General features: G+C 34.0%; 1 protein-coding gene and 4 pseudogenes across 1 annotated transcript; 4 read left to right on the forward strand and 1 right to left on the reverse strand.

Moving 5' to 3' along the window:
• The first annotated feature begins 4700 nt into the window (after nucleotides 1-4700).
• On the forward strand, nucleotides 4701-113300 carry DMXL2 (Dmx like 2). The gene is made up of 44 exons (XM_039888530.1): nucleotides 4701-4880; nucleotides 24622-24747; nucleotides 26755-26826; nucleotides 29332-29410; nucleotides 30292-30427; nucleotides 31080-31146; nucleotides 48621-48799; nucleotides 50415-50621; nucleotides 54056-54069; nucleotides 54261-54500; nucleotides 54965-55236; nucleotides 55857-56553; nucleotides 56893-57014; nucleotides 62837-62926; nucleotides 64895-65012; nucleotides 69465-69584; nucleotides 72342-72569; nucleotides 73078-74754; nucleotides 77653-77763; nucleotides 80723-80892; nucleotides 83590-83687; nucleotides 84134-84299; nucleotides 85585-85849; nucleotides 87926-89007; nucleotides 89410-89601; nucleotides 91178-91254; nucleotides 92808-92938; nucleotides 94674-94922; nucleotides 96838-97016; nucleotides 97953-98083; nucleotides 98462-98547; nucleotides 98962-99163; nucleotides 100048-100165; nucleotides 103583-103645; nucleotides 104411-104497; nucleotides 104579-104700; nucleotides 105819-105957; nucleotides 106611-106671; nucleotides 106803-106930; nucleotides 107454-107531; nucleotides 109395-109486; nucleotides 110251-110303; nucleotides 111360-111577; nucleotides 111902-113300. Exons 1-44 carry the CDS (start codon nucleotides 4794-4796, stop codon nucleotides 112109-112111), a joined length of 9039 nt encoding a protein of 3012 aa, XP_039744464.1. The 5' UTR covers nucleotides 4701-4793; the 3' UTR covers nucleotides 112112-113300.
• LOC120581119 (uncharacterized) lies at nucleotides 29449-29567 on the forward strand (annotated as a pseudogene).
• Nucleotides 38713-38831, reverse strand: LOC120581135 (uncharacterized; annotated as a pseudogene).
• LOC120580984 (uncharacterized) lies at nucleotides 68668-68786 on the forward strand (annotated as a pseudogene).
• On the forward strand, nucleotides 102100-102218 carry LOC120581113 (uncharacterized; annotated as a pseudogene).
• Nucleotides 113301-120688: the final 7388 nt, after the last annotated feature.

Here is a 120688-nt window from a genome sequence, read left to right on the forward strand (position 1 = left end):
CTTAATCATGGCTGGCCCATGTATTCAATAACATATGATGGAAGTAATGATATGTGACTTCTGAGGCTAGGTTATAAAAGACATCGCAGTTCCTACCTTGGTCTCTCTTTTGAATCACTCACTCTTAGGGGAGACACCTGTTATGTTTTGAGGATACTCACGCTGCACTATAGAGAGGACCACATAGTGAGAAACTGAGGCCTCCATCCAACCATCAGTATAAACTTGTCGGCCATGAGAGCGTGCCATCTTGGAAGCAGATCTTTTTTTTTAGATAGCTTCATTGAGGTTATAGTTTATTCACTATGAAATTCACTAAGTACAATTCATTGATTTCTAGTAAATTTACAGATTTGGGCAGCCATGACCACAATCTAATTTTAGAATATTTCCACTGTGCCCAAAGAAACCTCATGCCCATTAGCAGTTGCTTCCCATTTTACCACCAGCCCCAGACAACCACTCACCTATTTTCTGTGTCTATAGATTTGCCTATTCATGAAAATTAATCTAAACGGAATCACACAATATGTGACCTTCTGTTTCTTTTATTTAGTATCTAGTTGACATTTTGACTGCAATCTTAAGAGAGACACTGAACTAAAGCTTCCTAGCTAAGTTACTACTAAATTCTTGATGCACAAAAACTGTGAGATAGTAAATGTTTACTGTTGATTTTAGCCACTAAGTTTTGGGGTAATTTGTTACACAATAACAGATAACTATTACACATGGGTATGTGATTACTACTGGGAAACTAAGTTCCTCTGACATGCAATGTTCCATTAAACCCAACCCCAAAGGTACAACATGTATTACTACTAAACCCTTGTAGACATGAGAAATTATACCTCATAGTTGTATTGACATGTTTTGTTAATGACACAAGAACTGATACTTTTTCTAATAAAAACAAGCCATTTCCAGATCAGAAGAAAGAATCCTCACTTTATTTTTAGGTCCATCCAAAAGGTTGGATGAACAAGGAAGAAATGAAATTGTGGACCAGTTAAAACGTGGTTCAGCTGTTCTACTTGGGTGGGCTTCTAAGAAAATTTGCCATATTAGTCTGGAATCAGTTTTGATTGATCAGATCAGAAAACAAAAGTCTTGCCTATAATTCCAGGAGACTGACTAATCAGTTGCAACCTTGAGATGCCACTATCAAGAAGTCATTTAAAGGATTCATGAGGGACAAGAGGAACAGGTGAATGCAGGCTTCTGATTTTTTGAGTTAATACCAAAAGAAGGAGAAGGCTTACAATTTCATAACTGTGTGAATGGGTCAAAACTTCATGGAATGCTGTAAAATGAGAGCCAGTTGTAAAATGGTTTAAATAATGTGGAATTAATGCTCTTGACAATCTAGTTTTTAATGCAGTGAAGGTTGAAGATTAAGAGATTAATCTAGAATCCAATAGTAGCGAAAGTTTTCAAGCTTTGAAAATATTTAAGTTTTGAGGGTAAAGAGTAAAATCTTTATGACAAATAGAAATAGTATTCAGTTCTTGTTATGTAGCTACCATTCATGAAAACACTAGTTTTAATAACACATATTCATTTTTTATTATTCAATGTGTATTAATATTTAGTAAAATATTTAAGTATGAGCATGATATTAAAATTTCTTCAAATTTACTATTCTGCTGTATGTTTTGTTCCAGTTTTCATTGAAATGTTTGTGTATACATATTATAACTTCTTGTAAAAGAATTCATTTAAGTTTATTGTATTTAATTGCTTGCTTTATACTATTTTTTACTGATATATGCTGTATACAGAGGAATACTCTCAAATTTATTTGATACTGTGGCTTGCTTTTAAGCTGCTAGTACCAAGATACTAGTACCTATATTTGCCTTCATGGCACTTAATGCATAGCATGGGGCTTCATTTACCCATCATTTGTGTGTGTGTCTGTGTGTATATTTTGTTGTCTGCTATATTTTCACTATATATTTCTTTTAGCTATGTGGCTAAGATACCTTTATTCATGGTTAGTAGTATATAATTAAATACACAGAACCTGTGATTTCCTAGAACCCAATATATTGTACATAGTTACCATATTAACTTGAGCATGTGATACTTCCCTCCACAAAACCACTTAAAATCATTTAAATACTGTCATAAACACAAATACAAGTCTAATGAAATGCACTTTTACCTCATAATTTTTTCTTGCAAAATTGGGTGCTCTTATTCACATTCAAATCTTGTATGACAGCAAAGTGCTATGATTCAGGCACTGTGGAAACAGGAAAATAAGATACTGAACTCAACTTGAAATATCTAAAACCCTAGTAGAAGAAACAGACATAAACCAATACTTAGATTGCTATGTGATATGTGCGTTTCAAGAGGAGGAAGCCTCAGATATTTGAGAGTAGACAAGGAAACACTTACTGAATAGGTGACTTCTAAACTAAATTGTGGTTTGTCAGGTCAAGAAGGGGATGAAGGGCATTTCAGACAGAGCAGAGAGCATAAACCAAGACAAGGAAGCATAAAAGAACACAGCATGCTCTAGAAACAGCAAATAGCTCAGTGGGGCTGGAGCAGAGTGGCTGTGAGTGAATAGCCTGAGATGACAAGATTAGGTGGAAACCAGAATGAACAGGTTTGTCAGCCCAGCTAAGGAGTTTAGACTTTAACCTGTAGGGTGTGGGGATTTCAAGCAGAGGAATTTTTCTTCTACAATGTTTCTTTGGCTGCACTGTAGTGGATGAATTGGAGAGTAAGAGATGGAAGGCAGTCAGACTAGTTAGGAGGCTATTATGATAATTAAATGAGAAATGGAAACTTACTGGATTTCATTAACCAATGTCATCATAAAAAATTAAATTAATAATAAAAAATAAAAATAAATAAATGAGAAATTATGAGGTCAGAAATAAAGGTAAATGGCAGTGGGGATGATGAGGGGCATGAATTAAGGATTTCAAAAAGGGATCCTTAGATGTAGACACAAAAGAGAGAAAAGAGCCAACAGTAGCTCTGTGAATTTTAGCCTGGATGACAGGGGAGGGATGGGGGGACAGTTAGGTCACTGAGTGAGAAGGACAATGCCCTAGGTCATTGGGATTATTTTTGACTCCTCCTTCTCCTTTCCACTGAACACATTACCAACTTCTGCCAGGCCTTTGCCTCCAATCTACACTACTCTCCTAAACTATCCTTCACAGTACTACACAAAGTCATCTTCCTAAAGCAGTTTTAATTGTATAAACATTTGATGGACCTCCTCCCTCCCCCAACCCCTCCCACAATACACATACATTGCATGCTGAATGAAATCTAAGTATCTTAGTGGAGCATTCAAGACTCTCCACCTTCAGGAAGGCCACAAATTACCTCTTGGATACCTTTATCTCCTTAACTACCATTTCCTTTCTCTACTCTATATGTCTACCTCAAACCTCAATCTAATCTTTGTTCCTCTTACACATCCTGTCATTTTGTATCTTTAATCCTTAGCTCAAGTTGTTTTCTCCATTCGAATGCAGCATTTCTTGTCCATCTCAGCCTGCCAAAATTCTACCCAGCGTCTCCATAACATTACCTTCCCCTTAAGTCAAAAGTATTTTTCCTTTTTTCGCAGTGCATAGACTTTTGTGTCTCAATTATAACACTTGGCTTTCTGAGTGGTTTTGTAAATAGTTGTGCCTTGATATCCCTTCTACTTCCTTGTCCCATTGATTTATATGCAGTATAGGCTCAAAAATTTGTGATCAATTGACCTGGAGCAGAGATCTAATCTCTGTATCAATCAAAGTTTAGCAGTCTGGAAAAATCAAGCAAGTCTATGAATCCATGACATCACGCATGAAAAAGTCGAGATGAGTCACCCGTCGTCCCTAGGGGGCCCTTTCACTGTCTAGAACAACTGTGACAAAAAGTGGGAGAAAAATAATTTACTGTCAGGAGAGTATGGCTTCTTCAGTTTCAAGATGCCTTTATTGTTTACGTGAAATAAAATATGTACTGTACTTTAAAAAAGCCCTAAGGAATCTTAAGATTTCCCGAGTTGGTGTCGGGTGTCCTACTGAGGTGAACTGCACTCTCACACCGTGTACATGGTAGTGTATTAAACACTCAGCAAAACAGACCCGTGGCGTTTCCCTGGAGGTGGACAGCTGCGTGGCTGGGAGCGGCCCTCGCCCCGCCTTTGTCCCACCCTCGCCCCGCTCCGCCCCGCCCCTAGCGGCCGCAGTCCCGAGGCTCCGAGGGAACTCCCGCACGACTGCGCGCGCAATCCAGGGCCAAGGGTCCCCGCACGACGCGCGCAATTGCCCTGGAAACCACTGCGCGCGCACGCGCAAATGGGGGGCGGGGGGAGAAAGACTGAGCTAAGAGCTTAGCGGCGGGAGGAGGGGTTTACCCTCCCACTCGGCCGTCGCACCCCGCCGGGTGGGCGCGCGCACCGCCCATCTCCCTCGGGCGGAGCGTCCCTTCCTGCACGCGCCCGGCTCGCGCGTCCGCCCGGGCGCTCCCCCGCCTAGCACGCACCCTTGCCCTCCTCCCGCATTTGTGCGCGGGTGCTGCCGGCAGTGGGAGCATCCGGGCATTTCCGCAGCTGAGCGGCGATCCGGGCGGCGGCGGCGGTTGAAGAGCTCGCATGGCAGGGACGAGGAGGGGGGAAGGAAAAAGAGCGACGAAGCGATAAGCCGGAGCCACCGCGCGGTGGGTCCCGAGATAGTCGGAGGGGGAAGCGCTTTCGCGGCCGGAGGAGGGCCGGGCGCGAGGCTCATCGAGCCTCTCGTGCATTCTCCTGGCCAGCCCGGGCCCCGGACATGCATCTGCATCAGGTCCTCACTGGTGCGGTCAATCCTGGAGACAACTGCTACTCTGTGGGCAGCGTCGGAGATGTCCCTTTTACGGTGAGCTGCGTCCGGGAGCCCAAGGGGGAGAGACCGGGGTCCGGAGGTGGGGCCCGAGATCCCTTGTCCCGGGCCCACGCCTCCCTCGGGGACTGCGAGGTGTTGTTGGGCCCTACCCGCTCTCCCTCTGCAGCCCAGTTAAGGGGGGTGGTGCTGGTGGTGGTGGCGGCGTGGGAATGTGAGTCTTGCGGTGTAGGAAATAACCCGTTAGGGGAAAGGTTTAGGAATCCACCTCACTGTCCACCCTCAGCAAACGGGCCCTGGGAGTGACTAGACTAGAAGGTTCCTCTCCTAGGGCGGCCCCGGGTCTGCGGTGAAGGAAGATGGTTGCAAACCGCTGAAACCCCAGAGCGTCGGTTTCGCACCTGCTCCTGGCGTGGAGAAGAAGTGACTTGGTCTTGTCTCGGAGCGTGGAGGCGATTCTGCTGCGCTTGGCTCCCTCTGCCTGCAGTGTTAGGGCAGCGAGGAGACTGGAGCCTGCTGCGGCTTTAAAGCCGACCCAACCCTCTTTATCTACAAAAATGCAGAATCTTAATTCCAACAAGAAAACAGAAAAATTCATTTTCTGCCCCTGAACAATTTAGAATGGAAGGGTTCACGTGACAGTGTCTGGGAGGGCTCTTATTTATCACGAGGTCACAGTTTGGTAGCCTTCCTAGGTTATATTTTAATCCGTTTGCAAGGTAGGCTGGTTTGTTTTTAAGCTAAAGCAATGTGAAAATTTTATGATCATGGTGTTTGTGCGAGTAAAGTGTAAACGATAACGTGTTAGAACTTCTTTAAAATCTAGGTGAAATAGACATGCTTCTCAATGAGCGTGGATGGATCAGTCCTTTTTGAGAATGGGATGTTGTTAGTATAGCTAATTCAAACCCTAGAGTTTTTACCGGTAGATAGACTCGTGTGGATTAACATGAGTTCCTTTTTTCGCGTGTGAAATTTAAACATGGACCTCCTTAGAAGGAACTGTAGGCAATGAGACCTCGATTAAAAACACGTTGTATTAATAATCATTCTGCTTGATAAAATTGGAAATAGCATAATGGTATGCTTTTTTAGACATGGGAATCACTTTGATCTGATGTCTGCTATCCAACAACATGTTTTTAAAGCTGCAGAAATAAGAAAAGCTCCAGCAAAACTGCAGAATCATGTAGTAGTGCATTCTGGAACAGAATTTGTCTGTCAGTGTGATACATTAAAAATAACTTATAAGATTGCTTTTTGGTCATTTTAATTTTTAAATGTAATTAACTTGGCTTTGTTCCAATTTAGAATGAACCCTTTAAAAATATAATTGGCTTGACATGTGTTGTTACACTTTATCAATGGTATCATCTGTGTTTTGTGTACATATGACCTAAAAGATCTGTATAGTATTGAGCTATAACTTCAAATGTGTAGAGAATATTTGAGGTATAGAGAGAAAATTTTCCCTTTCCCCCAGTTGTGTAGTTGGGGAAAAAGTTCCTCAGAGTTAGAATAGCAGGCTTCCTCCATGAAGAAACAAATCTGGAACCTTGGGTTATGGGGTATTTCCACACTAGCGTGGTGGTGGATTTCTGTTCACATCTAAAGTGGAACGGTGTTTCACTTTGGAGCTGGTGTAGCGCTAAACAGATGCAGTCTGGAAAAGTCAATGCGTGAACTATGATTGCTTCCTAGGTGTGGTTATGCTGTAGGTCATCTGTGACCAGGTTCTTGGAATCATTTTCATATCTTTTTCCACCTGCCTAATCCAACCTGTCATCATCAGAGTCTAGCTGACTCTCTGTGTCGTCTATCAGATTTACCCCTTTTCTTGTCCTTAGTTACCACCTTATAGCAACATTTGTATTGTTTAACATGATGGCTTCCAAGCTGGTTTTCCTGACATTCATCTGATCTCTTCAGTTCATCCTTCGCAGAGCTGCTGGGATCATTTTCTTCCAATACTATTTCACTGTTTCATCTGGATCAAAGAATATGTAGTTGTTCCTGGTGGCTTTGTTATGAAATTTAAACTTGTCAGATGTTCTTCCGTCATCTTTGACTTTATATTTGATTATATATAGTTCTCATTTTGGCTTTTCTGGTATAGACATACTAATCTTCTTACTCTAGCCTACATTTTTATATCGCAACAAAGAAAATCTTTACTATTTAATTTCCCAAAATGACTCAGTTTACCTGATATGGGATGCCTGCCTGTGACACTGATTATTTGGCCCTTCGGCATTATAAACCCACACTGTACACTATCTCATTTTAATATCTTAGTTTCGTATGCACTGATCCAGTTATAATTTTGCCTTGAACTAGAAATGACCTTTTGGATTCTATGAAGAACAGATTTGGTTTAAAAGCATTGAGAATAAGCTGTTTTCAAGTACTCCAGAATTAACTAACAATTATTTGAATGTCTATATTAGTATAGTAAAAATAATTTTTTTTAGAAAAATAAAGCTCCTTTCTTTACATAGAACATGGCATTTAATTTGTTTAGCAATTAGATGGAAAAACTTCAGTTCTGGTTCAGATGATTAAAAATGGGGACCAGTCAGGACTGAAAGTAGGTCTTGTGACTTCTCATCTGGTGGGCATTTTTCTGTAGTATGTTTCTTTTTTATTTTAAATTTTTTCCAAATTTTCTTTTCTTCTCTTTCTTCCCCCTCCTCCATCTCTTCCTCCTCCTTATATTTCCTTACTATCAGAGCTCTTCTGCAGCTGAGCAAGGTGTGTATATGAATGGGAGGCTTAGACATGGCCAGTGTAGAAGGAAAGACTGTCTTGCAGCTAGCCGGTAGTTCAAAGCCAGTGCTAACCTGAGGAAAACAGGACTTCTTTATTAAATAGCAAACACTCTTAGAATGTTGAAAAATATAATTTGCAAACATTACCCATAGCTTTTAGGAAAATATATCTGTATTCTGACATTTCTTGACTTTTGTAGTTGGTTTTGTTTTTTTTCTTAAAGTCACCAGGCTAGTAATACATGAAAAAAAAATTAATTTAAAAGTTAGAAGATAATGCTATATGAACTTCTTCTGGCATTTAGATCTATTTTAATTCTACCGTAGTATAATAACATTACAGTCCTAGAATTATGGCAACACCAAACTTTGAAAATGATCAGCCTGTTTATGCATTTAGCAGGTGTTTGTCGAATACATAGGTATGCCAGGCTCTGGAGGTTTAAAAAAAAGGAACAAAAAAACATGGTCCTGATTTCAGGGAATTTATTAAATGAGTGTAGGAAACTAGTAATCTTATAGGAGAGTTAAGGCGTTTCCTTAACCTTAGCAGGCCAGCTGTGTGATATTGTGAGGCATTGAAATTCCGGTGGGAATTCAGGAGGAATAATAGATCACTTTTGGCCAGAGGAATTGGAGAGTTCATAGAAAAATGCTTCTTTACAGGCTGGTTATCAATAGTGTAATAACCCATTACTTATTGACAGCCTGTGCTGAGAATAAAGGGGAAGGCAGAAGTCAAAGATTTAGGATGGACTTATTTTCTAAAAGAAATTGTTCTTTGGAGAATAGCTTGTTTTTTTAAAATTGATATCTTTCAGAGTTTGTTGGTTTGTGTTTAGTGTCAACCTGTAGGTGTATATGAGGTTATAGAAGTTCTTTCTTATGTTCTTGTGTAGATTGTTAATTCATATTCCTAGTTATAGTGAGAAGATTCCTAGTAGCAAGGTACCCAGAGACTCTGGTATAGTCCCGAATAATGCCACCCCAGGAAAGGGAGGTCAGAGACCAACAACTTATATGACCTTGGCTAAATCACTTAAACTCTTTTAGGTTTTTCATCTGTAAATTGAGATTCTTAAGTTAGGTTCTCTTTAAGTATTCAGACCTTACATGAGCATTGTATTGGCTTCTTTAGATTTCCAAGAAACAAAAGAGAAAATAGACTAGTAACAAAGTACTTGTAATGAAGTTATAGGTCTGGATTATTATTTCCCTTCCACTTGTTGGTCATACTTTACAGTCAGGGAGGCTCACTTTCTGGCTTAGGAAATAAGCCATACAGGGCATTTATGAAATAGTGGATCTTTGAGCTCACAGTCCAAAAGGAGGCTCTTGTTTATGATTGTATCCTCTGCATCTGGTTGCTGGTAGTTTGCTTGGGACTGTCACATGCAGAATGGAATGGGAGAGGGGACTAGTGTAATGGTGTTCAGGTTCTCTACTCCCTAAATATATTTACTCCTTTACTTTCTGATCTTAGGATTTAGGGTATTTGAAAGATGACTTTAGAAATTATAATTAGTGTCTTAATGGATCTTGGGAAATTTTTAAAACAAATCGGAGTCTCAGTATTTAATAATCGAAAAGAGCACAGGATGTTAGGTTATAACCACAGTGGCACAGTGGAAAAACAAGTCATTCCTGATCAATTTAGTTTTCGTCTATAATAGAAAGCAAAGCAGTATTTAAAAGAGATAATAATAAAGAGTATCTGTAATTCAGATTTAGTATGGCTTTTCTAGCTTGTAAGTTATATTTAAAAATAAGTTTGGAAGCCAAATATTTTAATAGAAGCTTTTGAGTTTTCAATCTTTTTGAGTTTGTAGAATCCTTTTGCACTATATTTTTGCTCTGGAACCCTAATTCATGCTGTAACAGGATAGGACCTATTATTGAGGAAGCAGGTGCAACTTACACAGGTGGTAAGACTGTATTTTCTTTCTCTTAGAGATAGCTCATGTAACCCTGGGACTTGATGTGTATCTGTGAAATCAATTGCCTACCTTTTTATTCTTAAACTTTCTCGTTTTATGATTTCTAAGGGCCCCTTTAACCCTCTCCCCTACCCCCATCGTAAATACCTAAAGAATATGATGGTTATCTTGTTATCCCTCTGATAGAGAAGTTAGTAGGTATGAAGGGGCCAGTAAATAGATCAAGATTCCTTTAAACACTGTACTATATGATAATTGGTGGGATGATTTGAAAGCCGTAAATAATATCTTTTTATATTGTTACTGGAGAAACGTTCCTTTCAGGCAGGCCACTTCCTCTAAAAATTGAGCCCTCTCAGGAATAATAATATTCAATTTAATTCGTACTAAGTCATGATATTTTCATGCTGTGATTTTAGGAGAAACCCTGGAAACCTGAGATCACATGGGCATTATGCAAAGAGGCATAGATGAATGGGAAAAAAGACATGAAAGTTTTGGCTTGGACTCAGTTCAAAGATACTGTTAGCTTATATGGCAAAATGCCAGCATTTTCTTAGGAGTAATGACTTTGTTTTTGTGATATGCTAGCAGATTCCTTACATGTCGTCTGGTCTTGACTGTGTCTGTACTTAGGAGGACATAATTATAAGGTATTCAAGTTATTATGTACTCTACCCATAGCATCTTCCATCATTCTTTTTATGTGAATGAATCGTGTTCCCAGCAAGGGCAGTTTTTCCATTTATACCAGTGGTTTTAAACCACTAGGGGACATTTGGCAATGTCTGGAGACATTTTTTGTTGCGATTGGGTTAGCAGGGAGGACTGGCATCTAGTGGGGAGAGGCCAGAGATCCAGGTAAATGTCCTACAGTGCACAGGACAGACCGCCACAGTGAGGTTATTCGATCCCAAGCGTAAATACTGTTGAAGGTGTGAGAAACCCTGATTAATACCCTAGTTCCCATCCCCTCTTATCTACTCAAGGGCATTGCTGTATCGATTTCTCCTTTTCTCTCGTGTAAAATTGCTTTTCCTTCTTTATTGAAATATTTTTTTCATGTAGCTCCTAATTTTCCTCTACTTCCCTTAACTGCTCCTTCTCAGCCTGATTCCAGATTTCTGTATCCAGCTGTTTGTTTGACATCTCCGTCTTGAGTATCTAATATCTAGCTGCCTCAGAGTCCTATCCTCATAACATTTTCCTCCTCCAGCCTTTCCTAAATCAGTAAATGGCTACTTCATTTTTTTTTTCAGTTTCCTTGGAACCTTTCACTTTTATTTATACCCCATATCTAGTATTGGCAGATTCTTTTGGCCATATCTTCAAAATGCATCGAGAACCTGGCCAGTTCTCATCATCTGTACTGCTACCACCTTAGTCCAAAACACCATCATCTCGTTTCAGGATTATGGCAGTAGGCTCTTTACAGGTCTCCTTGCCTTGTCTGCCTTTCGTTTTATCCTCCTTCAGTTTATTCTCAACATAGTAGCCAGAACGATTCTGTTAAAATATAGTCATGTGCTGTTAATGACAAGGACACATTCTGAGAAAAGTGTCATTTGTAATTTTTGTCATTGTGTGAGCATAGAGCGCACTTACACAAACCTATGTGGTATAGCCTACTACACACCTAGGCTACATGGCATAGCCTATTGCTCCTACAAATCTCTACAGTACATTACTGTATAAAATAACAGGAGAATAAATCAAGCACAAGAGAAAATGATGCAGTCAAGAAGTGGGGTGAACAATATATATGAGACTGCTGTCAGCATACTGGCATACTGTTTTACACCAAAAAAAAATTTTTTATAAGTAGAAAGTATAGTCTAATGATATATATTATAGTAAATACATAAACTAGTAACAGTATATACTGTACATAATTGTATGTACTGTACTTTTATAGGACTGGCAGCGGAGTAGGTTTATTTATACCAGCATCACCACAAACATGTGCGTAATGCGTTGAGCTATTACTTTAAGACTACAGCTACAATGTCAGTAGGCAATAGGAAGTTTTCAGTTCCATTATGACCTTATAGGACCACTGTCATAGATTCGGTCTGTTGTTGACTGAAATGTTATATGATTCATGACTGTATAAATCAGATCTTGTTAGTCCCTTGCTGAAAACTTTCAAGTAACTTCTTTTTTCTCACTCAGGAAAAAGACTCACATGCCTTCAGGGGCCTTTACTGCTGTTTCTTTAGCATCTATAACAAAAATTTCTTGGGTACAAAAAGATACCCAATGAATTAATAAATGTAAAGGGTACTTAATGTAATATGCAGCATTCTTATGGTAAACATAGTGACCACTTTTATAAGGCTGTTTTTTATAATACCTCTTGATATAGGTCAGTGGCATTAGTCCATATTTAGATAAATGAATTTCATGGCATGGGGGCAGAGAGCTGGTTAATACAATCCAGATATAAAGTTGTCTTGGTCTGGTTATATCCAAGGATGTAGTATATTTATGTACTGAGAGGAATTGACACAGTCTCTGCCTGTCGAGCAGTTCTCAAATTTTCCTTAATTATTGGTTTGAAAGACTTTAATACATAAAAAATTGGAGATTAACCTAATACCTGGAGGGTAGTGATTCTGCATTTTAAGAGTTACATGTTTTAACAGCTGAGTTGGGCCTGGAATTGAAAATTGAGGAGCCTGACATAGATGTGATGAGGAGGCTGCCCTACTTGTTGGTAAACTGAACTCACCCAAAGGGTTATTCTTGGATAGAAGCAAGATTCTTTTGAGAAAGTAATTTTAAGAATGTGCCAATACATAGACATATGGAGCATTCAAACATGGCTATCATAATTTTATGCTGGAAAAATTTTATATAGATATAATCAAAAGCTCAATTTGGCCATTAAAACAAAAAGAAAACAAAAACCCTAAAGAACTCATTTTTTGTTTTAAAGATTGTTAATGTAATATCCGCATTCTAAAAAAATTCATAATTCGAACAGTGTTGAAGTGCAGAAAGTAAAAAGGAAAGTGAAAGGGAAAGTTTCCATTTCCCAGTAGAATTTCCCAGTAGCATCACTTCTTGGTTATCCTTTATTCAAAAAATATAAGTGCCTAAGCATTGTGTATACCCTTAAGATAAACCAGCTATTAAATGTGCACTGTTGTACAAGGGAACATGGTGTTTGTTGTTATACGCTGTAAGATAAATTAGGGGTCATCTACCAAAGTAGATAATTTGTTTTTTTGAAGTGATAGGATTAATATCTATCTTTGTGTTAAATGGATGCATGAAATGGAATGTTATACAATTTGGATCTAGTAAAAATTTTATATCTAGGAATTAAAGGATTTAATCAAAGTCACACAGCTAGACCTGTGGCAGAATTAAGACTAGAACTTAAGGCTCCCATTCCTTTTTTTCTCCCTTAAAGTTTAAAAGTAGCATACGCTCTTGTAGATAATTTGAAAAATGGAGAGGAAAGATAAAATCCTCTGTTTATGGTACAATCCAGAGATTACCCCTCTTAACATTTTGGTAAATTGGACTGAGGCCTCATGGGACAGGCTTAAATTATTGATTTGAGAATCTCAGGGAAGAGAGATTTGTTTATTTGTACTTTTTCCTTTAATGACTTTTGGTTGTTATTTTTCTAAGGATTTATTCTTTTGTGTAGATTTTTGAATTTATTAGTCTAAAATTGTTCACAGCAACCTCTTATTATCTTTGTAAGGTCTGCAGCATTTGTTGTGTTGCTTGTCTCATTACTACCATTTGTTATTTGTGCCTTATTTTCTTCAGTGGTGTTTTATTAACTTTATTAATGTTTTAAAATAACCTACTTCTAACTTTACTAGTTCTCTATCTTATATATTTATTTCCTATTTCATTAACTCTTATTCTTAATTTATTTTTTCCTTTCTATATTATTTGGATCAATTTTGCGCTTACCCCAGCTTGTTGAGTTAAATGCTTAGCTCATTCTAGTCTTTCTTTCTGTAAATGCTTTATGAATGTAAGTTTTATATTCTTAGGACCTACTACTATATCTGCATACCACAAAGCTATTTTTTAAATCAGTAACTCACAATTTAGAAGTATGTTTCTAAATTTCCAAATATATGTGAAATTTCTATTTAAAATCTGCTTATGAAATTTTAGCAAAGCTGTATTGTATCCAAACAACATACAACATATACTTTCAGTCCTTTTAAGGTTGTTGAAATTTTAGTTGATCAATTTTTATAAATGATTCATGTGTGCTTAAAGAAATGTGTGCTCTGCGGTTGTTCCATACAATATTCTACATATATCATTTAGGTCATTTGTTAATCATGTTTAAACCTTCTAAAACTTTACTGCTTTTCTGTCTATTTATTCTCTTACGGAGAGATGTGTTAACATATTGAGTGTAAGCTTTGCGCAGTGGCCAATGATGTTTATCCGAGGTATGATTATTGCTAATTAAATTACTGAGTATGAATTTACACCTGTCTTATAGATTTGTTAATTTTTGCTTAATTATTTGTGCTTACAAATTTAAAATGATTGGATCTTCCTGGTGATTTGACCTGTTTATCATTGTGAAGTAATTCTTTTTTTTTTTTTAATGCTTTCTGTAGTCTGCCTTACCTGATATTATTAATATAGCTGTCAGCTTTTTTTTGATAAGCATTTTTGAAGTTTATCTTTTTCCACCCTTTTTCTGTCAACTTCTCTCTATAATAATTATGTTTCAGATGTTTGTCTCTTAAATATCCCATAGTCCAGTTTTTAAATCTAACCTGACAATTTTTGTGTTAACTAGAACTTTTAAGTCACTGACATTTAATGTAATTATCATCTTGTTTGTATTTAAATCCACTGTCTTCCTATTTGTCCCCTTTGTTCTTTGCTCCCTTTTTTCTCCTTTGCATCTTTTGATGTAAGTATTCTTTTTCATTTCAGTTTTTTCCTTCTAGTAGTCCTAAAGCTCTGTTTCTACCCTAGAATTTATAGCGTGCATTCTTAAGTTACCATGTGACTTAACCAAAGTCTGATGAGGATTTATGTTCTTTCTAGACAATACAAGAACCCTTTGCATCGGTTTTTACCCTGTTCCTGCTTATAATCTATCCTTCCATGATGTCTGTTTATATTTATTTATAAGCCCTGTAAGACATTATTATTATTTTACAAAGTCAATGCTTACTTAGATTTACCTACATATTCACTTTGCTCTTCATTTACTCCTATATCTCTCACATTCCATTTGGGGTCTTTTTCTTTCTTCCTGGAGAACTTTTAGAATTTTCTTTGGTGTGGTTTTGTTGGTGTTGTGATGTCATCTTTTATTTGTCTGAAAATATCTTTATTTTTTTTTATTCTTAAAAGAGATTTTCACTAGGTCAAGAATGGTAGTATTTTCTTTTCAGCACCTTGTTTTCTGGCCTCCATTGATTCTGTTGAGCAGTCAGCTCCCAGCCTATTGCTTCTTTAAAGTTGTATTTTTTCTCTAACTGCTTTTAAGACTTTTTTCTTTGCTTTTTGGAGGTTTACTATGTTGTGTCTAGGTATGCATATTCTATTTTCAGTCTTATTTTAGACTTTTGAGATCTTTTAATCTGAATTAATGTATTCAAACCGGAAAGTTTCAGCTAATATCGCTTTAAATATTGCCTCTGTCGCATTGACCTCATGAGACTAATACATTTATGCACTGCATAATGACATTTTGGTCATCAATGGACTGCATCTATACAGGTGGCCTCATAGATTATAATGGAGCTGAAAAATTCCTGTTGTCTAGTGGTGTCGTAGCCATCCTAACTTTATAGTGTAACGTGTTTGTGCTGATGCTGGTGTAAACAAACCTGTGCTGCCAGTTGTATAAAAGTATAGCACATACAATTATGTACAGTACATAATACTTGATAATGATAATAACTATGTTACTAGTTTGGGTATTTATTATGTATTGTTACTTTAAAATGTACTCTTTCTACTTATAAAAAAAAGTGTTTGCTGTAAACAGTATGTCTTACTCTAGCAGCAACCTCATCTTGTGTTTACGATGTCTCTTGATTGCATCAGTTTCTCTTGTGCTTGAATTCATCTAGAGTTTTATGCAGGATGTGTACAGGCTTTTAGCGTAGGAGCAATAGGCTATATCATATAGCTTAGGTGTGTATGTAGTAGGCTATACCATCTAGATTTGTGTGAGTGCAGTCTATGTTTGCATAATGATGAAACCATCTAACGATGCATTTCTCAGAACGTATCCCTGTCCTTAAGCGGTGCATGACTGTATATTAAACACATATTAGACCATCTCACTTTATTTCTATGTCTGATACCTTCTGTATTTCATTTTTATCTTTTTCTGCAGCATTCTAAATGTTTTTTCCTAATCTATTACCAGTCAGTTGTCTGTAGTGGATGTTGGTCATATGGTCTGGCAAGGCCGCTCTTTTAGAAAGACTGTAGGTTGGGCAGTTTTTCCCAGAAAGGTCTTTGAGTAAGGTGGACAATTCATTTGACATGATAAAGCATAATTTTCCTAGGATGGGATGTTTAGGTGGTTCTCTTCTTTATTACTTTAAATAATGCTGCAATAAACATTTTAGTACTAGTCGTAATGTTTGTTTGAATGTATGAATGTTTTCTTAGGATAGAGTCCTAGAAATAGACTTAATGAATCAATAGACTTAAACCTCTTTATAGTCTCTTAATTCATACCACCAAATTGTTTTACAGAAAAGCCATGTGGTTTTATACTCAGTAGTGTATGAGTGACAGGCACACCATATTCTTGCTCTTTGCTTTTTATTATTTTTTATTTAAGGCTGAAAAAGTATATTTGGCTATCCAGTGCTCCAGACGTACTCTCTCAAGGTAGGTATTCTGGGTCCCAGGGATCACAGATGACTGCTTTAGTAACTATCTCTTTTATACATCCTCTTTTGCTCACTTTCTATCCTAGCATCCCTACTTTAATATCATGGCCAATTCTGAATTTTTCTCTGAAGCCCTGCTGTGAATATCTCCCTTCTTTCTATCAGCTTTGATTTGAGTCAGGGCAAGGAACAGATTAACTGAAATTAAAAACATCATGTATTTCAGGATACATGATGAACCATCAAGGAAGGGCAGTTGGACTTCAGAGTGATTGGAACTAAAAAGCTGGTAGAGGTTAGTACTTGGATGGGAGACCACCTAGGAATACCAGGTGCTGTAGGCGTTTAAAGAAAAAAAAAAGCCGGTAGAATCAAGATGGCATTTTCTTAGGGATTTTATATACTTGTTTCTCCTGGGTTCTTCTTGTTTTTGGATACCTGACTATTTACTTCTCAAACTGATGTTTTCAGTTTCATATTTTCTATGGTTCTCAATGGCAGCCGTATCCCTGAATATGTATGACTTTTCAGCTCTTTCTGCTAACTCTGATTCTTTTGGTTTAAATTCCCCAGAGTGGACTTTGATTGGCATAGCACATCTTTTTCAGCTATTTGCCACTGGTCATTACTCTGGACCATCCTCACCTCCTGTCAGCTGTAAGGGCTAAAGAGTCACAAGATAAAAAACGCTTAGCTGGGCTCTTTGTAAAACATTAGATTATTTAATCTTTTTATCAAAACCTTTTGAAACAAATTTGTGTATACTTAACAGAATTACAGCTTAAAAGTTGAAAGAGATCTCAGAAGTGATCTAGTCACAACCTTTTATTGGATTGATGAAGGAAACATCTGTAGAGAGAGTATGTTTTGCCTATAGTTACAGTCAGTGTTAGCACCTCTACATTCTCAGGAATGTACTCTTTTCATCATCGAAGGTATTGGAAGTTTAATTATAATTGAATAGTTTATATTATTCGGGAAATATATTTTTGAACACTATCAGGACCATTTCCCTCAAAATATCAACATTTAAGTTAGCAATTTTCTGGAAATGTCCAGTAGTTAAGAAATAATTGGAAATTTTCATAAACATTACATATTAATATTGCTACATATTACATAATATGCTATTAACTTTAAAATTCTTTCAAATGTAATATATATTAAAAGTGAGCTAAGAAACGAAATATTGGGTCACTTATTCTGTTTCTAATAATTTAATGTTCAAAAAATGTTATTCAGTTTCTTTAAAGTAGCCATTTTAAAAAGTAACATTTTAACTTCATTATTCTGTATGAGGCAAATTGTTATATACTCTAAGCTTTATAGAACAAATTAGAAGCTAAAAGGCGACTCTAGGTTTTTATACATACTAGCCAGTCCATGGGGCTTATTTTTACCAGTATTACTATGATTTCCATTGGAAAGTTTTGATAATACTTTGAACGGTTTATTCCTAGTATGACATAAAATAGTTATTTATTTATAAGAGTTGATTTTTAGTTTCTACTTTGAGACCTACCTTTTAATGAGAATGCAGGCCAGCTGGAGATAGAACTGGTTTTGTAATGGTTAATTAGAGCAAATTAATTAATGCATAGTTCTCTTTTCAAGGTCTCATTTTCTTTTCAGATGTTACTAGCATCCGTAAATTTAAAAAACCATGTTTTGTTCAGGGGTATAGTAATAGGCTTAGTTTGGACTGTAGGTGTCTGTGTTTCTTTTTATCTTAGTATTTAGAAGTTTGTTAAAGCTCCATCTTGTTAGTGTATTGTTAAAATTATTAGTCTTTGACTAATGCTAAAAATAGCTCTTTTTTTACATTCAAAGTTTTAATTTTAAAGAAAGTTCTACGTTTTTTTCAGATCAGTTGCTCCTTTGGAGTTGTTAGGAAGAAATTAAAAATCATTTTGTCTGTTACTACTTAATCATGAACACTTGTAATATTTCTTAAATTTTCTTCTGTTGTCTCTGGCCGTAGATTTTTTTTTTTACGTATCAGTAAATTTTGTCTTAATGTTTCACTTAGCATACCACTCGCAGCTTTGCTTTTTTTCTAGTGCTACTCATAAGGAGTCTGTTACCTTTTCATTTTCTGATGTGAGTTGTTTGTAAAAGGACTAGTACCCTTGGTTACCACATAAGTAGTCCTTATTAGATTATTTCCAACATTGCTCCACCTGTTGACTTAGGTTTTTTTCTTTGCTCTAAGCTTCTTTCATACTATTTAGTTTCTCATATATTTACTTTGCTCATTCAGCATTCTCTTTTTTTTTTTTATCCTTGCACAGAGCCATCTTCTCTGTATCGTTTAAGCATATATGCTGCCAAAGCGAGCACTCATTCAGCATTCTTGAATGGACTTTAGGCCATTAAAATGATTGAATCATATCAGTAAAGTATGTTCTTAGTCATGTGGAAAGCAGAGCTTCTTATTCAAATACTACCCACTCCCTTTTCTAACTGTAGTGCAGACTTATATGTGAATGATAGGAAGCTTATTTATTTTCGGAGGTGGTGGTGGTGGGCAGTAGTTGATAATGGTAAGGTTTTGACTTTTGGTGTAGAAACTTACAGAAAGCTTGTTAGCTATTCATGACAAAGGGTGAGTTCTATAAAGAGTTTTTATAAGACTAACGACCCAGTTAAAAAATAGACTAATAACTTGGATAGTCAGCCGGCAGAGAAATAAATATAAATGACTGATAAATATATGAAAAGGTGCTGAACATTCCTCCTAATAAACATACAAATTAACTACTAATTTAACCCTTTACTACTTCTTTAACTACTTCTTTAACCCTTTACCCCTTGAAACTAATAATAAAATGAAATTTTAAAATGAGAAAAAAATACAAATTAAAACACTGGGGAACTGCCAGATTTTATTAGATTGAAAACATTAGAACATTTGATAATGACACGGGTTAGTGAGGAAGTAGAGAAACAGGTACTTTTATACACTTGGGGGATATGATCTTTTTGGAGGCCAGTTTGCAATTGTTACTCAATTTTAGTCATTGACCCAACAAATTATGTCTTAAAATTTATCCTTTGGGTATACTCGGCACATGTATGCATAATAATATTTTATCCATAGGTGTTTAGTGAAGCATTTTTTGCAGTAGTGAAAGACTGGAAACAACCTAAATTAATTATGGCAAAGCCAGAAAATGGAATATTCTGCAACAATTAAGAAGAATGAGGTAATTCCTTCTTTGATATGGAATGTTTTTAAGATATGTTTTTAATTAAATGGAAAAAATTTGCAAAATTGTGTATAGCATAATCCCTTTATTTAAAAATATATGTAGTTATACTTCTGTATACATTAAACATTTCAGGAAGGGTTCAAAAGAAGCTATTACATGACTGCTCTTTGAGAATGAGGACAGGTGGTCAAGGCTAAGAAGGTGACTTAATTGTCCTATTTTTTAAAATTTAGTATATGTGTTATTTTCTCTATAAAAAAGAAAATCTTGTTACTAAAAACATTAAAATTAAACATTTGAAATGATTTATGTATCTCGTAGATGGCCTTAATGGATAAGTGATATATGAAAATTCTAGCTTCATAAGGGACCTATTCCATAGGGAAACTATTTGTCCATTTTAGAAGTTAATTTTTAATTCTGAGAGCATGATAAGTGGTTAGAATTTTAATCAGGTGACTAAAATGAAGAGACGGAAAGGATGTTTTGGAAAATTTTTGTTAATCTGTGCTTTGTTTTCTTGGTTATAAGGTTTTTCATAGGCCACAATTGGCCTCGTAAGAGTGTTTTCTGAAGATAACTTGGTACAACCAAGTAACCATCAACCAGTTAACCCTGTCTTCTCAGCTTTTTGTTTGTTTATAGAGCAAAGATCACAGCAGAAATGAAGAATTTAAAGAATTTATGTAATTAACCAATAAGAACAAAAATTTGAGCAATAGAAAACAAAACAATAGAAGTTGGTCATTGTTTAAGAGGCTAAAACAGTGTAAGGAGACCTTAATTTGCATCCCAGCATATATTTACCTTATGACTTTGATTAAATCATACAAACTGCTATTTCCTTATAGTGGGATTAATAACTGCTAAGATTATTGCAGTCTTGAAGGAAAGACTAGGAATTTAGAGTGCATGGTACAATACCTGTTACCCAGTAGGCTTTTAGTAAATACCTGTTTCTAGTAAGAATCTGGTTAAGGAATTCCACTTGCTCCAGAAAAGGCTTGGTACTCTTTTTTTTCTGCTTCCCTATTATGATCCTGTCTCCCACATATGGAGTAGTTAGTTTATATTCAGCTAAGTCAGAGATATTTACCTAATACAAAGGAGTCCACATCCCATACTCTCTGGAGCCATTTTAGTATTTGCTTGTAGTCTCAGTGAATACCCTTTTACTCCTGCCCTATAAATTCTTCCTCTGTTAAAACTGTCTTCTGAAAAAGAAGGATGGAGCAAAATTGCTTTTGATTTAAAATTGAGACAGTGGTAATCTCTTGAGTAATTACAGATTTTGTACAAACCTTTTTAACTTTCGATCTTTACTGGGTGCTTACTCTGGTCTAGGTGCTGTGGTAAATTACTTGGGATTACAAAGATGAACATGGACTTTCTAGGACTAATAAGATATCTTATTGTAAGGAGTAGAAGTGGGGCGATGCAATGGAAAGCTCGGGGGCTTTATTATGAAACAAGTGAATCCGCACTCTCATGAACTTACGCAAATTACTTATCCTTTCCTTGCCACAGTTTCTCCATCTTTAAAAGGGGACCTGTGATCACACAGTGTGCATAAAGACTGTAGCAGACTGCCTGAACATAATAAGTATTCAGTAAATGGTAAATTATTAAGGAAGATTTGGTAGATTCCTTTCCGGTAGGTATTCTAAATCCATGATATTGTTAGACTGGAAAATCAGCCCAAATCTCTCTCTTTGTATAGCTATTGTCATAGACTTGGCCAAATTATTAGGTTATGTCAGCTATCCAAACTCTTTGTTCTTTGACCAAGTTTCCAGGTCCTTAGGCTTCTGGAGCCAGACATTAGGAAGATTTAGAATCAGTTATTTGTAATACGAAGATTTGGAATCAGTTATTTGTTATACAGATGTTTATTGAGGGCTGCTTATGTGCTAGCTGCTGAGACTATAATGGTAAACAAGGGCATGGTCCTTGATTTAATGGACCTTTCATTGTAGTGGAGACCAGACAGACATTAATCACACGTTTATATAAATCATTAAAATCTTGTGAGCCTTCAGTTATAGAATGCATGTGATTACGTACTGACTGATGATGAATCCTCTATTCTTCCACACTTGGGTTATTGTGCCTTAGACTCTAGAGAAAGGTAAAGAATACTAATATTCTTCCTCTGTACTTTTGTAAGCTCTTAGTGTATAGTAGTTTAGGGGGTTTTGTTCTAGCTGTGACAATGGGTATTATATAAAATGGCAGGCATTGCCTGGTGTGGTTACATAGGAAACTAGTCCCAGACATAATTATTTGATTATGATGGTAATTACTAGTTTGATAAGAGATTTGAGACCATTTTAGACCATTGGTCTCAAAACTTTTAGTAGCTGCATAGTATCCCAGTTTATGGATAGTTGGTAATTTATATAACCACTCCCCTACTGATGAGTAGTATGGTTATCTTCAGTTTTTGCTGCTATAAATAATGAGGCAGTGAATACCGTTCTGTGTAAATTTTGGCAAACTTTTGTAAGTACACTTATAGAGTACAATAGGGACTTATTTGATCAAAGGGTATATTGTATTTAAATTTTTATAGATATTTGCCAAATTCTTTTATCCATGAAGATTCTGATTTAGTAAGTTTGGGGTGGGATTAAGCAGTCTGTATGTTTAACAAGTTCCCTAAGTGGTTTTGATGCAGCCAGATTTGAGAACTATTGCAAGATCAGAAAAATGGCAAGATTCCCTACAAGTAAGGAGTATGGTACACATCTTCTGGAAACAATTTGGCAATTATGAATATTTAGGGAAGAGTAAATATCCTTTTTAATGACTGAGCAGTAAGAGCCTATCTGTCTATAGTAGCAGTTGCTAGGGTTGGCTCATCTTTAGAGAAGCAAGTGTACTAATAATTATCTGGAATATTTTATTTCATTTGACATGTAATGTCAGGAGAAGGAACGTAAGAATTGTAAGAACCTGAGTGTTAACATCTTCCACTTACTAACTGTATACTGGGCAAATTAATGAACTTGAATCTTTATACACTGATAATGATCATATCCGCCTTCTAGGTTTGTTGCAAAGATTAAGAGGGTGTAATATAACATTTATTGGGAACCTTCTGTCTTCTGCTGGTATTTTGTTGATATCTCTGTAATGGCAGTTTGTTATTTAGTTGCGATTGGTGATTTACTTGGTCATCTTCCCATTAGACTCACTGGGACCCCATTTTGTGGCTTTGTATTTCCAGTCTCTAGCCCGGGCTTGGGATATCGTGCACTGTTTTGTTTCTTAAATGAATGATGCTTGCTAAGCACTATGCAAATAGATTTTCTATTTCAGTTTTCACAATTATTCTAATAAGTAGTATTTTTTCCGTTTTACCATAAGGAAATGCTCAGAGAGCATAAGTAACTTGTTTAAGATCATACAGTTAGAACTACAATTGAAAACCTTGCATCTGTAATTCCAAACTAGATAGTCTATGCTCTTTTCATAAAACTACTTTGCTTAGGTGATTCTATAAAGCCCTTTGGAAATTGTGAAATGTTGTTTGGGGGTAAGGGTGAGGTTATTTTAATAATGTAATGTTAAAGATTAGCATGGTGATACAAACATTTCTTCTGCCTCTACTCAGTATTCCTTTTCAGTTCAGCTTTTTTGAATGTATGCTATAGCAAATCTGCCTTGTGTATAAGAATATTTTCTTCTGTGAGTGATTTTTCCCCATATTTCCTTTGCTTAAAATTCTTTGTTTTTCTTTTGGTGAGCTTTTTGGTATTTGTAAATATATGAATTGAAATGGTTTATAGTAGTTACAGCAGGATTTTGGCAACACTGGGGGTTTTAGTAACTGGGAGAAGTAGTGTTTTGTCTTCCTATCTGGCCTTTATCTTCATTTTCCTCTTTCATTAGCAGCCATGTGTGGACCTCTTCAGGGCATAGGTTACTGACTTAGGTTTCCTGACATGTCAGCCCTGGCTGTTGGATATCTGTATTTTGTAGGACTGACCATATTGCTTAAGGGTATAGAAACGGTGAGGAAAATACTGTCTCATAAATTTTATATTTATGTTGCTTTTAATAGTTTTTTTTCATTTAAGAATTAGGTTCTTAGGTTTAAAATATTTACTCATCAGGAGAGTTTGGAAGAAAAAGAAAAATGTCCCCACCCTCTGCCCCTTATGTCATCATAAAATTCACAAAGTTGCAAAACAGGAATAGCATACACCGAGAAGTGTGGCAATAGGAAGAATATGTGGTTTTACTCATTATAATTATGTCGTACAGGGAAATTTTCCAGGAACTTAATTTTGTATTGTATTTTATTTTCCAGACCGTATATTTGCCAACATTTTATATAAATCAGTTTATTTTTTATTTAATCTTTTTTTGTGAAACCATTTTTGATTGGTTTCCTCTGTCCCTCATGCATGGTGAGGTTGAGGGGAGAGGGAAGGCAGGCTGCCTTATGGATTCACTTAGGCAGTTAATGGGTTTAAGTTTAGTCTTTGCCTTAGTGCGTGTAATTCTGTCTCAGGGGTTCATGTCTATTTAACTAGCTCCTTAAGCCATGCGGAATTGTGTTGGAAAATGAATCTGATTTCTATCTTGATCTTTCTCAAGCCTGGTTTGAACTCTCAGAACACAATTGTAGCCTTCAGTGCCTTATTATTTTCAGATGGTGGTTTTATTCTTTAGGGTTTACTGAGATGAGCTTTGGAGAGAAACTCTAAATAGAATGATTTATGACCTGCAGGATAGAGGCTGTAGTGTTTAAGAACTGAAAGAACCCTTTTTCTGTTAGTAGAAGTAGTTGAATGATAATGCATGGGGTGTCATTACCCCATTTGTTTTATGTGACTTTTAATATCCTTACTTGGAAATTGATATTTTAATATCTTGCATTAACTACTTTTGTAAAAGTCTCAAAGTATACATAATAATGGTAACAAACTAAGATAAACTATTATGTAATAATTCAAAATAATTCTCACATATTATAAAACTTTTCTTTTTAGGCATATGGATCAGGCTGTGATATTGTTATTTTGGCAAGTGACTTTGAATGTGTGCAGATCATTCCTGGTGCTAAGCATGGAAACATCCAAGTCAGCTGTGTGGAATGTTCTAACCAACATGGAAGAGTAAGGGATTTAATTACTTTATTAAATGTCATCTTTTAATATAGTTAACAATCTCAGAATATTCTTATCCTTTTATACAGGGCTTGCCTAAAATGTCTTGTTAATATACTTTGCTTAGATGTTTGTTGATAGGAGTGAGTGAAGCGATAGGCTCAAAATCCTGTGGGTACTTACGTTCTGCCAGTTGATAATTCTAGCAGCTATTAAGCCAGTAGCAGGGAAGTAAACTTTTATCTTCTCTACCTAGCACCCCTTATCTCTCCCCCAAATTATAATAACCTCAAATTTTTATCAAGAAATTTAGCAAGTTGTTAGTGTCTAATATATTTGTCATTTAACAGGCGCTTTGTAAAATTTCTGTTAATTAATGAAAGTTTGTTGAATAAAGAATCTTAAAATTCATTTCTTCAGACTTTAAAACAGAGGGAGGGTTAATTTTGAAATAGTTTAAATTTGATGATATGTACCCCTCACCCAAAATTTCAAGCATAGTGTACATCAAGTTTTGGTTATATGTAAGGTAAATATGGCATATTTGCTGTATGCTCTAGCAATTCAGTGAGGGCAATATTGTGTAGCAGAATCGAATGGCTCTAAAAGAATATGAAAATGAGATTTTTTCCTGTAATAACTTAAACAGTCTTCATGTTCAAGAAATTGTTCTTTATTGAGCAATAACATTTTATCAAGGATATATAAATCAGAATATTCATGGTGATAAATAGTAATCATGCAACTTTATGCCAAATGATAAATTATTATTATACCATTTCTACTGTCCTACCAGGCCTGCCGCTTGTATCGAGCTTTAATATTTGTATAAATACACTATAATATGGCAATCCAGTGATATAATTGACCTAGTATTGAAACACTGAGTTTCTTGGTGTTTTCTGATACTCGTTTCTTGCTTTTTCGATTTTTTTCCCCCATTGTTTTTTCTTAAGCATTGCTTGCTTTTTAGAGAACACCGAGAGAGTCATTAATTTTTCATTGTTTATCTTCTTAGGCCAAGTAAGGTAGCTTTAAACCTGCCCAGAGATAGTTGTCAGAGATGAATTTTAATATTTATATGCTGGTGATAAACACAATAAAATTCTCTAGGTTTTTTTTTTAATATATAAGGCCTTGGTGTTCATAACCGTGTTTCTACTTTTCCTTACCTGACCAAAGGTAAAGAAGGCAAAATAGTGACATCTTTAATATATTGTCTTTTATTTCCATTCTCTTTTATTTCTTTTATCCTCCCCTAACTCTTCCTCGTCCTTGTGGTGATAACTTCTGTATTTATGACCTTTCGTTAGCTAGTTATAATGATTCACTCATTCATTGACATGCAGAATGTGATCATTTATAACACTTTTTGCCTAAGTACCACTTTAGCCAGGCATTTTAAGTAGCTTCCACTCTACCATTGTGGATTGAAAGCTTTTTCTTGGAAAGACTGTTAGATATTAAGTAACAGTTAAAATCACTAATTGGCATGAAGGGTACCTTGAAGCCACAGTAGACCTTTTTTGGCTGGCCATAAAAGAATATGTACCTAATTTATTTTCATAGGTTAACCAATAGGTCCAGAGGTGTCAGGAAGGTTTTTGGTCTGTTCCCTCTAGTTGATTTCCTCTTACCAAGAGGGGGATGAACTGGGAAATGGCCTTTCATGTGTTTTATATTCACTAGATTATAGTTTCTGACAAATATCCCATTGAAATGTGTCTGTGCTAATAGTTATTTCTGTATTAAGAAAAAAATTCTTACAGAAAATGTTGATTTCTTTGAATAGGTCAACCTTGTATTTGATATGTAAAATAAAGCCTGCTGAATTTTTGATAACAGAGAAGAGAGTCTTAAGTCCAGTACTTTTCTAGCTATGTTTATGGAAGGGAATAAACCATGAATACTGTGTTGGAATTGTATCATATAATTAATTTATACATTATTGTGAAGAGTAGGTTATTTTTATTTTTTCTTTTCCTAAATATTAATGCATTGTTTATTCCTTTTTAGATTGCAACTTCATATGGTAATGCTGTTTGTATCTTTGAGCCCTTGGGCATAAATTCTCATAAGAGAAATTGTGTAAGTATTACAAGATGGTAGAAAACTTTCAGAATTAAGTTTACAATCCACTTGATAGCAATAAAGAGCTCCTTAGGAGCTGATGCTGAAGGTGGTCTGGAATATCAGTATGAAGTTAGTTTGATGCTTTATGGTAAAATCTTTTATGTTCACTAGGAATATATCCCTAGGCCTTTTAGAAACTCAGTTTTCTAGAATATTGCTAATTGAGATTTACCTTGTCGATTGGGAATCTACCCTAGTTGAACTATTATTTCTTGTCTAGATTACTAGGCTAGTTTCTAATATCTGTTTTCAATCCCCTTCCCCCTTCTCTTTCCTCAGCAGAGCAGATCATGACACTTCTCTGCTTAAATTTCTCTAATAGCTCCATATTTCCCTCAGATTCAAAGCCAGAAAGCTCATCTATTTTCATCCTCTCTGCTGTCACTCTAGCCACACTCGCAATTTTTACTGTTCTTAGAACAGTTACCTTCCTATCTTAGGGCCTTTGCATTGGTTGTTCTCTTGTCTGGAAAGTTCTTTCTCTACATGGCCTGCTCATGCAAATCCTTAAGTTTTTGCTCAATAATACCGTCTTAGTGGGGTCTACCTTTATCACCCTTAATTAAAAATTGTCACTTGTTTCTACCACCTTTATTATAACCTCTCTATCCTTGTAGTTTTAACTTTTTTCTATAATAGTTATTTATTGTTTACTATTTAGAACGTAAGCTCCACAAGAGTAGGAGGCTTTGTTTCTTTTGTTCACTGATGCATCCCAAGTACTAAGAACCTGTCTGGAACATAATAGTCTCTTAAATATTTGTTGAATGAAGGAGTTAGGAGCTTAGGTAAATTCACTTACCAGCTAAGTGGTCTAACATCACTTTCAGAACCATTCAGGTTCATTTTGGGTGCTGTATTTTATTTTATCTCACATAATATTCAGAAAATCCCATTTGGTTGGAATTACTAACCCCTTTAAAAATTACTACATGCATTATAACTCCACTATCCTCACAGATAGTCAAAACTGCCCGTGTGAAATCTGATGGCAAGAGTTTATATTTACCAGAATTTTTTTTAAAGTATATTCTTAAATACATTAAAATAAGTGGTTTCGATGTTTCATCGAATGTATGTATTTGAATTTCTTTTTGTATTTCCAAAAAAATGCAAATTAAATTATTAATCTTTTCCCTATGATAGTATTATGAAGTGGATATCAAATTTTAGAGTGCTTAAGCTTTAGTACTTATTAAAAATTCAGATTCCAGGCCTCACTCCCAAAATTTCTGCTATGTAGTTGGTCCACAGATTGCACTCTGATAAGTACTAAAGGAAAGAATATAATGGATATCTCTAGTTTTAAGAATGATTTAATTATTACTCTAATAGATCTGTTGAACAGTATTTAAAATATTATTGTGACTATTGTTTGTTCAGCAGTGGTAGGAAAATAAAATTTTCCCTGGTTAAAAAATATAAAATTATTTTTAGATAATGAAATTCAGGTTTGCAGTTATGTTTTAAAATTCTGCCTCTAGATAGTCATGAAATCTTTAATTATTTACTATTAAACATTCTAAAAATACTGTAAAGAGAAAGGGAATCGCCACTTATTAAATTATTATTGCTTGCCAAGCAGTTAATGTACAACTTACCTAAGGTCAAACAGCTTTACATTGCAGTATACTTTCATCATAAGGTCATTTTATATTTATGTCCTACAAAGAGATATCTAAACTTTTTACTTAGATACTGTATTTCATGGCAAAGATGTTTGACTTTTAAATTTTAAATCTTCTTTTTGCCTTTTAGAATGAAAATAGTAAAAAGGATAGAAATTATTCAAATATAATATAGGTCAAGTTTGTGGATTTTTATATGTTATATAATTCAAATTTGTTGACTTTTTGAGAGGTATATCTAGTTTTATTTTAGACATCGAGTCCACAGGATTATGATAATTTGCACTTCTTTCTAAGGTTCATTTATTTTTTCATAAACATTTATTGACTATCTGCGTACTAGCCATTACAGAGCTGAAGATGTAATTCCTGCCCTTGAAGAGTTATAATTTAATAAGAGAGGCAGACATATGAAGAAATAGTAATTCAGTGTGACCAGTATTGTAATGGTAGAATGTAAAAAGAGCTATGAGTGTTGCTAGGATGTCAGGAAAGGCTTCACAAAGAGGTGACGATTTAGCTAGATCTGCTGTAGGTAGGCATAAGAGTTTGCAGGTGGAGAAGAGAAGAAAGGATATCTTAAGTATAAGAATGTGTTTGTAGATGTAGAAGAAAGCCTGAGAGAACATGCTTGGCTTTAGGCATGGAAAGCAGCTGATATTGTTAAGTATAACTATTGGAAGTTTTTTTAAAAATAGTATTTTGAAAATAGTAGTGAAATATGTGTATCTTTGTTTTAGATCATAAGGTCTTAGGTTGAAGAAAACGATGACATGGTGGTGTTTGTGGATATTATTTTTAAAAATACCTTTTTCTTTTTTCTATGTTTCAGCAACTCAAGTGTCAGTGGCTTAAAACTGGGCAGTTCTTTTTGAGTTCCGTGACATACAATTTAGCATGGGACCCTCAAGGTATTTAGTGATTATATTTAGAAATTATGAAAAATAATGTTTACAGCCATGCTACCCTGAACAAATCCGATCCCATCTGATCCCGGAAGCTAAGCAGGGTCAGGCCTGGTTAGTACTTGGATGGGAGACCACCTAGGAAGGCCAGGTGCTGTAGGTGTAAACAATAAAAATAAAATCAAAAGAAATTATGAAAAGTAAATATTTGTTTTAAATATATGATTACAATGTGATACAATTTCCCAAAATAAGAAAATGATCAATAGTATATTTTATTTTTGCTAGTGAACGAGTATACTTTTTTCTTCTTGGTATATACTACTTTATACAGTACTGAATTTACTATTCTGTGAATATTTTAAGAACGATGATTTGTTTTCTTAGTGAACATGTGCTGCATTTTACTCTTAATTTATTGAGAAAGAATCAGAAATAAAACCTGTCTTTTTTTGTTATTTGTATTTCAGAAATTATTGTCTTTAATTTTGAAAGATTAGAAACCTCTAATAATTATGCCTTTGCTCCTTTTCACATTCACTTCTAAGTAGAAAGACATTAATTTTTTAGTTATGTCTTATATCCTGAGAATATTCCATGTAGTATTCTTTTTTATTCTACCTTTTCTGTTATTTTAAAAAAGATTTACCTGATACATAAGGGCTCTTTGTCATTAGGGTTTTCTTTTCGTTTTCAAGTTTCCCCAAAAAACTACTTTCTCTTGTCTAGTGGATCCTTAGAACTTTTAAATAGATATATTCCAAATGTCTTTCTTAGACAATATTGCTCATTTTTAATAGTGTAATTTATAAACCTATATAGAAACCCACATATATATTTCTCTAGATAATCCTTGCTCATTCATCAGAACATTCTTTAATTTTCAGATAACAGATTGTTGACAGCAACTGATTCTCTTCAGTTGTGGGCTCCTCCAGGAGGTGACATTCTGGAAGAAGAGGAAGAAATTGATAATAAAATTCCTCTAGTTTTAAATGATTGGAAATGCATCTGGCAGTGCAAGTTAGTATCTAATTCTGTTGTTGTGTTCATTAATTTTTAAAAAATGCTTTCTAAAGTATGTTCCCTTTTATAGTCATCTTTTTTTTTTTATTTCATCATACCATTACATTTAGAAGCCTAGAAAGTAGACTTTTTCTAACCAAAACTTATAATATCCTTCAGTCTTTGCTATAGTTGATTGTTTACAGAAAAGATAAAAACGTTTTCATAGTACTAACCTCAGGACTTGGGTCCACATGTAGGAATTACTCATTAATGGAAGAGATGTGGATGGTGATGTGAAGAGGGAGAAGATGTGATGAAAGTTGCCAGCCACTTTTGCAAGTGGAAGGATGGCTGAACTAGTAACAGTATGGATGATGTGAAGGGGACCAGTTAGCCAGGGAAGATGATGAGCTTAGTTTTCAACATAGTATATTTAGGATGTTGGCGAGACTTGTAAGTGGAGATATCATTTATACATGTTAATTGCATTCTTTGGATTCCTAAAGTGAACTTCAGATTAGTTTTAATTAATTAATTTGTATTTTTAAGGAAGTGAAAACAGTCTTGTTCCGATGATGTTAAAAATCTTATTTTGACCATTTTTATATAAGGTGTTCCAGATTTTAAAAATGCTAACTATTTAACTTTTTTTTGTTTGTTTGTTTAGAACCTCAGTATCTGTACATTTGATGGAATGGTCCCCTGATGGTGAATATTTTGCTACTGCTGGAAAGGTAAAGGACCAGACAAAACATTAACAAAAGAAACAAAACAATTAATGTTTCTATTCATTCTCATTTTCAGTTATTTCATCTGTAAAATTGGGATAATCTTACTCTGCAAAGGTGACCTGAGGAATAGTGATAGATTTGTAAAAGATCAGGTATGTTTCCCTTAGGTAGTAAGCATTGGAAAGTAATAGTTATTTTTATTATTATTCTTTGACCTTTTAAAAAAGTCTGTGCTTTTTAAAATTAATTTTATGTTTAGAGTATAGCATACATCCATAATTTAAAAAGTAAAACAATACCACTAGAGTCAGTGAAAAGAAGCCCTTCATTCTTCCTGCTCTTAAGTCCTATATCCCGGAGGCAGTTATTTGTCAGATTTCATATTCTGGTACTTCCTCCCATATTCCTAAATAACTTGCTTATGCTCCCATTTCTTGATTTTTTTTTTTTTGGCTTTTATTTCTGTGTATCATCTCTTGCCTTTCTTCTGTGGGCGCTGAGGCTTTAGTTCTCTAGCCGATGTTCCCAACCCTATCTCTTCATAAACATATTCACATAAACACATTCACATAAACATAAGCACATAAACATATTCACTTCCCTTCCTCCTATCTTTCTGATGTAGATATCTGATAATATTTGCATAAATCAGTATTTATTGTTCACATTGTTGATTATGTAAAATGTTCTTCACAGAATACTTTGGAGTTAATAATTTTATTATTTGCTTAGTTTTCTATATACCTGATTCAATCCTTAAACCTCTGATAGTTTTTGAATCTTCTCTCATCACAATCCCACATAGGAGGTATCTTGGAGATGGGTGTTTTCTTTGCTCCAATCTGACTTAGTTGCTCTCTAAGTCTAAAACAGAGCTATCATTTTGGGATTTTCTTACAGTTGCCTCAGGAGATGCGCTTTGTCTATCTCCTTTGTCAAATTCCCTGTTTCTTAACATCATTTATATTCTTTCCTTGGTTTAATGGAGATATCCTTAGAAAAGATGAATGGGAAGAAAACATTTCAAGGCCTTGAAAGTCTGAACAAGTGTTTCTTCTGTTCTTATGTTTGATTTGGCTGGGCATAGAATTAGGTTGAAAGTAATTTTCCCTCAGAATTTTTTAAGTAATGGTTTTATTGCCTTCTAGCTTCCAGTATTGCCATTTGAGAAGTATAGTGCCATTATGACCATACTCCCCTCCCCCGCCCCCCGTCCCCCGTCCCTGTCTCCAGTTTATAGAGATTTTAAGAATCTTCCCCTTTTCCCTGCTGTTCTGAAATTTCATGATGATCTAATGGTATGGGGTCAGTCATATATAAATATATTAGGATGTATCTCTAAGGGATAAAGACTTTTTTGTATAGGTAATTTGGTGGGTTTCTTCAGTCTGAAAACTCATGTCCCTCAGTTCAGAGAGATTATTTTATATTATTTTTGTGTTACTTCCTTTCTTTCATGTTGTCTTTTCTCTTTTTCTGGATCTCCCCTTATTCAGATGTGGATCCTTCTGTATTGATCCTCTAATTCACTCTTTTTCTCTCTCCTCTTGTCCATCTCTTCATCTTTTTTATTTTTTATTTAAAAACTTTTTTTCATCTCTTTATATTTTTGTTCAGTTTCTGAAAGATTTTTCAGCTTAAACTCTGAGATAATTATTTCCTGTTATCACGTTTTTAATTTTCAAGAGTTTTTTTCTTATATGAATATTCTTTTTTAAAATTATAAATATTTTAAAAATAGATAAGAATATATATAAAACTTACATATAAGATATGATAATTAAACAAATACATGTGACCTCATTACTCAATTTGAGACAACACAAAACTAATGGTTTTTTTACCTTCCTGCTTGCTCCTTCCCTCCCACCCAGGCAACTAGAATTCTGAATTTTATGTTTTATTTCATTGTCTTTTTTTTATAGTGTTACATGTATGAATTCTCAAATAATATGTTTAGTTTTGCATAGTTTTGAACTTGTAAAAACGATACCATGCAGTTATTAAAATACAGTTTCAAGATATTAAAAATTTGTGATAATAGCCATAATATACTTTTAAATTAATGTATTTAGTAACAAAAATAACATTTAAAAATGATATTTAAAAATCACAAGTTAAAGCGTAATTGTATTATTGTATATGGAATTTAAACTTCCATAATACTTCACAAGGGAAGGATAGGTTTTCCATGAACACCAGAATTCATCCAAGGCTTTGGAATTAATCTCTAGTTGTAGAGCACTCAGCTGTTTCATGGCTGAATAATTACTAGGCACAGAGGTAGTTACTCAAACAGTTGATGACATCACAGACAGGAAGACTGTACAACATTACAGACAGAAAGACTGCAATTGTGCATAGTTTTGTAAATTATGTAATAACTCCTAATTTCAAAGTAGTGAGGAATATACAAACTATTTTGAAATGTCTGCAGGACTGTAATTGATATTAAAAATTTTGTGATTTCTCTTAGAGACAAAGTCACATGCTGCTAAGAATACTTTGCTTTGTTACTTATATTCGTAACTGAAATTTAGCATTTCCTTCAATTAGCAGTTATGAAAATAGAGAAGTAATTGTTCTCCACTCAAATTAATGGTAATTCTGGGTCTTAGTTGTCTTGATTTCTCAAGAAGTAGACCTGAGGCAAGGATTTGAGTATTAAGTAATTAACATGGGGAACGATCACAAAGGAATATACTTGATTCAAGGCCAGGAAGTGAAGGAGTTTAGTGAGGGTATATTATCATGCAGGTGGTTGGTTAAAAAGCTTGTCTCTGGGTAACTGGGAGCCAGTGTTCCTCACAACCTGTTGTTTCTCACACATGTTCTTCACATGTTAGTCGTTGTATGAGGGCTGATAAGGGCTGGACAGTTATTCTCAGCACTTGTGAACAACTCTTAGAAAACCCCAGGCAAAGAGGTATAGATGGCTGTCAGTTGGAGCTGATACACTAAAATGCTAAGACGTGAGAGGATACAGCTGATGTATCAAAAATGTCTTTTATGTCTTGAATTCTATCCACTAGCCCCTTGGGTGAGAGGACCTCAGGTGAAGAACCTCTGGTCTAAAATGTGGACATTTTATTTTTGTCTTCCACATTTAGGTCTAAAATCCCATGTGGAATAATTTTTAGGTATGGTTTGAGTTTCATTTTTCCTATATGGATATCCAGTTGTCCACAATTTATTTAAAAGCCAGTTTCTCCATTGCTGTGTATTAGCACCTTTGCCAGAAAATCAAATGTCCATATTTGTGTGGGTCTGTTTGTGAGTTCTTTTTCTAGTCTGTTGGTCTTTCCTTGTACCAGTTCCACTTGTCTTAATTGTTGTAGCTTTTAAATGGTTTTGATATCTGCTGGAATTAATCCTCTTATCTTGTTTTTCTTTAAGAATATCTTATCCTTGGCCTTTTATGTTTCCATATTAATCTTAGAATAGCTTAGAATAAGTGTTATAAAACAAAAACCCTCTTGTGATTTTGATTGGTATTGCATTCATATAGATTAGTTTGAGAAAAATTGACATCTTTACCATTAACTCTCCCATCAATGAACGTGACATAGCTCTTCATTTACTTTAGATCGTTTTATTTCTCTCAGTAATGTTTTATAATTTTCTGTGTTTCCTGAACATCTGTTACATTCATCCCTCGGATTTTGATATTTTTGATCTTGTTAGAAATGGCATAAATTTCATTTTATAATTGTTACTGGTATATAGAAATGCAATTTTTGTATATTGAGTTTATACCCAGCAATCTTACTTAACTCATTAATTTTATTAAGTCGATCGTTTTGGATTTTCTATGTGCACAATTATATTACCTGTGAATAATGACAATTTTATTTCATCTTTTGTAACTTTTGGGTGTTTAATATCGTTTTCTTTTTTTTTTACCACAGTATCTAGGACCTCTAGTGTAATGTTGAATAAAATTGGTAAGAGTAGGTATCTTCTGCTTATTCCCAGTCTCAAAAGGATAGCTTTGCTGTGTCACCAATATGATATTTACTATAGGTATTTACTATAGATAACCCTTTTCAGATAAAGTTTTCTTCTTATTTGTAGTTTGCTAGAATTTTCTTTTTTAAATCACAAATACTGTCGAATCTTAAATGCTTTTTCTGTATCTATTGGGATAATTTTTTTTCTTTTTTACTCTTTAATAAGGTGAAATACACAGACTTATTTTCAAGTGTTAAGTAAACAAACCTTGTGTTTCTGGAATAATCCTAGCTTGACTGTAATGTATCATCCTTACTGGAATTGGTTTGCTAATATTTGGTTTAGGATTTATGAGATCTATAAAGAATGAGATTTGGCAAATAGTTTTTCCTTTTTTGTATTTTACTTGACACGTTTTGGTATCACTTTCACGCTGGCCTCATAAAATGGGTTGGAAAATTCTCTTTTATCTACCTATGAAAGAGTTTTTGTAAGACTGGTATAGCTTTATCCTTAAATAATTGCTGGTAAAACCATCTGGACCAGTAATTTTCTTTGTGGGATTCAGTTTTTTAAATAGTTATAGAGCTATTCTGATGTTGTATTTCCTTTTTTATTGTCAGTTTTGATAAGTTATATTTATCTAGAATTTGCCAGTTTTATCTAAATTTCCAAATTTATTGGCAAAAGTTATGCAGAATATCTTTTTAATGCTTGTAATACATGTGTGATGATTTCTTTTTCATTTTTAATATTGGTTATTTGTGCCTTCTCTTTTTTTCCTTGATTTATTTCTCTAAAGATTTGTCAGTTTTATGTTTTCAAAAAACTAAGTTTTGTTTTTGTATTGTATATTTGTTTTCTGTTTCATTTATTTCTGTTCAGTTGTTCTATTGTTTTTTTTCAAAATCTTTAGATAAATGTTCAGCCTTTTCCGTTTGTAGTATATACATTTAACACTGGATTTCTCTGTAAGCTTAGCTTTATTTCATAAGTTTTTTTAATACTATAAGTTTTAATATGTATTATTTTTATTCTAAACATAAATTTTACTAATTTTTTTGACTCATTTCTAACCAATGGGTTGTCCAGGGAATGGATTAGAATCAGGTTCAGTTATTTTTGGGGTGGGGGTAGATGGTGCAGGAGTACTTTATTGGTGGTGACAATTTTTATTTTGCATTAAGTAAAACTTACAGTAGTTTGTAGTTAGAACAGTAACTACAAGTACTGTAATGACAGCAACTGCTAATTATTGAGAGTTTTATACCAGAAACTGTGCCTTCAAAAGCTAATAGGGCAGACAGTATTCTCCCTGTTTTATAGAAAGGGAAACTGCAGCTTGAGAACTTTTCTAAGAATACAGAGCTAGTTGAAAGGTAGAGCTGGGATTTTAATCCAGATGTGTTGTATATCGAAGCACCATATCAACTAGCTTTGCATTTCACTGAGAAAGTATTTACTGTGAGTGCATTTGTGGGAATTCTTTGAGGCCTGGGTTGAGTGTGCATTCTTCCAGAAAAGGTTTATGTAGCTTCACCAGGCACCCAATTCAGACTGAATTCTCAGCTTGGAAGTTGTTGAGCCACACAGATAGGGTGTGTTTGGGTCTCATGAGGCCTGTTTTGTGGTTATAAATGCCCAGTGGAGACTTCCCTCCGCTTAGAGTCTAGGTGCAGATGGATCCTTCCTTATCACCAAATCCCTTTTCAGAGAGAGATTTTTCTTGATTTCACCCTTTCATTAGAATTTTTTTTAACATTATGCGGTGTCTCTGATCTGACTTCTCACCTTACATAGACTCTATGTGTTGTCTCTGTGTAGCTATTTAAAACCGAAGCTCTATGCCACTGGGTTTTGGTAGATTCCCTTATGACGATCCAGTCACCCACTTCAGCATTTGTTTATTAACGGTTCTTGCCTGAAAAAATAAATGCAGTCAGAAGAGAACTTTTGATAAGTTCCCACCCCCTACCTGTATCTTTCCATCTCCCTACATTTGTGTCTTTTTGTTATGCCTGCCTTTATGTTGCCATGGATGACCTGTCTGTGCTTTTGTACAAGGCCAGTTTCTTCTTTTGTGTTCTAGATGCCATTTTTTTCTTGCTTACTCAGGGACTTCACTGTCATAGTTGTCTCCCTTCTTCTCAGTTTTCCTTTCTCCACTGGGTCATCACATGAGCATATGTTATGGACTGAATGTTTGTGTTCCTTATAAATTCGTATGTTGAAGCCCTGACCCCCAATGTGATGGTATTTGGAGATGGGACCTTTGGGTGATAATTAAGGTTGGGTGAGGTCATAAGAGTTCCCTGATGATAAAAATAGTCCCTTTATAAGAAGAGACACTAAAGAGCTTGCTCTCTCTCTGCCACATGAAGACACAGCAAGAAGGTAGCTGTCTGCAAGCCAGGAACAGAGCTCTCACCAGAACCTGACCATGCTGGCATCCTGATCTCAGAATTCCAGCCTCCAAAATGAGAAAATCAGTTCCTTTAAGTCACCAAGTCTATGGTATTTTGTTATGGCAGCCTGAGCTAATTAATATAGCATAGCAAACCGTATGCGCTATAATTGTGCCCTTTCTAAAAATTACAGCAGTAATAAAAGCCCTCTCTTGACCTCTCTCAGCTTCTGCTGCATTTCCCTGCCCTCCTTATGGCACCTTGAAAGAGTTGCTTGTTGTTGCTGTCTCTAAGATTTTCTCCTCATTTTCTATTGCATCCACTCACCACCACTCTGTAACTCATCAGTGAGTTCCTGTTACTGAATCCTGTGGTTAGTTCTTACTTAACCTGTTAGCATGATTTAACACAGTTGGCTACTTCTTCCACCTTGAACACTTTCTTCAGTTTACTTCCAGGATACAGCACACTCTTGATCTTCTTTTTAACTTTCCGGCTGCCCCACCCCTCTTAGTTTGCTAGTGTCACCTTCTCTTTCGTACTTTTAAATGTTGCAGCACCCCAGGGCTTATTTCTTGGACTTTTTCTCTGGCCATACACATTCCTTTGGCAGTCTCATCTTATCTCATGGTTTCAAGTGCATTGAAATTTGTATCATTTTGCCCGTACATCTCCCCTGAACTCCAGACTTATGTATATAACTCTTGCACATTTTCAAGTAAATGTGTCTAAAATGGAAATCCTGTTCTCCATCCTCCATCCCCAGTCCATACCCCTGATGGCTCTACTAGACTTCAGAATAGAATATATCCACAATCTACTCATTTTTTTTTACCACCTCCATTCATCAGTCTCCCATCTTTTGCTGCGTTCTTGTACAGTGTATTTTCAAACCAGCAGTTGGAGTGATCTTTTCAAAAATGTTAAATCAGATCATGTCATTACTCTGTTCAAAACTGTCAAAAGGTTTCTCATTTCATTCAGTAAAAGCCCAAGTCTTTATGATGGCTTATGAGGTCCCATGCTTACCAGATCCCCTATCAGTTCTTTGACCTTATCTCTTGTTACTCTCACCCACTACTGTGCTTTTTTTTCAATTTTTCAATTTTTAAATTTTTAAATTTTTTTAGGTGAGGCAACCGTTGGTTGACCTCACAGATTGCAAGGACCTTGTCAGCTTACAATCCCTTATTATTTTGTTTTTTATTTTTTACGTCTACAGCACCCAGTCTTCCTAGGTGGTCTCCTATCCAAGTACTAATCAGGCCCGACCCTGCTTAGCTTCCAAGATCAGACGGGATTGGGCTTGTGCAGGGTAGCATGGCTGTAGACTCCCTGCTGTACTTTTTATTCCCTTTGCCTGCCTTAATTTTACTCATGATACTTATTACTAGAAGTCTGTAGTAGTTTTCTGTTATGGTGTAACAAATTACCACAAATTTAGCAGCTTAAAACTACACATTTATTATCTGAACTTTTGTGGGTTAGGTGTCTGGGCATTGTGTAGCTGGGTGCTGTGATCAGGGACTCTAAAGTTTGCAATAAAGGTATCAGGCTGAATTCTTACCTTAAGGCTCAACTAGGGCAGAATCTTCTTCCACACTCACTCAGGTTGTTAGTAGAGTTTCTTTCTCTGTATGACTCAGGGCTTGGCTTTTTGCCTGCTGTTGGCTGGAGGCCTCCTCGGTCCCTAGAGGCTGCCTGCAGTTCTTTGCCATGTGGACTTCCCTTTTCCTCTTCTTCTCCTCCTCTGCCTCCTCCTCCCCCTCACAAATAATAGAGCTGCCTAAACGATTTGGTATAAAGTAAGGAGCCAAAGGAAAACAGGAGAAATAAATACAGATTAGAAGGAAGAAATTAGAAGGAAGAAAATTAAACTAGATTTTTAAAAACAAAACACTGAAAATTTTGAAAAGCCAGTTCAGTTGCCTACAGATAATAATAATAAAAAAACTGGAGAGAATATAGATGCTTGAAAAATTTCCCATAAAGTCTGAAAAGCAAGGTTAATAAAGGAAAAACTGTTACCAGAATCATAGGAAAAAACTAAGTAGTAACTTTAAAGCTTTGATCTTTAAAAACTAGCATCCCATTACTCCTAAAACTTGGCCGTGAAAAAACCTGCTTGCCCCACATATTTGTTCTTTTTGCTACTCATATTTCATATTTCTTAGGGTTGCTATATATTATATGAGCCCATCGTAGGTAAGGCCATGATGATTTAATAACGGACCAATGAGTGTGATCAGAAAGCTACTCTAGATTCATACTGGAATGCAGCTTTATAATAGTCCCAGTTAGTCGTTCTGACATGAGCTTAGATGTGGTTGTGCATATTATGTGGCATTTGAAGCATGTTTTCCTACCAGCCTCTTCTAAATAACCTTAATGGCACTATGATTGTGGGCAGATATCACATACACTTGTTTTCCTTAAAATATATGCTTTTATTTTGTGTATATATATTGTCTGATATACTTTTTATAACAGAACTGGTCAAAGAAAATGCATTTCAGAATTCTAGCAACCTATGTTTATAAGGCGTACAAGAATCTATCATAGTTGGATTCACATCATGATAAACTCTCTTGAATGTGTATATAACATATAATATGTTAATATATATGCGTATATATAAAATTTGTCTCTCTATATTTGATAGTGCGTTTTCTAGAGAAAACCGATTTGGAATTTTACCTGAAATTAACAGCCTTCGCTTGTTTAGCAAACACCACCATAGGTCCTGAAGTGTTCTCTGTGCCAGCAATCTCGAGATGAAGAGGACAGATAAGGTTTCTGTCCTCATGGACAGAACTTTAACTTCTAGTGAGGAAAGACAGAAAGAACATCATGCATTAATAAATGCTATAGTATGGTATAGAATGGTATAGTATTGTGAGTTGGTGTCCGTTAGCGTGGATGATCTTTAGATAGGTTTTTCTGGGGAAATAACTTTAAGATGAGAACTGATTAATAGGAAAGATACAACTGTGTGAAGTTCAGAGGAAAGTATTTTTGGCCAAGGGAACAAGTGCAAATGCTCTGACATAGGAATTAGCAGGAGTTGTCAATGAACAGCAGAAAGCTGGAGTATAGTGGCTAGATCAAAGTTTGTGATGCTTCCAGGTTAAGATGTCAGATAGGATAGGATAGGAATTTTCTTGGAGAGGTCAGACTTAGAGATGTGGAGTTTGAGTTCGTTAGCCAAAAGACAGTGTTTAAAGTTATGGGGCTGGGTGAAATTAACTAGGGAGATGATGTATGATGGAGAAGAGAATGGGGCCCAGGATGAAGTCTCAGAATCCTTGAAAATTAAGAAGTAAAAAACAAACAAACAAACAAAAAAAAAAAACAGGGAGAAATGTATAAAAATGCTGAGAGAGATGGCCACTAAGATAGAAGGAAAACTAGGAGGATGTGGCATTAGAGAAGTGAGAAGGAAAAAAAAATCAAGATAGAGGGAATAGTTATAATTCTGTCAAATGATCTAGAGCACATAGGAGAACAGTTTGAATATGTGTAGATTGGAAAGGACTACCTGTTTATGCATAAATTAAAATATAAACTTTAAACGCTTTTAGAATCATAGTATTTTAATGATCTTAGAGATCATAGAAAGAAGCCGAGGGCTTTGAGCGTAAAGTCCACTTGTTTGCCTCTCTACTGTTCCTACTCAAATTAGCATCTTCCTTCTTCTGGACCCTTAGAGTAGTCTCTTAACTGCATGTCTGACAGCCATCCTCTAATCCCATCTTCTAACAGTGCCCGGGGACACCTGAACATACCACTCTCCTACGCACAATCTTTTCATGACTGCTGCCGCTCATAAAATGAGGACCACATTCCTTACCATGGTCTGGGAGGCTGTGCTGTATGATCTGGCCCTCGTGTTCTTCTCCAGCTCCTTCCCACCTTAATGCTTACTGATCCAAGCTCTTCACTGCTTTCAACCCTTTGTATATGCTATTCTTTCTGTAGAGAATGTTCATCCTTCCCTGTTCTTTGGTCATCTTCTATGTATCTTTCAGCTCTGTTTAAATATCACTTTTTTTTAAGGGAACCTGACTTCCCAGACAAGGTCACATCTCTCAATTAAATATTCTCATAGTAGGATTCTCAGTTCTAGCACTTACCATAATTTTAATTAAAACAGTACTTTATATCCTTAATTACCGTTGTGTTCCCATCTAGAGTATAAACTCTGTGTAATTAGGCAATATATTTTATTATCTCTGTCTCTTCCCTTGCCCCACCTACCTATATCCCCAGCAGTTCACATAGTGCTTGCATTCAATAAATTTGTTCGAAAGAATCATGTGACCATTCCATAGTGTACAGGCAGTTAATAGCACATCATTATCCATTTGTATGTTACAGATTGATTTTAACTCTAAAATGGATATGAAAGCCATTGAATTTGCTCAAAGTAAAATTTGGGTCTTTAATAAATCTATCTGGACATGATCAGATGTAATATAATTGGTTCTTATGAAATATACTGAAATACATGTAATTGGATTGAATTCAGAAGAGCACATTAATACAGATTACAGAATGCCTTTGCCTCCCTAACAAGACAAATGAACTGTTAAAATACTTACAAAAAGTATTGTTTATTTTCTAGATTCTTCTCTTTCTATAGTTGATTTGCCTCATATAGTCTTTTTTAAAAAAAGTTGAACAATAATTCCAGGTATTTTATTTTAACTTATTTATTGATATTATATTTACACTGAAGAATAATTGTTTTCTAAAATACATGTTTGGATTTTAAATCCCTCATATATCCCTCATATATTCTTAATGTTTCTGATGATCCTCCTTTGCTTACCAGTGTATGGTGTTTGCCTCAGCTGTGTGTCACAACTGGCTGAACTTTGAGACTATTTTAGGATATGTAGTCTTTTGATAGTGTCACTTGGTACTTTAAAAGCTATCAATTACCCATGTGAGATGATCAGTGTTCATTGTCTGAACATCTTATGAATATTTGAGCTTTCATCCTTAATGAATCTGAAAGATGCCTTTGTGCTTCAAACAAAAATAAGCAATGAGACTAAAAGTACATTCTCTCAAACGGGGAAACTAGATTTTAAGTACCTCAAAGGCGGTTCTGTTTGTATACTCCATAATGCCTAATAATATCTTCTTTCTTTTTTTATTGCATACAACCTTAGCAGTTGATTATTGAGTATTTTTTCATTATATTAGTCATGTTTACTTACGCTTCTTATATTCAATTCTCCTAAGAGCTAAGTGTTTTGTAATTATATGGAAAGATAAGAATTCCTTACTAGTAAAAATCCTTTGGAAGTTAATAAAATGTGTCATGGATATAAAAAGCTTATTTCCTCACATTTTTGATAAGATAGCACATATAATTAAGATCCTCATGATCAAAAGAACAGAAACTAACTTTGTAATGTTGGCACTTTCCCCGCCACAATCTGTTCTGCTTCTGTTAATAAGTCAAGTTTTTCTGAGTGGATGAAACAGATGGTAACTGTGATCTACCACTAGAAGGCATTTTCCACCGCCTCGGCTGCACATGACAGGATTTCAGTTCAGGTGTTGTGGGATTCAAATCCAGTTACTTCAGGATTTTTAATATCACAGTTCATTGAGCACTTTTAGTGGTAAGATCTGTTTTTTATAAGTGTGGTAAATTAAATTTTTCTTGGGCTTAAGAGTATTTTAACTTTCTTTATAGGTAATTTAAATCTGGTTGGGGCAGTTTACAGATGTTCGAGTAAAAATCTAAAAAAAAGTTTTAACTTTATCTGAACTTAAAGTCTTACTTATTAAAATAACCTTTTATCCCCACAAGAATATCTGATTAAATCTTCAGGTCAAGAATTATTTTGGGGAGTTTGCTTGCTAGGTATTTAATTAGATTCTGTTTATGTTCATAAAGGTTATATCTAACACTTTAACAATTGGATATTTTGTAAAATTTGAAAGTGATTTAAAATATTGTTTTCACCAAAAATACTTTTGATAGAGGATTACCCCTTTGAGTAAGAAAATTGGGCTTTCTAAGGGCTAGGATGATAACAGTTTTTGAGGAGGGTGATTTTGGTAGGAAGGAAAAGAGAAGACTGCGGAATATTCCCTGAAACTTCTCTTGAGGATGCATCTCTGTTCTTCGATTCAGTGTTTGGGTATTTAAGGATTGGCTCATCAACTGTTTCCTGCCCTTTTTGAAGTGGAAATGTCTTTACCTTTTTTTAAAAAACGTAATATATGTTTATCACAAAAAACATGCAGAGAAAGTGAAATCCTCTGCCAAAAAGCCCTACCCCCCGCCCCAAAATGGGCACTATTTTCTATTTAATATATGTTATTTCAGGCTTTCTGATACCTTTGTAAACCACACAGAAGTGTGTATGCGTGTACACACATATTCCAGTGAGATCATATCCTTGAAGCTGATTTCCTCACTTAATACATCATAGACACATTGCCGTGTCAATATACGTTGATCCGTATTCTTTTTAAAGATGACATTTTCCATTATATGAATGAATTTAATATAACTAGATAACTACTAATGATCATTAAAGTTCTAATTTTTTTCTTTTGCTATCAAAAATGAAATCCTTGTGCATAAATCTTGTCCTATTTCTTTTTTATAATTAACTTTATTGTGGTATAATTAACATAAAATAAAATGTATATTTTTAAATGTTCAGTAAGTTTTGACAGATTTATAGACCCACATAATCACTACCACCAAGTTATGGGACATTTCCATCACTTAGAAGGTTTTTTTTTTAACTGTTCAATTAATCCTCACTTCCTTTCTTAGTGCCAGATAATGGCTGCTCTTTTCTCTCACTATTGATTTGATTTGTCTTCCCTAGAGTTTCACATAAGTGAAATTGTATAGTATATACTCTTTTGTGTCTGGCTTTTTGTATTTACTGTAATGTTTTTGAGATCCATCCATGTTGTCTCCATCAGTAGTTCTCTTTGATGAGTTGTATTCCATTATTTGGATATGTCAAGATTTGTTTATCCATTTACCTACTGATGGATATTTGGGTTGTTGGAGCTTTAGGCTAAAATGAATAAAGCTATTGTGACTATTTATTTGTAAGTCTGTGTAGATACATTTGTTTTCATTTTTCATGAGTAAAAAATAACGTAGGAGTGGAATTGGTGGTCTTATGGTACTTTACAAAAAAGTGCCAAACTCTTTCTAAAGTTACACCATTTGCATGCCCACCAGCATTTGAATAATTTCAGTTGCTTCACTTTCTTGCCAACATTTGGTATCATAAGCCTTTTTAATATTAGCCATTGTAATAATAGTTGTGTAGTGGTGTCTTATTGTGGTTTTAAGATACATTTCCCTGACTTCTAATGACCTTGAGCATGTGCTTATTGGCTATTTGTATAATATAGTTTTTTGTATTTGATTTGAAATTATTTTTTTTCCAAATAGATATCTAGGTATTATAGTGGCATTTTTTTTTTTTTTTGAAAAAGTGTCATTCTCCATTGAATTATCTTCAGCTTTGTTGAACATCATTTTTCATATGTTTGTAGATCTGGCCTATTTTGTTTTTATCGAGATATATATATATACACACATATATGTATGTGTGTATATATATATTTTTGCTAATATGCTGTCTTAATTATTGTAGCTTTATGGTAAGTTTTGAAGTTAGATAGTCTATTCCTCTTTGTTCTTTAAAAATGTTTTTGGTAGTATCAATCCTTTGATTTACACACAAATTTTAGAATAAGCCTATCATTTTATACAAGAAAGCCTGTTATGATTTTTGATTGTGCTTACATTGAATCTTTATAGATCAGTTTGGGAAGAATCGACATTAGTAACATTTGGTCTTCGGATCCATCAGTGTGGTATATTTATTTATTTAGGTCTCCTTTCTCCTAGCAGTATTCTATAGTTCTCAGTGTACATGTCTTGGACATAAAATTTGTTGTTTGTCTTCCTAATGTAAAATGTATTTAAACAAATGACATTTCCATTTCTTGCTAACATAGAGAAATAGACTTAATATTTGAATTTTGATCTTTAGTCTTAGGATCTTGCTTATAAGTTCGAGCTTTTTTGGTAGATTCCTTAGGATTTTATGAACAAAGACAATTTTATTTCTTCCTTTCTAATTTACATGCCTTTCATTTTTTCCCCCCTTATCCACCTTGTTGCAAGTCTAGGACCTCTAGCACAATGTTGAATAGAATTTATTGGGGCAGACATCCTTGTATTGTTCAGTCTTTCACAATTACATTTAAGTTGTAGGTTTATTGTAAATGTACTTGAGCAAGTGGCAGCTGTTCCCTTCTATTCCTAGTTTGCTGGCATCTTCCCCCTTCCCCAACCCCATGCATTAATGTTTACTTTTGTCATATACAGTTGACCTTTGAACAGCAGGATTTGAACTGCACACGTCCATTTATACAAAGATTTTTTTTCAATAAATATACAGTCAGCCATCTGTATCTTCGGGGTTCACACCCATGGATTCAACCAATCGCAGATTGAAAATAGTATATTTTTGACTTGCAGTTGGGAATCTGGATGCCGCGGACTGACTATGCATTGTTCTACACCATTTTATATAAAGAACTTGAACATCCATGAACTTTGGTATCTTTGCAGGAGGTGGGGGGCCTGGAACCAGTTCTCCAGGGATACCAAGGAATAACTGAAGTTTCTGGGGAGTCAAAAGTTATAAATGGATTTCTGACTGCAAGAGATGAATGTCGACATCCCCTACCCCCATGTTGTTCAAGGGTCAACTGTACTGAGATAATTATATGAGTTTTCTTTTTCATTCTGTTGATACGGCCAATTATAATGATTTATTTTTCAAATGTTAAACCCGCTTTGCTTTGCTGGAATAAATTCCACTTGGTCATGATTTTTAAATGTGTACTGCCGGATTAAGTTTGCTAATAATTTATTAAAAATGTTTGAATCTCTAGTCAAGAAAGGTATTTATTTATAGTTTTCTTAAGTCTTTGCCTGGTTTTGTACTGTTCTTATACATTTAGTCCCTTTCCTCAGTTTTCTGAAATAATTTATGTAGGGTTGGTGCTATTTATTCCTAAAATTTTGGTAAAATTCATCAATAAAACCATTTGGGCTTGGGTTTTAGTTGTAGTTGTTGTTTTTTTTAATGAGGAGATCTCAAATTGTGAATTCAACATTTTTAATAGATGTAGAGCTATTTAGTTTTTCTTTTTATACCTTTGTCAGTTTTTGAAATTGTCTTTCAAGGAACTTGTTTATTTAACATAAATTGTTGAATTTATTGTGACGAAATTATTTATAATATTCTCTCATTATTATTTTACTGTTTGTAGGATCTGTAGTCATGTCTTGATATAATGGTAATTTGTGTTTTTTCTCTAAATATTTCTGATCATTCTAGATAGATTATCACTTACTGATTTTTCAAAAATAGTTTTTGAATTGATTTCTCTATATTTTTTGTATTTTATTTCATTGATTTTCATTCTTTCTTGCATTTACTTCCTGTGTGTTCACTTTGCTCTTCTTTTACTTGCTACTTCAGGTAGAATCTTAGACCATTGATTTAAGATCGTTTTGGTTTTTTTTTGACAGAAGCACTTAAAGCTATATATTTCCTTTTGAGCACTAATGTAGCTGTAACCCCCAAATTTTGGTGTTTTGCTTTAAATTTCATTCAGTTCAACATATTTTAAAATTCCCCTTGTAATTTAAGTGTTTTATTTTAGTTTCCAAATATGTGGAAATTTTCTAACTATTTTCTGTCAATGATTTCTGATTTACTTTTGTGTGGCTTTAGAGTTTTAACCAGTAACAGATGAAAGTGGGGCTTCTTTGAGGGGGAAGCTGATGGGAATGATAGAAGGGGCTAGAATGCTGCCTGCTTGTGGAGCTCTTTGCCTATTCTTTATGACTCCTGCAGGGCTCTGAGGTACCTCTAGGGTCTTTATGATACATAATCTGAAACCACGGCCATAGATTGCACAGTAAATTTGGTTAGGTGAAAATGATGCTAAGGCGAAGAAAGTACTTAGAGGAAAGCAACTAGTACATTCATTGTTAAGTAGTTGTCTCAGAATAAGCACTTAAAAAGATTTAGTGTATAATTCAAATATCCAAATAAATGAAACGTTATTGGAAACATACATTATGCAGTATAAATTGAGAATGAGTACCAAGAAGGAAAAAAACAGAAGTGCTTGTCTAGTCCAGATAAAAATATTTAGACCTATACATACTTTTCAGGAATACATAATTTTATTGGTTCTTACAGATTGAGATTTTTATTTAAAAACATTTTTTTTTCCTTAATACACTTTTCACCATTGAAGATAAAGCATTAAAGATAGTTTCTGTTAAATAAGATACAATTATATAGGTCTCTAACAAAATTATTACAGCTAAGTAAAATGATTAAGTCAGTACCTATTGTTACACCGGTAAATATCTTAGGTGAGCATGGAGATGGTTCTTGACAACTACCTAAATGCCCTCTTATCGTTTAGGGATCAAAAAACTGTAGCCCATGAACTAAGAATGGTTTTTACATTTTTTAAAGGGTGTAACACAAAATCAAGAAGGAACTGTGTCAGACTGTGTCAGACTGTGTGGTCCACAAAGCCTAACTTATACTCTCTGGCTCTTTACAGGAAAAGTTTTCTGATGCCTGACTTAGAATAAGAAACAATTCATATTTAAAAAGAGTTTGTTTCACCCTTACAGATCTCTTCAAGAAGGAAAGGATGATAACAATGACTGATAACATAGCATCTTTCTTATCTTTTATCTTATTCAAGGGTCTAAGATCAGGTTTCAGACCTTTTCTCTACAGTTACCCATGTATATTTGAATGGCAGAATTTGGTATCAGCCTCTATTTGAAAACCACCACTATGCAGAGAAGATTTATAATGAACAAGTGGTCCATATATTTTTCAAGAATAGAATTCTTTAGAGTAATATAAATCATGTTAGATTTAGTTTTGTACTATTTATAGGTCAACATTAGTTTTTTTATGTATAGCTTAATTTTTAAAGCTTCTTCAAACCACTTAAACATCTAATTGTGTATATACAAATTATTTTATGTTGATCTATATATTTTTGCAGGATGATTGTCTTTTGAAAGTGTGGTATCCTATGACTGGATGGAAGTCTTCGATTATACCTCAGGATCATCATGAAGTGAAAAGGAGACAGGCGTCTACCCAATTTTCCTTTGTTTACTTGGCACATCCTCGAACTGTTACAGGTTTTTCATGGCGTAAAACTAGCAAGTATATGCCCAGGTTAGAGAAATGTATCACATAACCTTAGTTTTTATATTTACATGTTTGTAAAAATAGGCTCTGGTGTCAACTGCCTGAATTCAGATCCTATTGTTGTTACTAGCTTCATGAACTTTATTAAATTTCTTAGGCACTCTATGCCTCAGTTTTTCTCTGTAAAATGAAGAATCCATTATGAGACTAGAATGTGTTAGTGCATATGAATGCTTAGAATAGGTCTTTGCACATAGTATGTGCTCAGATGGCGCTAGCCTGTATCATTAGCAGTAGCAGCAGTAGTAGAAGATTCTAGGAAGGAAATGTTTGCAAGTAACAGGAAAGCACACCATTGAGGGGAAATAAAACAGTAATAAACTGTCAATAATATGCATGGTGGGAAAGCATGTTATTTATATACAGTCAATAAAGTGGCCAGGTTTTTCTTAGGGCTATCAACAGAACCTTATCAAAGGATTATTATTATAAATTTTTACAGCATCTTTTGAAAATATTTAGAAGATTAAATAAACTACAAAACAGGTCATACAAATGATTCCTGTATTATACAATTCTAAAAGAACGTGCTTAGAAATCTGTATTCATTCTTGAAAGAGGGTTACTTCATCTGCTAGATATATCTGAGAACTGTTTACACATGATGGGAAATCCAGCACACATTATAGAGGTGCTCAGTAAATGATAACGTGGGGAATTTATACATTTTTGGAATAAAATGTTTATTCTTCTTAAGTTATTGGCATTTATTGAAAAAACTTGCAAAACCCTTTACCTTTGACCAAGTTAAATTCATTGTAAGCATTTTTTAAAAGGGAGAATGATTTTTTGTTCTTTCATAATGAGTAGTTAAGTCAGTTCAGCTGCTTGATGCAGTGACATTTTTGCTTGTTTTAACTTAATGGAAATTGATTTATAGTTTGAAATTTTATTTTTCTTACCATTTTATTATGAAGATGCTCATTTGTTTACCTGTTTGTAACTATTTAGATTATATGAAGGTGCAGTTACTACCATAAGCCACATAGTTTAATTACTTTTAATGATCTCTTATTATAGTCATTCTGTAATTTGCAATAATTAGGTTTTCTTTTGTTGTTTAGTTTGTTTTGTTTAGAAGATATTGATATTTCTCCAGAGCCTAGTTTTCAAACAGCACATGTGTAATCTGGCATTCATTTCTCTTTCCTTTGTTAAGACTGCTTCCTAATTTTTGTGATGTTCAGAGCAGTACTGTGTACGATTTCAAGCTCTTTGATCACTCCTTTTTCGTACGGTATAATTTCTGAAGCGGGTGAAGCAATCTATAGTTTCATTTAGCTTAGCTGTTCAAAGTGTGATTTTAATGAATTAAGGTAAGTATCAGGGACAGTTAGGTTGTTCCTATTTTATGATAACTGATTGGAGCCCTATATCCAACCTCTTCCCTTGTAGTAGTACATGGTGTTTGATCACATTATGAAATAGTGTAATCCATTACCATTACTGGAAAAATAACGTAGGTCATACTGTTAGTTTTGCACTAATGTTATCTTTATATGTGAAGAGCCAAATATTAATAGCCTTTAATTGATAGTGTTGATAGTCATAGTAACTTTTGTTTATTTCTCTTTGTCATTAGAGGTTCTGTTTGTAATGTTTTATTAACTTCATGCCAAGATGGTGTCTGCCGCCTCTGGGCAGAAACCTTATTACCAGAAGACTGTCTTTTGGGTGAGCAAATTTGTGAGACTACCACTTCCAGCATTGCCAGCAACCTTACTCATGCTGGAAGACACAAAGACAGAATACAACATGCTCTTGAGGTACTATATTATTTAAGGTGGTAGTTGAATTTTGAAGACGTGCGTCTAGTGAGAATTTATAAACTAAGATGCAGATAGTGCACATGGTATATGTGATGATAAAATTAATAGCAAAGAACTCTCACTTCGCTTGTTAGATTACTCATTTTATGCCACTTAGAAGCCAAATACAGATAGTAATGATCTCAGATAAGTAGTCTAGGTTAATAATGTACATTTAATTCTTTCATTTTGTATGTCAGTTGTGAAAATCTGTAGGAGTAAGCAGTTTTGTAAAGGTTTTACATTTCCTTGAAATTAATTGTAATTAAAAATACTTTGCTTTTGTTTCATTAGGCTTAAATTTTACTTTTATTGTTCTAGTTAAAAATGACTATTTTGGTCCTTAAGAATAACGATATTAAGATATTAGATGCAAGTAAACTTAAATAATTGCTTTATAATTTCCGTGGTTTAATATTTTGAAAGCGAATTAATTTTTCTGATTTTTAAATGTACTATATATGAAATAAAAGTGCTTTCTAACAAAAAAATGTTTTTAAATTGAATTACTAACTGCTATATAAAATAAAAGCAAAAGTATAAGCAAACATACATAACCAGTCATTTGACAGGTTTTTGCTACACTTTAATAATGTTATTAATTCATAATGTTAAAATTGTTTTTAATAGAAAAAAACTAATTGTCTGGCCCATGAGCTCTTTTGCTTTCCGACATCCTTTCCTCTGAAACTCCTAATGGCAACACCTGTACAATTCTACCTGTACTTAAATGATACATTTTGTTCCTTGGAGAAAATAACCGGCCAGTATTATACCAGGCATGCCAATCTAATTAAAACTCATGATAAATGTCAAAGATCAAGTGAAAATAATAAGCATTTTGGAACAGGAGTTCTTTACTGTCCATCTTAAACCTATTATCAAAGAAATGAGCAACTCCATAGCAGGGAAACCAGAGGCAGAGGACACACCATAGAATTGATACTGTTTTCCGCATGAAAAGTCATGAGGTCTGTGGAAAGGAAGGACCAGATGTGTTACTATAATAGAGGAAGAATTGAGAGGATGCTATTTTTATTTGACTAAATATGAGGGACAAAGGAACAAATGGGAAATTATTAGAAAGCATGGTATTGGGGGGTGAGTTAAGTGACAGAATAAAGGAATACTGTGAGGCGGGGTTATGGTGTAGAGAAAGGAAATCATACCAAGAATGACAGAACCCTATATCAAAATAGTTCAGATGATCAAGTATGCTGGTAGAGAGTTTTTATCATACAGACATAACTCAATTTAAACAAATCACATTGGTCAACACTTTTATGTTGTCTTTCCTTGCTGCCCTTATCTAAGTAGGTTCCCCTTGTTCTATATTTTTGTACCCTCTTTTCTATAATAAGGATCATATATTAAAATTTATGCTGACTGTTCTAAGTAAGAATTTAAGGAGAAATATTCTTTCTGGTAGGAAGATTCAGAATTCCCCCAGCCCCCAAAGCTTAAAAGCTTCTGGGAATTTCAAGCTCAGAAATTTCTGGAGATATCCTGAAAAACTGGAGCTTTGAACTCTAATCTCTCAGATGAGGTTTCTGTGAGTAATAATATTAGATTTTGAGCATCATTTTCTCTGCTTTTTAAACTATAAAATATGTGAGAAAACATAGAATATATGTCAGAATTGATTTGCTCTCTTCTAGTTCAAAAAGACTTTCCTTTAAATGTCTGGGGAGTTTTAGAGAGAAAAATCTTGACTCTCAAATAATCAAAAGAACACTCTTTTTTTTTTGGTCAGACACCATGTATGGGAAACTAACAGGGATTGGTTGTAGCAATTATTGTTGTTTTTTTTTTAGATAATGCACCATTTTGAAAAAAAGTTTAAAGAAAAGACAAAGGAGATGTAAGTCCTCTGTTCTTGTACTCTTTTACACTGTGGTGTTCTGACCAGGTGGCGCGCATGACAAGTTCAGACCATTTCCCTACACATGCAATGCCACTGTATTTTCACATTACATGAGCATCAAATCCCCTACTGCAGGTAAAAGTTTTTTTTTTTTTAAGGAGAAAATTTTTTGGACCTACAGTAGAAGCTGAGAAAACATATTCACACTGAAAACCCTGCCTGCCCCCACCCCAATTTGCCAGTTAACATCTTATCATCTGTTTTTTCCCCCTCTTCTGCTCATGTAACTATATCTTTGTTCTCTCCTCCCTTATTTTTGGCTGAGCCATTTGAAAGTAAAGTTGTCACCGACGTCCTTCATTCCCTAAATATTTTACGACATTATGTAAATATTTCAAAATGTGTTCTAATAAAAAGAGGAGATGCCTTCCTAACCATATTACTGTTATCACATGCAAGGAACATGGATGAAATAATATCATCTGATATATAGTTCATATTAAAGTATAGATTTTTTTGATGCATTCTATGGTCATTTCTCTTTAAACTCCTCTGATCTAGAATAGTCCCTGTGTCTCTCAGTTGTCAAAAATAGTCTCTCAGTCTGAAAAGAGTTATCTCTCAGTTTATCTTTTAGAATATCTTATAGTCTGAATATTCATGATAAGGTTTAAGTTAAACAATTTTAGCAAAAATACTAAAGTACATATGAGATGTACTTTTTTATGGGGTTGTTAATTTACAAGTCCTGTTTTTTATGATTTGTTTCATTTTATCAGGGTTGTCATTCAGGAGTTAGAACACCTTGGAGTTTTATTTAACACTGATATTTATTAATAGAACACTACTAGAATATTCTGTGCATTTTATCCTTAGACTGTTATTTCTTTTTACAGAGGACAATATTTTGTTTTGTCTTGTTTTGGTTTTTTGTTTTTATTTTTTATGTTGAATAGATTAGAATATAAATTGGAATTAAGGACATGAATTTTTGAGTTGTCCTATTTTACATCAACTAGTCTGTGTCATGAATTTCAGTTACCCCAAATGAAGAAAACCATTTGTACTTAGAAGTTTGCCTCCCTTCCTGCATTCTTTCTCATTATTATATTTTCCTAACTTTTTAGTAAAGTTTCAAATATTCAGAAGAGTTGGAAGATTAATGCTATGAATGCTCAGTTCCTCCACTTTGATTCAACAATTACTATCATTTTACCACAGTTGCTTTATTTTCTCTCTCTCTACACACACACACATATATGGGTGTGTAAGATTTTTTTTCTAATGTTTTTAAAGTAGATTACACATCACCCTTACATATTTTAGCAAGTATCTCCTAAGAGTAAGGAAATTAATCACATAATCACTATATCATTATTATACCTAAGAAAATAAGATATAATTCCATAATCTCTTAATATTAAGTTCATATTTAAATTTCTCTAAATATCTCAAAAATGTCTTTTATAGTTTCTTTTGTGTTTAGCTTTCTGTTCCAAACCAGAATTCGATAAAAGTTTATGCATTTGGTGTATTTGGTTTTTAAATTAGTAATTTAATTCCATGTAAGTCTGTGCCACTCGTTCTTCATATTTACATTTATCATTAAATTCAATTGAAGTTTTTACAAATCCTGCTAGAGTTCTGTTGACTTGTTTAGCATTTTTTCTGTGTAAGTGTAGAATTGGTCTTTATAAGCACTATAATAATTTTAGACATTAATAATTCATATTGAAATAATTTTTTGTTTTCACAGATATTCCAAGTGTCTTGGTTGGCACTGTATTTAACATTGATGATGGAAATGGGGGCTTTGTAGTTCATTGGTTAAACAATAAGGAATTTCATTTTACATCATCTACTGAAATATTTATGCAGCAATTACGAAAACTTTCTGAAAAGCAAGTAGATCATGAAAGTGATGATGCAGATAGAGAAGATGAGGAACATTCACAGGAGGAAAGAGAGAGGGGTTTACATATGAAACTAGACCATGGTTAGTATCCTGTGCTCAGATTTTTTTTTTTTCAAGGTCACAAGTTTTTGTGGTGCCCCTTTTAGTTTGTAACCCTTTCTTCCTGCTCTTCTTCCTTTTGACTTTTCCAGTCATTCCACAAGTATTTACTGTATGCTTTCTTATAACGTACTAGTTTGAGTAATGTGTTACTTTGGAAGCCATATCCTCTTTTGGGGAACAGGTTTTGCTAACAGTAATAATGATGATAGTGTGAATGAAATTTTGATTTTATCTAAAAGTAAAAAATAGAATAATTTTCAGTTCAGACCAGAAAATAGCTCCCTTCTTTTTTTTCTTTCCTGACCATAGTTGGAAAAGGGATTTAAAGTTCGTAAAGATGGTATGCTATTTATTTCCAGTCTAGTATGTAAATGAATTTTTATTGTATTATTAGTATGTACTGATAAATTTCTATGTATTGATAAGTTTATTTTCTGATTTAGAGTTATCCCTGGACAGAGAATCTGAGGCAGGTACAGGATCATCAGAACATGAAGATGGAGAACGAGAGGGAAGTCCTAGAACTTATTCACGACCTAGTGTATCAATGCCATTGCCTACTGTCCTGCTTGATCGGAAGATCGAAATGCTCCTAACTGAATGGAATAAGAATCCCGATATGCTTTTTACTATTCACCCTGTAGATGGTACCTTTCTAGTGTGGCACATAAAGTATTTGGATGAATATAATCCTGGAATATTTAGACAAGTCCAGGTATATTTTATTGATACAGCAATTATTACAATTTTTATATACATATATAAAAAAGGAAACAGATGCTATGTGGATTTAGCAGGTGTTCAGAATTACTCAAAGATTTTGTTTTTGATGAGCAACTGAGAAGAAAATACTTATTCTTGCAACCAAAGAGGATTAATAACCACAACTTTTACAAATCTGGGTTAATTAGAGTAAAATGAATTTGGCTTTGAAATGTATACTGAATATTCTAATATAGATGTGTTGATATTTTTCACAATATTTTGAAGAAACCTAAGAAACTAACCTAAACATGTGATTCAGGATGAGCCCCCTGGATTATTAACTAAATCCAGCTACCTTTATCTGTTTTCTTTTTGAACTTTAGATTTGTGGTTGTGGTCATTTATACATACAGGCAAAGTATTTGAAACTTTTTTCTCTTTAGTCTTCTCTTAGGCTATGAATAGCAATATATTACATTAATATAGGGAAGGGATTAGATCATAAAAGTTTGAAAATGATACTTTTTGCTAGGAAGCTGAGATTTGGCATTTTGAAAATGGAAGTATTTTTGGAAGACTTTTTGAGAGGTGGCAGACTACTTACCCTGAATCATATATTGTGTTTTTCAGGTTTCTTTTTCTTCTCGGATTCCTGTTGCATTTCCTTCTGGCGATGCAAGCTCTCTTAGTAAAAATATCATGATGTATGCCTGTATAAATGCTACGAAAGATTCTCACCCCACTCTGTTACAAGAAGATATGACGGCTGTAGGCAGTCCTCACAGATCACAGTCACGCTATAGATCACATAGTACAAATATGAACATTCTAGCTCCCACAGTAATGATGGTCTCTAAACACATAGATGGTTCCTTAAATCAGTGGGCAGTTACTTTTGCAGATAAGTCTGCCTTTACTACTGTTCTAACTGTATCTCACAAATTTAGATATTGTGGTCATCGATTTCACCTCAATGACCTGGCATGTCATTCAGTTTTACCACTGTTATTGACATCATCTCATCATAATGCTTTGTTGACTCCTGAATCAGATCATCAGTGGGACCCAGACTATAAATTAAGTAGATTAATGGATCCTGTAAAACATATAAAAGGTTCCTTGAAACAACCTCTTAGAAATGCAGCCACACGTACATTTCATGACCCAAATGCAATCTATAGTGAACTTATTCTATGGCGTGTAGACCCAATAGGACCTTTGTCATACACCGGAGGAGTATCAGAATTGGCTCGAATTAACTCTTTACATACTTCAGCCTTCTCTAATGTAGCCTGGCTTCCAACTCTAATTCCCAGCTATTGTCTTGGTAAGTGTTCATTTTAATGGTGAACTTAATAAAAACTTTAAACTATTATTTATTCTCTACAAAATGGTTTATATTTGTCATTATTAGGAAGACTTTAAAAAGTGTTTAGAACGTAGGCACCAGACATATGTTCAGAATTTGTAGAAGTTTGTTTTTAATCTCTTTGCTCTCATAATCTATTTTCTCTTGAATTTTTTGCTAATAATTTTGTATCCATTAATTATATCTGTTTAGTTATGATTCTTGACCATGGTTATGTCTAAGAAGAAAAGTGACTATTGTATTTCAGCCAATAATAAAAATAAACTGCATGATAATGCAAAGTGTTTATTTTCTCAGGGACATATTGCAATTCTGCAAGTGCTTGTTTTGTTGCTTCTGATGGCAAAAATCTGAGACTCTATCAAGCTGTGGTAGATGCAAGGAAATTATTGGATGAATTATCGGATCCAGAATCTTCGGTAAATATTTACTAATCTTTATTAAGTTAGTGAAGCTGATAAGGAATGCTCTTTTACTTTGTTTAGGATCCTTATTTGTTAGTTGGTGTTAAGGGAGTGAGCATATGTTCTGGGCTCCATATGACATTTATTTTTTTAGATTTGTGTTAATGAGATACATGAATCAAAATTACAGTCTACATATCACACTTCAATAGATTTTACATTTAAACAAATACGTTTTTCTTTTTCTAAAATATCACAATTTCTTCTTGACATTTTATACTTTCTAGTTTGGTTCTGTTAATCTTTCTTTGCTCAAAAAAGGTTTTAAGGCAGCTTTACCAAGGTCTATATTTAGGTTAGAAAATTTGAACTTTTCTGCGCTTGATTTACTCTTTAAAAAAAATGCTATGGTTATAATATGTTCCCAGTGGGTGGCAGGATCTCATTCTGGTTGTTCTGTATCTGAACTGGAAATCATATATATTAGTTAATATATAGATTTGATTAGTGAATTTTCTATTTACTTATAAAAACATGGTTCTTTATTAAACAACTGTTTTAATAAAAATCCTTCCAGTATTGAAAACCAAAGTGTCCACTTCATGCCCTTAGATGTGTTGGTGATGTAGATTTAGAATAAGTTTCACTGTCTGCCTTTAAAGAACTTTAATTTAGTTGAGGAGAGAAATTATTAATAGCAGGTTAAATAATAGTTTAAGACAGAAGAAGAGGTATCTGAGGGTGGTATGTAATTAATTATCAGACAGATGGCACTAAAGTATTTCATAATTCAGAGGATAGAGATATCAATTTAGGGTAGGCATAGAAGTCTTTATTAAGGACAGTATTTGGGTTCATTTATGATGAGTGGATAAGATTTAAAAGACATAGCCTTTGCCTGAGTGAGAGTAGCCTGAAAGAAGTATAGATATAGGAAAGTACAACATGTAAAAATATGACTTATTCCATAAACAGTGAGACAACCAGTTGGACTGGAGCCAAAGGTTTGGCATAGAGAAATTCTAGAATCTTAAAATTAAAGTTGGAAGATACTTTAAAGGTCACCTAGTCTAACCAGCCATCTGATGCTTTATTCCCCTCTACCACATTCCTGCCAATTTGTCATCTGGCCTACAAGGAGAGAAACTCAACTCTAAAGGCAGCTCATTCTGTCTTTGAATTACCCTTACTAGTATACTAGAATTAAATTTGTATTCTTTAAATTCTATTTGTTAGTCCTAATTCCATTTAGAATAGGTCTAATATTTCTAGACATTGTAAGATCACTAGATTATAGTAGTATATGGCCTCTCATTAGATACTGTTATGCTTTGACAGTCACACCACATTCTTTGTATGTAATTGATTCTTTAAATATCCCAAAGTTTATTTTGTGTGTGTGTGTGTGTGTGTGTGTGTGTGTGTGTGTGCCAGTAAGCCATTCTGTATTTGTGTATTTGCGTTTGGGGCCCAAATGTAGGCCCATTTTCCCTATTACATTTCACCTTGCTAGTCTCAACAGTGAAGCTTTTTAGTGTATTTTGAATTCTGATTCGTTCATTGTTATTGTTTTATGATGCATAGGACCAGCCTATTTGATAAGTACTGTATCTATAGCTTCATCTGAGTCAGTTATTAAAATGTTAAACAGAACAGGAGCAAAGAAATAGCCTAGTAGTGTACATTTGAAATCTTACTTCATTTTTATTGTGTGGCATATTTCTCCAGCTTGTCCTAAGGATTTCTATGAGGCAGCTTGTTATGTTCTTTGCTGAAATAAAATATACCCTGTCTGTCAGATCTTCTGCAGTCAAAAAAGGGAGTCAAATTTCTATGCTATGATTGTTTTAATATACAATAGGTAGAATGTGTGTACCCTGATGTTTCCTGATAACTAAAATGTACTAAACAGACATCAAGCTTTTCTTTTCATTTTACAAAATTGGAACATTTGCCTGTTTTTAGTCTTTTGGCTATGGCATTCCCCCATGAATTCTCAGAAAACATCCTCTGTTGTTCCTAATTGCATTTGCAGAATTTCCCTAACCTGAGCATTATTGTTCCAGAAAATAGAAATTCATTTAGAACAGTTAGACACATGTACACTGATTAAAAATATAATACCGTTTAAAATTGCTAAAGAAATTTAGCAATTTTAAACGGTATTATATTTTTAATCAGTGCTAAATTTCTTTAGCAATTTTAAACAGTATTATATTTTTAATCAGTGTACATGTGTTCATTGCCAGAATATAGAAATACAATGGATTTTTGTATGTTTATCTTGTGTCCTGCAACCTTGCTGAACTCACATATTAGTTGTTTTTTCTTGTCGATTTCTTGGGATTTTCTACATAGACAATCATGTGTAAATGGAATAGTTTTATTTCTTCCTTTCCAATCTTTGTGCCTGTTATTTTTATTTCTTACCTTATTGCATTGACTGAAACTTCCAGCATTATGTTAAATAAGAGTGGTGAGGTTAGACGTGTTTTCCTTTTTCCTAATTTTAGAGGGAAAGCATTCAGTCTTTCACCATGAAGTATAATGTTAGCCATAGGGTTTTTGTTAGAGACTCTATCAAGTTGAGGAACTTCAACTCTATTTCTATTTTTTTTTTTTTGGATTAAGCATTGAATTTTGTCGAATACTCTTTCTGTATCAATTGGCATTACATGTAATATTTTTCTTTAGTTTTGGTTCATATGGTGAATTACATCAGTTGATTTTCAAATATTGCACTAGCCCTGCATTTCTGGAATAAACCCTACATGGTCATGGTGTATAATTCTTTCTATATATTGGTGAATTCTATTTGCTGTTGTTTTATTAAGGATTTTTGTGTCTATAATTATGAGGGATATTGGTCTATAGATTTTTTGTACAGTATCCTTCTCTGGTTTTGGCATCAGGGTATATACTACTTTATAAAATGAATTGAGAAGTATTCACTTCTGTTTTCTGGAAGAAATTACATGTAATTAGTATTAATTCTTTAAATAGTGTAATTCTCTAGTGAAACTGTCGGGTTTAGAGATTTCTTTTTGGGAGTTTTAACATGATTCACTTTCTTTAATTGGGCTTTTCATGGGGCCCAATTAAATTTATTTGATTTAAGATAGCATGAATTGTGGCAGTTCATGTTTTTTGAATAATTGGTCTCTTATCTAAGTTATCAAATTTATGCATGTAGAATCATCTATAGTGTTACCTTATTATCATTTTGATGTCTGTAGTGATACCTACTATTTTATTCCTAATACCAGTATTAGTGTCTTCCCTATTTTTCTCTATTCAGTTGCTAGAAGTTTATTAACTTTATTGATGTTTTTTAAGGAACCAGCTCTTTGTTTCATTGAGCTGTTTTTGTTTTGTTTTGCATTAATTTCTGCCCTTTATTGTTTCCTTCTTTTTTTTTTTTCTTCTTTTTCTTTTTTTCTAGGTTTCATGAGCTAGGAACTTGGAATATTGATTTGAAACTTTCCTTATTTTCTGATGTATGCATTTAGTGCTGTAAATTTGCTTCTCAGCACTGCTTTGGCACTTATAAGTAGCATTTTTGTTTCCATTCAGCTCACTGTGTCCTTGGTGATCCTAGACTTAAAGCTGTAACACTCTAGTTTCTGCCTCTGTCTTCACATAGACTTCTCTCTGACTCTGTGTGTCTTCTCTTCTCCTCCTTCTTAGAAGGACACCATTCACTGGTTTTGGCATATCCCTAATTCAGTATGATCTTATCTTAAAACTGATTATATCTGCAGACACCCTGTTTCTAAGTTACATTCAGAGATTCTTGATAGACATGAATTTTGGGGGGAAACTCTTCAATGCTCTATACTAACAAACTTTTTTCCCTCATCAGTTATATTTGCAGTTGCAGTCAGGAACCTCTAAAGTTTCTTGAACCTCTTTATTGCCTTGAGCCATTTTGACTTTTGGAACCTCATTCTATAAGAAATTCCGAGATTTTTCTCCTAAAATGTAGGCTACAGAGCCTTGCCCTATTTGTTGATCTTAAATTCTTAAGCCAATTACTTTCTGTCAAGTTCTCATTTTTCTGCTCATCTTTTTTGTTTTCTTGTTAGAGCAGCAGTTCTCCTAGTTACTTCCTCTACTGATTGTGAGTTGAAATGTAGCAATAAGTTGTCACATGCTGTCCTCTTCCTCAAATGAAATTTTTAGTAGATGCTGAGAAGAGGCTAGCTTTTTAAAAAGTCCATGAGAAACATCTGAAAAGATTTGAATTTTATTCTGTAGATCAAGAGGTAGATTTAGGGGGCACTGAAATTTTTGGACTGGGAGGTAAAGTATAGTTGGTAGATGCATGGACACAGCCAGGAATTTATTAGTCACTGTGTCAGTTATGGCCTAACTAACTGGGAAACAGATGACACACACGCTCATAAAAGTTTAACTGAGGAGAGTTTAGTGAAAGAACGTCTTGCAGACGTGAGCACGTGGTTAACCCACAAGGAATAATAGTAAAGCTCTCAGAGTCTAGCAACAGGATGAAGCTGTTATCACCCTGTGGTAGGCAGAATAAGCCCCGCCCCTGCTACCAAAGATGTCCACATGCTTATCCCTGGAACCTGTGAATATGTTACCTCACATGGCAAAAGAGACTTTGTAGATGTGAATAAATTAAGGACCTTGAAATATGGAGATTATCCTGGATTATCTGGGTGGACCCTGTCTAATCAGGAGTCCTTGAAAACAGAGAACCATTCCTGGCTGTGGTTTGAGGGAGATATGACAAAAGAAGAATGGTCAGAGGGATGATGTTACTGGCTTTGAAGATGGAGATAGGGGGCCATAAGCCAAAGAGTATAGATAGCCTCTAGAAGCTGAAAAAGGCAAGGAAACAGACTTCCCAAGAGCCTCCAGAAAGGAATGCATCCCTGCTGACACCTTGGTTTTAGTCCAGTGAGAACCATGCCAGACTTCTGAGCTACAGAGCTGTAAGATAATACATTTGTGTTGCAAGGGCCAGTCTTAGCTTCAGTATAATGGAACTCTGACTGTTTTCCCAGATGGAAATATTTGTCTTTTGAACACAGGACTCTCCAGACATATCGAGTCCAAGATTGTGGGGACAGGAATACAGAATTCTGTGGGTGGGTTATTAGATATATTAGGGAGAGAGGTTACTCCTACATCCACCCTTTTGTTTGCAGACCTAGCTGTGGAGGAAATGGCATCTTACTGATCATTAATTTAAGACATATTGTAGCATGGAGGACAGCCATATATTAAACAGTCAAAATTAATGCAAAAATTCCATGATGAACAAAATGCCATGATGAGCAAAATGCCAACATTTCAAATAAAGACAGAATTGAACAGGCCATGATGATGTATATAGGAGCTTGAGGCAAAAGGGAGAATGTTTATACTATAATCATGTTTCTGTATTTTTTTAATGGTTAATTTTCCCCCAGAATGTTGAAATAGTTGAAAAGCAATGCAAATTGAAAGTAAGTATATTAAAACTGACAACATTATTTTAAGTTTAAATATTTTATACCGAAAAACAGAATTTACTATAATTTTACTTTCCTGGCATTAATGAAAGCAAACTCTTCAATAATACTATCAAAATGTCTGTCTTGGAGCTTTAAGGTTGCAAAATGAAGACATGTTAAAAGAACTAGATTTTTCTAACTGCTTAGTTAATTTTAAAAATGAGAATGAGTGTGGAAAGTTGAAATATTTCTTAGAATGTTTGAATTGCTATTGTCAGTGAATTAGAGGGGCCTTTAATGTCTGAGATGCTGTATCATATTGACAGTAGATTCATAAATTGTTGATCGTTAACATTTTGTGTTTTTTATTTACAGAAACTTATTGGAGAAGTGTTTAATATTGTGAGCCAACAGTCTACTGCTCGACCTGGCTGCATTATTGAACTCGATGCAATAACCAACCAAGTAAAAACATGCTTGTGAATTGGTGATAATATACTTTATCCTAGAGTGCTTTATATGCATATGATATGTTTCATTCTCAAAATAATTCTCTTGTTTGATATGAAATACAGCCAACTTCTCTTGATTCTTGTAGTGAAGATCTAATAATGTAGGAATTATTTTTCTCCAATCAAATTGTATCTATAGCCTTATTTTCTTTTTAAAGATTAGTTAATTCAGTTAGGGAAGCTATGAGGGAAAATATATTACAATTGTATAGATGCGTGGTTTGCTGTTTATTTTTATATTATTACTTATTTTAGCCTAATAGAGAGTGACTTCATCTTTAGAGCATTTGCTTTGTTAGGCTGTGTATTAGATATTTCTGAGGTCAGTTAACATGCTGATGAAAACAGGGTCAAAGTATACATTTACTTTCTAATTACAGGTCTTTTGTGTAGCCAATGTTCTTCCCCAGCTACTACTTGGGAAAGGCGAACCCTTCTCCCTACAGGAAGTTTGTAAATTCATTCTAGCTCTTAGGATTTTTGTTTCTTCAGGATTATGTTTAAGGACTAAGAGATAGAACTCACATATTCATTCCAAATATAAAAAGAGATTACTTTGGTGAGGAAGTTATCAATATTTTCAAACAAGGAAATGAAAGAGCTGACCATATTTAGAAACAAATACGGAATTATATCACCTTTTTATGGTGCCTTGCACATTCTTTTGGGGAAATCTTTTTGATGAAATTACCTCATCAGTTCTCGGCAGTAGAACTGTGATTGCCCAAATCATGCTTTTTTGTCAATTTCAACGTATGATTTTCTTTTTCTACTCCATAGGGATATGGGAGAAGAGTGGATTGGCTTCATTTTCTTAGATGTCTTAATTTTTAACGAACTTAGTGTTAAAATCATCCCCTACTTTAGCGCCTCTTTACTCTTTATCATAGGATATTAAATGAATTGATGATATTCACTAGCATTCTGCTTTTCACTTCATACTTGTTTACAATTTTTTCCTTCCTAGTAGTGGCTGTCTTTAACACAAGAGCTGATAAACTGCAAGCACTGATGAATGACTTAGGCTTTATATAAATGACAAAATTTAAAACTCATTCTAGGTTTGTGCCCAGTGTACTGTACAATTTCTGTATCCATGAAGACAGCACCCTCCCCTTTTACTTAGTCTTTTTTCTGGGGGAGGCAATCTTTTATACCGTGAATGTGAAAAGATTTAATATTTCTACCTTGAAATCAGTGGGTAGCCACCTAATTGTTTTTGACATACTTCCATAATGAGGTTTTGTTTAGACCTGGCCTTTCTTTGAATTTCTGGTCACTTTTGTGATTCTGTGTCTTTATTTGTGGTTGTCTTTACTTTTCTCTGGTCCAAAAATATGATCATGTAGCATAGCAGCTGACAGTGATGTTTCATTCATCCTTTTAGAAATCCTATTTACTTACATGTAAATACATTTCTTCAGAGATGTGTCATTCCCACTGGCTGTTATAGGATCCGTTATAATTCCCACCAGACAGATTTATTGAGAGTACTTTGAAGTCCTTTCTGTTTTTTCTTTTTTTGAAGTGGAATTAGGAAAACTAAAGGAGTCCTGTGCTAGTGTGACTTAACATAGTTAGCTTCACCTTCTCCAGCCAGACATGAGACCTGATACTTTTGAACTCAGAGTGGTACAGCAGATTACTTAACTATGTTTTGCTTTTTTTTTTTGAGATGCAAACCTGTTGATTTGTTTATATTAGAGCTCCTCAGTTCTGCTATTGGCTGTAGCATCTTTGAAAGTATTTTTCTCTGCCCAGGTAGTTCTGATTTTTTTTTCTGTTGCTTTTTCCTCTTCAGTTAGTCACTAGAAAAGAAAATTGTTAGAGAGATGTATTTCTTCTACATTAGTGTTCTTGAGGCAGTGGTGTGTGAGAGAGAATTTCAAAAATAAAACTTCAATTTTTTTCATATTTTTAGTGTGGCTCAAATACACAGTTGCTCCATGTGTTTCAAGAAGACTTCATTATAGGATATAAACCGCATAAGGAAGATCTGGAGAAAAAGGAAACAGAAGTATTTTTTCAGCCATCACAAGGTACTTTTAAAAAAATAGTCTTGAGGTTGCTTACTTTAATCTTAAAAAAAGGCCTCCAAAAATTTTTCAGAGTATAGCTCTTTATGTCAAAAGAAATCACTCTCATAATTTTTAGCAGATATACCAGTTCTATCAGCATTGCTTATTTGTAGATTTAGAAGCCATGTGGCTGAAATTACATTTTGAAAGAAAGTTTCAATGGCAACATACTTTTGTCAAGAGATGTTATTTATGAAACCTATTTTGTTTTAAAAATTAATTTTAATTGTTTATATTCTGAATGGTAATAAGCAAGCCAGTTAATTTTAATATAAGTTCAAAAAAATAATAAATTGCTACAGACTGTTGTTGAATATAGAGTGTAAGATACTATGTTCTCTGGTATACTAGAAACATCAGATATGCTGTGAATTAAAGGTACCATTTTACAGTTTTCTCTGAAGTGTAGTTATTTCTTTTTTCTTTTGTGAAAGTAAGACCTTTCAAGAAGAAACCATATTATATTTAGTTTAAACTTTAATATTTTACCTTAAAATGTTCCCTTTAGAAGGGGTAACTTCGTAATTATAAAACTGCCATATTCTATTTGAACATAGACCAAATTGAATAGAATACTTTCCACTTGAAAGTAGGAATGACACATTCTATTAATTCATTTTCTATGATGAACACTGTTTAGCTTATAAAGGGTTTCCAGATACTTTTATCTCATTTGGTTACAGATTGCAAGTATCTAGATGAACATATTTAATTTTCTTAGTATAGCTTTTAGTACAGAAGTATGTATAGGCATTTAAGGAAAGTATTTCTAATGAATTTATACAGATAATTTTCTTTAGTGGAATATCAGAATGAGTTTCTGTCTTTGTGAGGCTTAGCTCAAACTTCTTTTCACTCCCAGACTAGTAATTTTTTTCTTTTTCATTTATTTTTCTTTATATATCAGAACTTTTCTTCTTTATAATTTATTCAGTTATCATGTTCAGTTTTATTTCACTGTTATTATAGCATAACAGTACTACTTTATAGATTTAAAATTTCCTAGTCCTTAGTATTTCTCCTTTATATGGGTTAAACTTTTTTATATGCCTTCCAACAAACCTAGCTACCATTTATCATTCTATTTCTAATAGTAAATACATACTAACCTACTAGAAAACAGTGTTTATATAAAGTTGGTATTCTATAATATTTTTAATTGAAAGACTTGGATTTTAAAATATTATTTACATTTTCTGATATTTCTTTGGGAAAAAAACAAACAAACAGATTTTCCCAAAGCCTTTCTTGATTTTCTTTTAGTTTTTTTGCTGAGTTTCTCAGATACTCTTTCTGATTTTATAGCAATTTTCTTAAAGGATTTGATATGTGTAAAATGTATAAATATGTAGAATTACTCTTAATTAAAAAATGCCACTTACAGACAAAAGTGGAGTGTATAGTTAACCTCCCTACACCTATAACATAGATTGAAATTTTAAGATTTTGTCATACTTACTTCACCCTATTTTCTTTTCTTTTCCTTTTTTTCTGAAATATTTTAAAGAAAATCCAGCCATCATGTTGTTTCACTCCTGTGTACTTCCATATACATTTCTAAAAATGACTTTTTTACATGTGTGCTGTTATCATATTGATAAAACCATAAAATTCCTCAAAATTGTGTGATAACTATATTGACTTCAATTGTTTCAAAAATATTTGTTTTTAATTTGTTTGGATCCATATTTCAAAGTCCACAGTGTGTTTCATTGTTTATTAAGAGTCTTTTTTAACCTACAGTGATCCCCCTTTATGCTGTCATCGTGCCACTGAGTTGTTTTAGAGAGTTATTTTACATGAATTTCTCTAAGTAATTACTTGTGATGCCATAGAAACTTTTCCTTATAAAGTTCAAGTTAGCTCTATACACTTGATTAGATACAGGTTCAACTTTCTGGGTGATGCTATCTATTTCATCTGTATCATGCCAGAAATAACATGTTATGATGTCTCATTTTTAGTGATGCTCAGAGTCAGAAGATTCAGATAGTGGTTCCAGTGTAAAGTTTGCCAGCAGCTGTTCATATCGTGGGTTCTTCCATTGATAATGTTGCTTTTCAATCAATTATTTCACTAAGAACTACAAAATTATGATTTCTAATTTTATCAGTCCTTATTTATTTATTAGCTAGAAAGCATTCGTAAAGAAAAGCTTTCATCAAATGGATTTATTTGGCTACGTTGGAATATGGAGTTATTTTTAGGAAAGGCAGGGTAAGTGCTTAGTTTTTTCCCTTTAATCGACTGTTACAAAGGAAGAAGATTGTACTCACGTTACTTCCAGTGGTTACTGATGGATTTATTGTTTGGCTTTTTCTTTTGGGTATTATTATGAACTCATAATTTTTTTATCGAAGAATAATATACATATAGAAAATACTCACATTACTCAGATATTTGCATTCTTAGCATATTTCAATTAATTTGCAGTCTTTATTTCTTTTTAATGCTCATATTGTCCTGTATTAGGCTAGTGAGAATCCTTTCAGGTTTGTCTGCTGAGTCCTTTTGATACAACCTCATTAGTCTTAGTAGTTTACTTTCTTGCAGGCACAGCTAGATATCCTAGCCTCATCTTCTAGATATCCTTTGCAAGAATGGAATCATCCCTCCACACTTTTCCTTTTAATGAAGAATGAGATTTTGAGACCACAGTTTGGGCCCTAGCTCTGATTATTGCAAATGAGTTGTTATTATGATTTTCATTTTTAAGGAAAGTTTTTGTTGTTCTATGTAGACTTCATTTTCATATCTGAAGAGTACAATTTACATATAAGAAGAACAGGGGAAATTATGTCACCAAATAATGTCTTTTTAAAAAAAATTGATATGGTAAAATTTTTAATAGACTAAATATTAACAAGTATTGCAAGTGTCACACTCCTGACAAAATTTAAATCTACAGAAGTTTCTTTTTTTAATGTCATTTATTCTTTTTATTATTTTTTTTTACTTTTTAACATTTTATTTTTTTAATATTTTTCTCCCTCCCCACTTCCTCCCCTCGTCTGGTAACCACTAGTCCATTGTCTATGTCCATGAGTCTCTGTTTGTTTGTCCTGTTCATTTGTTACTTTTAGGTTTATATTCCACATATAAGTGATATCATGCGATTTTCAACTTTTTCTGTCTGGCTTATTTCGCTTAGTATGATTATTTCAAGGTCCATCCATGTTGCAAATGGCAGTATTTGATCTCTTCTTATGGCTGAGTAATATTCCATTATATGTGTGTACCACAGCTTCTTTAGTCAGTCATCTGTCATTGGACACTTCGGTTGCTTCTATGTCCTGGCCACTGTGAATAATGCTGCTATGAACATCGATGTGCAAATATCTTTTCGAATATGAGTTCTCAAGTCTTTGGGGTAAACACCCAGTAGAGGGATTGCTGGATCATATGGTAGCTCAATTCTTAGTTTTTTGAGGAACCTCCATACTGTTTTCCATAGTGACTGTACCAATTTGCAGTCCCACCAGCAGTGTATGAGAGTTCCTATTTCTCCACATCCTCTCCAACATTTGTTATTACTTGTCCTGTTGATTATAGCCATTCTAACAGTTGTGAGATGGTATCTCATTGTGGTTTTTATTTAAAATGCATAAAATTTCTGGTTTACAGCCATGCTACCCTAAACGTGCCCGATCTCTTCTGATCTTGGAAGCTAAGCAGGGTTGGGCCTGGTTAATACTTGGATGGGAGACCACCTAGGAATACCAGGTCCTGTAGGTGTTAAAAAAATAAATAAATAAAAATAAAATAAAAAAAAAATCTCTTCTGCACTTCTATTGCTACCCTTACCCCATAACTTCTAAGTTTTTAAAGCAGTGCTGTTTTCATATAGGAAAAGCAGCATACGTGTTTATTTATTTATTTTTCCTTTTACTTACCTATTTTTAAAATAAGGAGTTAGTGTCCCAGTGACCTCAAGTGGCGTCCAGTGAGACTGGCTTGGCTTTCGTACTCTCCCTCCCTCTCTTGCTCTCTGTCTCTACCTCTGTCTCGTCCCTGTCTTTCTCTTCCTTTCTCTCCTCCTTCCATGTCTTCTTGTTCTTCCTTTCTTTTTTTGCTTATGTGGCCACTTTCTCTTTTGGTATTTTTATGAACTCATGGTTTTTTTTTTTGTATAGTCAATGCGTTTTAATAAAATGTATTCATTATTATTCTCTGGTGCTCAGATTGTACCATCTTTGACTGCTAGGTGTCTCCTCATGTTGGCTTTTGTGTATTTTTGATGTAGCCCCATTAGTCTTTGATGGCTACCAAAATTATATAAAACTGCTTCTAAATGTGTATTCTTTCCTCTCCCTCCCAGTTTCTATGCACATCAAGAGATGTTTTAAAAAGTGTCTTCTGTTTTAACCCTATAGAAAAATAATAACTTAAGTATTCTTTTCCTTTGAACAACAGGATATCGCCCACCACCATTTTCAGAAAAGTTCTTTCTAGTTGTAATTGAAAAGGACAGCAATAATTACTCTATTCTCCATATGTGGCATCTTCATCTTAAATCTGTACAGCCATGTTTAGGTAAGTAATTGTAATTTTTATGTAGCGATGATGCGAAATAAATCATTTTACTGAATAAGCTTTAGGTTGCTCAGTTATTTAAAGAGTTAATGAACTGTAAATTGAGTTGGTGCATTGAAGATGTATATGCCAGAGTTTTAATTACAATTTCACAAATCATTAATGAAACAGGTTAATCTAAAAACATTAAGGGCACATTAGACATATTGGAATAGAAAAAGAAAAACTTGATTGATTTTTTCCATTAATATTTATTGAATGTTTACTATGACTCTGTTCTAGATACTATGTCTCTATAAGTCAATTATGCTATAGAATTAATGTTGTACTTTTCCGTTGATTAATATATAATTTCTTCTGATACAGTGTATATTAGCTTTAAGTATCACTAAGAGAAACAGATTTGCTACTTAGAAAAATATGATTGAGAATCTGAAGGTCATAAGCAAAACTGTTTTGGTAACACATTAAGAAATGCAACATTGATAAAAAAATTATTTCATCTAGGCTTTTGCTATACATATTCATATTAATTTTTTAACAAAGTAGAAAATCTATACTATGAAGCAAAGAAATTGAGAGAATTCTTGAAGAACTGCACTGATAGTCATATCAAACTGAATCTCCTTTAAACTACTTAACTCACAATATTTGGATTATTAATAGATTTTATTTCTCATAATTATATAATTTAACTGACCATATATAGTCAACATTTAATACATTAAACTAATTATATATTCTCTTTATAATCCATATTATCACATAACTGTGTAAGTAGGAGTTCTAACTGGGCCGTGAACTGGCATTAAAAAAGCCAGATGATTTGATAGAACCTTTCTACCTGTGCATAGTTGAGCCTAATCTTCTTGAGACAGCAGGAATTCCTCCAAAAATTCTTTCAAAGCCTTTGGAGTTAATTCTTGGAGTTACATGTTGTTTCACAGAAATGCAAGAATAGAGGGATCTAAAACCAGCCCGTCAGGAAGAGACTTTTTAACCCACCAGAAAATATAGTATTTTCTAGAGTTGGGCACAGAACCAGGAATGTTTTCAAAGAAATTAATAGATCCTTGTGGTAGGACAGGAATCATGTGATACTCTCTGTCCCCACTGCTTTGAAGGAAGTGTCCCACTGCTGTTCCCTAAAGCCAGAGCTAGTGTAGAGTTGTTTGTTACCCTGTTTGTGACAGCAAGTATATGATCATAAACAGTAAGATTACAGTAGAGTCAAACAAAGGATATGTTCTCTTCAACTATGAAGAAAACACCTATCTTTTGGGTCTGACATTCACAGCAAATTTAACATAGTACATATTGCCATTCATAGCTAATACTTGAGTTTATCAGTGTGTTGAAAATCCTGGCAGAGGATGTAATGATAGGCTTAAACTTAGATGGGGAAGGAGCATGTTGGGTAACTTCTGGGTGCCAGGCACTGAGATAGATATTTTATATATGTGAGATAGATATTATCCTCACTTTACTAATGGAATAATATTATGTAACTTGACCAAGTCCCGCATCTAGCTTGTCACAGAACCAGGTTTCAAAATCAGGTCTCTGGCTCTAAAGCCTTTTCTTTTTTCCTGCTCTAATTTTCTTCTTAGCGTGAGATACATATTAGAAAATTGCCGGTTTACAGGAAGAGAAATGTTGTAATTCAGCCTTATTTTGCAGATAAGAAAATAGCCAGAGATGGTGAAGTGTCTTGCTTATGGAAACATCTAGTTAGTGATAGAACCAGGAGTAGTACTCTGTCTTCTGACCACTGATTCAAGTTTGTAGTCATTCCACTTCATGAAAAATGTTTTCATATTTCTTATTGAGTGAGGTCTGCCATTATAAAATACATCGACATATTTAACATCCACCAGAAGCAAAATGGGATTATCTCTTGGTATTCTAGTGTTTCTTGAGGTGTACAAAGCAATAAAATATCATCCTTGTCCTTGATGAATTAATAGTCTAATGGGGACTACAGACACACAAATAAATAAATGTAGTGCAAAGTATCCCTCACATGTAACAGAAACACAGGTAACTGAATCTGCTTAGAGATTTACACTCTAATGTGTAAGCTGGAAACTCTTCGGAAGAAGATCAAGGTAATATGTCTTACTAAGCCAACCACCTAACACTATCTTAAATTTCTTTAGAACTTTTATTTTTTGTATATATTCTTGAAATCATTATCTTATTTCAGCACATAGTAGTTAAGAGGCTGGTATTTTAGTGTCTTCTTTCTCACGGCTAATTATGTGACCTTAGGAAAACCATTAAGTTCTCAAAGTTTAAATTCCATCTATTAAGTGAGGCAGTACCTAGTTATTTCTCAAAGTTCGATTCATGACTCATTTGTTTCAGCAACATCCGGGCTGCTTATTAATGCAGATTTCTGGGATCCATCTCAAAACAACTGAATCACTATCTCTGTGGTTCAGCCCAGGAATCTTTATGTTAACAAATTCCTCAGGCTTCTGAAGTGTTTTAAAAGTTGAGAACATTGGACTAAATAACTTAAGATTTTTTCTAGTTCTTACATGTTGTGATTCTTCCCTGAAAATGTCCCTGTGATGGAGATGCTAAAAAAGAGTAAAAGAGTAAAAAAAAAAAAAAAAAATCATGGTAACTGAGCAAAGTCTGAAGAGTACTTTTAAGAAACCATATTTCTTAAATGATAATAAAATGTATTCTATTTCATGTATATAGTGATGATAGTAATATGTTTTGTAATTTTATAATTTATTTTTAAAGCTAAAGCTTCAGAAAGTGTTTCATCGGAGAGTCGACTTGCAGTCCCTGGACAGAAAATTGTAGACTCTTTTCCAGAAACCTCTCCCAGTGTGAGCCCAATGCCACATTCTTCATCAATTGCCAATCTTCAGACTGCAAGTAAACTTATTTTGAGTTCTAAACTGGTGTATAGCCAACCTCTTGACCTCCCAGAAGGAGTCGAAGTAGTAAGAGCAACACCTTCAGCAGGTAAGGTAACTTTAATAGCAGGCAGTTGTAGCTTAGAGCAGTCTTCAGTGGATAAAATGGATGAACTCTTCTGAAATATGTGCTATGTCGACATCAAAATAAAGACTTACTTTCTAGTAATGATACATACGTTTATAAACATGTCTTTAGAAGAAATAATTTCTTATAAATATAATCAGATTGACAGAACATAGTGTAAATATTTTAATGTGAGGTTTCTTGCCTGCACTATGATTTCCTACAAATAGGAATACTATAACAATAGCATTACCTAAAAATAAATTACGTGATTATGATTGCATATTTTAATTTCACCAATGGGCTGTTCAAGACTTCTATAGATACTTGACCAATGGATATTTAGTGTAGGGCGTGGTTAAGGAGGGAACTGGAGAGTTATTCTGAAGACGCTCATAGTAGCTTTGGATTTATCATGTTTTAGAATTTGATTATTAGCATATTATTTGGTGGTTCTATTACTATGAATATCTGCTTTTTCTTTTTTAAGGCCATCTGAGTTCCTCTTCAATTTATCCAGTGTGCCTTGCACCTTATTTAGTGGTTACAGCTTGTTCTGACAATAAAGTACGCTTCTGGAAATGTAATATGGAAACTGACCTGCAGTGTAAAAGTGATGAGAAGGAAACCTATCACTGGAGGAGATGGCCCTTGATGAATGATGAAGGAGAAGATAATAGCAGTACAGTGAGCATTGTGGGAAGACCAGTTGCTGTTAGCTGTTCATACACAGGTCGCCTTGCAGTGGCTTACAAACAACCTATCCAACACAATGGTTTTGTTTCCAAAGAATTTTCCATGCATGTTTGCATATTTGAATGTGAATCTACGGGAGGGTCAGAATGGGTTTTAGAACAAACAATTCATCTTGACGACTTGGTCAAAGTTGGGAGTGTGCTTGATTCAAGAGTCAGTGTTGACAGTAATCTGTTTGTGTACAGCAAATCCGATGCTGTTTTGAGCAAGGATAGATGTATTATTCCAAATATCAAGCATTTAGTACATTTGGACTGGGTATCAAAAGAAGATGGCTCCCACATTCTCACAGTGGGGGTCGGTGCTAATATCTTCATGTATGGGCGGCTTTCAGGAATTGTGACTGAACAAATCAACAGTAAGGATGGAGTAGCTGTCATTACTTTACCACTGGGTGGTAGTATCAAACAAGGAGTTAGGTCAAGATGGGTTCTTCTTAGATCTATAGACTTAGTGTCTTCTGTTGATGGTACACCTTCACTGCCTGTTTCTCTCTCTTGGGTAAGAGATGGGATCTTGGTGGTAGGAATGGATTGTGAAATGCATGTATATGCACAGTGGAAGCATGGTGTCAAATTTGGAGACACTGAAGCTGATAGTCCTGATGCAGAAGAGACTGCAATACAAGATCATTCTGCTTTTAAATCTAATATGTTGTCAAGAAAAAGTATTGTTGAAGGAACAGCTGTTGCTGATGATGTTTTTTGTTCACCAACTGTAGTTCAAGATGGTGGCTTATTTGAGGCTGCACATGTACTTTCTCCTACTCTCCCACAATATCATCCAACTCAGCTGTTAGAATTGATGGATTTAGGGAAAGTTCGCCGGGCTAAAGCTATTCTCTCTCACTTAGTAAAATGTATTGCAGGTGAAGTTGCAATAGTTAGAGATGCTGATGCTGGAGAAGGAACTAAGCGACATCTTTCTCGAACCATCAGTGTAAGTGGCAGTACAGCAAAGGATACAGTCACCATAGGAAAAGATGGTACTCGAGATTATACTGAGATAGATTCTATCCCTCCACTACCATTATATGCATTACTTGCTGCAGATCAAGATACAACCTACAGAATTTCAGAAGAAAGTACAAAAATACCTCAGAGCTATGAAGATCATACAAAAAGTCAACCAGAGGATCAATATTCAGAGCTGTTCCAAGTACAGGATATAACAACGGATGATATTGATTTAGAGCCAGAGAAGAGAGAAAACAAATCAAAAGTAATAAATCTTTCCCAGTATGGACCAGCTTACTTTGGCCAAGAACATGCTAGGGTACTTTCAAGTCATCTTATGCACTCGAGTCTACCAGGCCTTACCCGTTTGGAGCAGATGTTCCTCGTAGCTTTGGCCGATACAGTGGCTACCACCAGTACTGAGCTTGATGAAAACAGAGATAAGAGTTACTCAGGTAAATATTCTCACTAAAAATTTACGAAGTTATCATTAATAGAACTATTTGTATTATCTAAGTAATGACTTGAATATTTAATTGCCATCTTTCTTTAAACCTTGCAAGGAAAAGACCTCTCTGATAGATGATTACTATTACATAATATGATTAGTTGTGGGGAAAAAAAGGCAATTGGGGTGGGCCGTGATTTTACACATATGACTTCATGGATTTGTGATATCTGTGTGCTTTCCTACATAAGTTTTTACACCGAAACTTCTGTATGATTTAGGGTATATAGTTTTTTGTTTCTTTTTTTCAATCAGATTGAGTTCTATGGTTTATTTACTTTCAGTTATAATAAGGCCCATTTTTTAATTTTACTATTGAAACATGAGGCTTATAGGCACCTCATGGGCTCAACTTGTTCATCTTACCATTTCTAGGTATAAATAATTTTTATAATTAATTGATTTTCCCCATAAAGTCTCTTCATAAGGAGGTTTTCACATATTTTAATATAATGTGTATCTTGCTTAATTCATTCTGCAACTGGAAGATTTTGGCTGCCTCTTGAAACTGATTCCACTGTCTTTTATGCAAGTAGTTGAAGATAGTGGTGCTGATTGTAAATGATAGCATTAGTAAAGGAAACTGAAAATGATTGATCACTCAGTAAATATTGTGGAGGAGTGAAAAATTGCTATGTGCTAGGCTTTTTATATACTTTATCATATTTAATTATCACAACAGCCTTCTAGTAGGTAGCTATTATATTTAATTTTATAGATGAAGACACTGATCCTTAGATTAAGTGACTTATCAGAGATTACACAGGTAGTAAGTGGCAGAACGGGGGTTTTATATGCATAAATCATTGCCTTCAAGCCTGTACTCAAAACTATTTCACAAGATTTCTAAATTTAAGGAAAAAAGACTTCCTTAAAGCCACCTGGAATATATCTGTTCATTGAGGTTTATACCCTTATAGTATATCCCCAAAGTTTTCTCCTCTGTAGATTAAAATAACTAGAGACCTTAGAGGGTTTTGTCTATGGCCTATTTTCTAACCATGTTAATTTAAAAAATCCTAATCATTATGAGGTTGTGTGCAATAGAGCAAGAGTCTCTCCAGGATAGCGTTAAGTCTTTGATGCATATTTAATATATATTAGAGTTTTCACTCTGAGACATTAAGAAAGTAGTCATGCCACAATTCATGAAAAATTGTTTAAAATTTCTGATACAAAACTATATCATTGGCTAGGCAATTTAAAAATGGCTCATCCTGGTCATAGTGGACTTTCAGTAGGTAGATAAGGCAGGAATGAATGTCTCCATTTCACAAGTGAGAAATCAAAGCTCAGAAATTAAATAAGTTGCACATCTCAATAAATGGATTCTAAATAACTGAATTCTTCCATTTGTTCAGGTGAGACAACTTAGAGGCATTCTCCACAGTTTTCTCTCACACCCCATGATCCAGTCCACTAGCAAATCCTGTCAGTTCTGCTATATCTAGAATCCATTCATTTTCATCACCTCTCTTGTTACCACTCTGGTCACTGATACCTACTGCCTAATTATTGACAGTCTCCTAATGCTTCATTCTTGTTACTTCAGTCTGTTTTTCACATAGGAACCACATAGTGATTATTTTAAAACAAAATCATATTAAATCTCCTCTGCTCAGCACACAATAGTGGATGCCTGTCTTGCTTTAGAATGAAAGCTGAATCCTTACAGTGGTCTACAAGGCTCTAGGTGATCTGTGCTCATTTCCTCTCTACTACATTGGCCTCCAACACACTAACACATTCCTGTCTCAGGGTCTTTGCACATATTCTCTCTGCGTGGAATGCTCTTTTTCTAGATATATTATGCATGTCTCATTCCCTTACCTCCTCAGGTTTCTGCTGAAGTATCATCTCACTGGAAAGTTCTTCGCTGGTCACACTATATGAAATAGAACCCTCTTAAAAAAGAAAAAAAAAATAGAACCCTCTAACTCCAGCATTCCCTTACTCTCAATCCTGCTTTATTACTCACCATAACTTAATTTCTATTAGACACATTAGTTACTTGTTTATTTATTGTTTGTGTCCTAAAATGTAAGCCCCACGAGAATAGACACTTTGCTTTATTCACAGCCAAATCTCTAGTACCTAAACAGTGCTTTGTATGTAGTAGATGCTTAATTTGTTGAGTAAATAAGTGGATGGATGGATGAATGAATATAGCTAATGGGAAGTAGAGTTGAAACTTGAACTTTGACAACTTAAAGCAATACTTTTGCATTGCTTTTATCCAGTAGTAGCTATAGGTTTGATTAAACTTACCACACTTTCATAGCTTTGTTCAACTTTTGACTGAAAGTAAATTTTTGGAATCAAGGTTATGGTTCAACCTTAACTTTGTAACACTAGCCTAGCGAATCAGACGTCAAATCTTTGATAGTACTATATTTTAGTTGAACTAACCAGCCTACAAAATATTACCTGTTTAGTTATATAATAAATGATTTCACTTTAGTTGTATAATTCCTGTCTTTAAATCTTATCTGAATTTACAGAGAGAATATTTTTTTAAATTGTACTTAATTTACTGTAGTTAATATATTTTTTATTGGCTTTCAATAAAAAATTCTCATTTATTATGAGTAGCTAGAAATACTGTTGTTACCTGTATTTATAGGTAATTATATTTCCCTAGTCACTTTTCATTTGAGTTTTAGATATGTTTTTTTGTAGAGATGTTCTTTATAAAGATATTAAAGTGTTCATGAAGGAATACACTAAAAAATATATTTTATATAAATTATCATTACTAAATTTATTGTTTATTTTCTAACTTTTGGCTGGTTTGTGACCTGTTGCATTCCCTTTTCCTTAATCACATTTTCTGTTTACATTACAGGAAGAGACACATTAGATGAGTGTGGTTTGAGATACTTATTAGCTATGCGCTTACACACATGCCTTTTGACATCACTGCCTCCTTTATACCGAGTACAGCTGCTTCATCAAGGTATATAACTCCTTGTTTAAACCTTTGTACACCTTTATTCAGTATAGAAGTGCTTGATCTATTTGTATTTTTGTGTAAACATTAGGTAACTCATTATATATACATCTGTCATTAGACTTAAGGTCTTCCTCTCACATGATACCCACTTAACATTTTTCTGTGTATCTTTCAGCTCTGTTCTATGACTTTTGCTCATCTATCTCAGTTTCTCAGACTTTACTCAATAAGTTGTAGACTCACAGTAAACCTGGTATGCCTGACGTTGTAGCCCAACAACGTGGCCCTGAATTTCTTTGACATGTGATGACTTTTCAAAAAAATTTATGTAAAATTTGCTCTACATGTTATTATTCATGTTTATTTTAATATAAGCATTATGGTCTAAGTTATTTACTCACAGAAAAAGCTGATGTTTCAAGACTATCTGCCATATAATAATCCAGTAGATTTGTATACTTCAAACATACTGCCACACATGCTGCCTTGAGACATAAGGATTTATATCGACCTTCTTACTTGTAGATTAAAAAATTGAAACTGGAGTTTCAAGTGACCTGCTTAAAGTCACTTTAATAAATAGGATTATTTATTAATGGAATTGGAATTAGAATCTGAGCTCAGCATTGTGGACGTAGCCTTATCTAGTATGCATTAGTGTTGCAGGACTTAGAATACCAGGCTTTACAGTTTGTTGTTATTACCCATAGCACCCTTTACCCTCAATAAATGTTTTCTGAAAATGTGATTTTATACAGTAGTCTGATATTCACTATCCAGTTATTTTTGAAACAAATTTTGCTGTTTTTTTCTGTTTGAATTACCACTGTAATGAATGACCCTATAACGTTGCATATAAACATGTATATATCTGATTATTTCCTCATGTTTTCTAGTGGTGGAATTACTGAATCAAAAGGCTGATAATTCTTAACTCTTGATAAGTATTGCCACAGTCTGACAGACTACTCTAATTTACATTTCTAGAAGCAATGTTTGATGCAATGCCAAAACTCAACCCATTGCCAGCACTTGATATCATTTTAAACAATTATGCCTCTTGGATGGGTTTAAAAAATGGTATCCTGATGTTCTTTTAAATTTTAGTCTTAAATGGTAGTCAGATGGCACTGAATCACTTAATGACAGTTGTGTAGATTGCCTGGGGGTATTTAAAACATCTTGCATTTCTAAAGCTTTGTCAAATTCCATTTTCTCTTTAATACAGTTAAAACACTGGAGATGAGAAGTGACTGGTGTTTAGGTGATGGTCCTGGGAACAGTTTTCAGGGAAAAAGTTAAGTGGCCAATATATAGATAAAAAATCTAAGAAGAGAGACAAACTGCAAAGGGCAGCCTGCCATTGGTAGGCAAATAAAAAAGAAGTGCCTTTTGGTGCCCTTGTTCTTTTTCTTTATAATACCTTTTTCACCTCCAATAATTAGGTTTCCAAATACATTCACTGCTCTTAATCTTGCTTTCTGACCTTAATTCCCTTGACATGCCTGTATTTTTATTTCCTCTTAATCATACCAAAAATTTAATCAAGTTTCCTTCAAGGGTATGGAATGTAATATGGTGTACATTATTCTTTTATAAATTTTACATCAGCAAAAGTATGCATTTTGCATTGCTTTAGAATAGCAGTTTCTAAAGCAAAGTGTCAGTTTTTTCATGTAGTAATTATCTCTTAAATCTAAGATTTAAATAGTGAGAAAAATGAATCTGCCTTTAAAGTTCTGAAAAACTACAAATTGATGTTATTAAATTTTGTCTATTTCCCGCCCCCCCGTAAATTTATAGTGGCAGTCAAGGCTTGTTGCGTTGATTTTGTGTGATGATTTCAAATATAGTTGTATGTAAATGTCAGCAGTGGGCAATTTAAAAGACTAAAGATTATTATTCAAAATGGTCATAATAGTTTTTTCCTTTTATGCTTTCTAAAGGAATTATTTTGAAGCAGTAATTATTAGAAAAGCTTTAAACTACATGTGAAATGTGTATAGTAGTTGTTAATGAAAAATATATGTAGTAATATTAATGGCCTTATAGCATTGAAAAGACCGTGTTATAATGTGACTGTCATTGACCCTAGACATTTCTTTGTTGACAAAATGAGTTCACATTGATAGCTACTTTAATGAATATGGCTTCTTCCCTAAGCTTCTCAGGGTTCTTCCCAGCATTCTCCCTATCTGTCACCACTTTATGTGGTCTACTTTCTTCATCTTTCCTCTTTACCTGCTCTAAGTGGAGTAAAGTGTTATCAGTAGCTAAACTATTAATAACTTCTCAGTCTCATAGTGTCACTAAACCCATTTTGTTACCTCTAAATACAGCCTAAATCCCTGTCTTCTACCTGGGCAAAGAAGAGTTTGCCATATCCCATCAATATTAGGCGGCTTTAAACTACTTTCAACCATGGCACTAAAGGCAGAGGAATATGCCTCTGGACGGTTATTCTCTGGAACACTCATGAAGTTTAGAGCTTGCTTCGAAGTGATATTTAGGTTTAGCTCTTTGACCAGAGGGATGAACAGAGCAGTTTTCAGTGTTCAGTACTAGACGACATGGTCCTCAGGCAAGGTAATCTGTGCAACAACACCTAAACACACGGGCCAAGATACTTTGACTTGACCAAGGCTTTTACTCTTGATAAGTTTGGTGTGTGTACATATGAACGGCTCAGTATTCAAATATCTTTCTTTCCAATGAGACAGTTTTAGTGGCTCTATTTTTGCAGGGAAGAAAAAGCAAATGTTGGGAAAAAGGAAGAGACTTTGGTTTTGTGTATTTAGATCTTGTATTTAGAAGTTTATATTATAAAATCTTGAATGATGAAAGACTCCTTTTTTTCTGCTTGAAAATTCTTTCCAAAGTGAATGAGCACATGACTATGTGAGAAATTGTTTTGTTCTTTTTGACATAGTTCTGAAGGTTATTATTTGTATTTCTAACTTAGGTGTGTCTACTTGCCATTTTGCCTGGGCTTTTCATTCTGAGGCTGAGGAAGAACTGATTAATATGATTCCTGCAATTCAGAGAGGGGACCCTCAGTGGTCTGAGTTAAGAGCTATGGGAATAGGTTGGTGGGTCAGGAATATTAACACTCTCCGAAGATGCATTGAGAAGGTAACTTTACTTCATTGGATTTTGAAGTTAAAAAAAAAAGTTTTTTCTTAAAGGATAAAAGATATTATCTTCCAGAAAACCAGTAGTGAGAAATTAGTTTGTATATCTTCAGATCTTGAGAATTTCTTAAATAAAATTTTTTGGAGGTTTCAAAACTTGACCTTTATAAAATGTCCATGCAGTATATCAGTTGTTTTTTGCTGTATATACTGAGTTTACATATTTACGGAATAGCAGTATTTTCTGCTCTCAGTTGAGGTGTGTTCTATTGTAAGAAAATACAAAAATCTAAATTTAGAAAATAAGCTTAAGTTCCTTTCAGTTATGTACATTACATAGAAAAATCATTCTTTTTATACAAAGGATTCTCTGCATGGCTAGGTTGATAAACAGCAAACTTCCTTTTTATTGAAATACCATTCAATAAAAATTTTTGATTTCTGTACATTTGAAAGACATGTATGGCAACAAATGAAACATACTATAAATTTTTTAAGACAGGTTTTTAGAATCAGTTATCTGGTAGATTCTCTTTAGAAAAAAATTGTTTAAAAATGTGTTAGAGGAAACTGAAAGTTATTTCAGTGTTGCAGAAACCCACCATTATTGAGCACCTACTGTGTACCAGGTTTGTTTCTAGTTGCTTTTGATAAATTATTTCATCTCATTAGCTCCATCTCTCTTTTCTACCTGATATAACTAAGACTCAGAGAGGCTAGGTAACCAGCTCAAACTCCTGTCATTTCTAAGTGTTAGATTTTGTCTGTGCCTTTTCTACTCTGTTACGCTTAGGAAAGTGGAATTCTCATTGATCATTTACTTTTAGGAGTCCATTGAAATTCTCAAAGTACAATTAATGATACTACATTTGTAAAGTATGAATGTATTTCTCTCAAGAGGAATTTATTTCTCTACAATAGTAGTTCTCAAATTTTAGTGTCAGAAGAATCACCTGGCAAACATTTAAAATGCATATCCTCCAGTCCTGCTCCCAGAGATTTTCATTTGGTAGATTGGGGGTGGCAGGGCTGTGGCATCTTATCTTAATTAGTGTCCTGTGATTCTGGTGTTCATGGTTCTCAAATCACAGTTTGAAGTGAAAGTATAAAAATGTCATTTTCATGCTACATGTACGGCAGCTGATAAGATATCAGCATTTCTCTTCTCAAAATAGGTACAAATGTCAGAGGGAATTTTTCTGACACCAATTAAGAAATCTAGTTTTTGGCGTATAGGGTAACTTAATTGTTATAGTATATAAATAACAGTATCTACAGTAAACTTTTTATGTCCCAAGCCAAGTGGAAAAAACAGGACATCTTTTGTTTGAAATGTTTCAGGTGTTGCCTACAAAGGTCTTTTAAATTTCTTGTCAATCATGTGTTGTGTCATTATCATTGAATATTTTTGTTAATATACATGTGATTTATTTCCACAACTAATTTATCTCAAAATTAAATCAAAAGAATATGCAAATTTTTGCCTTGATGTATTATAAATCCTTAGCTGAAGATGAATAAAAATTTTCCTAAAAATTATTAAACATTGGAATACTATGTTATGTGATTGAAGGCAGAGAAAACGTTCTAAAAAGGGAGAAGAGAAATGAAAGAGTATTGAGAGTAAAGCATTTTTGTGAAATGATTTTAGGTATCCTGCCCATACTTTAGTAGCTTCCTGCTTCACCATCAGTCAATGTGAGCTAATAAAACATCCATCATTTTTTATTATTATGCCTCTCAGCTTCATGATTTGCAGAGATTATCTCAGTATTTTTGAGAAATAAGATATGATCTATTTAGTATTGTGTTCAAAACAGTAATTATATACAATAATGCTATTGGCTTAATTTAAAAGTTATATTGAATTGATTGGTTCCATATAAGTTCAGCAACTTCGGTTATATGACTCAAGGGAGGTTATCAGTTATAATACGAGAAAAATTTTGTGCTCATTAAGGCTTTTTCTCATGAAATTTTCTAAGAACTAAAATTTGTAAGCCCTTCAAAATAACAGCTTCAACATTCTGTATTTTAATTACGTCAGGAAGAATGAGTCAGTCCTTCAGAATTGTCAAAATTTGATCGAAAAGTACCAGAAAAATATGTTGTTAAAGAAGAACATTTTTTAATGTATTTTTGTCTGTAATTTTATAAATGTGTGTATATAATTAATATTCATTCACAAATGTTTCTTTCAGTATTAGCTGGGAGCTTTCAATTGTAGAATCACATATACCATAGAAGGTAGCATATTAACTTTTATAAAACATTAAGAATTGTAATATGTTTAATTTTTAAGAAAAAGGTCACATCTGTTGAATATTCTACCTTCTTTATTGTTACCTATGGGTTCTGATCTCTACCCCTTACTCTGTGACCTTAAGCAATTCACTTAACCTCTCTGTGTCTCAGTCACCTCATTTGTAAAATGAGTATAGTAATACCTCCTGGATTGTGGTGATTCATAAGATAAATGAAAGGTGCTTATTTTTATTATTACTGGCATGTAAATAGTTATCTCTGGGAGCATGTATTAGAAGATACTGGAGACTGCAGAATAGAGCTAACTTTTCCCATCGCCATAGTTTCTGTCAGCCATGGAAGTAGCAGAAAGCATTAATTGTTGTTTAATTGGTTGTGATTTTTTTTTTTAATCAAATGGTTAATTTAATATAATATTTTATTTACCATTTAGGTTGCCAAAGCTTCTTTTCAGAGGAACAGTGATGCCTTGGATGCTGCACTATTCTACCTTGCAATGAAGAAGAAAGCAGTAGTGTGGGGTCTGTTTAGGTAAATTGCCTCAATACTCAACATGATTTAGTGAATGAAAATTGTGCTGTGAATCAGAATCCTAATACTTTTAAGAGTAGATATATGCGTTTGATCAAGTCAGCTTACTTCTTTGTGCCTTGGTTCCTTTAAAAAAATGGGCACAATATTGTTTCATCTTACCTAAAGAGTGGGGTGTTGTTAAAAAAAAAAGTTGATAAAAGCACTTTGGAAATTGAAAAATGCTCTTGCTTTCTGTTTCTGTATACATAGAGTAATTTGAACTTTCCTTGTTAGAAGAAGGGAAGAGAAGGTTGATAATAAATACCTCGCACTGAAGTTAGTGTTCTTTTTTTAGATGGATGTTTGAGGGTTTTTTTTTTTCTTCTATTTTTACTTGTTCTATAAAGGATTACAAAATATTTAAAATTTGGTTTAACCACTGGTGTTTGTGCTCTGGTTCCCAGGTCACAGCATGATGAAAAAATGACGACGTTTTTCAGCCACAACTTTAATGAAGATAGATGGCGTAAAGCTGCTTTGAAAAATGCTTTCTCTTTACTTGGAAAACAACGCTTTGAACAATCTGCTGCTTTTTTCTTGTTAGCTGGTTCATTGAAAGATGCCATAGAGGTAAAAATAAGAAAATATGCTATGCTATAATTATAAGAGATTGAAAACCTGAAAAGTGTATAGAGGAGATTATAGTTTTTTGTCGTATGTTTGTAAGGGCAGAGAATAACTACAGAAGTTACTGAACTTAAATATGGGCACTGTGATAAATGAAATTATAAATAAATTTAAGTGAGAAACAAATGAAAAATTTTGGATAGGGGGTATTTTATGTCAAGGTAAATATATGCATTTCAAGTATAAATGTATGAAAAATGGCAAAAAATAGTTTATGACTATCTTCTGAACCATCTTGTGATTCTGAACTGTTTAAATTATATATAAGTCACAACCTTCTTATCTGGTGTAGAAAGTTCTTTTTTTGGTTCTTTTTCTTCTAAATGGGATTCATAGATATGGAACTGAAATTGCAGTTTGTATTGTTTTGTAAGGTAGTTGTCCTACATATTGGAAAATGAATGTGAAGAGGTAAAACTTAGCATTTTTTGATATATAATCCTGTTAGCTTGTTAAGGGAGTAATTATAAATGTTTCTGTTTATTTATGATATCTTTCTCTTAGGATACTTACTAGCATTATGAACATTCCAAATGGGTGAAGGGAAAATAGAATTGGAAATAATACATGAAAGAAGAAATAGGAATTATCCAACAAAGTGAAAGTACTTTACATTTAGCATTAGTCATATTTTCAAAATTATCTCGAGTATATGATTTTTTAAAAATAACATGTTTATAATTTTGAAATGGGAAGTTTAGGCTAGAAGATACTCAGGCAAAGAAGAGACATGTTGATTGACTTAAAAATATGCAGATTGCCTGAATGACCACAGATTCTCAAGATAAGTTATATTAGAATATAAACTTATAGAGAGTAAAAATAATATGTGGTTTCATTTCATGTGTTATTTGCTAAATAAATAGAAGGCTCTTTTAAATTGGAAATTAAGAGGAACTGATATAAATAAGTTCAGATGTCATAAGTGGCATTAAATTTAAAAATGAATGTCACTAATTTAAATTGACCTAAGTCTGATGTTGATATACTTTGTTTTATGCTTATTTTATAAATGATTTTTCTAGACTGGAAGGTACTAAGTTCTGGTTTCGTATTCTTCTTGCTGTTCCTTAATCTATCAGGCAATCATTTAACTACATATACTTCAACCTCTGGACCCCCTCTTTCCTCTATGAGAGTATAAATGGTAGATAATTTCATGAAGTTAGTGGAATATTTTGTATCTCTAAATAATTATTAAATAAGTATTTGATATTAAAATTTACAGGTATGTCTTGAAAAAATGGAGGATATTCAGCTAGCCATGATTATTGCCCGTTTATATGAATCTGAATTTGAGACGTCATCCACTTATATATCTATCCTAAATCAGAAGGTTTTGGGTTGCCAAAAGGATGGATCAGGATTTGATTGCAAAAGATTACATCCTGATCCCTTTCTGCGTAGTCTTGCCTATTGGGTAATGAAAGATTATACCCGAGCCTTGGACACGTTATTGGAACAAACACCGAAGGAGGAGGACGATTTTCAAGGTAGGACATTTTGTAAGTTTCACCCTTTTTTTAAAGGAAAACAGTTTCTGAGCTAATGTTCACTTAGATCAAAAACAAACAAAAAAACGCAATCATTACCAGATTTACTCTTCAACTTTGAGAAATTATCAAAATTTCTTGTGTGGCTGGAGGATTAGTCACTTATTATTTGTAATTGAATCTAGCATTTTGTTATAGCGAAAAAGACTTAACACATATTTTTACTCTCAGATATATTGAGGTATGTAAGATAGGATTACTATGGCATTCTAATATCATATCTGTTAAACTGAAGCATACAGAATGTTCGCTACATTACAAAGCTCTTTCCATTTAATTACATAGCCAATTTTTTTAAAATTTATTTTTAAGAAGAAATTTTGGCTGTTACATATATTGGTTTAGTGCATGGGCCTGGAAAAGCTTTATTTTTATGAGCTAAACTTTCTTAACTCCTAGTCATCCCAAATAATTTAGATTTTTTAAAGCTTCTGGAGGGTATTTATCAGCATTGTTAGCAATAATTTAAAAAACAGAGCAGCCAAAGTATTCATTAATAGAATAAATTATAGCCATAGTGTAGAAACAGTGCCATTAAATGGCGAAGTGAATTGATGTGTTAATATGTGCTTTAGTATTAAGTGAAAAAAGTAAGATTCAGAACAGTTAGATTCTTTTTGCATTTTACATATTTAGGTATTTATTTATGTATTTAAGTATTTTACATATGTACGTATTATGTATCTATGCCTAGACTCTTTATTTTGCTATGAGCTGGAATACTTCTCTAGAGTACAGCGTCCCTTAGCAACTGTTTGATTATGCTGAAGTCCAGTAGTATGTATAATAAAGGAAACATAAATGACTGATTCATTCTGTTTATTAGTTTTCAAAATAATAGCTTAATTCTTTAACATCCTACAAAGGTTACCAATTAGATTTTATTTTTTAAAGGTTATTTTGAGCTCACAGATTTAGATAGATCTGTGTTTTAAATCGTTGCAGATTGTTATTACAAATGCTCAGATTATCATCTTTAACCAGTGGGAGCCTCTCTTCAATTTCTTGAATCCTTTTGACATTATTCCTTGGTAGTTTCTTTGCCTTCTGGTTTGGCAAGATGTATCAAGCTCATTTGATATATTTCCTGCCCCAGATCTGGAAATGGCCTTTCCTCCAAAGAATAGATTCCTTTTAGTATGGAATAGTAGAGAGACCACAGCCTGTGCCCAGGGATTCTCATTGCTATTGATTTGGTCATCATTTCTAGGTTATTTTGATAATTGGAGCTAGGTAGTTGTTTTTCTCTGAGAATTCATGAGTTCACACTGAAATTTCAAATTGAAATGTAGATCGTAAGGTTCTTCTTAAATTTAAAATTCGTGTCTTATGTTGAAAAGCTTGGATTCTCAAGGCATTAACAATTATTTACTGTATTATGTGCATATAATAGTTTCAGAATAATGATGCAAACACTTTTCATAATAACAATACTGAGGACAGTTAAAACTTTTTTCTTTTTTGCAGCTATTTTTGCTTTTATGATATGTCCCACTAAGGATATACAGTTAAATTACTTGTTTTAAAGTCACCTTACAGTTCCTCTCTGCATGATGTTACCAATTTGATATACAGATTCATTTCTTTAATTTTGCTTTTGTGTGATTTTTTAAATTATTTTCTTTCAAAATAATGTAAAATATAATATGGTTTTGAAATAAAAGTATATAAAACCAAGGTATTTTTCAGAGAAATCTAGCTTCTTTCCTGATCTCTCTACACTGTTCTTCCCTCCCTTTTTAGGGAACCAATTAAAGAATCTTTCATGTGTATTTTCTTTCCATGTAAAAAATATATAAGTGCATGCACATCGCTTCTCCACTTTCTCAGATAAAGGGTAGTTTACAATATACATTCTTTTACTTAATATATCTTGGACATCACTCCATAGCAGAACATAGGAAAATTTTTTTTTAATTTCATCTGTGTAGTTTTATTGATGATGTACCATAGTTTATTCTTTTATAAGTACAAATTAACATAGTACCTTGGATTGTATCTGTTTGATTTCTGTAGTTATCATCAAATCTTGTAACCCAGTGGTGTTTAGTTTCTACAACTACCTTCGAACTCATCCTTTGCTTATTCGAAGAAACCTTGCCTCCCCTGAAGGAACTTTGGCAACCGTAGGTCTCAAAACTGAGAAAAACTTGGTTGATAAAATTAACCTCATAGAAAGAAAATTATTTTTTACCACTGCAAATGCTCATTTTAAAGTTGGATGCCCTGTGTTAGCCTTGGAGGTACTCTCTAAAATTCCAAAAGTTACCAAAATATCTGCCTTACCTGCAAAAAAAGAACAGTCTGACTTTATTTCTAAAAAGGTGGGTGATATACCTTCAGAATCAAAAACTCTGAGTGATGACAATAGAAGTTCTGATATTGATTGGTCAAATGTAACTTCATCACAGTTTGATTGGAGTCAGCCAGTAGTAAAAGTTGAAGAAGAACCTCTTAATCTTGATTGGGGCGAAGATCATGACAGTGCCTTAGAAGAAGAGGACGAAGATACAGTTGGCTTAGTAATGAAAAGTACAGATGTCAGGGGGAAAGAAAGACAAGAAGATCAGAAAGCCTCAGACCCTAATATGTTATTGACTCCTCAGGAAGAGGATTGTCTTGAAGGTGATGCTGAAGTTGATGTGATTGCTGAACAACTAAAATTCAGAGCTTGTTTAAAGATCCTTATGACTGAACTAAGGACATTGGCTACAGGTTATGAAGTAGATGGAGGAAAACTCAGATTTCAACTCTATAACTGGCTTGAAAAGGAAATTGCTGCATTGCATGAGATTTGTAATCATGAAACAATTATTAAAGAATATGCCAGTAGAACATATTCTAAAGTAGAAAGTGATCTTCTGGATCAGGAAGAAATGGTAGACAAACCAGATATTGATTCATATGAGCGCCACCAAATAGAAAGACGAAGACTGCAGGCTAAACGAGAGCATGCCGAAAGACGAAAGTTATGGCTGCAGAAAAACCAAGATCTGCTGAGAGTGTTTCTTAGTTACTGCAGCCTTCATGGGGCCCAAGGTGGTGGTCTGGCCTCAGTAAGGATGGAGCTCAAGTTTTTGCTACAAGAATCCCAGCAGGTATGAACTTCACTTTTGTTTTCAATCTTGGTTATTTTAATAATTTCAATAGTTCTGCCAGTTGTAGCTATAAACCTTTTTTTTTTCTAGTTAATCTATATGTGTTCAACTTCTCTATAGGAGGCAGATATTTATAATCTACATAGATCTTTTTAGTCTCAAGTTTTGGGAATCAGAAGTAGGCTTAAAAGCTTGAGTCATGCTCATCTTTATCTTCTACACCTAGCATACATAGTACCTGGTACATACTGGGTCCTCAATAAATTTTTGTAGACTGGGGGAATAAGTACATGAATATACTATTTATATTTAAATATTCATTGCCAATATTTTTATCAGATAACTATTGTTATTTTTCTCCTTCATTTTAACTATTTTGAAAAAAATAACTGTCACCCACAGGAAACTACAGTGAAGCAGCTTCAGTCTCCACTGCCATTACCTACCACCCTACCTCTGCTTTCAGCAAGTATTGCATCAACAAAAACAGTCATAGCTAATCCTGTATTGTACTTAAATAATCACATCCATGATATACTTTATACTATTGCTCAGATGAAAACACCGCCTCATCCCAGTATTGGAGATCTGAAGGTAATGTAAATTTTATCATTTGATATTGCACACATTGAGAAAGTAAATATGTTATACTTGTCTTCCAAATCGAACTTAGAGGACATATTTTGAAGTGCTACCTATTCAGTCCTGATTAGTTAAAGACTATTTATCCAATGAATGTAATTTAAAAGTAAGTATTCTTACTTCTGGAAAGTTATTGTCTTCCTTTAAGAGAGGGAAATAATCTTTTGGTAATAAAATTAATTTCCTAGACACTGAATATTCCTTTAGATCCTCCATTTTCTTTAAATGAACCACTAAGTTAGAAATATTTATGATGATTTGCTTACATGGCAAGATATTTTGAAAATACGGGTTCTAAGGGTATTTTTGAGAGAGCCATGATTGATTGGAAAGAGTCCCAGAGAAAGTATCCTTGTAACTGTGTCCCTGATGATTGTGTTGGAGGCTGTACAGGAGTTAGGGGCTGTCAGAGTTTTGGCAGAATTATTACTTAAAATTAACCTATTCATTGTTTTGAAAACTTAAAAATGGATAGATTCCAAGAAACCCTACGGAGCTTGGCAGGATCTGGAGGGTTGATCAGACTTCCACTGTGCTAGCCTAAGTGTATTTGTGCTGTGCTTTTTCCAATTCCAGTGGCTGATGTCATTTCAGGTCTCAGACTTTGTTCTTATTTCTTTTGTTTGAAAGGCCTGTTTGATCTCTGGTAGTACATTCTTCTGAAGGACCCAAGATATATTTTTCACATCAACCTATTAGAGACTTCTAATCTACAGCATACATTATTTTAGCAGAGATTACTTAAATTATTTGTTAGGTGAATCGGACACACAGAAAAGGCAAAATGCATATAAATTCTAAGTAAACATTTCCAATTCCTAGAAATTTGGATAAGGCTTTCAGAGAGTATGAAACTATTTCTAAGGTCCCTTCAAATTTTAAAATTTTATGAGTATGAAGATGTTGATTCAGTATAGCATGTTAGGATGTGGTTTTTATAGTATGTTGACAATTTTTAAACTTTCTAAATAAAATGTTAAGGTTATGCACTACTCATAAGCAGTAAGTAAATTATTTGCTTTCTGGAAAATCAACCATTTTACACGGTGATTGATATGTTTTCTAAACATTTAATTCATTCTTATTGATGAGATCAATTTTTTATTTTCATGGAGGGGAATTTCATAAGGCAAGTTTAAATAAAAGCTCTGAAAACTGTACTTACTTTGTTTTTGGTTTTTTGATTTTTTTTTTTTTTTTTAAATATTACTATTTAAGCTAATTGTTAGCAGTCTAGGACAGACCCAAAAACATGAACATTAGTGCTTTGCTTAGGAAGCCTGGTAAATGGCAGGCTTACAGTAAATAAATATTTGATAAAGATGTGTCTGAATCAATTAGCTTTGTTGTGGGCATGCATATAAAGTTGGATGAATGTTATTTTAGAAGTTTTAAAGTAGTTGGTAGTGTCATAAAAGGATCTAGTCTTATGATATTGCTAGTTTCCTGGGTATTTTCTAATTTTTAAGATATTACTGTTGTGTAGAAATGTTAGTACAAAATGTAATTTTGGCTGTTTTGGTTTTAGGTGCACACACTTCATTCACTAGCAGCTTCACTTTCTGCATCAATTTACCAAGCATTATGCGACAGTCATAGCTACAGGTAAAAAAAAAAAAAAAATCACCCAAATAGTATTGATACAGCAAAAATATTAAACTGTTCCAAAGTTATATTGAAGTTCTGTTTCGTAGGGACTGAAAAATCCTCAAATATGACTGCCATATTTCTTTAATAAGAAACGTAGAAAGAAAGAATGAAAAAAACAAATAATTATTTGTTTAGTTTAGCTGTCACCTGGTAACAACAGACATATAGAAAATGACAAACGATAAATGGAAATTAGCAACATCACCATTTTTTTTGTTGTCAAGAAAAGTTTTCATTATCCAAAATAATTTATAAAATGAAGTTTTCTAAATTTTTTTCCTTTTTGAAACTATGTCTTTTAGCATTGGATTAACTTCTATTTGTTTAACTGGTTTTCAGTTGAAAGAGGAAATACTTTTGAAAAATGAAGAAGTACATTCCTAACATTGAATTATTAAAATCAGTTTTACTTACTCATATGCGTAAAGCATAAAAGTCTTTGGAAGTGATATCAATTAGAAGTAATGGTTTGAATTTTTTAAAATGTAAAATTGCCTTCATCAGTGTGTACTTTGCATTTTAATGACTTGGACAGTGTAAGTAGTAAGAAATTGAATCACTTAGAAAGATGACCCAGATTTAAATGAATTATATTAATACATGAAAAGTTTGTAACATAGAATCACATTAAATTTGTATTAAACATATGTCTAGATTTTTTTTTCAGCAACCTTTCGTGGGAAGATTTGATATTGCATAAAGAATTACTCTCTCAAAATGGCCTGTACTCTGATTTTAGCCTAATAAGGCCATGTCTAAGTATTCCTAAGACTTAGAAATGTAACTAAGGAAAAAAAGAGGGTTTTTGTAAGATGACTGTGGGTATCTTTATGTTCAAAGACAACTTGTTAGTTATTAATCCCTGGTTAAAGTGGCACCAAGTGAGAATTCAAATAAATTTTTTTAAATGTGTGTTTTCTGGTTCTTAAGCTATGATTAGCTCTCAAGGGTGTCAGCTTTACTTTTGCTTTTGTATTTTCTTCAATTCCACAAAAATGAGAGAAGTAAATATTTAGACACATTTTGGCTTTAGGATTAGGTATTTCTAAATTATGAGTCTCCAGATTTTAGTTTATAGTTTAATTCAGGATTAAGTTTGCACAATTTTGCAGAGCTAAGAAATGCAACAAAACAGTACCTGGAAACTTTCTAATAATTCTAGTACATTAGAACAGTAGTCTCCTTACGTCAGACTTTTTTAAAAAAATAAAAATAGATAAACACAGAAAAGATCTCAAAGTATTAAGCGGCTTCTGGAAAAGATTTTAAAAGACTAAATGTCATCTGCCCAACATAGTAAAATTTTGATATTTTGGTATTTTGTTTTAAAAAAACTATCAATACACATTTGTATCTAATTTCAAGAACTTTCTAAAATCTTACTAGGACAGTGAATTGAGTTTTAAGAATTTTGTTTTTGTTATAATCATCTAAAATAAATATGTATAAAGTACAATTGCTTATTACCTCTGTTAAGATGATAAATAACAACTTTATATTTGTTTTAGCAGTCAAACAGAGGGAAACCAGTTTACAGGAATGGCATATCAAGGACTTCTTTTAAGTGATCGTCGAAGACTAAGGACAGAAAGCATTGAAGAACATGCAACACCAAATTCTTCTCCTGCTCAATGGCCTGGTAAGAATTTAAGTGTTTTTTTAAATCTTCTATTTGGCAATTCTTTTTTTAAAAGTTACCAACTGGTTTCATGATTGTTGTTCTTTGTGGATTTGGTGAATGGTTTTTTATTAGTTTTTGATGATATTTTCTATCATGGATTAGGACTTCTTAAGTACTGTAATGTCTGAAGGCTTGGAAAGTTAAGGCTTCAAAAGCAGCTGTGTTGACCAGCATAAAAAGAGCAAGGTTTAACATCCTTCGTAAGAGTGAGCACATCATCTTGCTTATCCTTAGAAATTCTGAGTCGTAGAGAGCAGTATCACAGAGATAGTCTCACAGATATATCAGAGAGAACACAATTATTCTTGAGTGTAAATGTATACATTGGGATAGGAGTGACCATTCTATGGTACTTATGTCATGCTGTCTTCCCGTCCTTTTTTTGTCTGGTTGGTTCTCTTTCTCATTCACCACATTTCAAACTTCCTCCACTCTCTTATGAAGCCTTTTCTGGTCTGCCTTGTCATTTAATTTTTACTCTGTTTGCTTTGTAACTGAGTTTACATGTTAATGATCATTGTGAAGAGTGGCAGTAGAAAGAAGTGACAAACTCAAAATGTGCATTTAAAATTCATTTATACATAAGTTGGTAGAAACATTGTTTTAATTTTAACTTTTTATTGAAATAATTTTAAACATACAAAGGTACAAAAATAGTACAAAGAGTTTCTTTACAACCTTCAGTCAGAATCCCCAAATATTAACGTTGTACATACTGCTTTATCATTCATTCCTTCTTTCTCTCTCACTCATTCACTTATGTGTATATATTACGTGTATTTTTCTCTGAAATATTTGAAAGTTGCAGACATGATGCTCTTTTAAATCTAAATGTATCTGTGTCTGTCCTAAAAACAGACATTCTTTTGTATAACCATAGTACAGTTATCAAATTCATCATCTTAAACATTGATATTTTTCTCTATAGATTTTTTTTTCAAATTTCATTAGTAGTCCATGTTACATTTAGTCATAATTTCTCATGAATCTCATTCTTTCTCATGATATTCACACTTTTGAGAAGTACTAGCTGATTATATTTTAGAATGTCCTTCAATTTGGATTTTTCTGATGTTTTCTTAATATTAGATTCAGATTATGTATTTTCGTCAGAGATATCACAAAAGCAATATTGTGTCCTTTTCAATGCAAAATATCAAGGGGCACATGCTATCAGCTGGTCCCATTATTGGTACCGTTCACTGTGATTGCTTGGTAAGGCCATCTCTGCCAGATTTCTTCTTTGTAAAGTTACTATTTTTTTTCTTTGAAATGAATAAGGATCTTTTGAAGAGACAGTTTGAGACTATAAAATATACTTTTACCCACTAATTCTAGCATCCAGTGATGATTCTTGCCTGAATCATATATTACTGTGGAGGTCACTAGATGGTGATTTGCTAATTCTGTCATTTCTTCTACTTATTAGTTGAAATTGTACTGTAAGGAAGAGCTTTATCTTTTCCCCCTTTAAATTATGTATTCGCTCATTTCTTATATCAGTATAGATTAATAGATTCTTGTTTTATAGGTTATAAGCCATTTCTGTCATTATTTATCTTGTTGCTGAAATTATGGAAATATGTTTTTATATAATATGGATACATAATTTTGGCTAAACTGCAAATTTGGAATTTTTTCCTTCTGGAGAATTATGCTGATATATTTCTTCTGATATTATATATCCTTACAGGTGTGAACTCACTTATTAATCTCTTGAGTTCAGCCCAAGATGAAGACCAGCCAAAATTGAACATTTTGTTGTGTGAAGCTGTTGTTGCTGTTTACTTAAGTTTATTGATACATGCTCTTGCCACAAATTCCTCCAATGAATTGTTTAGACTTGCAGCCCACCCCTTAAATAATCGAATGTGGGCTGCTGTTTTCGGAGGGGGTGTGAAACTTGTTGTGAAACCTCAAAGACAATCAGAAAGTATTTCAGGTAAGATTAATGTATGTAAATGTAAATAATTTCTAATGTTAAAAGATTTTTTAATATTTAAAAAAATTTTTATTTTGAAGATCAGTGATGTTTAAAGTATATTCCCTCTTGTTATGATAGTAAATAAACTCATGTTCAAATAAGAAACATACAGTATTTTCAATTTAACATTTTTTGGTACTAGAACAAATTTAAGGAGGATAAAAAAGGAATAGAGGAAAGGTAAAGGTAAGTGAGAAGACAAATGTTAAGGAATGAGGACGTGGAAAAAGGATAGTTTTTAATTAGAGAAAGAAGATTTAAATAAATCCTCAGTCTTTATAGAACATACCAGCAGTTGGCTTCAGATTAAGTTTATGGTCATACAAGGTAGCTGTTCCATGGTTTATTTATTCCATTTTCTGTATTTTTTTTTTTCCTTATGGACTAGAATATAGTTTTCATCCCACTTTTTAAGATGGTAAGATATGGTGAGATGTAGACTAATGCCATAGGAAAGGTTCCATCTTGATGCTGAAACATAGAAATCATCTGTATTCATCCTTTGAAATGGTCATATTACAGATAAGCAATCAGTGGCAGTTTAAAAAAGAACAGGTAAACAAAATGTGGTATACGCATATAATGAAGTATTAGTCAAAGAAAGGAATGAAGTACTCATACATGCTACAAACAGCATGAACCTCAAAAATATGTTAACTGAAAGAAGCCAGACACATAAGTCACATATTGTATGATTCAATTTATGTGAAATATCCAGAATAGGTAATCCATAGAGACAGAAAGCAGATTGGTGGTTGCCATGGCATAGAGGGAAGGAGCAATGGGGAGTGACTGCTTATGGGGTTTTCATTTGGGGTGATGAGAACGCTTTAGATGGCAGTTGCACAACAATGTGAATGTGCTAAATGCCACTGGATTGTACACTTTAAAATGGTTAGTTTTATGTAAATTTCACCTCATTTAGAAAAAAAATTAAAGGTGGTTTATCTTAGGGTAGTAGTCATGGGCACAGTGAAAAGTGGACATATTCTGTATATAATTTGAGGTTATTGTTGATAGATTGTTGATGAATTGCGTGGGAGAAAGAGGAGTTGAGATAGAATTGTCATTTTCTGTGATGAAGAACTTTAGGAGTGGAGTGGGTTGACTTCTACTTTTTGGCCCTCCCACATCTCATGAGTTCCTGAATCCTTTTGACATTTCTTTTATGTATTCCTTGTATCTAACCCTTCCTCTCAGTCTTTACCACCCACCAACCTAGTTCAGGCCCTTTTTAAGTCATCTTCATCCATCTTCCTCTGATTAAGCAAACCATACCTCATCATGTGACTAGCTCAAGAAGCTTTCATGAGAATGCCCATAAGATAAGCTCCTAGCCTCTTACCCACAAGCTATTCCTGGCCTAACTGGAGACTGTTGTTGTTATTGTCCTCCCTAATGCCTGTCTAGCAAAAGTAGTTTACTCCTCATTTATCCAAACCTTTGATCATTTGTTTTTATTCTTTCTCTTTTCACACTGAGCTTCTGCCCTTCTTTTAAGGCGTGCTTTCATTCTACATATTCAGTGAATCTATCTTGAACAGCATAGCCAGAAATAATCACTCAAGTGCTCTCCTTTATGACTTATTGAATATACCATTTATTTTGTACATCTTATCTAGAATTACTTTAGCTTTTATTCTATATAGCACAAAGGATGCTTCATGGCAAGATACTCTTTTATGTTCTATCCTCATCTGTATCTCTGCCATGAAGGCTAGAAAACTGAAACAGTAATTAGAATAGTTTAGAAGTACAGATGGAAGTAATTTACTCTGGACAAAACATGTTAAAAGTAGGATGAAAGAAAGGTTAACTCTTTGAATTAATAATGGAAAATAAATGCTGTTTTTTTTCTCCTATCTTTATTCAGCACCTCCTGTTCCTTCTGAAGACATAGATAAACACCGTAGGAGGTTTAACATGCGAATGCTGGTCCCTGGAAGGCCTGTAAAAGATGCTACCCCACCACCAGTGCCTGCAGAAAGACCATCTTACAAAGAAAAATTTATTCCTCCTGAACTTAGTATGTGGGATTATTTTGTTGCAAAGGTAAGGGGCTTGAAGAATGTAGGTTTTAAGTGTGTCTGTTTTGTTAACTCTTGTACATGCATCAATAGGAATGAGGATAGCTTTTGGATTAAATCACCATAGTTTAGACATTTAACGTGTCAAGTCCAGTAACAGAACAGTCATTCAGGGATGATCAGATACTTGGTGTGGATGAGACAAATTAAAATCATATGGATGGATCTTGAGATTATCATGCTAAGAGAATGAAATCAGACAAAAGGTTGAAAACCACATGATTTCACTTATATGTAGGATATAAAACTGAAAACAACAACAAATAAGATAAATAGAGACTCATGGACACAGACAACAGTCTAGTGGTTACCAGAGGAAAGTGGGGGAGGTGGCAGTAGAGTAAAGGGAGTCAAATATATGGTGATGGAAGGAAATTTAATTTTGGGTGGCAAAAAGAAAATCATTTAGGATTTAGGTATAAATCAGAAGTCAGCTTATTAACATGTGTTAGTGTCATCCTTTTCTTGTGACTGGAATACACATATCTACCATCTACGTTCCCTTCATCTGATTATCAGTAGTTCCCTTGGTCAGCATGGAGTTAGAGCAGGAGATAGATAGATATTTGGGGGTTTTATCAGGCTGTGGTGAGGCCCCATGACAAGTCTCTGTTTCTCCAAAGCAGAGGAAACGTCTCTTGTAATCAGAATACTCATGGTGACTAGATCCATTAGACTTTCATTGTGTACCATGTTGGGTGTGTCATTTGCTTTTCAGCATTTTGCTTTTTTGAGCTCATCACCATCTTTCTATTAATGTTTCTTTGTCTGCATGTGTTAACAATGTTGTCATCTTGCTGTGAGTGCACATAAGGGAATACATTTCCCATCATGCCATGTTAAGTTAGGACAAAAATAACTTAATGATATATTTAAAAAATAACTTTACCTTTTATTGCAGCCATTTCTCCCTTTGTCTGATAGTGGTGTTATTTATGATTCTGATGAAAGCATTCATAGTGATGAAGAAGATGATGATGCTTTTTTTTCAGACACACAAATACAGGAGCACCAAGATCCAAATTCTTATAGGTAAGTAAGGCTTTTCTCTTTTTCTTTTTTTCTTTTTTCTTTTTGTAGAAAATCCTTATAATACTGATTTTAAATAAAATTATCATGAATTTATATAAGAACTGACTTAATGTTTTCAACTTAGGAATTCTGTACGTTTGAGGTAAATTTCCAGACACGAGAGTATTTCTTTCACAACTGGTTTCAAAGAATAGTTTACATACAGAGTGCAAACACAAAACATTTTTAGTGAGAAAAAATGCGTAATTTATTGTTGTGCTGTTAGAACTTTCCGGGTGGGAGATTGTGCTAAACAGTTGACAAGAATCATTACTGTGCTTCTCTCATGATTTTATTTTTCAATTAAGGAGAATTTTTTTTTTGTCCCCTCTTGAACAGCTGGGCTCTTCTGCATTTGGCAATGGTTAAGCTAGTACTTCACAATGTCAAGAATTTCTTTCCCATTGCTGGATTGGAATTCTCTGGTAAGTTTGGAATTTGAAAATTAATGTTAATAAATTGCCATCGAGTTCCTCTTAACAAAATTTATATTAAAGAGCATTTAGTAAAGAAAATACTGCATTGAATATTTAAGAGATCTTTTTTATATTATGCTGCAATCTATGGTTTTAATACATAGCAGAAATCACTGTCTACCTAGAAGGTAGAAGGAAAAGCAAAAAACCAGACTGGAGAAAGCTAGACATTTTCTCAGCTCATGTTAGAGAGCTGGCCTTCTGCTTTGTTGAAAGCATTAAAAATCCAAATGATACTAGATTAACATTTTCAGATTTATTTATACTTTCAGAAGTTATGGCTATAAATTCAGATTTTATAAATATGTGGATGATGATCAACATTTTAATCAAAATAAAATGACATATTCTATCACTTTTCAGAGTTGCCTGTAACATCACCATTAGGTATTGCTGTAATTAAAAACTTGGAGAATTGGGAACACATCTTACAAGAGAAAATGGATCAGTTTGAAGGTCCACCCCCTAACTATATCAATACATATCCAACTGACCTTTCAGTAGGAGCTGGACCAGCTATTCTTCGAAATAAAGCAATGCTAGAACCTGAAAATACTCCATTCAAGTAAGAATGCTTTTATAATGCTGATGAGTGTAGCTTGGTTTAACCCTTCTGGAAGACAATTTGTCAAAATATGCCGGTAGCCTTCAAAACATAACTTTGAACCTGCAAATATGCCAGTAGCCTTCAAAACATAACTTTTAACCTGTAATCCTATTTCTAGCAGTATATGATTAAAAAAAAAAACCATCAGAAATGTGGTTAGAAAAAAAATTTTTCCCCCAGTATTACCTATAATTCAATAGACATACTACTTTTATAATCAGGAAGAAACCTTTATTGGTTTTTTTTTTTGTTGCTGTTATTTTAAGAACTTACAGAAAAATTTCGAGATAATCTACATATGCAAACAGGTGCTACTGACCTTTTTTCAGTAATTTAACAGTAAATACATTGTTTTTCATTGATGTTCATCTGGGCTCCTTTTTGGTAAGTGTCATGTTTTGTTTCGGGTTTTGGTTTTTTTTTTTTTTTTTTTTTGAGGCAGCCTGCTATTATTAAGAGTATTGCTCATAAGCTTGAAAGAACAGGGCTTTTTAGGTCATTAGGATATTAGAAATGAAATTCATGACTTTATTTTCTTGGGTGATAGCATGCTTTAATCAACAGAACCAACCTAAAGTATAATTTAAAAAATGAATAATAAGGGATTCATTTTACTTTCAACTCAATCTGTTCATTCAGAGAAACAAGTTGGAGAATTAATTGCTAGATGAAGGAATGATTTTTAGAAAAACTAAAAATTAAAAGTGAAATGGAAAATTTTGTTGAGCTTAATGTATCTTTGCAATAGATAATGGAGGTTTTGTTTTTTTTTAAAGCATCTGAAAATATGAAACACGTTTTCTACAGACTAAAAGAGTATGATATGTTGATTGTTTTACCAGATCCCGGGATTCTTCTGCACTTCCAGTCAAACGACTTTGGCATTTCCTTGTTAAACAAGAAGTTCTTCAGGAGACATTTATTAGATATATTTTCACCAAGAAAAGAAAGCAGAGTGAGGTATTTAAAAAAATTCTGTTGTAATTTTTGTGTAGTTTTCTTTAACATTTCTAATGAAGTCTGTACTTGACTTATTTTGAAATTTACTTTTTGGTTGGAACTTACTATCTTTTATATATCATGGGTAACAGTTTGCCAAACTACAATAAGTTTCTTTTAAGATAAAAAATTAACAATTTTCATTTCATAACAATGAAATGACATAGGTCCCTTGATAAGTCATGTATAATCAAGTGAAAGTTGCTCTTTCCTCTTTAGTATTTTTCATTGGACTTTACATGTAATAAACGTTGTGATGGATGGTTTGAGGGCTGTATTATATAAATGAGTGTACTCAATATTACAATTCTCTGAATATCACTTAATTGAAAATACAGTGTAGCCCTTTAAAAGTATTTTATTTATTTAGCATTTAGAAATGAACAGGAGAAACTTTAGAAGCAACAAATTCAGAATAATTTTGTGAGAGAAAATAAACTACAGAAAAACCAAATAGAAGATGAAGGAAGATTGCTTTTACAAAGTGAGGTAGAGGTTCTGCATTACATGGTGATTTTTAACCTAAATATAAATTAGTAATGTGATACCATTCAGGATTTAACAAGAATCAGGAATTTGGGAGTTTGGCACTGTAGAACTTAAAATGATCTCTTCCTTATAAAACAAGGGGTCTGTAGGTGTTTTATATGAGCATTTCAGTTCATTTGGCCATTTAATGAGGTAATGGGCAATTTGGAGAGTGTTCTCAGAGTACAATGTCAAATGTGATTAAAAATTTGGCAAACAAAATTTATGAGAAAAGAAAAATGAATTATATTTCACTTTGGTGAGTGAAAACCAAGAGGGACAGTCTACAGGATTCAGTTTCCCAAGGTAAAATGTAGAATTTGCTTCTTAGTTTCCCCCCAGACCTAGGGCAACAGAACCTACCACATGCATTCTTTTCACTAGTTACCCACTTACCTGGATGGTATGTGAACAGCCATTTATTTTCTCTATGGATTTAAAAATTATGTACTTAAATGAAGAATTGGGATTGAACTATAGAGATTTTTTGAGTCTTATACCCTGATGGTATTGAAATTTTTGATATAAGATTTGTTAGGGGATTCACAGAGCCAGATTCATTTTCTCTTTCATTTAATCCACTGTTCACAGCATTTCCTGTAGTGATGCTGTGTCCATATGCCATAAAACAAGATACAGAATTAGATTTAAAATAAAGGAAACTTATTCAATTAGAGCTCTGTTATTCACAGAAAGCCAGTTCATTGAAGGATCAATTTTCTGACTGTTCTTCAAATTACTAAACATAATGATTTATTGAAAATATGCTTTAATAATGCATAAGGTTTGTAGGCATTTGATAGTGTTGAATTGTCAGAGCTTCAGAGTTCTGTGAGAAGTCAGGTGTCTAGGTTGTTTGGACCCTCAGACTCTAGTCTTGCCCTTCAGGTTCTATTTTCTCCTCTGTGGTTTCCCTCTTCCTTAACTAAGCCTCTCCCTCTTTCCACCCCTGTCTCCCCTTCTTTATGCCCCCCAGTTTCTGTGCTCTTGGCATCAGCAGCCAAGGTGTGTGTTCTCTGCTATTTTTCTACCAGCAGAGGGTCTCCATGAACAGAGAGGTGGGACAGAGATAAATAGAATATTTCTCAAAATGTTAAGCATTGGTTGTCTCCAGAGAAGGGAAGTACATGGCTAGGAATTGGAGGGGAGGAAGAATTTTGGTTATGTACCCTTTTCATACCTTTTGAATTTTAAATTGTTGGATGAAACAATTTTCTTGTCCAGTGCTATCGAATAGAACTTTCTATAATGGAAATTTACATCTGTTCTGTTCAGTATACTAGTCACCATCCACATGTAGTTATTGAGCAGTTGAAATGTGGCTAGTGTGACTGAAGGACCGAATTTTTAATTTTGTTTAAATTTAAGTCTATGGCCATGCTACCCTGAACAAGCCCAATCCCGTCTGATCTTGGAAGCTAAGCAGGGTCGGGCCTGGTTAGTACTTGGATGGGAAACCACCTAGGAAGACCAAGTGCTGTAGGCATAAAAAATAAGGGATTAAAAAATAAGGGATTGTAAGCTGACAAGGTTCTTGCGATCTGTGAGGTCAGCCAAGGGTTGCCTCACCTAAAAAAAAAGTAGCCACATATGGTTAGTAGTTAGTGGCTACTGTATTGAATAGTATACGTCTGCTGAAAAATTGTTTTCATTAAGAAAAAAAATTAGGAAAAAAATGTTAAAGCTGTTAAGACAAAAACTATTCATAAGTTCAGAAATGTGCAACATTATTAAAACTACCCATCCAATAAGATAGTTCTAGCCTTTAAAATTATTAAATAGGATTTTGATAATCAGTAAATTTGGCAAATACAGTCAATTAGTAAAATTGGCAAGCTAATTCTAAGTGCTAAAATGTTAGCTTAAAATGTTAGCATAAAAAATGACTTAATAAAATTCCCCTAAGAAATGCTGAAATTTTTATTTATTGAACATATTAAAGAATATTCCACAGACGAGTTTTGTGAAATTGGTAAATGTGGCAGACTAAGCTACTTGATTAAAGGCAAATAAGTTCTTTAGAAGTTGAGCTTTTGCTGAGTTGGCCCCTGCATACTTTACTTCCTTCTTTGGCAGCTGCAGTAGCTCTAGGACAGTCGCTGAAGGCACGTTGGAGAACTTGGCCCTTTTTGCTTTAAGTGAAGCAGTCACTTCAAGAGGTATTAGGAATGTATTGCTCTGATCAAGCCTTCAAAGGTTTCCACAGCAGAGTAGAACTTCTGACTATAGCCACTCCTAGTGACCTTGTCATCAACTAGTAGCAAGTTATATGTGTGATTTCTTTCTCATGCCTCATTTTATCAAACATTTATTTACTTATAAGGAGAAAAATCATGTGGTTATAATAAATGGTTAATGTGAATTCTAATCCTTGACTCTTTCTTCATGGATATATTCTTCATGAGTAAGAGTGAAATAATTATCAGTACTTTCAAACTGTATTTAGAAATAAGTAGTTTTAATTTGTATTTGAAATAAACCCCTATAGAATAGGAAGCTATGCAGTATAGCTTGTGCATGTAGGTTTTATTTTTAGATATTACAGTTTTAGTTAGAACTTTAAGTTACATAACTGATATACAAATAACTAATTTTTATTTTGAAATAACTTACATAATAGTCGTGTTAACTTTAATTTTGCCTGGTTTGCTTTGTGTTGTGTTTATTTGATTACATTATGTTTTACTTAGTTTAATTTCTTGTTTTTGGGCTTTTAAAAGGAAATCTTGCAAATTCATTATTACCATCTTTAAGTGATGGAGTGACCATTGCAGTTTGAAACTGCTCATTCTCTTTATAATTTTGTTTCATGCATGTGTTTTGTGTTTGTGATGGTGTGGTGTTGTTTAGTCTGTAGAAGAACATGTGGAGCAGGTCAAACAAAACTCCGTAGCAGAAGATTGCCACAGCAAGGTAGTATTCAAAGCTCTTGTACTTAGCTCATTCTTTAAAGTTCAGGGAGCTAACCCCTCATCTCTAATACTAACCATGACTTGCTCAACTGGCTAACTAGTCAGAGTACTCATTGCTCTCATGTACCTCAGTAGCTCGTTCTTCTGCTACTGATTCTCTTTCTTACTTCCTGTTCCATCTCTACTTCTGTCACTTTTCCAATCTGTTTTTGAATATGACTGTTTCTCTCTCTTCCTTCTTGATTCTGCCTCTTCTTTCCTTCCCATCACCTTTGACCCTAAGCCACTGCATTTTCCTCTCATCAGTCTCTTTTATTGCTTTCTATTTTTTCCAACTTCTCCTTATTCCTAGCTCATCACTCTTATTTAAAAAAAGTTTTATTTCTTATTGCGACTCTTTCGTCTGTTTTTTCCCTCCACTTTGTGACGCTTCTGTATATACATTCTTACTGTAGTATCTTTGCACACTTTGGAAGAGATAAGAGAAACACATTACTGTCATAAATACTAATGAAAACTATGTTAGAAATCTTTTCTGACATTTAATCGGTATCCTATAATCACAATGGAAATATTTCAAATTGGCTTGATTACAGGGCATCAGAATTTAAGCTAATTCCAGAGCTACTTCTCAACACTCTAAATTACTGGTCTCTTTTCACTTGCTGCTGCTGCTACATTTTCTTACTTTTCGTTTTGTGGGATGTGTACATCTCTACGTGGAGCTATGCTGCAACAACTAAAACTGCTGACAAATGTTTTGTAGGTTGAAGCTGATCTGGGCTATCCAGGTGGAAAGGCAAAAATCATTCATAAGGAATCAGATATGATCATGGCATTTGCCATTAATAAGGTAAAAGCTTTAGTCATTATAAACAATGTACTTCTTTTTAGTGAAATTGCTTAAATTATTGACTCCATCTTTGCTCTACAGGCAAACTGTAATGAAATTGTTTTGGCTTCAACACATGATGTACAAGAACTGGATGTTACTTGTCTACTGGCCTGTCAGTCATACATGTGGATTGGAGAAGAATATGACAGAGAATCCAAAAGGTTTGATAGTCTTATGTAGTACATTTTCTTTAAAGAGAACCCATTAAACGATTATGCACATGATTTGAAGTATCTTGAAAAGTATATTTGTATCTCCCTTCATTTGGGTAGGAGACAAACATAATTGGCTTAGGTGCCAATAAAAGGCTCTGCTTACATCAGTAAACATATTACTCATACTTTTTCCATTAGACTCTGAACTATTTATAGTGTTTGAGTCAGGATAATCTTCATCATTGAAGTCTAATGCTAACAACTGCCACTTTGACATTTAACCTTAAAGAAATGTGAGGAATTGCACAATATTCAGTAAATTCAATTGATCTGGATAATTAGAGCAAGAAGCAGTATACACAAATGTATTAGACTGATGATGAGTCATATTTACTGAGTAGTTTCCAGTGTTTTTTCTTCTTATAAGCATACCTTTTTTACAGATAAAAATGTGGACAACTTTTCAGTAAAGCTATGGACACTGCACCAAGAGTGTTTTGCAACACTTCTCTGTATCAGGGTTTCTTCTCCACGTTTGCCCTCCCTCTTGCTTTTCTTCAGATTCTTGAAAATTTTATTTGCTTGGGAATGGTGCCATGATAACATCTCTCCGTGTTCTGTTGACTTTTCTATTTTGTCAGTATATAACTAGATTTCAGTATCACTCTTGTAATATATTACATGTAATATATATCCATCATAAAAATTACTTTAACATTTTTACGTGATAATTATACCTTTTTAGAAATCTTTAAACTCAACTTTTAAAAAATGTATGAATTTGATACATGGGCTATCTATACTTGAAGAGTACATATAACTTTTTTCTATACATGAGAAAAAGAAAATCTTGTTAAATACTTCAAAACATTTGTTTCAACTTGTGCAGCAATAAAATTACGCCCGAACAACATTGAACTAAATTTATACTTTGCCTAAAGGGGAAACAAAAGTTAATCAATACTAAAACTGGCTGTGATTAGGATGTGTACCTAAGCTTTTCTCATGGATACTTACTCATTTTGTAAACATAAAGACTGTCCTGTGTTTACATAAGAAGCTCTGTAATTGAAATTTGTGTTGAGAAAATGGAATTTTCACGATAACACACATGTTTTTCACAGTTCAGATGATATTGATTATCGTGGTTCCACTACAACTCTTTATCAACCCAGTGCATCATCCTACTCAGCAAATCAGGTGCATCCACCGTCATCTCTGCCATGGCTGGGCAGTGGACAGACAAGCACTGGAGCTAGTGTGGTATGTTATTCACTATTAGGTGTGGTTTCTGGATATATGGACTCCCTCAAAAATAAGTTAGAATTACTTTGACATAAGAATGATCCTAAAGATCAGGGGCAGTGACCAGTTAGTATACTATAATAATAGCTAACATATTCTAAGTTTCTTTGCGTCAGGTGAGTGCTTTTTCTCATAACAACCCTAAGAGGAAGGTGCTATTATTTTCCTCCATTATCATTTATAAATGAGCAAACCATGAGGCAAAAAGTGCTAAAGCAAAGAGGTTTGACAAGTGCATCAGTAACATTGTTAGTGTAGTTAAAGGGGTCCTATTCTCGTGTTCTACTCTGAAGACTCTGGAGATATGCCTGATTATCCTCAGGGAGGGGCACTGGAGGAGCGTTCCCTTCACCACTAGGCGAAGCTGCTTGGTATCCTCACAGTCCACACAGGCCAGGGCTGTGCCAGTAAGTGACTACGCTTTCACAAGCTGTAAGGACAAGGTTCTTTTATTAAGTGGTTCAGAAAATCCACAACAGGGTTTATTTCGGTAATAAGCCAGTTGTAGAAGAATAAATGTTACCAGAATTAAAGTTGGCCTGAATCATATCCTTCCTCATGCCTTTCGTTATTTACAAAAGAAATTCATTTTTTATTATCTTCTTTTAAAGCTTATGAAAAGGAATCTACATAATGTTAAGAGAATGACCTCACACCCAGTCCATCAATATTGTAAGTATTTTATGATTCAAGGATTGTAAGTGGCCTCTGTCATTTTGAAGTTGATTTATAGAGTGGAAAATAGTGGAACTCTTTCTTTAGCTTTCCATTTCTTATTTTCTGCTTTTCCGCATGTATTTCAGATCTTACAGGTGCTCAAGATGGCAGTGTACGAATGTTTGAATGGACACGACCTCAGCAACTTGTCTGTTTCCGCCAAGCTGGCAATGCAAGAGTTACCAGATTATATTTTAATTCTCAAGGCAACAAGGTTAGTTCTTAGGGGTTACCACTAAGTCATCTAAAAATAATTATAGATATTTATGAGTAAATGGTTAGTAAAACTGCATCTAAAAGCAAATTCAGTGATCCTGGTTTAAGCTGAGCAGGTAGTTTGTTGTCTGTTTATATACCCCCTCACCTCCTAACAAAAGCATAAATCTACAAAATTTTATATGAATTAATTATCCACTTAAAGATACTAAATACTCTGCGAGGGTAAAGAGCTCTGTTGAGTGTGTTGGTGGTACCTATAAGCATAGTCAAACACCTGAGAGAAACCTTTCAGTTTCTCACTAAATTCTACTACAGAAAATTAGAGGAAAACAGTGAAATAGGTGTGGAAAAGCATTTAAAAGGTGGCAGAATGTTATAGTACTTGGACTTTCTTGAGAACTGTAGCAACAGAAACATAGGTATAAGCAGAATGTTAGTTAAGTGGTGACTAAGTGACTGCTTTCCTTAAATGTTTTTACGTTGATAAGAAGCAATGTTTAATATTTACTTTCTTACAGTGTGGTGTTGCAGATGGAGAGGGTTTTCTGAGTATCTGGCAAGTAAACCAAACTGCAGCAAATCCTAAACCTTACATGGTAAGTATCACTCAGCATTCCCAGAGCATGTAGAGGCTACTTGTTTATGAAGTGTCAGTTTCAGACTTCAGTGAATCTCATTGGTGGATTTGGTGGAAAAGGGACAGTTGCGTCCAGCAACCACAGCCCTGAACCCATAATTGCCCTAGTTTTAGACTGAAATGGCTGAAAAAATAAAACAGCTTGAAGGATAATCTTTATATTTGAAAAAATGCAGGGACTTTCCCTGTGTGTGGTCCTCCATAAGGTACATTTTTATTATACTTTTATCCGTTTTGAAAACTGATTCTTTTTAATGATAGAATTTTGTAGTGATTCATTTTAGATACCTGTATTAAGAATCAGACAGGTTCCGTATACAATTGTCCCTCAGTATTCATGGGGGATTGGTTCCAGGACCTTCGCGGTTACCAAATCCACATATGTTCAAATCCCTTATGTAAAGTGGTGTAGTATTTGCATATAACCTATGCACATCCTTCATGTACTTTAAATCATCTCTGGACTACTTATAATACCCAATACAGTGTAAGTGCTAATACCCAATACAGTGTAAGTGCTATGTAAATTGTTGGTATACTGTGTTGTTTAGAATATAATGACAAGGAAAAAAGTCTGTGTATGTTGAGTACAGATGCAACCATCTTAGTCTTAACTACATACTCATACTACATGTCAGGAACAATGTAACTTTTAAAAATATTTTTGATCAGATATGGAGGGCTGACTGTATTCCATTTTGTTCCAGAATTCTGTTTACTAGATTATAAAATAACCAATCCCAACAGACCACTTTATTCATTAATCCAAATCATATTAAAATATTTGGTGATGCAGACAAGCATCCTCATTTGGTGGGGGTGGAGCCAGGAGAGGTGGAAGATGATGCTATCCTAAACGGAACATCTGTCTTCGTATATTTTGATTTTATAAAAAGTCCTGAACCTCTAGGTTTAGACAGATTCCCAAATACTTAAAAGAGTTTTTTCTAGACTGTACACGTTACATATATTAGTATACTATAGGCTGTATCATAAAGTATTTACAGAAATGGAAGTGATCTTGAATTTGTCTTTTTACCTTCAGTCAGATCTATACCATGATAATTTCAAACTGAAAAATGTCTGTTTTATTTTAAAATACCCTAACAGCTTCCTTCTGAGTCCTCACCTCCAAACTTCTACTCATCTAGCTGATCCAATAAGAAAAGTCATGCTTGCCTCAGTAAATGGTTTCCCAGGGTGCTGAAATATCCTCAGGAGCTGTTTGGGACAGACAGCCTTAAACCTCTGGATTACTTGCAGAAACGCTTTTGATCTTGCTTTTATAATTGCTAAAGCTCTTCATCTGGGGGTGAGGACAGGGAACACAGAGGTGATAAGGAAGGTGGATGGTTACAAAGTTAATTTGATTAAGCCCTTCACACTGCAGTCTAGACTAGATGGGTATGTAAGACTTTTCTTCCTTGGGTTGTTATGATTTATATTATTCTTTGAAGTTTATTAAATGTATTTGGGGTCATTAGCACTAAAATTGTTTGTTTGAGCCCTTACTTAACCAGGCCATCTAATTGTATGATGTTAATGTATTTGGTATCTTATTCTTTTGTTGCATATTCTAAAAAAATCATAACCTTTAATTCCATGTTTTTACCATCCTTTTCCAGTTTTAAAAAATTATTGGCTGTTAGGCAAATAATATACATGACAGCTAATCCTCATATTATGGCTTATTCTTTATTGTAGACTGTTTTACAAAACTGTTCTTAGTTCATGCATATCCTATATTAGCAGAACTGTATGTGTACTGTATCAAGTTTTATTGGATTTTTGGTTAACATCAATTACACTTTGTTTTCCATAGAGTTGGCAGTGCCACAGTAAAGCCACAAGTGACTTCGCATTTATTACCTCTTCAAGTCTGGTTGCCACATCTGGGCAGTCCAATGACAACAGGTAGGTTGACAGAGAAGCAAAATAAGAAATAAGCCATTTTGGGAAAGATTTGAGATCTTGTTTCCCCACAGTTGTCAGTTAAAGATAAAAGAAAATTTATTTTTTTGGCAGAAAGCTATTCTCACTAGAAAGTATGAATTTCTTAGGTTTTTTCAGCCCAGAAATACAAAAACTCCTTGTTACATAATTCTTAGTTTTCCTTACCAAAGAAAAAAACAAAAATTATTCCTAATGTAGTCGGTCAAAAAGTATGTGTAATTTTTATGTTAAAGCTACCAGGTTTTTTTTTATTGCTATTAATACTGTCATGTTCTGGAGAAGTAGTCAGCATTTGATACCCTGTAGCCATCATTCTCAGCATTTTCTCTTACCTCACACTATTTTCACTGGCAACAGGTGCCCATGAATGACATCTCTCATTTCCCTGCAGTAGTTCCCCCTGGGGGTATGGAAGCATCCCTTCTATCCAGGAAATCCTATCTCAATTTCCCTGGAGCGGTAAAGGAAAAGAGATGGGCAGAGACAGGTAGGACTACATAAGACAGAACTGTGTAGTGCGCAAAGTATAAACTCATAGAAGAGATACAGCCGCAGTCCCAGCCTCTACCCTCATTCTAGTTGAGAATCACTGCTTTATAAATGTGAGTGAACAAAAAAAGATAACAAGATTCAGTAAGATACTTGACTTGAAGACAGTTCGCCCCTGGCGATGGCTTAGAACAATCGTTTACAATGTATCTTTCTTATTGTTGTTTCTTTATAAGAAATGTATGTCTTTGGGACACTTTGATATCACCTGGAAACAGCCTCATTCATGGTGAGTTAAAGTCTGTGATTTTTAATATACTGTGAAGGAATGCTTCCCTGGTTTTATTTTAACCAGTGAATCCAGTCAACGTTTGTGGGTTGACAGTGCAGAAATATTTAGAATAAAATTCTAAAAGTTAACTGGAATAACTGGCTACCTTGCTGAGGTAAATATGTATGGTCATAGAAATCCAGCTAACCTAGTCTTCAGTTGTATTCTGTTTAGAAAATATAGTATGTTGTGTGGCGTTACTAACAAGGCCGTTTAAGGAATTAGTTGCAAAATATTCACTGAGCTCAGTACAAATGAGATATTTTAAAGAATTAATCCTAACCATAAAAGTTAATTAACCTTATAGTAAAAACTAGAAATATGAACAATATCATTTAAATAGTATTTATTTTAAGACAGTATTTTCCACATAATGCAACTGAAAGATTACTCCATGCAGTAAGTTTGGGTTAAACCAGGCTGAGTGGATTTTTTTACAGAAAGATTTCAGTCTTTTACTCTACTGATATACGTTTTGAAAGATATAGTTTTCCGCAATCGATTGCAGATTTTTCGGTGAATAACTGTTACCATCTTTTAAAGATTGCCACATAGTAGTTTATGGCTTTAATCATATTAAAGTGCAGAGAATCTTTGAAGGCTAACACCGTGTGGCTGGTAATTTTCACACTGGTGTACTTGAGTTTCAGTTACAGCCTCACCAAAGTTCTTGTCAGGTATGTATGGGCAGGAACTAAGAGAAGGTAAATAGCTGTCATCGGTGGCTAAACATGTCATTGAGAAGCTTGGTCTCCTCTGTACTTTTGCTTCTACATACTTATGAGGCAGTGTAATTTAATTTGGGCTTAAGGTTTAAATTTCCTCTGTGTATTTTCATATTGAGATTATGGGTAAGTAATTTTTTCTGTCATTGACTTGGCATCTTTTTTAATACTTTGATCATACAATTACAGAAATTAGAATGAAAAATGGTAATTTCTATATTATTTAAATATTATCAGCATTGCCAAGACAGAAATTTTTTTGGAAAAGGCTCTTGTTTTTCTTCTTCAGGTTTCACATGCCATGATCATGGTGCCACAGTACTTCAGTATGCACCAAAACATCAACTCCTAATATCTGGAGGGAGGAAAGGATGCGTCTGCATCTTTGACATCAGGCAGAGGCAGCTAATCCACACGTTCCAGGCACATGATTCAGCCATTAAGGCTCTGTCTCTGGATCCCTGTGAGGAGTTTTTTACTACAGGTTCAGCAGAAGGTAACATAAAGGTGAGTTAGCATAAGAGGTACCATTGGAATGCGCTATTATATATTATTTTTATCTGCTGTCAACACTGAGAAGAAAAACCCCACCGTGCTCTTTGAAATGAGGGCATAAAGCTTTGTGGAGATATTGAATGTCTCTTGACACCCTTCTCTAAGAGGATGTGAAGGGAGAAACTTGAAAAGACAGTGAAATACAGGGAGTAAATCATCTGAGTGGTTGGGAGCATTGGGCCACAGGAACAGAAGTGAAGGCCATGTTTTTGCTGTTGGTCTTTCTTTTTTCAAAGACTTACACTTCTTGTTTTCACTGTTTTTCTTTTTAACTAGGTTTGGAGATTGACAGGCCATGGTCTGATTCATTCATTTAAAAATGAACATGCTAAACAGTCCATATTCAGAAACCTTGGGGCTGGAGTCATGCAGATTGACATCATCCAGGGCAATCGGATCTTCTCCTGTGGGGCAGATGGCACACTGAAAACCAGGGTTTTGCCCAGTGCTTTTAACATCCCGAATAGAATTCTTGATATTCTATAGACTCTAAGATTGGGGCTTTTCTATAAACATTTCAATTAAAAAACACTGCAGTAATTATTAGGCATTTCTGCTTTCCAAGCAGTTAACGCATTGAAAACAATACAGAGAATCTCTGTGTAGAAATTGAATCTGATTCAAGCTGAGCATTATGCTGAGTACTGCCTATACAGGTTGGTAGAATGACTGCATGTACCTTTTACCATGCTGACATAAAAAAAAAAAATCAAACCTAGTCTTGTATGAAGGGTAGCTACTCTTTACAGCATTTAGCAAACCTGATTCAGAAAACATTAGTAAGTTATAAAAATGAGAAGGACCTTCATAGCAAATTAAAATATTGCCGATTCAGGTGTTTCTTCTTATCTTTACCACTGATCGAAGCATGCCTGCAGTTTCCTTTATTGAACGAAGGACAGTCTTAAGGTGTTAGAAGCTCTAGATCACCAGAAACACTTTCTAAGCTATGGAGCAGTATGCAATGACTAGTTCTCTGCCAAGAGAGGTTGTTTCCATCCTTTCCTGCTGAATATTTTTCCTGTTAGTGTTTAAACAGCTAGTACTGTAACTTGCAAATGAGTGCAAATTTAAATGCAATGTTTTCCTCACAATTTGCACATTCACATTTTTTGGACTGCTAGTTTTTCTATTTAAACATTTGCCTTCATGTTAGGAATGTAATCCGTGAACATGACATATTTGTAGTTAACTGAAACATACCAGTTTAGTACTTTTTTTTTCATGTATTCAGGGTTAAACACCCACAGTATTTTAAGGCTATGTTGAAACTACACTAATAGAGCATTTCATATCAATTAAAATGAATGTTAGGCTTTTTGTGGCCAGTTAATAGTTGATGAGATTGGTGATACTATTTATTACCACAGCCTATTGTATAAAACTATGCAGAGTTAAATATTTGCTTGTAAAATATTAGCCAATGTTGTCATATTTTGATGTACCTCCTTGGTTATGACCAAAAATATATTGAGATATTGAAATCAATGTTTGTGTGTTTAAACGTTTACCAGCAAATTGTCTCACCATGTTAATGAGAATGCTTAATGCCTGTGCGGTAAATAGTAAAATATAATGGCATAAAAGCACCTTTCTTTGAAGGCAATGTGATGTTCAGGCTGTGAAATACCTATGTAAAAGAAAAATAAATGTTATTTGTTAGAGTTTTACCTTAGTTTGGTCTGGCATTCTTTGATAACATTTTAAACAGTCGAGATCATTTTAAATTTGATAAAATGTTTAACTGTTAGAGAATTTTTAAACTATTAGGCAGTTTATTCATTCACAAATATTTACTGAGTACCTTCTATCTATATCAGAAGCCATTCTAGGAAATGGGATACAGTGGTGACCCGGACAGAGAGGGCACTCAAGGTAGGAATTTAGTTGGGTGAGAACTAACTTCACTGTACCTTGTTTACTGAACTGCTGATTTTGATGCAGATGCTGGTGAAGGAGCTGAGCTAGGAATAGTGCTTATGTGGAATCGTACAAGAAAGAGGAGAGAGGATGGCTGAATACATGGGAACACAAATTTAACAAAAATTGCAAACATACAATACACTTAACAGTTTCGTATACAGTGACCTGTATATGTTGCATTCTCTCTATCGTTGTATATATCACACTGAAATAGTACCAGCCAATGTCAGAATCTAAAATAGAATTTTGAAACTGAAATTCTTTATCTTAAACTAAATTCTTAAACTAAAAGACTATCTTTTTGCTGTCTCTATAGTCTGCCTTTACCAGAGTGTCATATAGTTTGAATCACATAATTTACAGCCATTTCAGATTGGCTTCTTTCACTTAGCAATATTCATTAAAGTTTCTAATTATCTTTCTGTGGCTTGCTAACTTATTTTGTTTTCGCTAATGTATCTCCATGTATGAATATCCCACAGTTTGTCTGTTCATCTTTTGAAGGACATCTTGGTTGCTTACAGTTTTTCACAATTATGAACAAAGCTGCTGTAAACATTTGTGTGCAGGTATTTTTGTGGACCTAAGTTTTCAACTCAACTGGGGAAATACCTATATATGGTAAGACTATTTAGCCATTTAAAACTGCTAAATTGTCTTCCAAAGTGGCTGTAACATTTTGTATTCCCACCAGCAGTAAGTGAGTTCCATTGAGAGTTTTGAGTTCTGAGAGGTCCCGTAGTTCCACATTCTCATCAGCATTTGGTGTTGTCAGTGTTTTGGATTTTAGTCATTATAAAAGATATGTAGTGCTATCTCACTGGTGTTTTAATTTACAATTTCCTAATGACATACAGTGTTAACCATCTTTTCATCTGCTTACTTGTCATCTGTGTATCTTCCTTGGTGAGGTGTCTATTCAGCTCTTTTGCCCATTTTTTAATTTGATTGTTTTCTTACTGTTTAGTCTCTTAATAGTGTCTTTTGCAGAGGATAAGTTTTTAATTTTAATAAATTTCAACTTAAATTTTTTCCTTCATGGATTGTGCTTTTGCTGTTATGTGTAAAAACCCATTGCCAAAACCAGTGTCACCTAGGTTTTTTCCTTCATTGTCTTCTAGTTTTATAGTTTTATGTTTTATATTTATGTATGTGATCCGTTTTGAGTTGTGAAAGACCTAAGGCCTGTGTTTAGATTCACCTTTTTGCATATGAATGTCTACTTGTTCTAGCATCTTTTGTTGAAAAGACTAGCCGGTCTCCATTGAATTGTCTTTGCTCCTTTGTCAAAGATCAGTTCACTATATTTATGTAGGTCTGTTTCTGGACTATTGTCTTCTATTGATCTTCTTTTGCCAGTACCATACTGCCTTGATTACTGTGGCTTTATAGTAAATCTTGAAGCTTTTTCTTCATCTATTGAAAAAAATTTGATTTTTCTTCTTTAGCCTATTGATATGGATTATATTAATTGATTTTTGAATATCGAACCAGCCTTACATACCTGGAATAAAACTCATTTAGTCATGATATATAATTCTTTTTATATGTTGCTGGATTCAGTTTGCTAATGTTTTATTGAAGATTTTTGCAAAATAGAGAAATTGGTTTGTAGTTTTTCTTACTTATAATGTCTTTATCTGGTTTTGGTATTAGGTTAATTCTGGCTTCATAGAATGAGTTAGGAAGTATTTCCCTGCTTCAGTTCTCTCAGAGATTAAAAGAGAATAGGTCTGTCTCATTTCTTCCTTAAATATTCATTGGGATTCATCAGTGAAACTATCTGGGCCTAGGGCTTTTCTTTTTGGAAGGTTATTGATTCAATTTAATAGATATAAGCCTATTAAGGTACCTGTTTCTCTTTTTATGAGTTTTGGTCCATCATGTATTTCAAGGAGTTAGGTTAATCACAATATTTCTTTTTCCTTTTAATGTACATGGGATCAGTAGTGATGACCCTCTTTCATTTCAGATATCAGTATTTTATCTTCTATTTACATGGTTAGCCTGGCATTGGTTTATTAGTTTAACCGATCTTTTCAGAGAGCAAGCTTTCAGTTGTATTGATTTTCTCCATTGATTTCTTTTTTAACTGCATTGATTTCTGCTCTAATTTTTATTATTTTCTTCTTCTTTTGATTTGCTTTTCTTTTTTAGTTTCCTAAGGTAGAAACTTAGATAATTGAATTTAGGTATTTTTTCTAATATATGCATTCAGTGCTGTAAACTTCCTTCTAACCACTGTTTTTGATACATCCCACAAATTAATAGATTATATTTTCACTTTTAGTTAAAAATGTCTTTTACTTTCTTTTGCGACTTATTTGATCTCATGTGTTATTTAGAAGTGTGTTATTTAATCTCAAATATTTTAGAATTGTCCAGCTATCTAATTATTGATTTGTAGTTTAATTCCATTTTGGTTTGAGAGTATATTTTGTATGATTGCTAAACTTTTAAATTTATTAAGGTATGATTTATGGCCCAGAATTTGGTCTGTCTTGATAAATGTTCCATATGAGCTTGGGAAGAATGTGTATTTTATTGTTAGATGAAATATTCTATAAATATCAATTATTTCTTCGTTGATTGATGGTAGTGTTACTATTAGTGATAAAGTGGTGTTGAAGTTTCCAACTATAGTTGAAGATTTATCAATTTCTCCTTGCACTTTTGTTGGTTTTTGCTTTAGGTATTTTGATGCTCTGCTGTTAGTTGCATGTTAAGTATTGTATATCTTGGAGAATTGAGTTCTTTATCATGTAATTACCCTCTTTATCTCTGATTATTTTACTTGTTATAAAGTATGAATGTCTGGAATTACTATAGCTACTTCAGCTTTGTGTTAGCATGGATTATCTTTCTTCATTGCTTTACTTTTAATGTATCTGCATCTTTAAAGTGGGTATTAGGTCTTGGTTTGTTTGGTTTTTTAATCCTCACTGACTTTCTTTTATTGGTATATCTAGACCATTTCTCATACTCTATGAAAAGCTGTTGGTTTTCAGTTTGTTTTGTTTTTTTTTTCTCATAAGGATAGGAATGATGACTGCCAAGCTCTTTACATGCTGGAGCTGAAACCTGAAGTTCTACAGTGTGTTTTTATAAGCATTACAAACTATTTCTATAAAATTTTACTGTCTTAGGGTATAATTTATATAATGTTAAATTTGCATTAATCAGTGTTACGTACCTTGAGTACTTACATACTTGGGCTTTGTTGGCAGTTTTGGATGAGATCGAAATGGAACTATGATGGTATTTTCTCCAGGGAAATGATGATGACAGTGATAATTTGTTGAGTACTTCTAGCCCTGAGTTAAGGAACCTGTGTAGAGTATCTTACTTAACCTCCAGAACAAACCTACAAGGCACTGTTTTTTTGGTAGAGATAATAGATTTTAAAAATCCGTTTTACAGGTGAAAAAAGGTGAGACTTAGAGAAATTAAGTAATATAACTCAATACTATAAAGATTCTAATTTAGTTTGACTCCAGAATTTACACCCACTTAGCCCTACATTATATTGTTAACTTTGCCCTGCAGATATCTAAATTCTGTCCCCAGGTTCCCATGAAGTCCTGAGAGAATACATATAATCCTAATAGAGAATATATATATAATGAGAGAATATATACTAGGCATACATTACTAGGTGGTCTTTGAACTTCATGATGGATTCTTTAACTTAAGCTATATATGCACAAGACCTTAACACTTGAAACAGGTCAAAAAAACCCTTTATGACTGACTTCATATCCCAAACTCAAATCTGAGTCTTAGCTCTCATATTGCCCCAAAATAAGAGAGGTCATAATATGCACACTGACAAGAAGACCCAAAGGAAAAATGCTTGAGAAACTTTATTGTCCCAATCCCTAAAGTAAAACCGGCCCAAACTAGATAGCCAGGGCAGGATACTTTAAGCATAAATGCTTTGAGAGAGTATGAGCTTTCAAAAGAATGGAGAGAACTTCTCTGTCAGGTAAAAGAAGAGCCTCTAGATTTACCCTTTTGCTTGAAACAAAAAATAGACTGATAAAAAAAGATTTTTTTCCAGAAAAAAAGCCAATCAAAAGATAGAGGAACAACATTTTTAAACTCCTGCAAATATCTATCTATCTATCTATCTATCTATCTATCTATCTATCTATCTATCTATCTATCTATCTCTCAACATAAAATTCTTAACCCAGTGAAAATAGCTTTCAGAAATTAAGGTGAAATATTCTTCTCAAACTCTTCGAAAAAATGAAGGGTAGGAACACTTCTAGACTCATTTTATGAGGCCAGCCGTACCGATACCCAAACCAGACAAGGACGCTACAGAAAAGAAAATTACAAGCCAATCTTCCTGATGAACATAGTTGTAAAAATCCTCAACAAAATATTAGCAAACCACATTCAACAATACAATAAAAGGATTATACACCATGATCAAGTGGGACTTACTTCAGGGATGCAAGGATGGAGAAACAACAAATCAGTGTCATATAATACATGACAAAAGGATTAAAATCATAAATACAGAAAAAGCATTGGACAAAATTCAACATCTATCTATGATAAAAACTCTCACTTGAGTATAGAGGGAATATACCTTAACATGCTAAAGGTCAAGTTCATAGCTAACATTCAGTGATGAAAAACAAAGCATTTCCTCTAAGATCCAGGAACAAGACACGGATGCCCACTCTCACCACTTTAATTCAGCATAGTACTGGAAGTCCTAGCCAAAGCAACTAGAAAGGGGAGGGGGGCGGGCATCCAAATCAGAAAGGAAAAAATAAAACCATCTCTATTCGCAGATGACATGACATTTTATATAGAAAACCCTAAAGACTCCACACACACACACAAACAGAAAACCTGCCAGAATAAATGAATTCAGCAGAATTATAGGATACAAAATTAATGTACAAAAGTCAATTGTGTTTCTATATACTGACATCAAACTGTCAGGAACAGAAATTAAGAAAATGATCCCATTTATAGTTGCATCAAAAAGAATGAAATACCTAGGAATAAATTTAATCAAATTTGTGAAAGGTCTGTAAACAAAAGTTTAAGATATTGATGAAAGAAATTATAGACACAAATAAATGAAAAGATATCTGTTTATGGTTTGAAAGGATTAACATTGTTAAAATGTCCATACTAGCCAAAGCAATCCAGAAATTCAATGCAATCCCTGTCAAAATTACAATGGTAAGTTCTGGTTCAAGATGGCAACATAAGAAGATCCTGAACTCATCTCCTCTTACAGGTTCACAAAATCTATAGCTATATATGGAACGTTCTCCTCTGAAAATACTGAAAATGGGCCGAGCAACTCCTACACATTGGGCAAACAAAAACCCATATCAAAGTGAGTAAGAGAGGCTAAAATAACAATCTTGCCATAACCTGTTTGTGCAACAACCTACAATTGGGAGGAACTCAAAACTCAGACCTTCCTGAGGAACAAAGTTTGAACCACATTATTGGGCACTTCAACTTTTAAGACCTGCACCTGAGAGACAAGCCCCCAAACATTTAGCTTTGAAAACCAATGAGGCTCACATCCATGAGACTTACGAGACTATTAGCAAACTGACAGATGACTAAAAGAGCTCCCACACTCAGACCCATCTACCCTAGGGCCCACCCAGTACAGAGGCAGCTGAATGGTACCAAGACTATAAGTGAAAGAGGCTTATCTGCTTACAACATCCACCTGGGGACAGGCATATAATTTAACAGATCTAAAGACCCGATGGAGTACTCTGTGGGGATGGAGGCTAGTGGATGCCCTCTTTGCATGCTCATTTCCCTCTGCCTCACTCCAGCTCACTGGTATGTATTTCCCAGAAAAGAGCTGTGCCCTCATATGGCATCTCTATTTTTACAGCTGCACCCAGGGGACATCCTTTGATTGCCTTGCTCTGGTGGCTAGCAGGGCTTGCATTCCTGGGTCCTATGGGACTAGTAACAGTGAGACAGTTCTTGGCTGGCTACCACCCTCAAAGCACTTCACAGATAGCAGACTGAAACACACCCCCAGAATATTTGTGAAAGGCCTATTTGCTTATCATGGAGCTTGAACAGGCTTCTAGTTTGGTACACATGTAGGGGCCTACTTAGGTACATTCCAGGGATGGAGGCCAGTGGATGCCATCTTAATGATTTCCCTCTCTCTTACTCCAGGTCTCTGGTATCTCCTGAAAAGGAGTTTATACACTTGTCTGGTACCCCAGCTTTTGCAAATGATGCCCAAGGGACACTTCTAGATCACTTGGTTCTGATTACCAATGGGATATACACTATGGTCCCACAGGATTATGTATATGTACATTCCTAAAAAAACTGCCTGCGGGTCTGGCTTCCAGTCAGCCTGAATCTAGGTGCTGACTGAGATCCTCTCCTTTGAGACACTGAGATCTTGGCACAGCCTTGACTACTGGGAAATACTAAAAATAAAATAGGCTGCTTGGACAATCACAAAAGTTTAAAAGACAACCAAGAGCTAGGGCAGGGATGAATGATACATTTCATCTCTCACTTGAGGTAATGCCTTACAGACTAGGAAAAGTGGCTTTTTTATCTAATGAACATATGTTTATATATCTTCCTTACACAGAGTTAAGGAAAATGAAGAAACAAAGGAATATGTTCCAAATGAAAGCACAAGATAAAACCTCAGAAAATGTCCTTTAATGAAAGAGATAAGTGATTTACCTGATAAAGAGTTCAAAATGAATGTCATAAAGTTGCTCGCTAAACTAGGTAGAAGAATGGATGAACACTGAGAACTTCAACAAAGATAGCAAATATAAGAAAGTACCAAATAGAAACCACAGAGCCAAAGAATACAATAACTGCACTGGAAAATGTACTAGAGTGGTCCGACATCAGACTAGATTAAAAAAAAAAAAAAAATCACCCCCAAAAAAGAAAAAGAAATGATCAATGAACTCATAGATGGGAATGGAACTCACCCAAGCAGAGCAACAAAAAGAATTTTAACCCATTTCCCATTTAGAAAGTGCAACTCGCTGCCAGCGTTAATTTTACATAAACACTCTTCGAGGCTGAAGCAAATCTGACTGGTTTTCAATATGAAAATAAAGTATAAGAACAGTTTTTGTAATTATTTCTAAA

Source organism: Pteropus medius, unplaced genomic scaffold, assembly GCF_902729225.1.
Source record: "Pteropus medius unplaced genomic scaffold, Ma_sr-lr_union100, whole genome shotgun sequence".
In the NCBI taxonomy this organism is placed as follows: domain Eukaryota; kingdom Metazoa; phylum Chordata; class Mammalia; order Chiroptera; family Pteropodidae; genus Pteropus; species Pteropus medius.

What these genes read in the sequence shown, in the direction of transcription:
- DMXL2 (XM_039888530.1), top strand. Translation starts at nt 4,794, where the DNA reads ATGCATCTGCATCAGGTCCTCACTGGTGCGGTCAATCCTGGAGACAAC. An exon ending in CATTGAAAGATGCCATAGAG is followed by an intron (nt 84,300 to 85,584) that starts GTAAAAATAAGA and finishes TAAAATTTACAG; the next exon opens with GTATGTCTTGAAAAAATGGA. An exon ending in TGCTACAAGAATCCCAGCAG is followed by an intron (nt 89,008 to 89,409) that starts GTATGAACTTCA and finishes TGTCACCCACAG; the next exon opens with GAAACTACAGTGAAGCAGCT.